The sequence below is a fragment of the Dama dama genome, chromosome 9, assembly GCF_033118175.1.
Source record: "Dama dama isolate Ldn47 chromosome 9, ASM3311817v1, whole genome shotgun sequence".
NCBI classification, from domain to species: Eukaryota; Metazoa; Chordata; class Mammalia; order Artiodactyla; family Cervidae; genus Dama; species Dama dama.
In genome coordinates, this window is record NC_083689.1 from 61,548,953 (window position 1) to 61,693,131 (window position 144,179).

Genomic DNA, 144,179 nt, shown 5'->3' on the forward strand with positions numbered 1-144,179 from the left:
TATTCTATCCAGTCAGTCCTTATGAGTTATCTATTTAATATGTAGTAGTGTGTTTATATCAATCTCAGTCTCCCAATTTATCCCTCCTTGCCCCTCACTCTCTAATAACCACAAGTTAATTTTTTTCAATGAATGATCCATTTTGATTTACTGAATTTTTCATATGGATGAAGTCTATACACCTTTTAAACTTCAGCTTATTTTTTAGAATTGAGATTATCATCAGGGAACCCCCTTCTAGAGGTCAGATATCTTATTTTATGCTAGTTTGACTCGATGGACATCTTTTTAAAAAGATTTTCACAGATTCAGGTGAACAATGATTTGTATGATTATTTTCTACTTCCTCAATTAGACTAAATTTTCTTAGCAATTAGAGACAACATCTTTTATTCACAAGTATAACACTGGGCTCTCACATGATATCAAATAAATGTAGGCATTTAGTGAATATGTGTTGTATTCATGTGGACAATATTATGGAATCTATTAGAATACCATAACACCTAATGTTGTTTTCTTTTTTTTTTTCCCCTCATTTTTTTTTTTTATTAGTTGGAGGCTAATTACTTTACAATATTGTAGTGGTTTTTGCCATACATTGACATGAATCAGCCATGGATTTACATGTGTTCCCCATCCTGAACCCCCCTCCCCCCATCCCATCCCTCTGGGTCATCCCAGTGCACCAGCCCCAAGCACTTGTCTCATGCATCCAACCTGGGCTGGTGATCTGTTTCACACTTGATAATATACATGTTTTGATGCTGTTCTCTCAGAACATCGAACCCTCGCCTTCTCCCATAGAGTTCAAAAGTCTGTTCTATACATCTGTGTCTCTTTTTCTGTCTTGCATATAGGGTTATCGTTACCATCTTTCTAAATTCCATACATATGCGTTAGTATAGTGTATTGGTGTTTATCTTTCTGGCTTACTTCACTCTGTATAATGGGCTCGAGTTTTATCCATCTCATTAGAACTGATTCAAATGTATTCTTTTAAATGGGTGAGTAATATTCCATTGTGTATATGTACCACAGCTTCCTTATCCATTTGTCTGCTGATGGGCATCTAGGTTGCTTCCATGTCCTGGCTATTATAAACAGTGCTGCGATGAACATTGGGATACACGTGTCTCTTTCAGATCTGTTTTCCTCGGTGTGTATGCCCAGGAGTGGGATTGCTGGGTCATATGGCAGTTCTATTTCCAGTTTTTTAAGAAATCTCCACACTGTTCTCCATAGTGGCTATACTAGTTTGCATTGCCACCAACAGTGTAAGAGGGTTCCCTTTTCTCCACACCCTCTCCAGCATTTATTGCTTGTAGGCTTTTGGATAGCAGCCATTCTGACTGGTGTGTAATGGTACCTCATTGCGGTTTTGATTTGCATTTCTCTGATAATGAGTGATGTTGAGCATCTTTTCACGTGTTTGTTGGCCATCTGTATATCTTCTTTGGAGAAATGTCTGTTTAGATCTTTGGCCCATTTTTTGATTGGGTCATTTATTTTTTTTTGGAATTGAGCTGCAGGAGTTGCTTGTATATTTTTGAGATTAATCCTTTGTCTGTTTCTTCATTTGCTATTATTTTCTCCCAGTCTGAGGGCTGTCTTTTCACCTTGCTTATAGTTTCCTTTGTTGTGCAAAAGCTTTTAAGTTTCATTAGGTCCCATTTGTTTATTTTTGCTTTTATTTCCAATATTCTGGGAGGTGGGTCATAGGGGATCTTGCTGTGATTTATGTTGGAGAGTGTTTTGCCTATGTTCTCCTCTAGGAGTTTTATAGTTTCTGGTCTTACATTTAGATCTTTAATCCATGTTGAGTTTATTTCTGTGTATGGTGTTAGAAAGTGTTCTAGTTTCATTCTTTTACAAGTGGTTGACCAGTTTTCCCAGCACCACTTGTTAAAGAGGTTGTCTTTTTTCCATTGTATATTCTTGCCTCCTTTGTCAAAGATAAGGTGCCCACAGGTACGTGGATTTATCTCTGGGCTTTCTATTCTGTTCCATTGATCTATATTTCTGTCTTTGTGCCAGTACCATACTGTCTTGATGACTGTGGCTTTGTAGTAGAGTCTGAAGTCAGGCAGGTTGATTCCTCCAGTTCCATTCTTCTTTCTCAAGACTGCTTTGGCTATTCAAGGTTTTTTGTATTTCCATACAAATTGTGAAATTATTTGTTCTAGTTCTGTGAAGAATACGATTGGTAGCTTGATAGAGATTGCTTTGAATCTATAGATTGCTTTGGGTAGTATACTCATTTTCATAATATTGATTCTTCCAATCCACGAACACAGTATATTTCTCCATCTATTTGTGTCCTCTTTGATTTCTTTCATCACTGTTTTATAGTTTTCTATGTATAGGTCTTTTGTTTCTTTAGGTAGATATACTCCTAAGTATTTTATTCTTTTTGTTGCAATGGTGAATGGTATTGTTTCCTTAATTTCTCTTTCTGTTTTCTCATTGTTAGTGTATAGGAATGCAAGGGATTTCTGTGACCATAACACCTAAATTTGGCCTTACATTTAAAACGTTTTAAAACCACATTTTGGTAATTTAGTCCCATACTTGACAATTCTCTAATTTATTAATCCTTTTTTCTGTCTAATGAATCAGAATTGTGATATGACACAGTGGTTGGTGCTATTTAACTTGCTGCTTTTAGAACAAAATTTTAAGTCTTAAAACCTAGACATGAGCTACATCTTGATCACATACAAACCATGTGGCCTGGTGTAAGTCACTGTGCAAAGGCATCCCTCAAGTCTCTGTGTCCAAATTTCTTCTTATAAGGGCACCAATCAGTTGGGTTAGGGCTCAGCCCTAATGGCCTCATTTTAACTTGCTCACCTTTTGAAAGTTCTTTTTCTTTTCTTTTATTTTTTTATTTTTTTTTTATTAGTTGGAGGCTAATTACTTCACAACATTTCAGTGGGTTTTGTCATACATTGATATGAATCAGCCATAGATTTACACGTATTCCCCATCCCAATCCCCCCTCCCACCTCCCTCTCCACCCGATTCCTCTGGGTCTTCCCAGTGCACCAGGCCCGAGCACTTGTCTCATGCATCCCACCTGGGCTGGTGATCTGTTTCACCATAGATAGTATACATGCTGTTCTTTTGAAACATCCCACCCTCACCTTCTCCCACAGAGTTCAAAAGTCTGTTCTGTATTTCTGTGTCTCTTTTTCTGTTTTGCATATAGGGTTATCGTTACCATCTTTCTAAATTCCATATATATGTGTTAGTATGCTGTAATGTTCTTTATCTTTCTGGCTTACTTCACTCTGTATAATGGGCTCCAGTTTCATCCATCTCATTAGGACTGGTTCAAATGAATTCGTTTTAATGGCTGAGTAATATTCCATGGTGTATATGTACCACAGCTTCCTTATCCATTCATCTGCTGATGGGCATCTAGGTTGCTTCCATGTCCTGGCTATTATAAACAGTGCTGCGATGAACATTGGGGTGCACGTGTCTCTTTCAGATCTGGTTTCCTCAGTGTGTATGCCCAGAAGTGGGATTGCTGGGTCATACGGCAGTTCTAGTTCCAGTTTTTTAAGAAATCTCCACACTGTTTTCCATAGCGGCTGTAGTAGTTTGCATTCCCACCAACAGTGTAAGAGGGTTCCCTTTTCTCCACACCCTCTCCAGCATTTATTGCTTGTAGACTTGTGGATAGCAGCCATCCTGACTGGCGTGTAATGGTACCTCATTGTGGTTTTGATTTGCATTTCTCTGATAATGAGTGATGTTGAGCATCTTTTCATGTGTTTGTTAGCCATCTGTATGTCTTCTTTGGAGAAATGTCTGTTTAGTTCTTTGGCCCATTTTTTGATTGGGTCATTTATTTTTCTGGAATTGAGCTGCAGGAGTTGCTTGTATATTTTTGAGATTAATCCTTTGTCTGTTGCTTCATTTGCTATTATTTTCTCCCAATCTGAGGGCTGTCTTTTCACCTTACTTATAGTTTCCTTTGTTGTGCAAAAGCTTTTAAGTTTCAGTAGGTCCCATTTGTTTATTTTTGCTTTTATTTCCAATATTCTGGGAGGTGGGTCATAGAGGATCTTGCTGTGATTTATGTCAGAGAGTGTTTTGCCTATGTTCTCCTCTAGGAGTTTTATAGTTTCTGGTCTTACATTTAGATTTTTAATCCATTTTGAGTTTATTTTTGTGTATGGTGTTAGAAAGTGTTCTAGTTTCATTCTTTTACAAGTGGTTGACCAGTTTTCCCAGCACCACTTGTTAAAGAGGTTGTCTTTTTTCCATTGTATATCCTTGCTTCCTTTGTCGAAGATAAGGTGTCCATAGGTTCGTGGATTTATCTCTGGGTGAAAGTTCTTTTTCTTAAATACAGTCATTTTCTGAGATACTAGGGGTTGATTAAGACTTAAAAATATGAATTTTGAAGGGACATGGTTCAGTCTATTGCAGGGAGTGTCTAGAATATATTAGTTATAGGTATAGATAGTATTGTCACTACAATGTGTGGTAGTTTGGAGTTTGGGCTCTGGATTTAACTGCCTCTATTTGTACTGACTGTTGTCATTTGCAAGAACCACTGCTTACATGCTATATGACTTTGGAAAAGTAATAGAGTCTCACCAAACCTCACATCACCAGATGGTCGACACCGAAATCAGATTGATTGTATTTTCTGCAGCCAAAGATGGAGACGCTCTAAATAGTCAGTAAAAACAAGACAGGGGGCTGACTGTGGCTCAGATAATGAACTCATTATTGCCAATTCAGAGTGAAATTGAAGAAAGTGGGGAAAACCACTAGACCATTCAGATATGACCTAAATCAAATCCCTTATGACTATACAGTGTAAGTGAGAAATAGATTTAAGGGACTAGATCTGATAGACAGAGTGCCTGATGAACTATGGATTGAAGTTCATGACATTGTACAGGAGACAGGAATCAAAACCATCCCCAAGAAAAAGAAATGCAAAAAAGCAAAATGGCTGTCTGAGGAGGCCTTACAAATAGCTGTGAAAAGAAGAGAAGCAAAAAGCAAAGGAGAAAAGGGAAGATATTCCCATTTGAATGCAGAGTTCCAAAGAATACCAAGGAAAGATAAGAAAGCTTTCCTCAGCAATCAGTGCAAAGCAGTAGAGGAGAACAATAGAATGGGAAAGACTAAAGATCTCTTCAAGAAAATTAGAGATACCAAGGGAATATTTCAGGCAAAGAAGCGCTCAATAAAGGACAGAAATGGTATGGATCTAACAGAAGCAGAAGATATTAAGAAGAGGTGGCAAGAATACACAGAAGAACTCTACAAAAAAGATCTTCACGACCCAGATAATCATGATGGTGTGATCACTCACCTAGAGCCAGACATCCTGGAATGTGAAGTCAAATGGGCCTTAGGAAGCATCACTATGAACAAAGCTAGTGGAGGTGATGGAATTCCAGTTGAGTTATTTCAAATCCTGAAAGATGATGCTGTGAAAGTGCTGCACTCAATATGTCAACAAATTTGGAAAACTCAGCAGTGGCCACAGGACTGGAAAAGGTCCATTTTCATTTCAATCCCAAAGAAAGGCAATGCCAAAGAATGCTCAAACTACTGCACAATTGCACTCATCTCACATGCTAGTATACTTTAGTATGCTTAAAATTCTCCAAGTCAGACTTCAGCAATACGTGAACTGTAAACTTCCAGATGTTCAAGCTGGCTTTAGAAAAGGCAGAGGAACCAGAGATCAAATTGCCAACATCCATTGAATCATCGAAAAAGCAAGAGAGTTCCAGAAAAACATCTACTTCTGCTTTATTGACTATGCCAAAATCTTTGATTCTGTGGATCACAATAAACTATGGAAAATTCTGAAAGGGATGGGAATACCAGACCACCTGACCTGCCTCTTGAGAAATCTGTATGCAGGTTAGGAAGCAATAGTTAGAACTGGACATGGAACAACAGACTGGTTCCAAATAGGAAAAGGAATACATCAAGGCTGTATATTATCACTCTGCTTATTTAACTTATATGCAGACTACATCATGAGAAATGCTGGGCTGCAGGAAGCACAAGCTGGAATCAAGATTGCCAGCATAAGTATCAATAACCTCAGATATGCAGATGACACCACCCTTATGGCAGAAAGTGAAGAAGAACTAAAGAGCCTCTTGATGAAAGTGAAAGAGGAGACTGAAAATGTTGGCTTAAAGCTCAACATTCAGAAAACTAAGATGATGGCATCCGGTCCCATCACTTCATGGCAAATAGTTGGGGAAACAATGGAAACAGTGGCTGACTTTATTTTTCTGTGCTCCAAAATCACTGCAGATAGTGATTGCAGCCATGAAATTAAAAGACACTTGCTCCTTGGAAGGAAAGTTGTGATCAACCTAGGCAGCATATTGAAAAGCAGAGACATTACTTTGTCAACAAAGGTTGGTTTAGTCAAGGCTATGGTTTTTCCAGTGGTCATGTATGGGTGTGAGAGTTGGACCATAAAGAAAGCTGAGCAGTGAAGAATTGATGCTTTTGAGCTGTGGTGTTGGAGAAGACTCTTGAGAGTCCTTTGGACTGCAAGGACATCCAACCAGTCCATCCTAAAAAAAATCAGTCCTGAATATTCATTGGAGGGACTGGTGATAAAGCTGAAACTCCAATACTTTGGCCACCTGATGGGAAGAGCTGACTCATTTGAAAAGATTCTGATGCTGGGAAAGATTGAGGGCAGGGGACGACAGAGGATGAGATGATTGGTTGGCATCACTGACTCCATGGACATGGGTTTGGCTGGACTCCAGGAGTTGTTGATGGACAGGGAGGCCTGGCATGCTGCAGTTCATGGGGTTGCAAAGAGTTGGACAAGACTGAGTGACTGAACTGAACTGAAACCTCTATTTTTTAACCTGTAAAAACAGAACAAAATGATACTTACTCTTTATTGTTGTCCCTGTCACTTAGTAAGTACACCATAATGAAGTACTTTATGTATGTACTTTATGTAATGATGTACATTATGGTACACATCATGATGTACCATAAATGATAGTAAATTTTGTTTCTTTCTAAACAATTAAATAAAGATATTTTCCTAATTTTACTTACAAATCTGACAATTTTCTTATTGTAAATATGCACATAAAATATTTCAGTATAAAATGTGCATTACTCTTTTACCAAAATTCAGTATACTAGCTACTTCATAATTAAGTCATTGTAATTTTCCCCCAAGGGACTATAGTTCCAGAAACCTGCTTTCTACAGTCAGAATAAATCCTAGGAGACTTCAGAACATACAGAACACCCAGGTAACGGATAGTACAGTGTCATGGAACAGGGGTTTCAGTAGTATCAACTGTAGGAGAAGCTGGATATTGTATTTAAGAACCAAATATTACCCCAATACATGAAATTTAATATGGTCAAACATTAGGTATTGAATCATTCTGTTTTCTTAATCCTAATCTAACAAAACAACAATTATATCTATAAATAGTAAGGTCTGTATGCTTAGTGATCAAACAGTGCCCATCTCATCTTGTTCTTAGAAAAAATGATATGCTTATCTCTATAGTCTTTTAGCCTTCTAGACAAACAGAAAGAAATTCTCGTAGAGGGAGTGAAGGTACAAAGAGGTGATTAAATAGATAACCCCACTAAGGGATTGTAGACTTCCCTAGTGGCTCAGATAGTAAAGCATCTGCCTGCAATGTGGGAGACCCAGGTTCATTCCCTGGGTTAGTAAGATCCCCTGGAGAAGGAAATGGCAACCCACTCTAGTACCCTTGCCTGGAAAATCCCATGGACAAAGGAGCCTGGTAGAATACAGTCCATGGGGTCTCAAAGAGTTGGACATGACTGGGTGACTTCATTATTCATTATAAGGGATTGTAAGTAGAAAAAAATATGGGAGACCCCTATAAGTTAATGGATTACTCAAGAAAGCAGGTTTACTTAGCAATAAAACCATGCAAAAAGCACGAGACAGACCACAAAACAACAAAACAGTGGTGACATCAGATCCCCATCGTGCCCAGGTGAGCTCAGTAAGTTAATGATCTCTAGGACATTGCTCTCTGCACACATAAAAAGCAATAATTTGTGGACCTAGCTTGACCATGTAGGGACAAGAAAACTCCCGTGCTCAACCGGGAGGAGGAGCTGATGATGGAAGCGTGACATCTACTTAAGAAAGACAAAGAAGGTCTTCTCCCTCTCCCCACTTTTCCTTTGATTATAAAACTGTAGCTGCATAAGTTCTCAGAGCATGGCATTTCTCACTTGCCCACTTGTAAACTTCACAAGAGTCCTATTCTTTAAAAAATCACTTCTTATCTATCACTTTGCTCACACTGAATTCTTCTTTGCACTGAAACATAAAGGACTGTGGTGACAGAGCTCTTCAGAGCCCCAGGGAGAAAAAAACACAATTGGTTTCAATACCTATTAATAGGACTTTGAAAAAGAGAAGGCGGGGCGGGGGGCGGTAAAGGCTGTTTTCCAGTTAGTGTCTTCAGAAAAGGAGAACACAGACTTGTTAGTCAGGAAAAACATGAGAATCTTAGGAAAGGAAACAAAAATTAAGAAAATAAAAAATTAATTCATTTTCTAAGAACTATTAGGTTATATACTTTGTCAATCATGGTCACAGCATGCTTCTTTTTTTCATTATGGGTTTACAGTTGTGTGTATGTATGAATATGTGAGAGCAGGCAATAAATAGAAAGGACTACATTAGCAATAGAACGTTGTACCTAGTTTAAAGCACTATAACATCCAGATTCTCTTGAACTGCCTGAAAGTCTATGCGCTGGCAACGTAGGGTGTAAAAAATAAGAAAGTGGCAAGGCTGGGACTACCACTGAGGTGAGCTCCTACTCTGAGGTTTATGAAGGGCACCATTTTCGGCAGGTAAGGAAAGGACAATGACATCTGCTCTGCTGCCTCACAGCATTGAATGAACAAATCAAGAGAGCTTATGGAAAACAGACTGTTTGGGAAGATGTAGAAGGTGGTTAACTGTAAGGGACTATAGTTATTTATTAAACTGTTATGATCATCAAGGAAATCTCAGCATATAGAAAGAGAACATTTGAAGAGTGATCTGCTAACTTTGGATTTCAGAAGTAACCTTTGTCTTTAGTAACACTGCTGATCTACAAAGTCTTATTCCCTTCAGTTTTCTCATCTCTTCCCCCTGTGTCAATATCCTTGATGAGAATTCAGATTCTGGGTCACTTGATACCTGTGTTGAATTGTGAAGTCTATACTTTTTGCAAACTAACTCCATTCCTTTTTAATGAGAAGGAAAAGGATTGTGCATATTTGATGAAAAACTAAAAGAGCTGGGAAAAAAATTTAGAATTTAAGGAAAGTATTCTGACAACCTAATACAAAAGTACTCTATTAACCCAGCTCTCTAAAACCTCAGTTCCTTTCATTTGAATTTCAAGTCTATGGTTTTTGAAGTAAGAAGTGATTAACAGAGTGTGTGATCAATCACCTCTGGATTTACATTTCTAAAATGAAATGGAGAAGTAGCTCTGATGACAAGAGCCAGTTGACATGTGCTTTTGGTATTGCAGTGTTCACTGAATCTTCTCTTGGCTATTTTATCCTCCTGGAAGAGGTTATCAGTTTCAATCCTCTTATGCATCATTTCATTAGGTTCTGGGTGTCAGTGAGGAACTCTTTTCCAGTAAGAAGGAAACTAACTCCTTCAATCCTTCCTCATAGCTGGGATACTTCAGAGACACAATCATCTTTTGGTTCTTTTGTTACACCCTCTCACCACTTCCACTCCTGAGAAGACTGTCCATTTGGGCTAGATTTGATTTTCATCATTGCATATTACACAGTCACCAATTCAATTGTAAGGCATTAAACTTTCCTACCATCAATAATGGGCTTCCCTGCTGGCTCAGTGGTAAAGAATCTGCCTGCTAGTGTAGTAGACATGGGTTCAATCCCTGGGTCAGGAAGATGCTGTGGAGAAAGAAATGGCAACCCACTCCAGTATTCTGGAAATCCCATGGACAGAGGAGCCTGAAAGGCTACAGTGCGAGGGGTTGCAAAGAGTTGGACATGACTGACCACACACCCACGCACACACCATCAGTAAGAGTATATGGTTAGGACACATTTCATATGTTCTACCAGAGCAAATGGAAGATTAAAAAATTAGTATTGGCATGTTATGGAAGATTTTACAGGAATCAATGATGACCAAAATCTAGCAACAGCTTCAGCAAATTTAAATGGCTAATACTTTGATTTGTTTTAGGTATCATGGTTTAGAACACAATGATAGGATGAAAAAGAGAGCTTGTATCTTGACTTTTTGGTTTTACTTCAGAATGTTTTGGGATTGTTATTTCTATACTGAGCAAACTTAAATCTGTCATTGTGGACCACGTCTAAGAGATGTTGACTTTTCTTGGAGTCTTAGAAATTACCTAGGAAGCCACATCATTATAATGGGGTGAAAATGCAAGACCAGCTATCAAGTATAAAGCTTATCACATGTATTTGGAATTTTCCTGAACATTATACACACATACACGCACACACAATTTACCTCTCTTAAAACAATTGTACAATATAGTTTTACTATCCCTGCTTTACATATTAGGAAACAGGCTGAAAGAAAATAAGTGATTTGCCCAAGACAACATTGCTGGTAACTATGATCAAGATTTGAACCCAGGTTTACTATAAGCCAAAGCCATGTTCATTTCCATTACAATGTATAGTTGCAAAGACAGAAATAGAAAAATTTTCTGATTCCCTGTCCCATCTCTTTCCATTAAGCTATGACAGATGTCAATTTTCTAACCTGTAATAGTAATGCAATCTGAACTTGCTTCCTATGGTCACTAATTTTACTAAACTTTTGGAAAGAAATACAGAAATACAGCACAGACTTTGAGACCAATGATTATATTTTATAAGAAAGAAATTATTTCATTTAAGAAAGAAAAGGAAATAGTCTGGATTTGATGGTATATTCAGAATAAAGACACAACCTCAGCATTGACTAGCCTTAGATCAGTTTTCTGGAAAAGTCTTTAAAAGGGCTTTTATCCCATTGAATCCAAAATTTCCTTTCTATAGATTTGGAAATGTATAGAATACCAGAATCCAACCATTTGGCTTTGATTTCAGTCACCTTTGCATAATTCTCCAGGTGCTTTATTGAATGGAATAAAATAAACCAGTAGACAAAAGGCATTACTTATAGAATGGAAGAAGGAACTAAAGAGAAGATACTTTCTCTGGAAAAGTTATCTATACTTTTAAATATTTTGTTTCTTCTTTACTTCTTGGGAAACTAAATAATGAAGTATTACAGGAGTAAACTTAATCTAAAACTGATTTAAGTGAAAATTTCCTAACAGTAATTTGGAAAGTGAAAGACTGTGGAAAGTTAAACCCTGCATCTCTAATGTTTATGATTATAATGTTTGGCTAGACTACAGATAAGGCTTGCAAATTTAAAATGTCTTTCAGATTGAAAAACTTTAAAAGTAGCTGTGTGCAAGCTTTTTTTTTTTTTTTTTTGGTGGAGAATGTGAGTAGCTATGCACAAGCTTCGATTTCACATCTTTCTGCCTTTACTAATGTATAGTGGTAAAGCAGCAGATGGAGTTGAAAAAATGTTGAAATTGTGGTCTTCTCTTCCATCTCAGTGGTGTGCTTTTGGGAAACTCATAGCTTCTTCTGTTTCTGTTTCCCCATGTCTTCAGTGTTTGAATTTTGATAATTATCCCTTAGGGTTATTTTATAACTTATATATGAGTCTGTGACACTGAATTGAAACACTCTAGGACAGATGCAGATGGAAGCAAAAGGAACCCTAGGTGCTCTTGCTCTGAGCAGCTTTCTCCAGATGTCTTTAAATCTTTACCTGACTTGTAGGACAACTCATCTGCCTTATTTTCCCCTCCCTTCTCACTTACGAAGGGAGCTGAATTAGAAACATGTTTGTGTATGAGGAAATGTGTCTAGTGTTGGTGAGAAATTCAGTTCTCATATTGGACTCTGGAGCGTTAAACTTTGAGTTTTGGACATAATCTCTTGCCTTCTAGGGCAGGTATCTTGAAAACACATTAGAACTACTTTAGAAATAGCTTCTGTGCAAATCTGCCACCTTGACAGGATCCTAAAAGATGGAAACTAAATTGATGTGGTATATTAAGTTCAGCATGACCTTGAACAACTGGTTTTGCAGTGTTGGCTGTTGTGGGTGTCACCCACAGTGATATAAAAGTGAGCTGCATCTCCACGGCTTCAGTCTTAGAGCACCAGCTGGTGAGCAATGCAAGGAGCAGACTGGTAACCAACTTACATCATCATCAACATGAAGATAACCACAGTGCCAATGCTTCTGACCCTGGCTGTTTGTCTCATACAAGGTGAGCAATTTGCCTGTAATCCAAGCCCCTTGCCACATATTCCAAAGCTCTAGGCAGGGACTTCTCTCCCTCCCTCCCTCCTCGGTGTGTGTGTGTGTGTGTGTGTGTGTGTGTGTGTGTGTGTGTGTGTGTGTGTGTGTGTGTGTGTGTGTGTGTGTGTACATGCATGTGTATACAAAACCCTGTGTGTGTGTGTGTGTACATGCATGTGTATACAAAACCCTGTGTGTGTGTGTGTGTGTGTGTGTGTACATGCATGTGTATACAAAACCCTGTGTGTGTGTGTGTGTACATGCATGTGTATACAAAACCCTGTGTGTGTGTGTGTGTGTGTGTGTGTGTGTGTACATGCATGTGTATACAAAACCCTGAACTATCTTGCCAGACTTAGAGTTTTGAAGAATTACATATGCAACTTTATAACTAGGGTATCTTTAAAAAGGACATGTAGTTTGAGATAATCTGAATTTTTATTCATCAGAAATTCTTCCATTAATTCAACATTAATTCTGAAAAGCTAATAGAGTCTTCTCCATATTCCCCTCACCAAACATATAAGTTCATAGTGATATGAATTATATATATATTATACATATTTAGAATATTAAATGTATGTAACAAAATTATATGAATTATGTATACAACAGATATTTAAAACTTAGATGTACTTAATATGTATACTTTATTACTCTACTTATAAATAAAGCATTAAAAAATAAAATTCAATCATCTGGTTTTAAACCAGTATGCTTTCTAGCAAATTTTATTTTTGTGTTTTCAAATCCTAAATGAATTGAAAATATTTCTTCTACATGGTAAGGGACTTCTATGGGTGGCAGGAGATAGGTTTTTGCTTTTGCTATCTGGATTTGAAGGGAACATAGATTACCTAGACTTAACTTGCTATGAAGTGTTTACATATTTTAAGAGGAAACTTCAGAGATGGAGAGTGAGGAGACTGTTACACACAAACGATACCCACTTTCCTAAAATGAGTGTCTTGGTACCAAAAAAAAGTCTGTTAATGAGAGAGCGTATTAGTCTGTGATTTTAATTAATCATAATATTCACCAGATCTCTAAATTTTGTGGCTGTGGAGACAGTATTATCAGAATCCAGAAAATTTACTTTTATGTATATAGGATATAAACTTTATGCTACATTATTCCTTAAAACTGTGATTGCTATATTGGATATGTGTGTTATAATTTTAAAAGAAGCCTACAATACTTTGTTCTGAAAGGATTTTTTAAGAAGTTAAATATTTTAAGGGGGTCAGAAAGTATATGAATATTATTTTTTGAAGAAATTGGCACTTTGTGAGTGAGAGATCTTTGTTATTGTATATACTGCTGGTGCAATGCCCTCACTTTATTTGCCACGGTGCATTTTAATGTGTTCAAATCAATTTGTGGTTTTAAAATATATTGTTGTTAAAATAAGCAAGATACTACACTCAGTGGATTGTTCGTTTTACTTATCAAATGTTGTACATTCCCTTAACTTTGGTTTCTGTATTTTTGTCCCAGATGCTGCCAGTGAAGATGTAAATCAGGTTAGTCCTGCTTTTTCTGTTCATTGAATTCATTCCAAGATCCCTGAAGAAAAATGTTCTGTGACCAACACCTTCATATTAATAATACAGACATATTATACTGATGGGCACTAATAGCTTTGTTAAAAACACAGAAACAGGTCTTTATGAATCAAGGCATAAATCACACACACACACACACGTTGATGCATTAATGATAACAGAGGTTGGCAAGAGGTGGTCTATCACACTAAAGGAATGCTTTACAATTCCACAAACACACATTAGTGAATTACTCTTGTTCAGCTTAACAGCTGAAAAAGTCAAGACACACACAGGAAGCTGAAATAGGTTTTCTTGTGATCACTATGCAAAAAGAAGTTGTCTATATCTTGTATATATTCAGTGTATATAGTTCATTCAGTACATATATACTGAGCCTCTTTTGTATGTCAGATCCTGTTTGAGGTGCCAGGAATATAAAAACAAAGAAGAATCCTCCCATCATGGAGCTTACATTGTAAGGGAAGAAAAAGACAAGTTAATAAGTAACTTAGCAAAATATACAGTACATTAAGTAATGATTAGTGCTAGAAGGATAGAAGATAGGAATTTCTCTGGATGGAAATGGTATCAGTTCTTCTCAATAGAGATAGTCAGTCAGGTAAGTTTCCTCTGAGAAGATAGCCTTAGAACAAGGATAGCATAAGATGCAGAAGAAGTGAATAATGAAGATACTTGCAACTCACGGCAGACTGAGCAGAAGCACCTGTGTTTAATTTCTATAGAAATTAAGTGTTTTTTTTTTAATATATTTGAAAGCCATATTGAGAGAGCCAATTATACACACACATACACACTCAAGTGCACAACTGTGCCATTATTTCAGATTTGAAATATTTCTGGTTATGTAGGATATTTACTATGTCTCTTAAAGATCATGAACATTAAAAGAATAAAACAGTACAAAGATTGTTTTCTATACCAAAACTCATAAAATGATTAAAATACTCTTGCTGTATTTTATTGTTAACTTTTTTTAAAAAGAGAAACTTCTTACAGGAATATTCTAGAGAATTCCATTATAGTCTCTTTTATTGAAGTTTGCTGATTAAAGAGGTTCAGAAACTCCCATTGCATAAGTAGAGTGGGATGATAGGGTAGGAAAAAAGACTGGATTTTTGAGAATCAAAGAGCATGCTTGTTCAGATATTTTATACTTAAAAAGAAGGGTATTGTGTAAATCTCACTGTTCATGAAGAAATACGTTTCTTTTTTCAGAGTCTCTTATAATGGGTGGTAGTTTCCAGTGCATACTTCAAATTTTGCACTGATATTTCTCATAGTGTTAAATTCTTATTTCACTGAAAAGCATTTTTAAAACAGAAATTTAGCCACCTCTTATGCTGACAAACGCAAAAAGAATATGACAAGTGATTATTTATCTGGAAATAATTCAGATCATAGTCTGAATATTTTGTCAGAAATGAAAACTATTGATTTTCTCTTCCTTACAATGCTGAATTTTTTTTTTTCCCTTTTTTATTAGTTTCTGAGTTCGGTAGCTCGAGGTCTTTCTAGTACCATAAAAACATGTTGAATGTTACAAACATGAGCCAGAGCAGCACAGAAAAGCACCAGAGTGATCTACAAGGATCTTTATCAAATACTTACATTTGTCATCCCAGAAGCCACGTCAGCCTTGTTGGTGCTTTAACATAGAGCAGGGATGATGCCAACTCCTGGGGGTTTATTTTGATGCCTGGGGAGGAACAATGGAAGACAATGAAACAGATATCACAGCCAGTGAAAGAAAACAGAAAGAGCTTGGCCCTACAGGGCTCCAGTTCTTCTGAGATAAGTGGAGAAAACAGAGCAACAAACAAAATAAAAATGAGCCAAAGACTGGAAATTACATCATGAGTAAACAGTTGCAGAGAAGTCATCTCACCACCTCAGGACCCTTTATGGTCCAGACCTGTTCCTGTTTCAACCCTATCTATCATGGTCATTGGGAAGTTATTTCACTTTTCCCAGAGAAAAATGCAACTGTTTCTTTCAATTTTTATGGACTTTTCCTCTTGCCCAACAGAATACACTGGATAACCTCATAACTCAGAAAAATAGCACTGAGTTCCATCTTTACTGATTACAAACTGTGAACAAATTTCTAAACCTATTCTCTGGGACTTTGCTGTCCATTTGTGTAAAAAAAAAAAAAAAAACAGGAAGTGGGTTTTTCTCAGATTTAAGAATTTGTCTAATTGTGATATTGGAGAAATCCAATTCATGAATTATTTTGGTTGATAGTGTTCTTTTTCAGTTGACTAATAGAACCTATTTAAAGCTTCATTCTTCATGAATTTTTGTTTTTAGTATGTTCTTTAAGACCTGCCTCACAGAAATATATCTCTATTACAAAGACACCAGGCTCTTCTCTCATCCCATGACAGGATTTTTACCTGGACTTTATAGGTTCAGTTATATCCGGCCAGTTAAGCAGTAACTGGCAATATCAGCATAAAATACTACAGAATCAGAGACCAGACCTGGATCTCAAGAGACCTAGTTGTCAGTCTACTGCCATAAATTGCTGTTGTGCTACTCAGATAAAATCACTGGTTGGTGATGACAATCTTACAGATTTGTTAGTATGTTACCCTTAGCAAAATTTCCCAGGGCTGGCCTCTGAAATTATGTATTCTTCTTCACCGTTAAGCATTCTTCATTCTGCAAGTGCTATTACCTGCCTCCCGAGTGTAGGGTGCTGGGTTAGGTATATCGTTATCCATTAGATGGTAAACACCATTTAGGTCAAGGATCCTTCTGCCTTATTTACTGCTATATCCATGACACTTAGAAGAGTACAGTATCCTCATAGTAAGTGTTTGTTGACTGACTGACTGATTACTATAAAGATATGGGAGGTTGAATAGAATTCTATAATCAATCCTTTGGAAGAGGTGCATTTGTCAGCATTGGGTCAAAGGCTTGATTTAATTACTTATTTTTTCTGTTACAAGAATATTGAAGCCTTTCTTCAAAGTCAAAACAAAATATAGACCAGTGAATTTCCTAAACTAGTAGGTAGGTAATGTAATATTTTAAATCAGGGCTTTACTAGGTAGTGCAAACGTACCATTGATACTAAGCTCCTAGAAAAAACCTGAGTGTCATACAGCAGGCCTTCATTAAATATACTGAATTAACCTTCTCAGCAACCTTTACATATGCCTTTCAATGATAGTTATTTTTGAACTATGATATTAGAAATTTTTATATGTATGAGCTTAGCATATTCCAATAATAAGCATGGCAATAACAACAAGTATACTAAGCAGGAAGAAGAGGTGAGGTAGAGAACCTAATTATTGAATATCTACAAAGTATCAGGCCCTCTTTGAGGGATTTACATGCTTACGATATTTAATCCACACAAAATTTATGAAGCATGTATACTTCTAAGTGGGCCTTTGAGAATATCATTTGCCATGACTATGGGACTTATAAATGAGAAACCTGTCATATAGGCTCAGGTTTTTTGACTCCAAGTCCTTTGTTCTTTCCATTTTGCTAATGGTTTTAGATGAATGCTTTTAGGTGAATTTTCAATTTCCAACAGACAATCCAGATTCATTACTTTTATTTGTATTATCTGTATCAAGTTGAGTGAATGTCTTCCATACAAAGAGGGTAGTGGTTATGAAATAACACTGTTCTTAGAAGGTAAAACTTGCTGTGATGAGATTTCTGTAAACACTTTTTTCATATTTTCCTAAGGAAACATGCAGTGAATTTCGAGCATTGATGAAAAATGGAAAACTGTTCTGTTCCCAAGATAAAAAACTTTCTCAAAGTCCTGATGGAATAATGTTTGTCAACAAATGTGCTATGTGCAAAATGATATTGTGAGTAAAGTTTATCTTTCTTTCAAGTGTTTTGAATTACCACTATTCTGTGAATTCAATATATTATCTATATTTTCTGTCACGTATAGTTTTCTGAATCTAAGTGGGTAAATAATAATGCTCAGCAGATGATACTTCTTGTCAAGTAAAGTTGGATAAATGTCACCCACCCAGAAAGATTGTAATAATCACTCATGGTGTTCCAAAATATCTCAGAGGGCTCCGTATCAATACTTTAGGTAGTACTCAATAGTCTTTTGAGGATGTACTTCCAAGTTGAGTTTTCTGACCCTGGGAGAAAAGGATTCTTGGGCCTGTTAAGACCTGACACTGCTGTACCCCTGAGAGTGATGTGGGAGCCAAGCAGGAGAAGCAGGATATACCCTGACTCTGGGAGCTGCCGTAGGGCTTCAGACATCTACGGTTATGCTGGCATGAAAGGACTCTAGAATCAACTGCGGCTTCCAACTGCCTGCAACTCAGAATTAATATCCTGGAAGTTTACTGACATCTTTGCAATGCTTCCTAACTTGATTTCCTTCTCTCCAGTGACACCCAAAAAAAGTTTGGGTTGGAAAAGGAAAATCCTCAAATCAAAGAAACTTAATTTACTTTTGAACAGGGAATTCATTCTCAGTTTCTAACCATCAAAACTTCAACGCTGGTACCAAGACAACACTAAGCTAACCCATTGAAGATAATTATGTTATAAATGGTAATGTGTCAAGGGATTTTATCTGACATAGTTATTAATATTGGGATAACAAAGCTCTTATCACATATGCTTCTAATGAAGACACTTTGGAAGATGAAGGAAGGCAGGGCAAAATTTAGGGAGGGGAGACTCCCAGGGCAAGCTGAAGAATCCTTAGTCTTTTGAAAGCCGAATGTAAACCAGTAGATATATTACTTACTAAAGAGTTTTCTACTTGTTAACATAGGATGTTTTGATAGGAGACTGAAACTATGAGTAGAATAAATTTATTGAAAAATAAAAATACAATGCCTTTAGATATGCAAGGCAGGTTATTTATCACTTTGAAGTCACTCAGTCAATTATTATATTACCTATGTAAATTATATTGAGATAAATTTGGTTTCTTAACCTGGAAAGAAGGAGACTGTATGAGGCATTAAGGTTTTCTTTAAATTGCTCAGTTTGTTCTGTGGGTCCTTAAGAGGCTGGAACCTAAGACCAAGACAGGTGGGTAGATTTGGGGTTGATGTGAATATAGTCTTTCAAAGAGAGCATTCTAAAAATAGTACAAATGGCTTTTAGAGCTGGTGACCACCTGGATGTTGGCAGTATTTAAGGTGGGTAGTGTGTTGTGCAGTTAACAATAGAGATTGTTGCCTTCAATAGGAATACATTTAAGATGGATGTATTTCAGTACTGAGGAGAAGTCTGTGGTACCTGTGGTCATTTCTGGACATACTTCCATTTCTGACAAGCTAGAATGGGCTGAGAATAGCCAAAATTCAGTTTACCACATATGATATTAGTCCTAAAAATTGGGCAGGCATGTCTGAGCTATTCTATTCTTTCTTATCTTCCAGGGAAAAAGAAGCAAAATCCCAGAAAAGGTCCAGGCTTTTAACAAGAGCCTCCAGGGCTACTGCCCCAGGAAAGGTGAGACTATTTTGAGTCAACTTGTCATATTTGCTTTGGAGATCACATTCAACTCTATTCAGATCTGTTTATTTCCTAATTACTAGGTCATCACCTGTTGTGAAGCCAGCTACTTAGAAGGGAGGGAACAGGGCTTAGTCCAGGGGTGGACTAAATATCTGGTACAGCTTGTCCATAGGCCCAACCCATGACCAACTGTCTGAAAACATTCCGGGCACTAACAGATGCTAAGAGGTGGAGTAAACCAGTGTGATGACTGCCTTGCAGAGTCATTTCTTATTCCTACTATCCTGTCTTGGTTCCAGCAACGCCTTCATGGGACTATAGAACTAAATTCAAGTCTCAGAATTTGGACAATTTATGTATCTCTGGGTCTCCGTTTATTCACTTTTGATATGGAACATGGATCAAATGAGAATCTAAATTTAAAAGGTCAGCTACAGTGTTTAACATGTGTTAGCAGCATGTGCCTCATTTCCTTTCTCTTTTTCTCTGATCGTATTTTCTAATACTTGGAGATTTCCTGTAATTCAAGTAGACTGGCTTGTTTATATCTATTTTGCAAATTGGGATTCAGGCTAATATTTGTTGGAGAAAACTGTTCTGTGGTAAAAAAATTTTTTTTAAATTAAATAAAATGAAAAAAACTATACAGATGCAATCCAGCACACAACCACTTCCCTTTATACATAATTTTTTCTTTATATAAAAATTTTTATTTGTATAAAAAAATAAAAATTCTAAGCCCTGATTGGGCAAAGTCTCTGACTGGCCTACAACATCTCACAATAAGGTATTGATGAAGCTGGGGCTATCACAAGGTGTTCTGACAACTAGTCATATTATTCCAGGTCTCCCATGTAGCTTCTTCTCCAATATCTTCTTTCTCTTCCTCCTCTTGTGCCTCTGACACATAACTAAAATGATCAGTCAAGGAAGGCACACCCAAATTACCTTAATATCCCTGGTCTAACCAAGCTAACATCTTCCTTGTCAGTGTTACTCAGGACTGTCTGAGCACCTCAGCTTCCACAGTAGACCTAGTCAACCAAAGTCTTTGCCTGGGCTCAAACGGTCTCACTTTTAAAACAATAACACAGTCACCATGTAACTGATGAATAATTATAAATGCTGAGGAAAAGGGGGCTGCTTTTTTGCTCCCCAAATCTGTGAGGGTCAGAAAAGTTTACTTGTATTTTTCAAATCTGCCTTTCTTTGTCACATTTAGAGAGAGGCTTACAATGTAAAATCCATTCTACTTCTCCTCCCCCTCCTCTTTTTTCTTCATGAAAAGCCTATATATCAATGGTGTTTAAAAAAATACAAAATACAAGTAAGTGACAAAAATCCCCCAAATACACCACACACACACACACACATCATTTTTAATCCTGTTTTATAACATTACTAGTGATATGTTTTCATATATAGACATACATTTGCTGAATTTTAAAATAAAATTTTTAAGAAAATTCTAGAATATTGAGACATTATATTTCTCTGTTATCATTTTATGCCTGAATTATAATTTTGACCTCTCAATAAAGTTCTTATGGTTACATATTTTGCTACCTAGGAAATGATTTACCTATAAATTAAGGCAGTTAATATTTGGCTGTGTACCTTAAAGTAATTTCTGTCTAGATTTTTACATGTCTGTGAATAGACTAATGCAACTATACAATTTTATTGTTGTTATTTTCCTCCTTATTATAAAAGAAAACAATCTACTCTCTCTGCTTAGATTTCTACCATCAAAAATTAACCCTGACTCTTACTTTCAGAGTAAGATGCTCTACCTGTTCAAGAAAGTTTCTCCTAGAGACATCCTCTCTCTTGCATCATCAATCTATTCTTCATTAGTGTATCTGTCATTCTTTAACCTTATAATTCTGATATCCATTCCATCAACAAGACTTGTTGGTTTTGCCTACAACCAGTATTTCAATTTGACTCCTTTTCATGATTTCCATTCCTTCCACCCAAGTTTTCTGAACTTCCATAATTTCTAATCACTAATATCTTTGGTCTATGTAGAAACTTTTGTTTTTTAATTGATCAGTTCATTCATTCAGTATTTCTCATTGATTTAGGTTTCCAGCTTTCTAGTATATTAAGTAGGGTTACATGTATGTGTTTCTAAGTTCCTTTTTTGTTCATACTAGTTCATTTCTTTAATAACTAATAAGGCAATTCCCCTTTCTCACTTTTTCAAAGTTGACTTACCTATGCACAGGTAGTATATTTTCCACATAAATATTTGAAATAAAAAAATTTACCAAGTTTATAAAAAAATCAAACTTGAGTTTGGGAACTCAAATGGTTCAGGTTACAGAGAATTTATAAATTAATTTGCATAAAATTGACTTTTTACAATAGTAACTTGGCCACGCCAAAGGCATAGTATATCATATCATTAATTCATGTAATTTTTGTATATCTTATGAGATCCATAAAATATTCTCCATAGGTATTTTTATGTTTTTGCCAAGACCTAGAAAATTGGCAATTTTACTGCTCATTTGAGTGGTATTTTTGTTGTTTATGGTATTTATACCTGATTATTGTTGGCATAGACAAATTCTATTGATTTCTATAAGTTGATTTTATATTAAAAACCTTTATGATACCTTGTTAATTATTATTTTTTACATGTTAATTCTCTTGTCTTTTTCTTGGAAGTTGATCACATCATCTGCAAATAATAGAAGTTCTACAACTTCCTTTTCAATTCCTTATATCATTGGCAACAATCTAGAGTTCATACAGTAGTAGTTCAACAGTAGCAATAATAATGAACTTCAAACTGCCATTTCTTGGCCTATCTTAAATGCCGTATATCTCTAAAGTTTCTCCATTATATATAATGTTTACTATAGGTATTTTTTTCTGTAAACTTTAGTTAAAGTTTAGAAGTTCCTTTCTGTTTTTATTCTTCTGAATATGTTTTAATCATTATCACATGCCTTCTTGGCAACTATGGAAATAATTTTACAATTTTTCTCTTTCAATCAATTAATATAATATATTTCTGGATAACCACACTAATATCAAATCATTATTTTCTCAGAGTAAATCGTACTAATCACATTGCATTTTTAGTACACTATTGAATTTACATTGTTAATATTTAGAAAATTTTAAGCTATTTTTATAAGTGAAATGAGTCTCTACTTTTCCATTCTAATTATTCTCATGTGGTTGAGAATCAGTGTAAAATTACCCTGAGGGGTGGCACTTCAAACTATTGAATCAGGAGTTCAGCAAATTCCCTCCCCAAGGAACAACAATAATGCTACACAAAATTGAATAAAATAACCACGTTAGCACTCTAGAAATTGACCAGCAGCCTATGTTAATCTGATAATCAGTTATGCTTGAAAAACTGTTGAACTTTGGGTAAGAATGATGGGAGTCTATGGTCCTCTTGCTTAATGATAATCACATCTCATTCCCATGGCTTGGTTGATATGAAGGGTCTACCAAAGAAGAGAAGACTATGTGGATCAGTAACTGCATCGCCAATGTTGAAAGGGGTTTATTTAATTTGGAGTTATGGGCAACTGTCATATCCAGAGATATTTTTGGTTACTCCAGTAAGGAGAATGATCTTAGGGTTGTAGCAGTAAACATATTTCTGGCTAAGTCTTCATAAAGGGGCAGCAGAGGCAAAAAGGGACTAAGCAATCCACAAAGTCCTGGGCAATTATGAAGCTATGTGCAAGCACTTAAAAGACACAAGAATATCCCCAAGAAAAGCAAGTGCTGAGGAAGATATAAAAATAGCCTGAGTTTTTAATATTCTCCCATACATACATAGGTCCTTCTGTGGAGGATGAAAACTTTACTGGCTTTGAGAAGTTTGTGCATAAACTGTGTCCAATCACTGGCCTGCTGCTAAATTACACAGATCTAGGGAGAAGCAGCTCTGAGACTGCATTAAAAAAGAATTCGTAGGAGACTTCTCTGGTGGTCCAGTGGCTGGGAATCTGTGCTCCCAGTGCCGGGGGCCCTGGTTCAATCCCTGGTCTGGGAGCTACATCCCACCTGCTGTGGCTGAGAGTCTGTATGCTGCGACCAAGAATCCTCATGCTGAAAGTAGGAGTCCGCGTACCACAACTAAAGATCCCTCATGCTGCAATGAAGATCGAAGATCCTGTGTGCTCCAGCTGGGACTGGGCACAGCCAAATAAATAAATAAAAGCAAATGTTAAAAAATTAGGACTTGTAGATAGATTAATAAAGTTTAACAGAAGTAGTACAGAAGGAAAAAAATATTGACCAAAAATGTACAGAGTCACAGAATCCTTGAGACAAGTATATCAATACATGTGAAACAGGGATGTCAGAAATAAAAGAGGGAAACTGGATAGAAAAGCTATTTGAAGAAAAAATGGCTTAAATTGTATCAAATTACTGGGCTTCCCTGACAGCTCAGTTGATAAAGAATCTGCCTGCAATGCAGGAGACCCCATTTTAATTCCTGGGTAGGGAAGATCCCCTGGAAAAGGGATAGGCTACCCACTCCAGTATTCTTGGGTTTCCCTTGTGGCTCAGCTGGTGAAGAATCCACCTACAATGTGGGAGACCTGGGTTGGATCCCTGGGTTGGGAAGATCCCCTGGAGAAGGGAAAGGCTACCCACTCCAGTATTCTGGCCTGGAGAATTCCATGGACTGTGTAGTCCATGGGGTTGCAAAGAGTTGGATACGACTGAGTGACTTTCACTTTCATGTATCAAACTGGATGAAAAAATTAATCTTTATAGTCAAGGGTTTCAACAAATTCTAAATAGGATAAAGGAGATTTACAGCTAAGCTCAGGCTTCCCTGGTGGCTGAGTGGTAAATAATCTGCCTGCCTGTACAGGAGATTTGAGTTCCATCCCTGGATTGGGAAGATCCCCTGGAGAAGGAAATGCAACTCAATACAGTATTCTTGGCTGGAAAATTCCATGGACAGAGGAGCCTGGCAGGCTACAGTCCATGGGGTCACAAAAGACTCAGACATGACTTATGTTAAACAATACCTCCACCACCACCTAGGCTCCTCATGATGAAAATGCTGAGATCAAGAGAGAATTTTAAAAGCAGCAGAAGAAAAAATGATGCATTATGTATACAAGTTATAATTGATGACTGGCTTGTCATTTAAAATAATGAGGTTCAGAAGGCAATGGAATGAGATGCTCCAAGTGCTGAAAGAAAAAAAAAAATGTTAACCTATATTCTATATCCACAAAAATTATCCTGTAAAATTAAGGCAAAATAAAGATATTCCCATATCAATGAAATCTGAGAGAATTTGTTCCCTACAGATCTTACAAGTAATAATATAGTTCTTTAGTTTAAAGAAATGACCACCAGATGATAACCTGGAATTATACAAAGAAATAAAAAGTGCTAGAAATGGTAAATATGGCATACTCTATAAATATATGTTGCTTATTTTCACCTAGCTTCTTTTGAAGATATTATATACAGCAATGATTATAATGCTGTTCTATTGGGTGTACAAATATTATATAACATATATGATAGTTATAGTACAGAAAGCGATAGAGAAAATAGAGCTACAATTAGGGCAAAGTTTCTATATTTTACTAAAATTAAGTATTAATTGGTAGTAAATTGTGATCAGTTAGGATGCTTATTATAATCACCAGAGCAACCAATCAGAAGTGACATGTATATCTGCAATTAAAAATAAATTAAACAAAAGAAATGACATGTATAATAAATACATAAAATCAACACAAGAATAAAAGAGACACGCTAGTAATATTTAACCCGAAATAAGGCAGTAGTAGAAGAATAAAGAAGTAAAAAGAACAAGGGTGCATTGAAAACAAATAGAAACATAGCATATATAGATACTATCCTATGAATGATTCAGTGAAATGGTTTTGACATCCCAATCAAAAGGCTGAAATTGTTATATGCTAAGAAAAAAAGGCAACTGTGCCTCTAGTACATACTCCTTGAATTCAAAGTTTTAGAAAAATGGATTTTAAAGCTATTTGAACTGGGGCATTTTGGGAGAGAATATCTCAGACTAATATATCAGTTAATATTTATTCATCTGTTCAACTTTCCTCCTGCTTATTACCCCAGTGTAGATATTTTATATGATTTTTATAGCCATGTCTCCATTTTGATATCCATACAGACACTCACAGTACGCTTCAATGGTATTTCTCAAGGTTGATACAATTATTTCTAAGGTTATTGTGCATGGGTGCTAAGTTGCTATCCTTAAACTGTTATCTTCTCTTTCATCAGTTGTACTAGAAACTATAACCTTAGATTTTTAAAAAAGTATTCATTCACTTTTGGCTTACGCTGGGTCTTCATTGCTGTGTGGACTTTTCTCTAGTCGCACTGAGCAGGGGCTTACCTTTAGTTGCAGCGTGTGGCTTCTCTTGTTGTGGAACACAGGCCCTAGGTGCTTTAGTAGTTTACTACTGCGCCACCAGAGAAGCCCAACATTAGCTTTTATATTAGTTTCCTCTATAGTTTCTGTTCTTTATGCCATTCATTCCTATTTATGTGTGCTCCGCTGCTCATTTTACAATGAATTGAGCAGTACTTTCGTCTTTAAATTTTCATTTTTTAAGTTTCATGACAAGGGTATTTGAAGGTATCAGTGATCATCTACCTCAGATTTGCTCCTGAAGTGTTTTCATGTGTCATTCTTTGCCAATCATTTCTTAATTTTCCTCCCTCCAAAAGTTATTTATTAATACATTATTTGATTTTCAAATATGTGATAATTTTTCCATTTAAAATTAACCTTTAATGTTATTGAATTATGTTCAAAGCACATAGGCCATTTGACAGTGATCCTCTGGAATTTCATAAAACTTTGTGGCCTGATAAATATTCTGCTTTTATAAATGTTTTATATGTTCTGAAAAAATTGTTTGTTTTGTTTCTTGGATGTAGTTTTCTATTAAAATCTAATAACTTAAGCATCTTAATTTTTTCCTTTGATATGTCAGTTTCTGAGAAGTGTGTGTTAAAGCCTCTAATATCAGTTATTTATTTATGTAATGATTACATTCTATTGCTTATTGTTTGACATATTTAGAGCCTATATTATTGAATATATGCTCATGATTATTATGCTTTCTTGTTATTTTCTTCCCTTATGTAGTGTCCTTCTTTGTTACCTATAATGCATTTTGGACTGAATTCTATATATTAAGTATTATTATTGTTGCTTCTGCCTGCTCTCAGTTACTTTTCTTATCCTATTTGTGTATTTTTCAACTTTAATTTTTTTTAGTAATTTTTTTTTTCTGCTAAAGTGAGCTAGAAAATATTCAAGGCCAAGCTTCAGCCTCTGCCTCTCCTGGTGAGTGTCAGGAGATGACAAGGGCTAAATGCCAGAGCTGAAGGTTCTAGAACCAGTGTTACTGACTAATTTGCTGCCTCTTGACCAGGTCAGGAATCCATCTGTAGGCTCTCAGAAATTGTCAGCATCAGGAAGAGGTGTTCTCTGTGGGCTGTGACCCACCAGCCCTTGGAGTTTGGAGGAGGAGGTGGAGGTGGAGGAGTAAATGCTTGCACCTGTTCTCACCACCTCCCAGCTGGGCTTTTCATCTGCCCATCACCCTGCCAACACCTGTGACTTAGTAGCTGCTGTTGGTTCACTGGTGAAGGGGCAGAGGAGGGACAGCCCCAAGTAAATTGCTTGGATCCTGATCCCCTTGCTTCTGCAGATTCTCCAGAAATAATCTGTGAGAGAAAATCAACAGCTTTTCTTCATGCTCCTGCTTTTTTGCCTTATGCCCCAGCAACACTTCTCTTCTCTCTGGTCCTTAAGCGGGAGAATCTCGTTCCTATCCCCAGTCCTTTGCAATTCTCCATGCCAGGAATGTTCTTCCCACGGATCTTTAGTGCCTGGCTCCTCCTCATTAATCTCATCTCACAGTAAATGTTACCTTTCCAGAAAGATCTGTCTCGACACTATATTTAAAATAGCCACCATCTGGATGCTATATTTCATAGCACTTTTAATTTCAAGTTGTTGTGTTTACTGTCTATCTTGTCCCATTAGAATGTAAATCCCCTGGAGTATGTATTCTATTTTTTGCTATGCTAGGGTCATAGTCTAGTGGAATACCTAGAGCCTAGTAAATATATAATGGGTTTTGAGGAATAAATGAACAACCAAATGAATAACATAGCACATATGGCCATGGCTCATCCTGTTTTCTATTTTTAACTTTTTCCTAAACATAGGACATGAAGAGTGGGCTATGTTTTAAAGATTTTCTTTCCTAGTTTAAGTTCATTTTCCTTTTTAATTGTCTTCTAGGAGAGTTCCTCAATATAATCTTCTGGTTCACAAATGTATTTTACATTTGTGTCTGTGCTACTTTTATCCTTGGTATTGTGTGGCATACTAGGCCATAGGACCATATTCTAAGTTTTCAAATCTATAATTAAAACATTTTGTTATGACAATAATGACAATTTTTTTTATAAATGTGATATCATATTCTTTGGTTTTAGATAGAGATTAAATACAAGTTAACTCTGTGTCTTCTTTAGATAGCTTATGTCACAATAATGAGTTGCCAAATAATGTTTCACAACTGTTTCTTTCTTTCCCACCACAAGACTGTAATGTGGATCGGGTGTGAATTCCCAGTTTTCAGATTAGGGAAGTGTAAGGTTCAAAGAGGTGAAGTGAGTGGGTGGCAAATCTGAGACCTGAATACTAGTCTTCAGTTGTTACCTAGTGTGGTTGTTTTCCTCACCAAACAGGTTTGTCACTTTGTATATGTCATATTATTAGAGCAGAGATTTTGGAATTTCTCTCATCATCCCTAAAAGGTGTTTAGCTTTGTTGGCTTATCAGTACAGAAATCATTTAAAATAACGACAGCAACAACAATAATAAATGGCCAGGATATGTTTGGTACTGTTCTAAGAGCTGTATGTGTGTCAATACATTTAAACATCTTTATAAGCCCGAGAATCTGGTAATATATGCATTTTACAAATGAGGACACTACAGCATAGAGTGGTTAAGTAACTGTCCCAAATCACACAACTAGTAAGTGGCAGATTTACAATTATGAACCCAGCAATCTGGCTCTTGATCATTACTCTAATCTATACTACTATAAAAACTTTATTGGAGCTTATAGTTTACAGAGAGCTTTCATATCCACTGTCTACTGGACCCCATGACTACTCTGTAGAGAAGGCAGGCAGGCTTTGACAAACAGTTTGCTAAATATCAGAGAGGTGACTTGGCCCACCTCACCCAGATAGCAGGTGTCTGAAATCTTACTGAAATAATTTCTTTTGAAATTAGACTATATCTCTGTTCTTGGACCATGTTTAATTATTCATGATTTTGTTAGCTCACTGAAACCTCCTTATTATATTTTCCTTCTCCACTGTATTATACTGTTGTGGGCTTAAAATATTAATCTATTTATGTATGTGAGGAATATCTTCTCTCTTACATTTTGATGTTCCTTGATTATGTCTCTTGCAGTTGAATTGTGATGATTTCAAGCAAGGAGAAAGGGCTGGGGATTTTATCTGTACCCTTGGTGGTACAGCTGTCTGCGGCACAGATGGGAAAACATACAGTAACAGATGTGCGCTGTGTGCTATGAATGCGTGAGTATTCTTCGAAGGTTTTCTCCCTGAAGCATGTTCCCTGTATAATTATGACACATTTTTTGTACATCTTTAAGGTAACAATTCATTTTATGGGAGTTAGTCATATATAAATTATTAGGATCACTTCTTTTACTATTCTTAAGAGAAAAAATATGTATGTAATACAACACTCTATATTTTACAAAAGCACACTTGTGTGCAGTTAATCAGATGGTTAACACTTTCTGTGAAGTAGACATATATCTGATATATCTATATCTGTACACACATACACACACAAATATATATTTATATATATATATATATACACGGGCTTCCCTCATAGCTCAGTTGGTAAAGAATCTGCAGGCAATGCAGGAGACCCTGGTTTGATTCCCGGTTGGGAAGATCTGCTGGAGAAGGGATAGGCTAACCACTCTAGTATTCTTGGACTTCCCTGGTGGCTCAGCTGATAAAGAATCTGCCTGCAATGCAGGAGACCTGGGTTCAATCTCTGCATTGGGAATATCCCCTGGAGAAGGGAAAGGCTACCCACTCCAGTATTCTGGCCTGGAGAATCCCATGGACTGTAGTCCATGGGGTCACAAAGAGTCGGACACGACTAAGCAACTTGCACTTCACTTCACTTCATACATATACACATCTCTCTATCTGTTTTCTTTCTACCTATCTATTTAGGTATATCTTTTCTTCATAGAGAATTATTTAATCATCAAAAGATACTTATTTACTAAATCTCAGTAATTTATAACATTGGGGTAATGGGGCTTAATGCTTAACTCTGTCCCATCTACTCATTGTTCACCATGTATAGCTAAAGCATCTCTCTGCCCTACATTTTGTCCTTGTTCAATTCTTTCTCCACCCTTGGTGCTAGGTTTGGTTATCAGTCGTCTTCAGCCAACAGGACGGCATACCTGCTTTGCAGGTTCTGGCTTATGATCTCCGTCTTGAATTGGCTGCTCTTCAGTTTTAGCAAATACAACCACCAATGTTTGAAAGGCTAATTAGAAATGCTGATAAATATCCAGTCTTGAGGTCTACAAGCTTTGTCCCTCCTTATAATAAATATCTTTACCAAGCACAACTGAATTAAGTCACTCTGATCTCTCACATGACGGCATTTTCAGAAATACACACTAAAAGTGTATCTTCAACTTTCACCAAGGGTCAACAAAAAGAAACAGAAAGCAAAAATAGGCACAGAAAGAACATACAAGTTGTTATTAGGAGTGCATTTGTAACACCATTATGACCACACTATGTATTAGTTCTGACCTTGTTTTATGTGGGGAATCTTACCATGTTTTGTGTGGAGAGCTTATTTAAGCCTCTCATTTCTGGTATATAACTTTTTAATTATACAGTGAGAATCATCTTGCTCACTACATTTCCTTCTTAGTTCTGTCTGCTAGGAAACTCTGTAATGTCACTGGAATTCAATTTTTATATTTTCCTTCAGCTGATATCTTTTGGTGTAATTTTTTTCCTCAGTTTTAACTACTTAGTTTTTTTTAAATTTTATTTTTATTATATTTTTATTGGTATGTAGATGCTACAGATCTTTTTAGAGTAGAAAATGTATCTTATATTTGTGCTACTATGTTCTCAGGCATGCTTTTAATGCTTTGTTAGACAGAATAATATTAATTAGGGCCTTATATATTTTCCGTGAAAAACAAAACATTATCATAACTCCAGTAAAGAATGGTAGAATAGTATGCTGGATACTATACACTTGAACTTGATTATTTAAAATAACATCATCATCAACAACAAAATTCCTTAGGTGGGATCTAATATCTAGTTACAAGATTTACTTCTTACCTATTCTTCTGATATGGATCCTCTCTGGAAACAGGAAAAAAAAAAAAAAATCTGGAAATAGCATTTACAAGTCGGAATCTTATCTCCAAAATGCTCTCCAAATTTCTTTGACTGTAACTTATAGAAGTGGGATTTCATTAGAAAGAGTACGTAAAGAATGCAATGTGACACCTATTTTCAAAAGCAAAGGAGAATCAAAATACAATGAAAAGAAACTGCATATGCTGAGAAGTTCCATGATATTAAACTGCTGTGTCTACTAACTTTGAATTTCAGTGAAACCAGAGCTCAAGTTGGTATAAAAAGTGAAGGAGAATGTGAGAACAGTAAGCCAGAACAGGTGAGGACAAATGTCAGATTGGGGGTAAACACTGGGGGACTGACTTTGAAAAGAAAGAAGATGCTCTCTCCTTCCTTCTTTGATGGAGGTGTTGGAAAGAAAGAATTCTTGCTGCACCTGAAATGGAATACTGCTCATTTAGATGAAAAGCAACTGATAGTTCCTGAAACTGGAGTGGATTACTTTGGTAGTTAGACCTCTCATCTCTATTTCTGCTTTTCTAAAAGAAAAAAGAAAAGGAGCTAGGGAGGGAAAAAAAGAAAGCTACATGTGTTGTACAAAGGGATCTACTTCAGTTACTCAACCTGAGTAGAAACCCCTGTCACTGACAGTCAAGATCTCAAGCAGATTACTCAACTACACTTTACCAGTGTTTCCATATCTACAATGAGAATTGGACCACATACCTTCTTTTTGATGCTAAAATTCTGTGAGCCTGTGATAACAGGGGAAGTGAGTGAGTGTCTCACACACATCACACTTGATTTTTGATAGTTGGATGATTTTCCCAAGTCAAAGTCTGGTGACTTTCCAATATGCAAGCACAGCACCTGAGGTTACCTCCACCGATACATTTAACACATTGTATTTTTTTTTTCTTCAGATTCATTTAAACTATATTTTTGTTGTTTTTAAAATTGAAGTACAGTTGATTTACAATGTTGTATTAGTTTCTTCTGTAAACCAAAGTGATTCAGACACACACACACACACACACACACATTCTTTTTAATATTCTTTTCCATTATGGTTTATCATAGGATACTCAATACAGTTCTCTGCAGCACACTGTATTTTAAAAGTCTCTTTGTGTCACCCAGTGGATTGTGAACGAGTTCAGGGCAAGGACTGTGTTCTACCTTGGTTCTAGCACATCACAGGTTATCCACATTTCCTAACAAATGAATAAACAAGTAAATAAGCTCTATGGTTAACCATGTGAATTACACAGCACTTAATGACCTGCTTTTACACACTGGCACAGCTCCAGGTAGCTAGTCTGTCCTGGGCAGAGGGCCACTAGGCTCTATAAAATTTCTGAAGATAGTGTAGTAAGCATTACCATCAGGATGGTAAATGTCAAGTTCCTTTCTCTGTTCTTCAGGATATATGTAGTGATTTTCGGCCTTATGTGAGGGATGGAAGACTTGGATGCACAAGGGAAAATGACCCAGTTCTTGGTCCTGATGGAAGGACACACGGCAATAAGTGTGCGATGTGTGCTGAGCTTTTGTAAGTATCCTCACCCCCTCGCAGGCTAGCAGGTGAGTCGGCTGAGGATGCACTTGGTTGCTGTTCTGAGAACCACCCCACGGAGCAAGAAAGTCCTTTTCCTGAAGCATGTTATCCTTGGTCTTTATAGGGTGAAATGGTCCCTGCTCCCACAGTGTCTTCTTCTCTTTTTAATTCATATTATCTGATAATGTTTCTTAAAAGGAGTGGATAAAGTGATTGTACTAGTTATCTAATTCAAGACTGTTAATTTGTTTAATTATAATGACAAGTGCATAGTGTTGTTTACAGCAGAATATTTCAAAATTTAAAAGGTGCTCTCTTCTGGAATAATTTAAATAAGTCATTTGACATGCACTGCTTTATTCAGGCATGTGTAGATACTCTTACTGAAAATGGCAGTCGAAAATAATTATGTCGTGTGCATAAATGTATTAGTTGTGTAAAAGGTGGGGTGGGCTTTATGAAAGGGAAGAACTCTTGGGTTAATCTTTCTCTCAGTGCCTGATGCTACCCTGAGCACTGAGCCCCAGATATGAATAAGATCCAGTTAGTCTTTAATATTCTGGCTATTAAACAAAGCGCAGGCTCCCTAATCTGTGTGTTAGAAAGCCTTAAGGTGCTCTGTTTACATCGTTGGATCTTTAAAATCAGGACAGAGAAAGACTCAACAGATTAAAGAACTTTGCCCCTGTCTTTGAAGATTACAGTATGCTATTGTGGAATTCAGGCCTTCCCTGGTAGCTCAGCTGGTAAAGAATCCGCCTGCAATGCAGGAGACCCAGGTTCAATTCCTGGGCCAAGAAGATCCCCTGGGGAAGGGATGGGCTATCCACTCCAGTATTCTTGTGTATCCCTGTTGGCTCAGACTGTAAAGAATCTGCCTGCAATGCAGGAAACCTGGGTTCAATCCCTGGGTTGGGAAGAGCCCCTGGAGGAGGGCATGGCAAGCCACTCCAGTATTCTTGCCTGGAGAATCCCCATGGACAGAGGAGCCTGATGGGCTACAGTCCATGGGGTCGCAAAGAGTCGGACACGACTGAGCGACTAAGCACCGCACATTATGGATTTCAAGGGCATGTCCTCTCAGGTTTATAAAGCAGAGACTAACTGGTTTCCAGACAGGAAATCAACCTCATTTCCACTTTCTTATCTACAAGGCATGCACTTTTAGTGCTCAAACCTGCCCTAATTCTGTGATTTTGTGTTTCTTTTCATTTCCTACCTAAAAAAGAATTTGACTTCCTTGACTCCTGGTTGGTTTCTTGCTCCATAGAACTAAGATAGTCATGCCTATTTCTAAGATGAGACTGCAACTATACAAGAGATCCGAAAGGATTTCCAAGCTTTGTTCAATGTAACTTTTTAGTGACAAGGGTGCTTCTACATGAAGACAAACAAATACTTTACAAGGTATAAAAAGCTATACATAAGGGTGTGTTTGACAACATGCACTTCAGATGCTTAGTTTGGTTTCACCCTTGTCATGGTGTTTTAAAGCTCTTGGTTCTGCCTGTTAAAGCAAGTTTTCCTGACAGTCTTATGTTTGTCAATCAATTAGTCACACCCATCCAGTGTTACAGAACAAAGCTTCTAACTGACTGTCAGTGAGTCAGTTTCACACCCACCCTTATCTCTGGCAATTCTCTGGCTCAAACACTCAAAACAGGGGAAAGCTTGTCTCATGTAAGTGGATGGGTTTAGCAAGCTAGAGCACAGAATATAGAACTGCTGAGCACAGAACTGGACACTGAAAATCTGATACAGTCATAAATCAATCAACTATTTTCTTGACAGCTTAAAAGAAGCTGAAGAAAATGCCAAGCGAGAAAATGAAACTAGAATTCGACGTAGTGCTGAAAAGGTAAATTTCTCATCAACATACTTTAGTTCCTGTGGACATAAATATTAACAACTTATACTTGAACCTTTAAGGTAATTCAGTAATGTCACTGTCCATCATTATATTGAGCTTTTTTCCTTAAAGTTCCCCAAGTTGAATTCCTATAATGCTACTCCTAGAATAATCTTCCTAGTATATTAATCATTAGATTCAACATTAAAATAGCTTTTCCCACCTAAAGCTCAAAATGTGCAATTTCTCTCCTTGCTTAAAAAAAAAAAAATACAAAATTTATGCAAATTAAATACTATTTCGTTTCCACCAGTCTTCTCTTTGGCTTAAATTACTTTTGCTTTGACTAGGTTAGTTTAAAAAACAACATAATATAAATTTGACAGAAATAACTTTAAAACAATTCCAGAGTCTTTTAAACAGTATATTCACTAGTATATTTTATGTATAATCCTACTAACGCAAGTTAGTTATTCATTTTTCCATTATGGTTATTATGTTCAGAGAGGCCTGCATTTATAAAGGTCATGCTTCTAATTAAACAAAAACTTCAAATACTGATATTGTGGTTTTTAAAATACCTTTAAAATTAAGGTTTTTTCAAATTATTTGATGATTTAGCTTTTCAATCTAGTATGAAAAAATTATTCCTTTTGTTAATTGAATACTCATCGTAGGTAACGTAGCCTGGATTTCTTAAATCACCAAGGTTATTAAACCTTACTGTCAATGAAAATGATGGTAGTTATTTTGGTAATAAGGTTTCCCTGGTGGCTCAGTGGTAACGAAGCCACCTGCCAATGCAGAAGACATGAGTTCAATCCCTGGGTTGGGAAGGTCCCCTGGAGAAGGAAGTGCCAACCCACTCCAGTATTCTTGCCTGGAGAATTCCCATGGACAGAAGGGCCTGGTGGGCTACAGTCCGTGGGGTCACAAAGAGTCAGACACTACTGAGTGACTAAACAACAACAACGAAGTCTTTTGCTGAAAAGTGAGAACACTTGAGTTTTAGTCCTGCTCTGAGTGTGTGAAATTGGGCTACTCATCTCTTCTGTCCATGTCTCAATTTTCTTATTAGTAAAATATGAAGGCTGGGTAAATGATTTCAATCGTACCCTCCTGTTGGATTCTGATTCTGTGTCCTGCGCTCTTTTGTACTAATATAAGGATACTATTTTTGTGGATTGTAGGGCCTATGTTTTCCTAAAGGGACACGCAGGTCCAATTCTTGGTAGCTAAGAGCTGAACTTCCACTTCATAATGCAATTCAATGAATCAAATGCCCCACCCTAAATAGGGCACTCAGAGATTAAGAAACACAGAACATTCATAATTATCAATACTTTCTTCAACACTCACTGAGATTTCAAAAACACTTCTTTTGTGGTGGTTGTTAAATCTCAGTTTAACACTTTGGGTCATTTTCTGAGATCAACATTTTATTACTTCATCAACAGACAGTTTCTTTTCCTTTGTTTTTCATCCTGTCTCAGCTACTTTTCCTTCTTTTACTCTCAATGGCTGGGGTCATTGTTTTGATGGGGTCATTAGGTGTGATTTTGTTGAATGGGACTGCATTAGAGTGATGGCTCAGTACTTACCCCGTGATTAACCTGTCAGTGGGTTGATCACACAGTGCTTCTTTAGAATCTCCTTGGATGAATCATAACTTATAAACTGAAATTATCATTGTTTCTTTTATGGGAACCATTGAGCATTAATTTTATTGCCATGCTGTGATTATCAGGTGACAGTCTTCTGTGTCTGTGTTCCTAGATTGTTACAATCAGGAAGTTGGAAGCATACCCATTACTCCTCCAAAAACAAGTATCTTCTCATTAGATTCTCTTTTAAAGTATCCTAGTGAAATATGAGTTATTTTTTTAAATTAGAGAATACTAGATCTAGGGAAGGTCCTAAAGAGCAGCTGTTCTGAAAACCTCCTTTGTGCTGGTAGTGAGACTGAAGTCTCAAAGGTGATGGGACTTTGCTACGGTTTCCTAGTGAGTCAGAGCCACAATTTAATTTCACTTCTGACTCCAAATCACACTCTTTTATTAAATAAGGTTTTTAATTGAAGTATAATTAACATACAGTATCACATTAGTTTCAGGTATGCATCACAGTGATTTGATATATATATATATATATATATACTTGTCAAATATATACTATATATTATATATTACATATAATACATATTATATAATATATATACTTCAAAATGGTCACCATAAGTCTAATTACCATGTGTCACCATACAAAGTTCTTAGAATGTTATTGACTATATTTCCTATGCTGCATTCTAAATCTCCATGGCTTATTTATTTTATAACTGTAAATCTGTACCTCTTAATCCCCTTTGCCTATTTCACCTCCATCCCACCCCTAGCAGCCACCTGTTTGTTCTCTGTGTCTATGAGTCTGTTTTGCTTTGTTTGTTCTTTTGTTGTTATTTTGTTTTGTTTCAGAGTCCACATGTAAGGGAAGTCATGTAGTAACTGACTTTCTCTGACTTATTTCACTTAGCATAATACCCTCTACAACCCATCCATAGTGTCATAAATGGCAAGATTTCATTCTTTTCCATCACTGAATAATATTCCATACATATACATACAGACAAACATATACATATATATGCATATACACACATACATTGTATATATGTACATATCCATTTTTAAAATCCATTCATCTACTAATGAACACTTGGGTTATTCTATGTCTTGGCTATTGTAAATGATGCTGCAATGAATAAACCATACTCTTTAGGCTCATCTTGTTATTAGCTGAAATGGTAAGATGAGGGTCATACAGTTGAAAAAGGCCAGGAGAAGCATTTTTTATGGATTGTATTATAGTAACATATGCTATCATAAAATATGCTTATTTGAAATAGATGGCCAAACATAGAATAATCATATATTGTGTGTGCGTGTGTGTGTAAATATATATATATATGCTGTGCTGTGCTTAATCACTCAGTCATGTCCAACTCTTTGTGACCCCATGGACTGTAGCCTGCCAGGCTCCTCTGTCCATGGGGGTTTCCCAGGAAAAAATACAGGAGTGGGTTGCTATGCCCTACTCCAGAGGATCTTCCCAACCAGGGATCGAACCCAAGTCTCCCGAATTGCAGGTGAATTCTTTGTCATCTGAGCCACCAGGGAAGCCCATAGATATATGTGTGTACATACATATATATATAAAAATTCTATTTGATGGGGGCATATATGAATAATGATGTATATAAGTAATGTTTTGGAATAAATATATATCTTAAAGTTTTTATATATTTATAATATATATAATTAAATAAAACTATTTTGGTATATATATGCATATATATTTATGTGTATACATATATGGCCCTCATCTAATAGAATTTTGAAAACACAGAGAGAAACCTTTAAAATACTGAAAGTATCAATCAGGAAATTTGTGGATATAGACTTCCTCAGAATTTTAGGATTAAGTCACAACCTTCTTAGGTTTTCTAAATAGATATATCTACTACTGTGGGCAAGAATCCCTTAGAAGATATGGAATAGTCCTCTTAGTCAACTATAGTCCGAAATGCAGTACTTGGGTGCAATCTCAGAAACCACAGAATGATCTCAGTTCATTTCCAAGGCAAATCATTCAATATCCCAGTAATCCAAGTATATACCCCAACCACTAATGCTGAAGAAACTTAAGTTGAACAGTTCTGTGAAGACCTACAAGACCTTCTAGAACTAATACCAAAAAAAGATGTCCTTTTCATCATAGGGGATTGGAAAGCAAAAGTAGGAAGTCAAGAGATACCTGGAATAACAGGAAAGTTTGGCCTTGGAGTACAAAATAATGTAGGACAAAGTCTAATAGAGTTTTGTCAAGACAACACTCTGGTAATACCAAACACCCTCTTCCAGCAACACAAGAGACGAATCTGCATTGTGACATCACCAGATGGTCAATACCTAAGTCAGATTGATTATACTTTTTGTAACCAAAGATAGAGTAGCTCTAAACAATCAGCAAAAACAAGACCAGGAGTTGACTGTGGCTCAGATCATCAACCCCTTATTGCCAAATTCAGACTTAAATTGAAGAAACTAAGGAAAGCAATTAGGCCATTCAGATATGACCTAAATCAAATCCCTTACAAGTATACAGTGGAAGTGACAAATAGATTCAAGGGATTAGATCTGATAGACAGTGTGCCTGAAGAACTATGGACAGAGTTTCATAGCATTGTATAGGTGGTGATCAAAACCACCCCTAAGAAAAAGAAATGCAAAAGGCAAAATGGCTGTCTGAGGAGGCCTTAAAAATAGCTGAGAAAAGGAGAGAAGCAAAGCACAAAGGAGAAAAGGAAAGATATACCCATCTGAATGCAGAGTTCCAGAGAATAGCAAGGAAAGATAAGAAAGCCTTTTTAAGTGAACAATGCAAAGAAATAGAATAGGAAAGACAATAGAAAAACAGAAGAATAGAAAAAATAGAATAGAAAAACAATAGAATAGGAAAGACTAGAGAGCTCAAGAAAATTAGAGATACCAAGGGAATATTTCATGCAAAGAAAGGCACAATAAAGGACAGATTTGGTATGGACCTAATGGAAGCAGAAGAAATTAAGAATAAGTAGATGAATATACAGAAGAACTATACAAAAAAGATCTTAATAACCCAGATAACCATGATAGTGTGATCACTCCTCTAGAGCCAGACATCCTGAAGTGTGAAGTCATGTGGGACTTAGGAAACATCACTACAAAGATAGTAGAGGCGATGGAATTCCAGTTGAGCTATTTCAAACCATAAAAAATGTTGCTGTAAAGTGCTGCACTCAGTATCCCAGCAAATTTGGAAAACTCACCAGTTGCCACAGAACTGGAAAAGGTCAGTTTTCATTCCCAAAGAAAGACAATGCCAAAGAATATTCAAACTACCCCACAACTGCACTCATATCACATGCTAGCAAAGTAATGCTCAAAATCCTTCAAGCTAGGCTTCAACAGTACGTGAAGTGGGAACTTCCAGATATTCAAGCTGGATTTAGAAAAGGCAGAGAAACCAGAGATCAAACCAGAGATCAAAACTGTCAACATTTGCTGGATCACAGAAAAAGCAAAAGAATTCCAGAAGAAAACCTACTTCTGCTTCATTAACTACACTAAATCCTTTGACTGTGTGGATCACAACAAACTGGGGAAAATTCTTAAAGAGATGAGAGTACCAGACCACCTTACCTGCCTCCTGAGAAATCTGTATGCAGATCAAGAAGCAGCAGTTAGGACTGAACATGGAATAACAGACTGGTTCCAAAATGGGACCAGTAATCCTTTAGTATGTGAAGGCTGTATGTCGTCACCCTGCTTATTTAACTTATACATTATATGAAATGCCAGGCTGGAAGGAGCACAAGCTGGAATCAAGATTGCCAGGAGAAATATCAGTAACCTCAGATATGCAGATAACACCACCCTTCTGGCAGAAAGCAAAGAAGAACTGAAGAATCTCTTGATGAGAGTGAAAGAGGAAAGTGAAAAAGATGGCTTAAAACTCAACATTCAAAAAACAAAGATCATAGCATCTCGTCCCATTACTTCATGGCAAATAGATGGGGAAACAATGGAAACAGTGACAGACTTTATTTCCTTGGTCTCCAAAATCACTGCAGACTGTGACTGCAGCCATGAAATTAAAAGATGCCTGCTCCTTGGAAGAAAAGCTATGACAAACCTAGATAGAATATTAAAAAGCAGATATATTACTTTGCCAACAAAGGTCCATCTAGTCAAAGCTATGGTTTCTCCAGTAGTCATATATGGATGTGAGAGGTGGATGATAAAAAAAACTGAGTGTCAAAGAATTGATGCCTTCGAACTGTGGTGCTGAAGACTCTTGAGAGTCCCTTGGACTGCAAGGAGATCAAACCAGTCAATCCTAAAGAAAATCAACTGTAGATATTCATTGGGAGGACTGATGCTGAAGCTGAAGCTCCAATACTTTGGCCACCTGATGGGAAGAGCCGACTCATTGGAAAAGACCCTGATGCTGGCAAAGATTGAAGGCAGGAGGAGAAGGGATGACAGAGGATGAGATGGTTTGTTTTCATCACTGACTCAATGGACATGATCTTGAGCAAACTCCAGGAGATGGTGAAGGACAGGGAATCCTGGAGTGCTATAGTCCATGGGGTCACAGAGTCAGACACGACTGAGCAACTGAACAACAACAAAAGATAAAGATTAGTCTTGATGGCCCACAATTCTAAGTGAAAAGTGAAGAAAATTAGGTTCACTCTCTGAGGTTTCCATCTGCAGTGTTAGAAATGAACACTGATAAAGGAGGAAGAGTAAATTAAAATGATCCACAGAGTGAAAAACAGAGTAAGCATAATGCTGTTGGGTACCATCTTATTCCTTTTCCCTTGCAGATTACACAGATTGTTCTTGACTTGTTCTTATTAAGTAGCTCTTAAATATCTTATCTCACAGATTCTGTATTCTGCTTATTGGCAACATTTCTTTTGTCTTGGCTGCTGTGTTTTGTTATGTTCTTATTTTTTTGGAACCCCATGACAGATCTTTTATTTATTTTTTTCACAGATTTGAAAGTTAACAGTAACTATCTGATCTTAGAAAATATTTCCTCAGCCTTATTCTTTCCTAGGCTCTTTTACCTTTTAGTATATGTACCACATAGTAGATACAAGTACCAAGTAATTTGACAATATAATTTCTATTTTCTCATTAACTCTCCTTAATATATTCTTTGTGTTTATGAACACCTTCTGGATATAACATTTTTTGACTATAAATACATGATATACATTTTTCTAGGTTAAAGGGTAGAAAAGTGCTAAATGTAATTACTTGTCTTTTTTAAAGGATCTTTGCAAGGAATTTGAAAACCAAGTGAAGAATGGAAGACTTTTCTGTACACGGGAAAGTGACCCTGTCCGTGGCCCTGATGGCAGGATACATGGCAACAAATGTGCCCTGTGTGCTGAAATTTTGTAAGTATAGATGTGGTTTCTTTGGAGTGAATCAAGAGGTGAAGTGAAGATTGACTAAAATGATGGATAAGAACAGTGTTTATGGGAAGATTTGCTGTTGAGAATTTCTGACCAATGTTATGTCATCTACAAATCATAATGCCACCTAACAAGCAAGCTCTAATATTTCTTTTTTAATACAAGTGGATTCTAGTTTCCAGTAAGAAGACTGGATCACAAAATACTTTTAACATTTCTTCCCATAACCTTTGTAAGCCTTCTTGTGAGCTAGTCAGAGTGTGTGTGTGCTCAGTCTGTCCCACTCTTTGCAACCCCATGTACAGATGGAGAGTTAAAAGTAGGCACCAGGACTGATTATTTTCCTTCAATAATTACCACATTAGGGCTTCTCAGGTGGTGCAGTGGTAAAGAATCTGCCTTCCAATGCAGGAGACACAAGAGATGTGGATTTGTTCCCTGGGTCAGGAAGATCCCGTGCAGTAGGAAATGGCAATCTGCTCCAGTAATCCTGCCTGGGAAATTCCATGGACAGAGGAGCCTGGAGGACTATACAGTCCTTAGGGTCACAAGAGAGTTGGACACAACTAAGCAACTGAGCACACACATACATACATTACCCCACTGTGGCAGAATAGATGGGATGCCACAAAAAATTCATGTTCATATGTGAACTAGATTAACTCTATCTTTTCATCTTGGACATCCGACCCTGGGAAAAGAGCAAATCCCACAACACATAAATTAGGACATATATAAAGATGGCTCAGGAAAGTCCTCATCACACTTTTCTTTCAGATCCTTGAACTCTATACGCTCTTTCCTCTGGACTGCTAGTTCTTCTGTTGGTCAGCTAATGTCTCTTCTGTGTATTGCATATCAAAATTATACTTCCTCGGATAAGATCTCTTAAAATCACTGATTAAATTCAATCTTTATAACATTTAATAATTTCATAACAATCATAATAGTTTATACTTGTATAATTATTTTGAGTACTATCTATTGATTCTGCTCTACTGGTCTGTAAGTTCTAAGAAGATAGAGTATGTGCTCATATCACAAACTACTATACTATATGCCTAGGATGCTATCTAATGCTTGCCAAAAAATAATTACCAACCAAAGGTTGAATAAATAATGGATGAATGTATGGACAAAGATCCCTGCTCTCAAGAAGCTTAAGGCTAACATCAATACATGGATGTGTACGCACATGCGCACGTTTGTGTGCGCGCACACACACTCTCTCTGCAAGAGAGAATGAAGACTATCCTATAAGAGAAGAATATCCAATATGAAAACACAGTAAAAGATGTATAACTCATTTCCACTCTGAGGTATGGGATGTCTTCTTAAAGAAGGTAGAATTTAAGCTGGGGGAGATTTAAGAGAGAAGATGACAAAAAAAAAAAAAAAAAAAAAAAAGATAGCTACAATGGAAAGAAATGGCAAACAGCAAACTTGAAGGCAAAATGAAAGGGGTTCTTTGGGAAAATAGTAAAGATTTCAATTTAATCAAGGGCTTTAGGGTGATTTGAATATGTTTGTTCTAAAACTCAGGAACGCTTAGTTGTTTATTTCTACCTGCATCTAAATGACTGTTTTGCTTCTTGAAGATTCCAAGTATCTATATTCATTCCCTTATTTTCATTTCTGTCTCCAGCATACGGCAATTTTCAGAAGAAAAAAATAAAGCAGATGAAAACTTGAGAAAGCCTGATGAAAAAGTTAAAAGAGATACTGAGGTAAGGATTAGTTTGATCAACTTAGTTATGACTTTTATAGGGTGTGTGTGTGTGTCTTTTACTCTAGAATGGAATGGCTACCTGCTCCGGAATTCTGGCCTAGAGAATTCCATGGACTGTATATAGCCCATGGGGTTGCAAAGAGTTGGACACGACCAAGCGATTTTCATTCACTCACTCACCATCTTAGCTCAGAAACCTACCAGCTTTCCTCTGCATTGATGCATAGGCATCCTGCCTGGTCTCTATACTTCTAGCCAGCATCCTCCTCAATCCTCAAGATTCATCTTCCATGTTGTTTTCAGAGTAGGAAACATGAACCAATGGCATTATGGAAATCTAATGTTTAAACTATACTGGACCATTTCACTCCATGAAGAAACTCTATTTAAAATAGCTCACTCCCTTAGTCCACCTTCTGTCTTCATGTAACTCTTATTGTTAAGGTCTCAGTTTCAATGACTTTCTCCCTTCAATTCTATGTTACAAAGTCCTTTTAATTTTAGCTATCAAATGCCCCCCAGCTATTCTTTTATGTTTCATTTTCAATTTCTTCCTCCTTCTCCCTTCCTTCCTTCCTCCTTCCCTTCCTTCCCTCCCTTGTCTTCTATAGTTTCCCTAACTTCAGTCTTTAGTCACTTAAACCCTCCACACATCTGACTGGATAATCTTTTTAAAACAAAAATCTGATTAGATTTTTCTCTGCTATAAATATTGTTTTCCTGTTTCCTATGAATAAAGTGCAGAAGTCTTTTCAAAGTTTAGTGGTCTGATTCTGACTTATCTTCAAATTCTCCTTTTGACCAGTTCCCAAACTTTCCTCTTTGTGTCCTGATAATTCTTGGGCCACTGTACTCATGGCTGTGATAGATTATCTCAAAACAACCTGTTCTTTTACACCTCTGTCTTTGCATATCATAATTCCTCCTGTAGTACATTTTTTCCCACATTGTTTTCCTAGGCACATTCTAAAGATACAACTCATGTATAAATTCTTCTGGGAACTTCCTTGAATCATTCTTTCACTTATGCTGGTGCACACTTAATTTAGACATGTGTCGTATCCCTTAGCTTTTTATATTGTAATCCCTTATCCTCTTCATTCAACATGAAAGGGCCAAATCACATTTATATTTAATCCCTCTAACTTAATACATTTGTTGAATAATTAAGTGAATGAATCTTTTAGGGAGAAATATCACAAAATTTTTGGAAAATTCTAAATCCTAAAAGTTTTATTTTTTATCCCTAACTCCTCTTTGCCAACATCTTTGATAAAGAATATCATACATTTATAAATGAAGAACCATCTCTAAACTGTCTGATCTTCATTATTCAGAAACTGTGCAGTGAGTATCGGGATCGTGCCCAGAATGGAGTACTCTTCTGTACCAGAGAAAATGACCCTATTCGTGGGCCAGATGGGAAAATGCACGGCAACCTGTGTTCCATGTGCCAAGCCTTCTAGTGAGTACAGACTTTTAGAATGTTGAGGAGTGAAAGGATGCTATAGTAATTTAATAGAACTAGCCTGTTCTGGGGAGGGAGCTGAAGAAGTTTCACAGAGAATGTTAATAATAGAGGTGGGAGTAAGTATCTAGAGCTATTTATGCCAAGATGTCTGTTTCCCCCAATGTCTATTCCTTGGCAGTGGAACATCCTGATTTACACAAATATCAAATTCTCCTACTGCTGAAGCTTCATATTGTGAACCTGTTGTACAAGTTTATAGGCATTTAGTCTTCCCCAAATTAACACTTAAACTGCAGAAATTGATTATTGAAGTTGTCCATGAAACATCCATGAACTCATAAAATAACAGTACATGTTGCTTTTTATAATGTGACATTTCTCAGTAGGTTATAATTGAGTTTGGTTTCAAAGTCTGGGATTGGGCTCAGTTTATTTGATTGAGTTCAGATTAAGTAGTTCACTACATTTAGTTTGGCCTTTTGTTTTGACTGACAACCATGTATGGGTGAAATACCATCAGTTAACTGTACATATCATACAATTCCACTATACAAAACAAACTGAGGCTCATTTGGCTTATCAAGGTATGGCAATTATTAATCTTTTTCTATCCATCCTACATTTCCTTATAGAGAACACAGTCATGAGTAGGCAGTACATATAAAGTGAATTAATAAAAGCTAGGGTATACATGAAGAGGTAGATTGAACATAGACTTGAAATGAAAGCTCTTGGTTAGTTGTGGTCATATCCTGAGATTATAAGCAAAGCCCTCACTACTTCACCTTGTATCTGTGAAACAAGGGGACCAGTGTGCTTTGTTAAGGCCACTTTTAGCCCCCAGGTATAATGTCACCAAGCTACTAGTTTTGGTATCTCCTTGATGAATGCTGATGATGTTCCTTTTCTGAGCATGGTCAAGAAAGGTAACTTTCAGAAAGCAAGTCTCCCAGATCCACAAGTATTGGTATCTTTATTTCAATGTTAAGCAGAAACTATGAAGAAGATATGGTACTTTACCATAATGGAGGCTCTTGTGCTTTTTCTCATTAATATGTGGTGATAAAGGGGGCAAGTTGCTCATTCCTAAGGAGAGAGGACAGATTAGCAGTGCAGGAACATGGAGAAACCATTGCCTGGGTTTGGTTCTATGGATCTGTCCTTTTTTTGCCCTCTCATTCAGCCAAGCAGAAGCAGAAGAAAGGAAAAAGGCTGAAGCAAGAGCAAGAAGTAAAAGAGAATCTGGAAAAGCACCCTCATATGCAGTGAGTAGACTGTAATTTGAACACACTTCAGAGAGCCTAAATGCTGGCATACTACCCTGCAAAAATCCCCAGAAAATCTTAACCCTTCAATCTGGAGATGACAGTGAGATGCATGCTATGGGACACTGATCAATTCTTGCTGCTTCAGAGACTAACTCTGTACAAAGAAAAGCACTTATTTGCAGTCTGGAATAAAACAAAAGAGTGCTAGTTCTACTTTCATCATGTACAGACTGGGCTAGCTTTTGCTACTCAGTTTTCAAAGACACTTGGTGTGTATTTTCTACAGGTGAATTTTTGAAATTTCACATCTGAGTTGGGATAAAAATACCTTACACAACTGGGAAAACATGGTTTTTACCTTTGAAATGCAACAATATTCATTTTCATGGCCCTATGTAAGTTATTGTAGCTTGTTTAAATGATAAAAGTCTAATCCTCCCTTTCTAATTTTTTTTCTTATCCAGCCATTCTCCCTAACACAGTTGGACTAAAGTTTCAGAATATGAACCAGATCATACTACTTCTCTTCTTAAAATGCACAAATAACTCATTATCAACTAAAGGATGCATTTTAATCTCCTTAGCTCTCTTATCTGGCTCCTTACTGTCGTTCAGAAATTCGCGTGCTGCTATATATGCCATGTAGTTTCCAACATGTGCTCTTCAACTTATTTTAGCAATCTAAAATGTGTGTTTCTCAATTTATTTCTTAACCAGGAAAATCCTACTTACTCTTCAAAGTCTCACTCAAATTATTCTAATTCCCAGAAAACATCTTCCCTGATTTCCACAATCAGATTTCATGGTTCCAACATTTGAGTACTCAGATTTTCTTGGACCTGTATGTTTGCACTTATTTTATCCTATGTGTAGTAGAGTTTACTTGCCTCCCTCTTTTATTATGCATCCTCGGATGTCTTGTTTGTTTCCATCTCTTAGCAAATCATGAGTTTTGCTCCTTGAATTGAATTTTATATTTGAGAGAAACACAACTAACGTCCTGGACTCAAAAGATTAGTTTCTACCAATGGAGATGCTTTGAACTTCTGCTTTGAATGGGGATGAAATGTATTTCTAGATTACCTTCTCTATTTTGGCAGGAGGTGTGCAGTGAATACCGCCAGTTTGTGAGAAATGGGAAACTCCCGTGCACCAGAGAGAACGATCCTGTCCAGGGCCCAGATGGAAAGATGCATGGCAACACCTGCTCCATGTGTGAGGCCTTCTTGTGAGTAGAGCTGCTGCTGGGAAGACGAGGGAGGGTTCGGTCCTTCCTGTTTCATCTCTCTCTCTCTCTCAGAGCTTTATTCTGTTTCTTAAATTGTGTCTGTTTCTTGTCAGTGGCATTTGTGTGTGTGTGTGTGACTCATTTTAGCACAATGTTATAATAATCCAGGAATGATTCCTGCATATCACTCGCTGGTTGAGTTCCCATGGGAGTGTAAATGATCTGAAACAAGGATCACATCCTTGTGGAGTGGGATCTGAAATCATCTGAAATCATGTGACAGATCACTAGCAAACACACCAATATGCCCAACTGTTCATACATAGTTCATAATATATATCAACTGTAATAATCAAATATTTTGAGTACTTTAGATCACTTCAATCTGGATATTCTAGAATTCTTACTCATTTCTCTTTAAATGACTCTTTTAGCCAAGCAGAAGAAAAAGAAAAGAAAAAGAAGGAAGCTGAATCAAGAAATAAACGACAAACTGAGACTACACCTTCCTTTGAGGTAAGAGGACTTTCTGCATCAAGTCAGAGGCATATGGACCTGGAATCCATAGGTGGCAATCAGGGTACCCATAAATTCTCTAAAACCGTATGAAACACAAATACAGTTTGTGTTTGTGTATTTGTTTATATGTGTGCATGCACACATGTGCATAGATAACTGTTTCTAGGTTGAGGGTCTATAACTTCCATCATTTAAAATTGCTTGTGTCCTCAAAGTTATCCTAAAATTTACTAACGGCTGAACCCAATTTGAGAAAAAAAGTCTAAACTTCAGGATTTTTTGCAATCTGATCCAACTTGTGTTCAACAGCTCAAACTCCTCTCTTTGATTTCACAGGAGCTGTGCAGCGAATACCGCAAATCCAGGAAGAATGGACAGCTTCTCTGTACTCGAGAGAACGACCCCATCCAGGGCCCAGATGGGAAGATGCATGGCAACACCTGTTCCATGTGCGAGGCCTTCTTGTGAGTAGAGCCCAGGGCTTCTGGGCAGTGGGGACAGGGGACTGCTAAGCAAAGTTTTCAAATAATTATGAATAACACATTTTTCTCTTAGGCATAGCTAGCCTTCTTTGCTGTGTCACATTTAAATGAACTGAAAAACTGAAACAAAAAAAATCCAAAACTAAAAACCAAATGGAGAATTTTCAGATGATAACTTCTGTAACACAAAGAATGCAGAATCATTTCAGGACATTTCAGATAGATCTTTTTTTCAGAGAAGAGACAACTCTGTGAAAACCACACTAAATGCTTTTAGTTTTCTGAAGGATTATTAACTGAAAGAGGAAATACATGAGATTACATATATTGATATCATTATGGTATATAGCAGATTTTAGGAATTTTTTGTTTTGGTTCACTATTTTTCTTTCTACTTATTCTGTGTGACCTCAAACAACAGGATTAAAACTGATGAGAGATACAGGGAGACAGATTTGGATACAACATGAAGATGAACTCTGCAATAGTTAGAGAAGGGCTGCTTCAGGAATGATGATTTTATTGTGCAGGAGTTCAATACCCCATTTATAGGGGACTAAAGTATGACTCTATTCTAAATAGACAACGTGGTATGTCCTCTTAAACCGGAGTCAATGATATTCCTTAAGTCTTTTGCTCTTTGTCCCAAGGGATACTCTGTTTTCTATATGCCTAGAATCTCTGAAAGGACTGAGTCATTCCATCTTCCCTAGCTGAGAGCAATATAACCCAGGAGATTTGTCCATAGTGTGAGCAAGCCATGGAAGCATTAAAAAAATCTGTTACATGGAAATCATGACAATGACCATATAATTATAACCAACATTTACTGTTGGTTTCCAAAAGCATATAATCGGCATATACTTGTTAAGGGCTTTGCTGCCCAATCTCATTTAATCTTCACAACAACCGTATGTAATAGGTTTGGTTTTATCACAAGTTATAGATGAAAAAAATTAAGGCCCAGAAAAGATAAGGATGATATAAATTTTGGCACAGGGAAAATGAAGACAATGATAAGATTTCTCATTGTAGGGTGTATACAGGGTATAATTATTTAGCAAAGCCATTATCAACTTTTGGTAGTAACATTTACATGTATTTAGGCTTATTTCAGTCTATTTTTCTTGATATTAATCTTTCAGAGATAAGTAAGACTGCCACCTAGTAGTCATCTCTGCTGTTTCCTCTAACTTTTCATTACGAAAGGAAAATATGTTAAATCTTACAGACAAGTTAGACTCATAGTAAAGTTTGGATCAGTTTTCAAATAACGAAGTATAAGAAACCCCACAATTTTGGAGCTATTTCAGTTAGCTCCATCAATGTAAAATTCTTTATTCAATTAAAGTTTTATTATCTCATATTTTAAGGATATGTTAGCAAAGGCTATTGCCTTTCTTAAGAATCATACTTTCCTCCATAGTCCTTTCTTGCACACTTTAATAGCATATACAAATAGAGTTCTCAACTTTTTAAGTTTTAATTTGATTAATGAGAATTTATGCTTATTGGAACAAATAAAAATTATTTTTGTCTCTATAACATGATTAAATTATCTGCATTATAGATCAAATTTTGCTCTAGACTGAGCATATTAAACCCAATTTGCAACACTGTTACTTTTCCAAAATGGTTAAGAGCTGTTACTCTCATTTAAACATATGCCTGTTCTTGGAGAGTTAATTTTCAATAATGCTGACAATGTTGATTATACTGATCACTTTTATCAATCCCTTTAGTATGTACCAGATACTTATTCTGATTGCTTTGCATGTATCAACTCATGTAATGCTCACAAAAGTCCTATGAGAGAAATAGTCTTATTACTTCTCCTATCCTTCCACTCTATCTCCTGCACTTAAAGATGACAGAGACACAGTCAGGTTGACACTTTCTGTGTTTCTTGTTCAATTTTGCTGCAGAGTCTTTCTTCTTAATCACCATGCTATACTCCTCCCAGAAGCTAAATATTACCACTTTATAAAGAGTTATTTTGGAGGGGGACTTCCCTGGTGGCTCAGACAAATAAAGAATCTGCCTGCAATGCAGAAGACCCAGGTTCAACCCCTGGGTCTGGAAAACCACCTGGAGAAGAGAATGGCAACCCACTCTAGCATTACTGCCTGGAGAATTCCATGGACAGAGATGCCCAGTGGGCTACAGTTCATTGAGTAGCAAAGAGCTGGACGTGACTAAGCCACTAACACCTTGACTTGCATGAAGAGTTTTGCACCTTTTGCAAATGCAAAAGAATCAGCAAGTAAGAAAGTCCTATTGCAAGTTATTTGCTGAGAAGCTAAATAGGTTTCCTTGTTAATTAAGTGATTATTTCTTGAATACCATTCTCTTGAGATGAAATAAATCATTCTAATTATTACCCAATAAAATGGCACCTACTATAACTGGATCATTGGAGTTGCTTGAGAATAATGAAAGCAATGAATGATCAACCTGTGAGTTTGTTAAAAATCTACCATATTAAGATTCATTTCTTTTCTCTTTTTTCCTGTTTCTTACAGTCGGCAAGAAGACAGAGCAAGAGCAAAGGCTAAAAGAGAAGATACTAAGGTAATTTTCTCACAAATTCTTATCTTATACCCTGACACAATTTCTCTACAATAACACTCTAGGTATCTCATTAGAATATATGCTCCCCTGTTTAATTTTTATGGGACACAGAAAGACAAATACCATATGATATTGCCTATATGTGGAATCTAAAAAACTGGTACAAATAAACCTATTTAAAAACCAGAAATAGAGTCACAGATGTAGAAAACAAATTTAAAGTTACCAAGAGGCAAAGTTGGGGGGGGGGGTGATAAACTGAGAGATTGGGAGTGACATATACACATTACTATATATAAAAACTGGGATTCCCTGGTGGCTCAGACGGTAAAGCATCTACCTGCAATGTGGGAGACCTGGGTTCAATCCTTGGGTTGGGAAGATCCCCTGGAGAAGGAAATGGTAACCCATTCCAGTACTCTTGCCTAGAAAATTCCATGGATGGAGGAGCCTGGAGGGCTATAATCCATGGGATCGCAAAGAGTCGGACATGACTGAGCAACTTCACTTTCTTTTCTTTTATAAATAAAATAGATAACTAACAGGAACCTTTTCTCCTTTGCTGAGGAAGTCTTACTTATCTCTTCTTGCTATTCTTTGGAACTCTGCATTCAAATGGGTATATCTTTCCTTTTCTCCTTTGCTTTTCACTTCCCTCCATTTCACAGCTATTTGTAAGGCCTCCTCAGCCAGCCATTTTGCTTTTTTGCATTCTTTTTTCTTGGGGATAGTCTTGATCCCTGTCTCCTGTACAATGTCATGAACTTCCATCCATAGTTCATCAGGCACTCTGTCTATTGGATCTAGTCCCTTAAATCTATTTCTCACTTCCACTGTATAGTCATAAGGGATTTGATTTAGGTCATATCTGAATGGTCCATTGGTTTTCCTGACTTTCTTCAATTTAAGTCTGAATTTAGCAATAAGGAGTTTATGATCTGAGCCACAGTCAGCTCCTGGTCTTGTTTTTGCTGACTGTATAGAGCTTCTCCATCTTTGGCTGCAAAGAATATAACCAATCTGATTTCAGTGTTGACCATCTGGTGATGTCCATGTGTAGAGTCTTCTGATGTTGTTGGAAGAGGTTGTTTGCTACGACCAGTGCATTCCCTTGGCAGAACTCTATTAGCCTTTGCCCTGCTTCATTCTGTACTCCAAGGTCAAATTTGCCTGTTACTCCAGGTGTTTATTGACTTCCTACTTTTGCATTCCAGTCCCCTGTAATGAAAAGGACATCTTTTTTGGGTGTTAGTTCTAGAAGGTCTTGTAGGTCTTCATAGAACTGTTCAGCTTCTTCAGTGTTACTGGTCGGGGCATAGACTTGCATTACTGTGATATTGAATGGTTTGCCTTGGAAACGAACATAGATCATTCTGTTGTTTTTGAGATTGTATCCATTTCAGACTCTTTTGTTGATTGTGATGGCTACTCCATTTCTTCTAAGGGATTCCTGCCCACAGTGGTAGATATAATGGTCATCTGAGTTAAATTCACCCATTCCAGTCCATCTTAGTTCACTGATTCCTAGAATGTCAATGTTCACTCCTGTCATCTCCTGGTTGACCACTTCCAATTTGCCTTGATTCATAGACCTAACATTCCAGATTCCTATGCAGTATTGCTCTTTATAGCATTGAACCCTACTTCCATCACCAGTCCCATTCGCAACTGGGTGTTGTTTTTGCTTTGGCTCCATCCCTTCATTCTTTCTGGAGTTATTTCTCCACTGATTTCCAGTAGCATATTGGGCACCTACCAACCTGGGGAGTTCATCTTTCAGTGTCCTATCTTTTTGCCTTTTCATACTGTTCATGGGGTTCTCAAGGCAAGAATACTGAAGTGGTTTGCCATTCCCTTCTCAAGTGGACCACATTCCGTCAGACCTCTCCACCATGACCTGGCGTGCTGCGGTTCATGGGGTCGCAAAGAGTCGGACATGACTGAGTGACTGAACTGAACAGGAACCTACTGTGTAGCACAGGGAACTCTCTCTGTATATAATTTCAGTTCCGTTCAGTTGCTCAGTCATGAGTTTACTCAAGCTCATGTCCATTGAGTCAGTGATGTCATCCAACCATCTCATCCTCTGTCATCCCCTTCTCCTCCTACCTTCAATCTTTCCCAGCATCAGGGTCTTTTCCAATGAGTCAGTTCTTTGCATCAGGTGGCCAAAGTATTGGAGTTTCAGCCTCAGCTCAGTCCTTTCAATGGATATTCAGGGTTGATTTCCTATAGGATTGACTGGTTGTATCTATCTCCTTGTCCTAGGGACTATCAAGAGTCTTCTCCACCATCACAGTTCAAATAGTCTTATAGAAAGTTTATCTTTATTCTATTTCCTAACAAGAGTTGCAAAAGTATAAGCCTAATAATTTCAGGGGGGAGGGGAGTCAACAGAAATTAAAAGTTTTCCTTTATACTGACTAACTTTCTCAATAACTCTGTTACCTGCAATGATCTTTTTATTAGAATTTCAGAATTGAAAATTTGTTTTATCCAGAATGTCTGATCAGTTTCTAAAATCCTCTAAGTTTTTTGATTAATCTTAACACATTCCTCCTCCTCTCCACTCCCACTGTTATTCTTCTGTTTCAAATATGCATCCTCCAACCCTGGACTCTTATCTATCAAGTAACTCTCAGAAAGATGTCAGTCAGTTTCTCCAGGCATCATACTTTCCTATTTGTTCTCCCCAGCTCTTTATTTCAGATATGCCATTATTTCTTAGCTTGAAAATGTTTTTTCTCTTCTTTCTCAAGCCTTTTAAAGACAAATAGAGACTCATTATATTCTTTTTTGGGGGGGCGGCACATTCATTTAAAAATGTCCAGCTTTACTGAGATATAATTGAATTACAACACTGGGTAAGTTTAAGATGTATAGCTTGTTGATTTGGTACGTTATAAATTGGAAAATGCTTGCCACCAAAGCCTTGGTGAACAACTCCATCATGCCACATAATTACATTTGTTGTTTGTGTGGAGAACGTTTAGTCTCTTAGGAACTTTTACATATATAATACAGTATTGTTAACTATAATCACCATGAACTAGAACTTATAACTGCAAGACTGTATCCTTTGATTACTTTCTCTCTCTCTCTCTCTCTCACACACACACAGTAAACACCATCTAATTCAGTTTCTGTGAATTTGGTTTTTGGGGATTCCACAGATAAGTGATACTATACAGTATTTGTTTTTCTCTGACTTATTTTACTTAGCATAATACACTCAAGTTTTGTCCAAACTGTTGTAAATGGAAGGATTTCCTTCTTTTTCATGAAGACCTAGTAATATTCTCAGTTCTTCCAGGAAGGCTCCTCTCTTAGACCTGTTGAATTTCCTCCCCTTTGATCTTTACTAGCTTTTATAGACTGTGATGTGTGACACATCATAAACATATATATTTTATTTTGGTCTCCACCAATTTTATCAGTCTTCCTCTGCACCTCTATTGTAAGCACCCTCAAGAGAATGCTGACGTTAAACATTTTCAGATCCACTATACAGTCAGTGCAATTCTGAGTCCACGATAGAAGACTTTTAAATGCTTACTGATTTACTGCTACATGTAATCACTTTTTTTTTTCTTAACTCTGTATTATTTCTTCTTCACAGCAGACAGAAGTGTAGGGAGGGTAGAAAACCACTCTGAGAGTTTATTTTCTTCATTTTCCAGGAACTCTGCAGTGAATTTCGGAACCAGGTGAGGAACGGAATGCTCATATGCACCAGGGAGAATGACCCTGTCCGTGGCCCTGATGGCAAAATGCATGGAAACAAGTGTGCCATGTGTGCAAGCCTGTCGTGAGTGTCTAAGCTCTTCTCTCCCCTTCATTCTCTTTGTAATTTATCAGCCCTGAGTCTGTTTCTCCATAAATGTGTAGAATACAGACCGTGACTTGAATGCTAGACAATTTTAAAAGCACATGGAAAAGACATTAACACTGGATCACACAATGACAGTGTTATTCTCTATTCAGCTATCTTTCTATCTTCTAGCTAGGCATGGGAAGAGTCTTAATTTAGTGCAAATATGTTTTTAACACCTGACAATCATCATTTGTAACAAAAAGAAACCAGAAGTTTGATGATCTAGGTGAGATTAACTGTTTGGTCCCCCACCCCTGACATCTTATGATTCTGTGAGTATTCTCAGATACTGGTTAAGGAAAAAAATCAGCTGAACAGAAGCCTCTGGGGTCAGTTTGTAAACACTTCTAAAATAGCCTAAACAAGAAATCAAATAGAATGGATTGCATTTATCTTTTCAGGTGCATTACCATGTGCAGGTGAAATAAATACTTTGATAAGTGGCTTACTGTAAGAGAGTGAAATCTGTAAGAGGCAGGCCCCATGATGGATGTTTTCTAAAAGTCTCCTTCTTTAGCCATGTCCAGGTCCTCTGTCTGGGCCACTGTTTTTCTGAGTGGAGCCAGAGCTCCACTGTGTAGGACAATACAGAGGTGGATTATTACCACCTCTGCTTCACCTCCTCTTTAGATTCTCAATCCTCTAGTGAGCCTCACACTAAAATGCTGAAAAATATTTAAATAATATTTGTTTAAAGAAGTGCAGAGTTACTGCCCCTTAATTTTCACATGTCTTGGTCTAAGTATATTCGCATAGTTCCTTAGAGGAGAGATTAACAGGAGGAGTCAATAAAAAGTGCCTGAGAGTCAGAAAATCCAGGTTCTCCTCTTATCTGCTTGGTTTGCTAGTGCTGTATTAGATGATGATATTAGGTGCGATAAATGCTAAGGATTTTTCCAGCTCTGATATGCTATATGTCAGTAGAAAATAACAAGAATGTCAGAATTTTAGGCTCACAATTGACCTCAAAATGTTAGTTGTTGAATATTCTTGGACTTGAATCATTATTATACTCTAAAGCTTGAATTCCAATTTGAATATTAATTCCATGAAAATATTAAAAATTTAAATTCTATATTAAAATATGGTTCATTGCCATTATGAGCCCCTCATCTGCTATGGTATCACCCCTTGCTCTCATCATTAATATAGTAATTATTTAGATATAAAAAGCAGTTTTAAAATTTTTAAAAATTAAAAAGAAACTCAAGGCAACTGTGACTTTTTTTCCGGATCATTGATTGAAGTCACTGACTCACCGAAAAAAATACTACCCAAGGTTCACATACTGATAAAAAAGTGTACCAGGTTTATTTTTTTTTAAGGATGATTTTAAACTACTGAATTTATCTGCATTATCGGGCAAAGTATTAGTACATCTTGATTGGATAAATTTGTACTGAAGACTAAATCTGACATTTGGTCTGGAAGATTCTTACTCCTTTTTAAAATATATTACTGAAGAGAATGAGAAATTGCATTTAGCTTGTATCTTCTGTATTTTATTGCAGCAAACTTGAAGAAGAGAAGAAAAATAATGGCAAGGAAGAAAAGGATAAAGCTAGGTCTGTGAAAGTTAAGAGAGAAGCAGTACAGGTAATTGTTTCACGTCATCAGAGCCACATAAATATTCCATTCTCTCTGGGCAAGGCTCCTGCTTCCGCTGTCCTCAGTAACTCTGCAAACTGAGGAGCTATATTTGAATCCCCATACTTAAGAAGATCCCTTCTTCTTTACTCAGCTTATCTATCTCCTATCTGATCTAGTGCTTGTGCATTTAAGAAGATAAATGCACTTTCCTCCACTGACCATGTGAGTTATAGTAATCCCAGGAAAGATGAGTCTGAATGCAAACCAACAGAGGTAGAGTTTAGAGTTTTCTCCACATTGTTTTGTATTAGAATGTTTAGTTTAAAACAAAATCCCAGTTAATTCTCTGTAAGATCTTGAGAAAATTACTTAAAAGCATCTTTAAGCCTCAAGTTTACATTCTACAACATCTCACATGATGATGACAACAATGATGCTGGTCATCGCTATTAATTATGTAGTGGCTACTCTATGACATGTTGTATAACAATTTCATAACTCATCTTTGTAGTAACCATTCAAGGTATATATTATTATCTGTATTTTTTTAAAAAAAGGAACTGGAGGCTTAGATAACAAGTTAGGAAATATGTATTTAGTGACTATGTATGTGTGTGTGTATACATACATACAAGCACGCACACACATGTGCGCGCGCGCACACACACACACACACACACACTAACTTGGGAGCTAACAACTGAACCACATGTTCTGGCTCTGAAGCCTATGATGCTCTTTGGATGTTGCCCCCAACCTCCATGTGTGATATTTCTGAAGGCTGTGCTTCCAGTCTTCAGCACTCCTTTCCTTTCTCTCTCTTGGAAGATCTCATTTCTGACTGTTTTTTCTGCTCTCATCTTTGGTTCCTACTTTGAAGAAAGACTAATTATTTACAAATGTAAGGCAGGTTATTTATGCCACCCAGTGGCTTCTCATCTTACTCAGAGTAAGAACCAATGTCCTTCTAGTGACCGACAATGTTATATGGAATCTGACCTCTGTCAGCTCTCAGACCCAGTTTCCTGCTCTTCTATCCAGTGCCATGCTGGTCCTGTGGTCGCTTCGTGGACATGCCAAGCATTGATTCCTGGCTTTCCAGCCTGTGAACTCAAGAACAGTGTGGTTAGAGTCCTGGGCTCCGGACTCAGACTGTCAGGGTTCAATACTGGCTCCATCTCCCTACCAGTAAGGTCACACAGTTAACATCTATGCATTTTCATCTCATTTATAAAATAATAATATAGTTATCATTATGTATATTATGTTTATGGAGTCCCCAGAAACCTACCCAAGAATAACAGCATGGCCCTACACACATATTAGGTCCTTAGTATTGTACATACAATGAACTCTACCTTCTATGTGGCTTTCTTCCTACTCAGTCATGAGTGTTCATTTCCACCAGCTGTCAAAATTCTGACCATTTCTCATGACTCAGATTAAGTATTTTCTATTCCTTAAAGATTTTCCCCTTTTATTCCATAGATGTAATAGCTCTATTATTTCTCAACTATACCATTTTAAAATTGTAACATATAGATGCACTACGTATTTTATCCAAAGAAACTAAAACCAGCATTCTATTTTTTTTTTATGGTTTCTCTGACAAATTACCACAAACTTGGTAGCTTGAAACAGCACAAATGTATAATCTTATGATTATTTAGGTTATAATCTGGCATGGATCACAAGGGGCTAAGTAATAGGGCTGGCTTCCTTCCTGGAATCTCTATGAAAGGTCCTGTTCTTTGCTTTTTCTAGCTTCTGGAGGCTGTTGTTGTTCCTTGATTCCTGGACTTTTTCCATCATCTTCAAAGATGACAACACTACATCTCTAATTGTTCTCCCTCTTAGTTATTTCAAAGACAGGATACAAGAGCCCTATTATTCACATTAGTTTAATTTACAAAACAAAGTGCACATATATTATCATATTTTATGTTTGTCATCATCCAGCTATGGAGGAATACCAGTGTTCCCACCTTCAATTATGATTATTCAGTAATCCTTTGACTATTTTACATCAACTTCACATTTTTTTATAATTTTACAATTTACAAGTAGCAAGCTCTGTCTACTCTCACATAGTCTCACACAAGGTTTACCTTTATTTATTCTGTTTCCTAACAACAGCTGCCAAAGTATAATTCTAATAATTGTTTTTTTTGGGGGAGGGGGGATAGTTGACACAGCCTAAAAGTTTGCCTCTAAACTGCCTCATTTTCTTAATAATTATTTGTTACTTGGTACCACCTTTTTGTTAGTAATTCAGAACTGAAAGTGTTTTATCCATAATGTCTGAAGAGTTTCTAAATCCTCATAGGTTTTTTGAATTATCTTAACACAATCTTCCTTCTCTCCATTGCCACTGTTATTCTTCTGTTTCAAATATGCATCTCCCATCCCTGTACTTTATCAAGAAACTCCCAGAAAGTTGTCAGTTTCTCTAGGTATCGTACCTATATTTTTCTCTCCACATATATTTATTTCAGATATGTATTTCTTAGCTTAGGAAGGTCTTTTCTTTTTCAGCCTTTTAAAGACAAAAGAAGGGTCATAATGTTTGTTTTTTGGGCACATTATTTTAATTTAAAAATGTCCAACTTTATTGAGATACAATTGGATTATAACATTTGGTAAATTGAAGGTGTATACGCTGGACACTTATGAATTGAAAAATGTTTGTCACCATAGTATTAGCAAAAGTTCCATCATGTCACATAATTGCAACTGTTTTCTGTATGGAGAATATGGAATCTCTTAGGAACTTTTAAGTATATAATACAGTATTCTTAACTATAATCACCATGAACTAGAATGTATTCATCTTATATCTGCAAGTTTGTACTTCTGACTACCTTCTCTCTCGCTCACACATACACACACACAAACACACATGTAGCCACCATCTGCTTTCTATTTCTGTGAATTTTGGCTTTTGGGGATTCTACAGGTAAGTGATACCGTATAGTATTTGTCTTTCTCTGACTTATTTTACTTAGCATAATACACTCAAGTTTTTTTTGACTCTATGATATGACATTTATTGATCTAACATATGATGTTTATTGATATAGTAATAAATTGAGAGTTAAGGAGACTAAAGAAGAGAGAGGTCAAGGCCAACAGTTGGACAATACTCTATCACATAGTCTTACTGCTATACACTATAATGCCTACTAAATTTATATTATTTCAGCTTCATAACTCATTTTTTAAAAAATTTTGTTTTAAAATTTTGGGTGCTGTGCTGGGTCTTCATTGCTGCTCAGACTTTTCTCGTTGTGGTGCACAGGCTTCTCATTGTGGTGGCTTCTCTTGTTGCAGAGCATAGGCTTTAGGGCACAGGGGCTTCAGCAGTTGCAGCATATGGGCTCAGTAGTTATGGCTCCCAAGCTCTAGGGCACAGGCTCCATAGTTGTGACATATGGGTTTAGTTGCTCTGTGGCATGTGGGATCTTCCCAGAACAAGAGATCAAACCCATGTCTCCTGCATTGGTGGGAGTTTTTTTTAAATTTTTTAAAAAATTTATTTAATTGGAGTCTAATTACTTTACAATATTGTGGTGGTTTTTGCCATTCAGTGACATGAACCCGCCACGGGTATACATGTGTCCCCCATCCTGAACCCCCCCCCCCCAACCTCCCTCCCCATCCCATCCCCCTGGGTTGTCCCAGTGCACCGGCTTCGAGTGCCCTGTTTCATGCATCAAACTTGGACTGGTCATCTACTTCACATGTTTCAATGCTATTCTCTCAAATCATCCCGCCCTTGCCTTCTCCCACAGAGTCCAAAGTCTGTTCTTTATATCTATGTCACTTTTACTGTCTCACGTATAGGGTCATTGTTACCGTCTTTCTAAATTCCATATATATGTGTTAATATACTGTGTTGGTGTTTTTCTTTCTGACTTACTTCACTTTGTATAATAGGCTCCAGTTTCATCCACCTCATTAGACCTGATTCAAATGTGTTCATGTTAATAGCTGAGTAATATTCCACTGTGTATATGTACCACAAGTTTCTTATCCATTCATCTGCTGATGGCCATCTAGGTTGCTTCCATGTCCTGGCTATTATAAACAGTGCTGCAATGAACATTGGGGTACACGTGTCTCTTTAAATTCTAGTTTCCTCGGTGTGTATGCCCAGCAGTGGGATTGCTGGGTCATATGGCAGTTTTATTTCATTTTTTAAGGAATCTCCACACTGTTCTCCATAGTGGCTATACTAGTTTGCATTCCCACTAAGTGTAATCCCTCAGTGTAAGAGGGTTCCCTTTTCTCCATACCCTCTCCAGCATTTATTGTTTGTAGAGTTTTTGATAGCAGCCATTCTGACTGGCGTGAGATGGTACCACATTGTGGTTTTGATTTGCATTTCTCTGATAATGACTGATGTTGAGCATCTTTTCATATGCTGGCTAGCCATCTGCATGTCATCTTTGGAGAAATGTCTGTTTAGTTCTTTGGCCCATTTTTAGATTGGGTCGTTTATTTTTCTGGTGTTGAGCTACATGAGCTGCTGGTATATTTTTTGAGATTAATTCTTTGTCAGTTGCTTCATTTGTTATTATTTTCTCCCATTCTGAATGCTGTCTTTTCACCTCACTTATAGTTTCCTTCATTGTGCAAAAGCTTTTAAGTTTCACTAGGTCCCATTTGTTTATTTTTGCTTTTATTTCCATTACTCTGGGAGATGGGTCATAGAAGATCTTGCTGTGATTTATGTCAGAGAGAATACACTCGTTTTACCCAAATTGTAAATGGCATGATTTCCTTCTTTCTCATGAAGGCCCAATAATATTCTAAGTTTTTCTAGGAATCCTCCCCTTCTAGGCCTGTTGAGTCTTCTCCCCTTTGATGTTCCTAGCTTTTATAGTGGAGAAGGCAATGGCAACCCACTCCAGTGTTCTTGCCTGGAGAATCCCAGGGGCGGCGGAGCCTGGTGGGCTGCCGTCTATGGGGTCGCACAGAGTCGGACACGACTGAAGTGACTTAGCAGCAGCAGCAGCTTTTATAGATTGTGATGTGTGACACATCATAAACATATATATTTTATATTGGTCTCCACCAATTTTATCAGCCTTCCTCAGCACAGTTTTGAGTCCACGAAAGAAACTTTTTAAATGCTTTTGATTTACTGCTACATGTAATCACTTTTCTTTTTTCTTAACTCTGCATTAGTTATTCTTCAAAACAGACAGAAGTGTAGAGACAGTAGAAAACCATTCTCTGAGAGCATATTTTCTTCATTTTCCAGGAACTCTGCAGTGAGTTTCGGAACCAGGTGAGGAACGGAATGCTTATATGCACCAGGGAGAATGACCCTGTCCGTGGCCCGGATGGCAAAATGCATGGAAACAAGTGTGCCATGTGTGCAAGCCTGTTGTGAGTGTCTACACTCTTCTCTCCCTTTCAATCTCTTCATGATTTATCAGCCCTGTGTCTCAGTTTCTTCATAAATGTGTAGAATATAGACTATTACTTGGATGCTAGACAATTTTAAAAGCATGTGGAAAAGACATTAAGTAACACTGAATCACAGTGACAATGTTTTTCTCTATTCAGCTATCTCTCTATCTTCTATCTGAGGCATAGGAAGAGTCTTAATTTAGTGCAAATGTATTTTTACACCCGACAATCATCATTTCTAACAAAAAGAGACCAGAAGTTTGATGATTGATCCGGGGGAGATTAACTGTTTTTAACACTTGACAATCCTCATTCATAACAAAAAGCAGAAATTGGATGATCTGGGTGGGGTTATCTCTTTGGTTCTTCTCCCATCCCTGACATTTTATGACTCTTGAGTGTATTCAGATACTGGTTAAGGGAAAACCAGCTGGACAGAGGTCTCTGTGATCAGTGTGTAAACACTTCTAAAATAGCCTGAACAAGAAATGGAATAGAATGGATTGTATTTATCTTTTCAGGGGCATTACCATATGCATTATTACCATATGAAATTGTAAAGATTGAAAGCCTTAAGACTTAGGGCCACATAATAGATGTTTGCTGAACTGTCTTCTTTTTAAGCAACATCCATGTTCCTCTGGGTCACTGTTTTCCTGAGTGGGGCCAGAGCTCCACTGTGTGGGACAAGATAGAAGTGCAATCATTATCCCTCTGATTCTACTCCTTAGATTCTCAATCCTCTAGGGAGCCCCACACTAAAACAAATGCTGAGAAAAATACTTAAATAGTACATCTGTTTAAAGAGGTGCAGAGTTATTGCCCCTTAACTTTCACATGTTTTGGTCTAATATAAGTATATTCACATAGTTCCTTAGAGGAGAGATTAACAGAGGCAGCCGGTAGATTAAACAGTGCCTGAGATTCAAGAAACCAGGGCTCTCCTCTCACATGCTGGATATGCTAGTGCCGTATTAATGACTATACTAGATGTGATATATGCTAAGGATTTTTCCAGTTCTGATAATGGTACATGTCAGTAGAAAATAGCTAGAATGCCAAAATCTTAGGCTTATGATTTCCCCCAAAATATCAGCGGTCAAATCTTCTTGGACTTGAATCATTATTATACTCTAAAACTTGAATTCAAAATTGAATATTAATCCATTAAAATAATTAAATTATTAAATTTATTAAATAAATTAATAAATTTAAATAAATTTAATTTTATAGTGAGACATGGTTTATTTTGATTATGGGTCCATCATTGGATTGTATCACTCCTTAGTCTCATCACTATAATTGTAATTATTTAGATAGCAATTTTGAAAAATCAAGGCAACTGTTGCTCTTTTTCAGATCATTGAAGTCACTGACTGATAGAAAAAAGTCCACCCAAGGGTCACATGCTGATAAAAAAAAAAATACTAGTTTTGTATTTTTAAGGGCAATTGTTAACTGCTGAAGTTATCTGCATTATTGGGCAAAGTATTAGCATCTCTTGATTGGATAAATTTGTACTGAAGACTGAATCTGATTTTTGGTCTGGAAAACTCTCATTCCTTCTTAAAATATATTGCCAAAGAGAATGGAAAACTGAAATCTAGTTTGTATCTTCTTTTTTTTTTTTTTTTAATTGCAGCAGACTTGAAGAAGAGAAGAAAAACGTTGGCAAGGAAGAAAAGGAGAAAGCTGAGACTGAGAAAGTTAAGAGAGAAGCAGTAGAGGTAACTGTTTCAGGTTCTTAGAGCCGTGTGAACACCCCATTCTCTCTGGGCAACGGGGAGACAGACCCCATGTACTAGTTTTTTTATGGTTTCTCTGAAAAAATTACCAGAAACTTACTGGCTTAAAACATCATAAACTTATGATTTTATGATTGTTTAGGTTATAACTCTGACATGGACCCAAGCGACTAAATCACAGGGCTGGCAGGGCTGTGTTCCTTTCTGGAATCTACAGGAAGGCCTGTCTCTCTGCTTTTTCTAGCTTCTAGAGGCCTTTCATGTGCTTTGGGTCTGGACTTTTCCCATCATCCTTAAACACTGCATTTCTAGTTGTTCTCCTGTAGGTACAGCTCCCTCTCACTGTGCAGTCTTAACTCGTCCAGTTTTAAGGTTTGACCCTTGTGATTTCATTGGGCACACTAAGATAATCCATGATAATATCTCCATCTCTAGGTCCTTAACTTATTCACATCTGCAAAGTCCCCTTTGCTCTCTAACATATTCACAGGTCCTGGATATCAAGACTTGGACAGATTTCGGGTCAGGAGCTAATATTCTGCCAATCACAAACTGCTTTATGAAAGGGACAATAAATTACTGTTTTTAATCTTTCACAGTGCCTAGCCCAGAATAATATTTGAATTAAGTTAAAGGTTTTCAAATGAGATAAGTGACAGTAATCTTATATTCTCAGCATCTGAAAAGTGTCTTGTTTAGTATTGACCTCTGCGTCACCATCTTGATGCATCCATTATGTTTGGAGCATTATATCCTAGTTTTCAAAGGGGTAACATAGAGGAAGTGTTTAGTATTTCATTACCTGATGCTTAACTCCTCCCTCATTTGGCAGGAGCTGTGCAGTGAATATCGTAACTACATGAGGAATGGACAACTTCCGTGCACCAGAGAGAACGACCCCATTGAGGGCCCTGATGGGAAAATCCACGGCAACACTTGCTCCATGTGTGAGGCCTTCTTGTGAGTAGGCTGCGGTCACTGCTTCTCCTAAGTGCCGGAGAGGACAGGCCTGTGGTGGGCGAGAGAGAGCATGTTGAAGGCTTCCTTTCTGAGGCTGACAATGAAGGCGACCTTTTCACTGAGTTTGGGGATTTACTATTGCAAAGCTGTCTACTTAGTGCATTTCTTTGTAGTGTTCTCAGTGTTCTGAAAGGTACTTGAATTGCTTGTTATTAAAGGGGGACCGTGTACTAAGGGGAAATTCCCCCAGAGTTAATGGCATACAAGGATTGGCCATTTTTGTTCTGCGTACATACTATCATGAATAATCCAAAGATGTAATCATTGGGTGCTAACACATTGAAAGTACCCTATCATCTCATCAATTTTTTAAGTATCCTCATTGCTTCCTGGGAAGAAGGACCACATCTTTGTTTTCCAAAAGAAGTAGAGCAGTGAAAATTCATTTACTGCTTGGCCACAACACCTGTGTCTTTAGGTAACACTAAAAATAAGAGGTGTAGAAGTAATGGAATATATCTATCTAGAGAGATCCCCTTTAGGATAATATATATTGGGTATTAGGAATGGATTGATCCCCCTGCCTTTCTCTTACAGCCGGCAAGAAGCAAAAGAAAAAGCGGCAGCTAAATCCAGAAAAGCTAAGAGAGAAGCTGAAAAGGTAGTTATCCTGGAAGCTTCATACCACAATGAAGCTTTGTAGTTTCTCTTTAAAAATAACTCATGGGATCACTGAAGGCCTATGTACGAGAACTCGAGGTTCAGTTAGTCCAGGGGTTGATAAAATTTTCTTAAAGAGTAAGACACTAGATATTTTAGATTGCGACTATTTGGTCTCTGTCATGACTACTCAACTCTACTACTGTAGCTCTAAAGCAGCCATGGATAATATGCAAATACGTGGGCATTTATTTTGCATAAATAAAAATTTCCAGCAACTTTTTATTTATACAAAAAGGTGGTGGGCCAGGTTTTGCTCACAGGCCATAGTCTGCAAACTTCTAATTTACTCCTTCGCCCTATTTTTAAATGAAGATTTAAAATCCAGAGAGAGGAAGAACTTGCGTACAAAGGTAGTGACAGTATTGGTATCAGAATCTTGAAAAACGGGAACGACAGAATTCAAACTTGGACTTCACGTAGCATTACTTCTATACAACATGGAGCTTTGGATGAACACATTTGGTCAAACCAGGAGTGTCCCTTGCTTTCATTATTTCTGGGGACAGCATTTGGGCAAAAATTAGAGCAACATTCCCAAATAATATTTTCTTGGTTCCAAAAGGACTGATTCCAGGTAGATTTTTCCAGGTTTGTGGTCATTTCCTTGCCCCCATCAAAAACTATTGATGTTAAAAATAATCTCTAATGAAATATCACTTGCAATTCTGAATGATTTGGTTTGTTTTACAACTGTATTTCCCACAACTGAGAATCTGAATTTTTAAAATATTAGCTCATATGCTTTCCTTTTCAACATCAACAGGAGACTAGTCTTGAGCATCAGATGATTTCTCATTTTACATTAGCTACTACCAACAAACTATCCTCTCATATTCTTTTGCTAAATATGACCAGTTAGGGAATCTGGCAGTGAACCTTGCAGCAGAGCTAGGAAAAGCTCACTCTTGTCTTTACTGAGTTTTGACTTGAACTAAAAGATACAGAAAAAAATACAAAGTCAATCTTACTTGCCATCAGTAATCAATTATATGATCTTAAGTATTTGCTTATTCTATCTCAATTCCTCATAAATTTACTGAGTACTTCTGAGATGTCAGTCATTGTAGATATGTGTAGAAATATATTATCTCACATTATTGTCATAACAATTCAGCACATGTACTGAATACTTAATATTGGCAATTATTATTTTAACTGTGTGGAATTAATATTATTTTCATTTTATAGAAGAGGCAGTTGAGGCACAGATAGGGTAAGACCCCTCCTCACCCAAGGTCTCTGGGCAACAGATTAGAATTCTAACCAACATTATTAAATAGCCGTCAACACATTGGGTTTGTCTGGACACACCTGGAATATCATGCTAAATTCTTTAGGAAAGGGAAAGAAATCAGAATGAGAAATGGTGCAAATGACTGAAAAAGACTGGAACAGAATGACTGAAGTAGCTGGGGGTGCTTTGCTATGGGAGAAGGACAAGAGGACTTTCTCCAGATATTTGAAGGACTCTGTGTGGAAGAAGAAAAATATCCTCAGTTTTTCTGAGGGAAGTAAGATATGTTGACTTTGCTTACTGGTTTGAAGGAACATACTCATCCTATTTGCAATGACATCTTCAAAAAATAAAACCCTACGAATAAGGATCCTATAGGAATGATTAGAGTTCCTTTCCAAGATCCTCCTAAGTAGCACATGGCTAATTTGTGGGAATGATCTAATAGAAATTCTGGAATTTGTAGCTCAGTTGATAAAGAATCTGCCTACAGTGTAGAAGACCCGGGTTCGATCCCTGGGTTGGGATGATCCCCTGGAGAAGGAAATGGCAACCCACTCCAGTATCCTTGCCTGGAAAATCTCATGGACAGAGGAGCCTGGTGGGCTGCAGTCCATGGGGTCCCAAAGAGTTGGGCACGACTGAGTGACTAACACTAATGAACTCCTTATCACTACAGGTGTTCCAGTGCAAATTACACAACTTATTGGCAGGTGTGACATAAAGGGGATTATCAAGTGAACTTCCAAGTTCTACCTAAACCTTAATTCTTAAAAATTCTATGCTATATACAGTGTTCTTATTGCATTATAATATAATAGAGATAGACAATAAAGTCTTGATTAAGAACTGTATCCAATCCTCTGAGAACCCAGTTTTTTAAGAGATTCTTGCTTATGTGTGACTGCCAGGTTCAGTCTGGACTTGAAAGTTAAATCTCATGGAAAATAAAACAGGAACCTCTTTTTAAGTCCTGTGCTCTTTGTAGGAATTGAACAAAACAACTGCCAGAAAGAAACATTCATAGGTCATTTTCATTTTCCTTTTTTTTACCCCAGGAAGCACTTAGTAGGGACCCAGCAGAGTTATTTTCAAGAAAATACTCAAGGTCTTGCCTTTTCTCCTCCTTTAAGGATGCATGCAGTGAATTTCGGAGCCTTCTTCAAAATGGAAATCTTTTCTGCACTCGAGAAAATGACCCTGTGCGTGGCCCAGACGGCAAGACCCACGGCAACAAGTGTGCCATGTGCAAAGCAGTCTTGTGAGTGTGCAGATGAAGTCCATGCTGCGGGTGGCAGAGCCGGGAGGATAATATATAGTGTTGGTCCTTTCCTCACATGTATTGTAAAAGCAACAAATGATCACGTGTAAATCATTTTAGGGCGACTCTTTCTTTACAGAGGCTCAGATTCACAATTCTAGAAACAGATGACCAAGCTTTTACACTACATTCTCCATTAGCTCTGGGGCACTGCCTCACAGTGGATCACACCATCTTTCTTGGTAAAATTCTAAGTCCTTTGCTGTCAGGTGGATCCCTTCTTTGGATTATTTTGTAATCCCCATTGGAAAGAACGCACAGATCTTACTATCAATCTAACTCATCTACCTACATTTAAAAAAAAAATCACATTTTTAGGATAAAGATAGCTATTTACATAAGGTTTGGAAGTACATCTGAAATATTTGTCATTTAACAGTCATTTGCTGAACATCTAGAATGTTTAAGTGTATGATGGTTATAGAAAGATGAATGAAATAGTATTACCAGAAATGATATAGTTCAGTAAGGATTAGACATGGGAATAAATTAATATAATACAAAGGAGTAATTGCTAAATGAAAAATGATGTATGCAATGTGTTATGGTAGTTCAGGAAAGGGAGAGTTAATAGAAAGTTTTATGGAGGGATAAAACTGGATCTGGTAATTTGGATAATATGTGAACAGTACAGGAAGGAATGAGGATAAAACACGGAACAGCATAGGTAAAATCTAAAATTAAGGAAGGTGTAGTATGTACATAAAAGAGCAAGTCATGTTAGTTAGAACTTACCCACTTCACCAGCTTTGAATGCCAGATCATGGATTTTGAAGTCAATTCTATATATAGTGGCAAGCTGCTAAAATTTTTCAGCTAGGAAAGTGGCATAAATGTGGTTCCTTTTTGGAAGATTCATGTTAGCAAGTAAAAAGAAAAGCAAGGTACCAAAATTCAGAATGCTGTTGGTGGTAGTAGGGAATTACAGTAATCCAGCAGGAGGTAACTAGAGCACAGAGCTAGAATAGAAGGTGAGTACATCAACATGGGAGACACAGGAAAGTGAAACCAATGTAAACAGCTATGTGAGCTAAAGAAGAGGGAGCAGTTAGGGATGGCTCAGCATTTTGTTCTTTCTGAAGAAGAAAGAACACATTTGGTAGAGGAGATAATTATATTGGGACCTCTTTAATATGAGGTATTTGAGAGAAATCCCTCTGGAGATTTACATGAGCATTTACAAAATGCTAATTAATTACTCACCAAGTCTTGCTTGTGGTTCCGTAAACGCTGGTTTTCTTCAAGAGTCTTCCAGGCAAAAGAATGCAACATAATGCATTTTTCTATTTTCAAAGAAGAGGGCCTGCAATGTAACAGATGTTCAATAAATGCTGGTGAATTCTATAAAAATCTAATTGGGTCATAGGATGAGAAACTCATAGAAATGCATTCCACTCTCTGTAATCTATTATTCCCTACCTCCCACCTTCTAATTTTCAGCCAGAAAGAAGATGAAGAAAGAAAGAGAAAAGAAGAGGAAGATCAGCGGAATGCTGCGGGCCACGGCTCCAGTGGTGGTGGACGAGGGAAAGCTAAGGTGAGAGCCGCCTCTGAGTTCCACAACCAGAGTGGGCTCAACTCAGTGGCCCTGGGGCCATGGCAGAGCCTGTGGTCAAGGGCTATGAGCGTACACAGTGCTGAGCTGGAGAGCATCCTTGGAAGGACAGGGGACTTCCCCCTTATGATTGCAGAGTAATATCCAAGCAATTTTTAGTTTCTCTAGGGCTCACTCTGACTTCTCTGAACTTGAAAATAATTAACATGATGTCCTGATCCCAGTCTCCTGACTCCAATTTCTATCATCTAGCTTTGAAGCCAATACATGATCCTAGGAGAGTAAGTGGCATAAATGTAATGATGTTCCACATCCTGTGCTCTTCAGTTCCTTTCATTATGTTCTCTTTCTGACTGGAGCCACTTTTTGGAGGTATATTTGCTATTGTTCCAAGACAGGATAATGTGGTGAAAGGGCATAGGTTTTTGAGTCAGATAGTTTGGGGTATGATCCTACCTTTGCCACCTGGACTTGCAAAGCATCAAATAAATCACTTCATCTCACTCAACTCTATATTTTCTCTTACTTAGCAGTACTCTTATAGGGATACAGTAACTTAGGCAAGTGTTGGCACATTTCCTGAGACGTTTTAAAAGTCACTATGACAATGTTGCACACAAGCCCACTCCTCAGGCATGTGAACACAACTGCTAAGATCACAGACACCTTGTCTTTAGCCGTATGACCTTGTCACAGCCATTTTATCTCTAGTCATATGACCTGGGGATGTCAAGACTCTCTCTGCCTCCAGATCTGACATAGGCCCAGTGTTTGCCTTTGAAAAATTTTGGCTTTTCTGTTTGTGCATATTTTCTCCTGTAGGAGGTTGAGTTCTTACTCTCAAGTATAGACTTGTTAAGACCCTTTGTTTATCTTGTCTATAATTTACTCAAGCCTGACTTCTTTGACATTTTGCATGATTTTATGCTTTCTCCTAGCCCTTCTTTCTCTCTCCTATCTACATTAGAGGTCAGCAATTTTTTTTTTCTTTTCTGTAAAAGGGTAAATAGCAAATATTTTAAGCATTGCGGGTTACACAGGTTCTGTTATAACTATTCAACTCTGCCACATCTATGGGAAATCAGCCATAAATAATACTTAAATGAAGGAGTGAAGGTGTGTTTCAAGTTTTATATATTAAACTTCCTATATAAGAACAGATAGCACGACAGATTAGTGCTGTAGGCTATAGTCTGCTGACCCTGATCTATGCAATTAAATCCCAGCCAGCTTTATAATTTCCTTGTGTTAAACCTTAAAAGCAACATTACCCATGACAGCTGACCTCTTAGAATATGGATGATTCCAGCCCCTCTTCTGTTGACAGCAATCCTAGGTGTGACATGCTGTGTAAGAGGAGATAGATAAGAACTTCTGACTCAGATTATTTAATAAACTTAATAAACATACAACAGACCAAGTCATCCAGGAGGCCTGCTCTCTTCTCCTTTTTCAGGACCAATGTGCTGAGTATCGGGAAAAAATGAAAGATGGAAAACTCAGCTGCACTCGCGAGAGTGACCCTGTCCGTGATGCAGATGGCAAATCATACAACAACAAGTGTGCCATGTGTAAAGAGATATTGTAAGTACTTTTCTCAACCTGCTTGTCTAAAAGATAGCCACATATTCCTCCTGAATTAATGGCTGTTTCTCATTTGCCTGTAGTTTCTTTCATAAAAATTACCCTTTCTGTTAATTCTCAAATATTATCTCCTTCTCTTGCATCCCCTAAGGAACAATGAGCCCAAGCAAGGGCAGCTAACCAGTGGCTGATTCCTACTCTATTTTGTGTCATAATTCTGTGAACTGTAAGCCACTGGAGATTTTTGATCAGATCCGTGACTGTAAATTGAATTCCACCAGACTGAATCATTACAGGTAGTCTCTTTTTCCTAGTATTTTGTTAAGGTTTCATGACTTTGTATTTGTTTGAATCTTCAGGATACAGTGACTACCACTTCCCTATTTTTAATTGAAGGATAATTGCTTTACAGTATTTTATAGGTTTCTACAAAACATCAACAACAATCAGCCATAGGTTTACCCATGTCCCCTTTCATTTGAATATTCTTCCCACCTCCCTCCCCTCTAGGTTGTTTGAAAGAAATGAAACTCAAATTGAGCCCCAGTTTGAGTTTCCTGAGTCATATAACAACCTATTTCTTATATATGAAAACAGAGCTCCCTAAAATACACACACACATATATTCATGTTATATATATTCATACACATTCCTTTTAAGCATAAAGCCAAATGAAACTTTGAAAGAGATATACATGTACCAGAGTTCTGTATGATTTGGATCAGAATCACCTGGGTTATTAAAAGTCAGATAACTGAATCTCAGTGTAGACCCTGTCAGTAAAACTGTTGGGATTGACAGTGAATCTGATTTTTAAAATCTCACAGGTGATTCTTAATGTACATGAAAAATTAGGAACCACTAGCATAAATATTTTATCAGAAAGGTAAAAGATTAAAGAAAACCCCCCAAAACCATAATCCTAAGGTACTTCCTGTATCACTTGTCTTCTATCTTGGGATCCAACGGTAACCCAGATAAATTGAAATATTAGTGCTCGTCACTCAGTCATGTCCAACTCTTTGTGACCCCATGGACTGTAGCCCACCAGGCTCCTCTGCTCATGGAATTCTCCAGGCAAGAATACTGGAGTGGATTGCCATTTCCTTCTCCAGGAGATCTTGCCAACCCAGGGATCAAACCTGGGTCTCCTGCATTGCAGGCAGATTCTTTACCATCTGAGCCACCAGGGAAGCTTAGACTGACCTACAAATCAAGGAACAAGAATGGTGAATTGGTAAGGAATTAAAACTACAACTTATGACCAAAAGGTAAAAGAACCGAGGAAGCTGGACTTGGAGATCTGAAGCTTGCTTTTAAATATCTAAAGGATTAATATCAGGAAGAGATAATGGATTTAGCAGGCTTGTTCCATGCTTTCCTGAGGATGTGAAGTTAGGATGAAAGCTACAGGGAGATTAATTTGGACTACATAAAGGAGACTTTGAGATTAACTCAGTTGATCTTGCTAGAATAGCTATCTTGTAATGGGGAGCTTCTTAATACCCAAGGTAACTGTCCATCTCTGAGAGATGCAGAGAGATTCTCTATGAAGAAGGTGGATTAGGATACATAAACTCTCAGGCCTCTTCCAAACCTGGGTATGTGTTAACAACATGACGACTGAACTCTTTTCTTTTTTAGGCAAAGAGAAGCAGAGGGAAAAAACAAGCAATCTGACTACAGATCAAATGGGACTGATTCAGCATCAGGAAAGGTGAATTATTAACTAGGTTTTGGCAAGAATGGTCTTTCTGTAAGTCATTACTTGACTATCAAAAATGTGGAAAGAGCATGCCAGGGTTGCCAGTCAAGATCTTGTGCTTAGAAGCTCAGAAGTCATCATGAATGTGAATATCACTGATAACTTGTTCAATGTGGAAATTTAACACCAAATGGAAATCTTCCAGCCTAACACTTTATAAAACACTTTTATAAAGAGTAGTTTAATTATCTCAATAGCCTGGTCAACTAAGATTTTCCCAATCTCATTTTATAGATGGGGAAAATGAGGTTTGGCTGCTATAACAAATTATTACCAACAGTAGCTGAAAACAACCCTGATTCAGCATCATACATTTCTGGAGTTCAGAAGTCCTAAACGGGTCTTACTATGTTAAAGCCAAGGTGTCAGAGAAAGTCTGCTTTCCTTGGTGGAGGTTCTGGGGAAGTTCTTTTTCTTTGCCTTTTGTTTTTTTTAACTTCTAGAAGCGCCTGCATTCTTTGGTTTGTGGTCATCTTTAAAATCAGCAGGGGCCAGTAGATTTTTTTTTTTTTTTAATGTTGTATCATTCTGACTCTGGTTTTCCTGCCTTCCTGTTTCACTCATAACGATCTTTTTGATTACACTGGGCCCACCCAATAATCCAGGATAATCTTCCCATTCTTAAAGTAACCTGGTTATAAAGCCACCTAACCTTGCTGTGGGGAGGCTCTACACTGGACCACAGAGGTATCCAAGTGATCATTTCTGGAATATATAGCCTTACTTGGCAAGCAGGAATTAAGGTTGATGATGGAATTCATCTTCAGAAATTACCACTTGGACATGTCTGTGGTCCAGTAAAGAGCCTCCCACAGCAAGATTAGGTGGCTGCCCAATTCCTGAGTCAAAAGCTTCAAAATTTTCAAGATCAGTCAAATACTATGTGAAAATAGCCATTTCTAATATAATTTTTCCTTCTTTTCAGGATGTATGCGATGAGTTTAGAAGTCAAATGAAGAATGGAAAGCTTATTTGTACCCGAGAAAGTGACCCTGTACGTGGTTCAGATGGCAAGACACATGGTAACAAATGTGCTATGTGTAAGGAAAAGCTGTGAGTATTTTTCAAAAATTAGCTTTTAATTGTTGAGTCTTAAAGTAAATAATCACTCATCCGTTCAAGACAACAATTTTTTTTTTTAGAGCATACCTGAGGTGTTTGTTCATTTTCGTTGAAATGTTTCTTCTCATTTTTCTCTTCAAGGGAAAGGGAAGCAGCTGAAAAAAAAAAGGAAGAGGAGGAATACTTGAGAAACAAAACCGGAAAGGACAATGAAAAACAGGTAATATACGTTAGACATATCTTGTGCTCAATTGCTGTCACATCTGACTCTCTGCAACCTCATGGACTGCAGCCCTCCAGGCTCCTCTGTCTATGGGATTTCCCAGGCAAAAATAGTGGAGTGGGTTGCCATTTTCTTCTCCAGGGGATGGATCTTCCCAACTCAGGAATCAAACCCACATCTCTTGCATCTCCTGAACTGGCAGGTGGATTCTTTACCGTTAGTGCCACCTGAGCATGCTTATACTTTAATTTGCATGAGAGATTGCAAGCTTAGTTTATTCAACAAATAAACAGAATGCATATTATAGAATACATACTCTGTCCCAGATGTTGTGAACATGATGATAAACAAGAAAGACATGATCAGATATTCAAAGAAATAGCATGGAACTTGGCCTAAGAGCAACTCTGTTGCAGTTACCACACATTATAGGAACAATGGCAATTTTCAAATTATTGTTATTATCAACTTGATCCCCCCCCCGAAGTTTGAAAACAATTATGCAAATAGGTGCCAAATTTACAAACAAGAAAAGGATCAAAAGCTTGGAGCTCCAGATGGTAAATTCTTGACTTGGTACTCTAGTGCCATCTTGTGTTCAACTTGGGGTTTTAAAAATAAGGTTCAATGCTTTAAAACACCAGCACATAGACACACTGCAACCTCTTCTAATCCATCTAGGGACTGAGAAAACTAAAAAGTGAAATTTCCCCAGGAAAGTTTTCCCATTAAAGAGGAAACTTTTTAATAGTTTTATACTGACTAAACAAAATGAAACAGTAGTGGAAATGGTCATTTTTGAAAAATATATTGGGAATATCTGTTACCCATATGTTGGTAGATCAATGGCTTTGAGAAAATACTTTATTGTACAAGTTCCAATGATCTCTACTGGACATCTATTCTAGATTGGTCAATTTCTTTCAGGTTTAAAAATATCTATTTTAGGAATTTCAAACAAGGGAAAAAACTATGTGTACATACAGAAAATACCCAGATATTTTTTGTGCCTGTGGCAAAAAGAAAGCTGCAGTCTTATCTACAAATGCAAACTAAAATAAGCTTTACAAAGTACATGCAACATCATATTTAAATCTGCCCACAGATTTAAATCTGCGCCCATCATATCTGCCCACAATCAATGCAGTAGGTGGTGGTGTTCCAATTTTACAGTTGAGGAAAAAACTCAGAGAAGTTAACTACCCACAGTTAACAAATAGAAGAGCTAGAGATTTGCACCCAAAGAGGAAAGGCTGCAATATACTCACATGGGTGCTATCACAGACACAGATATATGTGGCATTTTAGGTACCTGGAAGAGGAAAAAAAATTCTAGCAAATTTAAAAATGATGGCTATGAGACATTTCATATGTTGATTAGGTATTCAATTCCAGAGAATAGTTAAAATGCTACTAAACAGAGAAAAGTAGGTCTGGAGTTGTTCATAGTACCACAATTTAAAGAAAGGTAACTCCAACTTAGGTTATTGGTAGTATTTTTAAAGATAATCTTCCCATATACTGTAGCTCTTTGGGCTTAAAAAAAAGTTTAAGACAAACTTCTATGGATGTTCAAAAATTTCAACAGGAGTCAAACCCTGTGGGCCCAGTTCCGTTGCCTGCTTTTTAAGGTTCTTAGTTTTCAATGAGTAAAGAAGGCAGCTAGCTCCATGTTCTTAGAGATGTACCAGGAGTCTTATCTTCTACCGTGTAAAGGCAAAGAAGGCAAGGAATCTATAGCCTAGTTATTAATAGGTTTCTGACCTCTGTTTCAACACTGATTTTAATTACTTAATATCTGTGAACTTTTTTCCTCTCATCTGTAAAATGGGGATAATGTGTGCTTATCTTATAGATTTTTTAATGACAACCAAAAGAAATCCATTACCCCACACAACAAAATGCTAAGAATATAATACAGATTTGATGAAACAATTTTAAAAAATGTTGTTCTTGAGGAACAAAGCTAAAACTGTAGGTGTTTATATGCCGCCTTGCCAAAGGATGTCTTTCATTCCAGGGCTTTTTAATGTGTGAAGTAATGTGTTGAGGTGCAGTGCAACAGGTTTGGGGTTCAACCCCATGAAACTATATAAAAATGGCACAGGCTGCCTTAGGTGGTAGTGAAATTCCACTGGGGCCGACAAGTATTTGAAAGGGATGCTGTGGAGAGGATTCAGACTTCTTAAGCAGATACTGAACATAGTGCCCGTAAAATGGATCCCCAACTCCCGGGATCTAATGCCTGATGATCTGAGGTGGAGCTAATGTAATAATAATAGAAATAAAGTGCACAATAGATGTAATGTGCTTGAATCATCCCAAAACCATCCCCTGAGCCCCAGTCCATGGAAAAATCGTCTTCCACAAACTCTTTCCTGGTGCCAAAGAGGTTGGGAACCGCTGCTTTAAAATACATTTCATCTCTAAAATTTAATTTTCTCTAGATTTTTATTTTCCTTAAGAGTTAGGAGTTTACATATAACCAACCAATCATATTTTCTGTTTTAAAGATCAGATAATTGTAGAAACATCTCTTTTTTTGTTGTTGTTCTTACTGGCAGGATCAGTGTCATGAATTCCGGAACATGGTGAGAGATGGAAAGCTTATTTGTACCAAAGAAAACAACCCTGTTCGAGGCCCATATGGCAAGATGCATGCCAACAAGTGTGCTATGTGTCAGAGCATCTTGTGAGTAGAGAGGTTTATGAATCAGTTTGATATGCTGTATCTGCTTCCCAGAAATCAGTTCCTTTTGATTTAAAGCTTATGGTGTTTGGCATCACACATTAAAAATATATACTAATAGCTCCTCAGTTTAGAAGAGGACAGTAAGTTTCCAAAGCACTTCCATAAGAAATTTCTATTTTGAATATTATGAGAAGCACAGTCCTACCACGAGCAGCTGGGGTAGGCGAGGACCCTGTTGTATCATGCCAACATCACTGACCTTCAAAGAGGAAGCATCTCAGATAAGGGACATGGGGCAGACCCGTTCACCCTGCAGAGCCTCGGTTCCTCCTGTATATAAAGAGAATAATAACTACACAATAGAGTTTTGGTAGGGATTCAAGGAGAAAATATTTTTAAAATGTTTATAAACTTTAAAGCATAATAGCAATATAAAGAACAATGAATACAGGAGAGTTTTATTGTAATTCAGTAAGAAAATAAAAAGGAGAAATGAAGCAACTCTTTACCTGACAGTCATAAATAACCCTATTAGGAAAAAATGTAATGACCCTTCAGATGTATATCACTCTAGATGATAGTATAGAAACTGGGTTTATGAAAGTTGATAGCAGTGTCACAAATATATTATGAAACCCCCAGTGATCAGAACTTATTTGTTTAAAAAGTATCTTATGTATTTTTTAAATACTAGAAAACCATGTTAGATATTCTAATGTTTAGAATTAAGGAAATATTTGGTTAAACAATTCAATAATAACTCTGGAAAAACTACTCTATCCCTTTCATAAAATTTTTCAGTGAGCGAGAAGCTAAAGAAAGAAAAAAGAATGAAGAAGAAAGATCAAGAGCCAAGCCCTCAAATGATGCAAAGGTTATTTTTTAAGATACGAAGATAACTATTTTACTTATCATCCTCAGATTCTTGTCTTCGCCTTCACTTTTTGGATAATAAAGTTGCTAATCTTCTGCTTCAAAGAAAATTGATTTTGCCAATATTGTCATGTTGGGTTATAATAAGATTTATCTCCTGGCTTTGAAGTTTAATGTTTTTTCTCAATTTTATAGAGAATTCTCCTGCAGTGTGTATTGATTATTGCTTTGGTCTCTCCTGTTTGGGAGAATTGTGGACTGAAAAATAGTGGGTAAAATTCTTTACCACCTCAACTGCATGCTTATGTCTGACACTTTAAATGTGAAATGAGGTTTCATGTTGCTTGTTGACACTGATTTTTAACAATTTATGTAAAATAAACTAGTCTCAAAGTCTCTCTTTTAGCGTCTCTCCTTGATGCCTTTCCCATTTTCTCCAGAGGGTCTTCTGAGCATCAGTGAATCAATAGTGCACGTGCATGATGCTGCCTTTTCTATTTGCTTTTCAAGATCACAAAGAAGACATCTTCAATCAGTCTTTTACCAGTGATAATGACATTCATAGAGTTAGACAACTGTGGGATTGTCCTCTGGTCAAGAGTGTATCTCCCGTGAAAAGTAGAGGAAACGAAAGCTTGATGGAAAGGGCGAGCAAGACGAGGAGCTCTTTCAAGTATTGTTTTATGTTTCCCTATATTTCCAGGACCAGTGCAGAGAGGTTCAGAATGAAGCGGAGGATGGGAAGTTGAGAGAGTCTGGGCATTCCTTGGCCTCCATTGCCAGGATAAGTGCAGTGAGTCTGAGACCAGAGCCAAGAGAGGAATTCCTAAAACCAAGTTTAAGAAAGTAACTAAGTCACAAAGGGAAAAAGCCATGCCCACTTCCCTTTTCTTATTTTCTAGGATGAGTGCAGTAACTTTCGGCAGCATGTGAGGAATGACAAGCTCATGTGCACGAGAGAGAATGACCCTGTTCTTGGTGCTGATGGAAAGTTATACAAAAACAAGTGCTACATGTGCAGACGTATCTTGTGAGTAACAGGACCCTGTACCCCCTCAGCTAGTGAGGGGACTGCATTTTTAGAGACTGTTGATTAAATACTCATGTGCTCATGAATCCATGCGGGCTTTAAACCAAGTCTTTAGATGCAAAAACGCTTTTAAGTTGACAACACCCGGGACAGGAGAAAGAACACTTGGACTTGAAGACAGGAAATCCAGATGGAAGTTCTAATCATGATATTTACTAGCTATGTCACTTAAAAAAATGTTTTCCAACCCTCAGTATCATAGTTACAAGAAATTATTCCAAATTTGTTCTACAACTAGATCACACTTAACAGAGGTCTTACACACACACATACACACACAGATTAGTACTTCAAAATAAGAGTCTCCAAGGCTAAGGAATTTGTTTTTTAGAAAGGGTTTCTAGTTTATTCTGATGAACAACTATATTTGGGGACCTATGGACATGATGGATGATGATGGTTCTGAAAAAAGCACTATGAACACAACAGTTATTATATATATAACATATATATATATATATATATATATTAGCTCCTCATAGTACATCCCTTGAGGAAGGAATTACCAAAACTATCATCTTTTTATGGGACTTCCCTGGTGGCTCAGATGGTAATGACTCCACCTGCAATGCAGGAGTTTGATCCCTGGGTCAGGAAGATCCCCTGGAGAAAGGAATACTCTAAACAACTTGTCCAAGGTCACACATCTGTTAAGTGAAGGGAGTGCCAAGCCAGCTCCCAGCTGTGTACTTTTCTTAACATGTCTTCCTGGACACTTTCTCATTCAAAGTTCTGTGGTTCCATCATATTTTATTAGAAATGTTTAACTTCCAACTAGAAATTACAGGAGCCAGTCTTTGTGGATGTAAATTTACTTTTGTCTTCTTTTCTAGTGAAAAAGAAGCTTTGGAAAGGATAAGACTTGAAGAAAAACCATCCCATTTTAGATCTTCTGAAGAGGAAGACAGCTCAGAGTCTTCCATTTCTTCTCTGGTAAGAACTGCTGTTTCTAAAAAGTTACTTATTAACTTAATTTACTCATTCTGGAGATGGGGGGGGGGGGGGCCCGTGCTGTTGCCACTTGCCCTCTATAAACCTCATTTCCTGTAAAGGCCTAGGAAAGACTGATTCAGTACAGCCTCAAGTCCTTTGGAGGAATCCATGGAGTTCATGCTTAGTAAGAGTCTCAAGATTACTCACTGGTGCATTATTCTGTGCTCTTTGAGATTATTAGTCTTGCTCTAAATGAATTTATTTTGAAATTTTAAAAAGTGGGTGTACAATGCATGTAACTTCTGGCACATGCAGTCAAATAAGTAGTTAGGAGTCTCAACCCTATAATTTCAGCAGACCAGAAAGGCTCCTCACCCAACCCCTTCCTACTCCCCCTCCAAACCTAGTCCTTTTCCCAATAACCTGGAAATTGACACTGAACATATTTATACATATTATACATTTAAAAGAAGTATAAAATGACATACTTATATTTACATTGACCCTATTTGGGATTGCTTTTTTAGAGCTTTGTCAAGGTCAGGAGTAGAAAGAAGAAGATATAAGAGCATGAAGTATATTCATTCACAATGGGCAATCTCAAATTGGTCCCTAGAAAGGAGACTTTAGCACCTAGTCTGATGACCCAAAAAGAAGAAAGAAAGGTATCTAACATGAATTTTATCTAATTATTTCCCCAAATCAAGTATAATAACGGATGCGTTACACTAACAAAATACTAATTACATATTTCTAGTAAATCAGACTAGGGATCCCTAAGTATGCAGAAGTACTAGCCACAAAATCTGCTCCTTTCCCCCCAGCTTTATTGTGGTGTGTGTGTGTGTCTGGGTGTGTGCTTAATTGCTCAGTTGTGTCCGACTCTTTGTGACCCTTTGGACTATAGTCTGCCAGGCTCCTCTGTCCATGGGATTTTTCAGGCAAGAACACTAGAGTGGGTTGTCATTTCCTTCTTCGGGAGATCTTCCCGACCCAGGGATCAAACCCACATCTCCTGCATTGCAGGGAGATTCTTTACCTGCTGAGCCATTGCAAAGCCCTTAGTGTATGTGTGTTGATATGTAACATTATGTAAACTTGTGTACAACATATTGATTTGATAGACTTATAGATTGTAAAATGATTACCACTATAGTGTTAGCTAACATCTCCATCATCTCACATAATTACCATTTCTTTTTTGTGGGGAGAATATTTAAAGTCTATTCACCAACTCTGAGTATATTACACATTACTATTCCCTATAGTTTTCCTGTTCATTTCCAAGGCAAACCCTTCAATATCATGGTAATCCAAGTCTATGCCCCAACCAGTAATGCTGAAGAAGCTGAAGTTTAATGGATCTATGAAGACCTACATGATCTTATAAAATTAACACTGAAAAAAGATGTCCTTTTCATTATAGGGGACTGGAATGCAAAAGTAGGAAGTCAAGAAACACCTGGAGTAACAGGCAAATTTCTCCATGTAGTACAGAATGAAGCAGGGAAAACGCTAATAAGAGTTCTACTAAGAGAAGGCACTGGTCATAGCGAACACCCTCTCCCAAAAACACAAGAGAAGACTCTACACATGGACATCACCAGATGGTCAACACTGAAATCAGATTAATTATATTCTTTGCAGCCAAAGATGTAGAAGCTCTATACAGTCAGCAAAAACAAGACCAGGAGCTGACTGTGGCTCAGATCATGAACTGCTTATTGCCAAATTCAAACCTAAATTGAAGAAAGTCGGGAAAACCGCTGGACCATTCAGGTATGACCTAAATCAAATCCCTAACGATTATAAAGTGGAAGTGACAAATAGATTTAAGGGACTAGATCTGATAGAGTGCCTGATGAACTATGGACAGAGGTTCGTGACATTGTATAGGAGACAGGGAGCAAGATCATCCCCCCAAAAAAAGAAATGCAAAAAAGCAAAATGGCTGTCTGAGGAGGCCTTACAAATAGCTGTGAAAAGAAGAGAAGCAAAAAGGAGAAAAGGAAAGATATTCCCATTTGAATGCAGAGTTCCAAAGAATACCAAAGAAAGATAAGAAAGCTTTCCTCAGCAATCAGTGCAAAGCAATAGAAGAGAACAATAGAATGGGAAAGACTAAAGATCTCTTCAAGAAAATTAGAGATACCAAGGGAATATTTCAGGCAAAGAAGGGCTCAATAAAGGACAGAAATGGCAGAAGATATTAAGAAGAGGTGACAAGAATACACAGAAGAACTGTACAAAAAAGATCTTCACAACCCAGATAATCACGATGGTGTGATCACTTACCTAGAGCCAGACATCCTGGAATGTGAAGTCAAGAGGGCCTTAGGAAGCATCACTATGAACAAAGCTAATGGAGGTAATGGAATTCCAGTTGAGCTATTTCAAATCCTAAAAGATGATGCTGTGAAAGTGCTGCACTCAATATGCCAGCAAATTTGGAAAACTCAGCAGTGGCCACAGGACTGGAAAAGGTCCATTTTCATTCCAATCCCTAAGAAAGGCAATGCCAAAGAATGCTCAAACTACTGCACAATTGCACTCATCTCACACGCTAGTAAAGTAATGCTCAAAATTCTCCAAGCCAGGCTTCAACAGTACGTGAACCATGAACTTCCAGATGTTCAAGCTGGTTTTAGAAAAGGCAGAGGGACCAGAGATCAAATTGCCAACATCCACTGGATCATCAAAAAAGCAAGAGAGTTCCAGAAAAACATCTACTTCTGCTTCACTGACTATGGCAAGCCTTTGTGTGGGTCACAATAAACTGTGGAAAATTCTGAAAGAGATGAGAATACTACACCACCTGACCTGCCTCTTGAGAAATCTGAAAGCAGGTCAGGAAGCAACAGTTAGAACTGGACATGGAAAAAAAGACTGGCTCCAAACAGAAAAACAAGTACGTCAAAGCTGTATGCAGAGTACATCATGAGAAATGCTGGACTGGATGAAGCACAAGCTGGAATCAAGATTGCTGGGAGAAATATCAATAACCTCATATATGCAGATGACACCACCCTTATGGCAGAAAGTGAAGAACTAAAGAGCCTCTTGATGAAAGTGAAAGAAGAGAGTGAAAAAGTTGGCTTAAAGCTCAACATCCAGAAAACTAAGATCATGGCATCCAGTCCCATCACTTCATGGCAAATAGAGGGAGAAACAGTGTCAGACTTTATTTTTTTGGGCTCCAAAATCACTGCAGATGGTGACTGCACCCATGAAATAAAAAGGCACTTACTCCTTGGAAGAAAAGTTATGACCAACCTAGACAGCATATTAAAAAGCAGAGACATTACTTTGCCAACAAAGGTCCATCTAGTCAAGGCTATCGTTTTTCCAGTTCATGTGTGGATATGAGAGTTGGACTATAAAGAAGGGTGAGTGCTGAAGAATTGATGCTTTTGAACTGTGGTGTTGGAGAAGACTCTTGAGAGTTCCTTGGACTACAAGGAGATCCAACCTGTCCATCCTAAAGGAAATCAGTCCTGGGTGTTCGTTGGAAGGACTAATGTTGAAGTTGAAACTGCAATACTTTGGCCACCTGATGTGAAGAGCTGACTCATTTGAAAAGACCCTGATGCTGGGAAAGATTGAAGGCAGGAGGAGAAGGGGACAACAGAGGATGGATGAGATGGTTGGATGGCTCACTGACTCAATGGCCATGAGTTTTGGTGGATTCTGGAGTTGGTGATGGACAGCGAGGCCCTATGTGCTGCAGTCCATAGGGGTCACAAAGAGTCAGACATGTCTGAGCCACTGAACTGAACTGATTCCCTATAATCACCACACCATATATTAGAGCGCCATAAATTGTAGCTAAAAATTTATACCCTTTGACCAATGTCTCCTTATTTTCTCCAATCCCCTAGTAATCACCATCGTATTCTCCGTCTCTATGCGATTGGCTTTATTGTACAGTATTTGTCTTTGTCTGTCTTATTTAACTTAACATAGCATCCTTAGGGTTCTTCCAAATTGTCATTAGAGGAAGAATTTTCTTCTTTCTCATGTCTGAATAATATCCTATTGTTTCTATGTGTGTTTGTGTGTGTGTATCTTGACTATTATAATAAAATCTGTTATTTTACATTTCATTGCAGTATCATAGTCATAAAGGAAAAGTGTACCTATCATAAGTGTACAACTAAATATTACAAAGTGACCACATCTGTGATATTGACACCTAGGTCAAGAAATAATGTATCACCAGCAGACCAGAAATCCCATCATGCTTATTCTTGTGTAACCTGGTTTTGAGCTGAGCTTTCTCTTGGAGAAGAGAACAACATTCTTTATTCAGCTTGTCATTTAACCATCATTTATGCATGCTACAAATAATTATTGAGCACTTGTTATTTTTCAAGCATTACTATGTGTATGATTAAAATGGTGGTGCTGGTGGTTTAGTCGCTAAGTTGTGTCCAACTCTTTTGCAACCCATGGACTGTAGCCCGCCAGGCTCTTCTGTCTATGGGATTTCCCAGGCAAGAATACTAGAGGGGGTAGCCATTTCCTTCTCTAGGGGATATTCCTGACCCAGGGATTGAACCTGAGGCTCCTGTACTGGCAGGCGGATTTTTCACCACTGAGCCACCAGAGAAGCCTTATGAGAACTGCAGCCGTAAACAAAATAGACAAAACTCTCTACACTTGAAAAAACATAGATCACAGATGATGTGAGTCAATAGAAAAATGACATAGTAAATGCTGAGATACAATTTTAAGTATCTTGTCCAGAAAAGAGCTCCCTGAGAAGGTGCCAGTTGCATCTCCTAGGGAGATGAATTCCATACATGTGAGTGAGGGAAGAACATTCCAGGAAGAGGAATGGCAAAGCCTTGAGACGGGGCTTATAGGACAGCAAGAAGCCCAGTACAGCTGACACAGAGTGACCTCAGAGAGACTTATACAGGAAGACGTCACTAAAATAACAGGAGACCCTGTCATGTAAGGTTGTGTAGACCGTTTTAAGGATGTTGTCTATTAGTCCGAATGCAGGTTTTGAAAAGAGGAGTAACATGATCTGTTTTAAAAGGATATTGCACCTGCTGTATTGAAGATACATTGCAGGAAGGCAAGAGCAAAAGCTGGACAGCTAGTTAGCCATGGCAGTAACCAGAGAGGCTGGCTTATGGTGCTAGTAGTGGAGGTGATAAGAGGTAGCTGAATCCTAGGTCTATTTTGAAGGTGGATAATTTGTTCAGAGTTGATGTACTGTGTAAGAAAAGAGAGGCATAATTCTGCTTTTTGCTTCTTTATCACCCTTTATTTTGGTAGTTTTCAACCTTGGAGTGGCAGATTCCTGAAAAATATTAAGGATATACTCGGTTCAGTTCTACCTTTGCCAGTGACTTACAGAAGGTGCTTGTTTAAACTCTCCCTGAATATCTCTATTGATATGGAACTCACCTCAAGCTAAAGCAGTCCCTTTAGATGTTTGAATTATTTTAGAACACAAATCAGCAAGTACTTCTTTACACCTCTGAAATGATTATCAATAGATATACTACTATTAAATGATCTACTCAGTGTCTGTTTCAGAAATTAGTTTCCAAGGAATTTCTTAAGTTGTCAAATTTATTGACATACAGTTGTTATTCATAACATTTTCACATTATCCTTTTAATATCTATATATAAGGCACCACTTTTTAATATTGGCAATGTGTGTTTCTTGACTTTTGTCAATTTTGCAAATAGTTTATCAGTTTATCAATCTTTTCAAGCAACCATTTGGCCTTCTGTTTTCTATTTCATAAATTTATTCATTTTCTTCTATTTTCTTTGAGCTTATTTTGCCTATTATTTGCTAGCTTCTTGAGATGGAGGTTTAGATTGATTTTAAGATTTTTTCTATTTACATACCTACCTAAAACTTTCCTTCAAATCACTGAGTTAACTACTGAGTATTTTTTATTTTATCATTCAGTTCAAAACATTTCTATATTCCATTTTGATTACTTTAGAGTCATGATTTATTTAAAAGTGTGTTGCATAACTTCTAAATACCTAGGAGTTTCATAGCTATCATATATATTACTAATATTATTTCACTGTGATCCTAAAACTTGCATTTTATGACTTCAATTTTCAAATTTATCAATACTGGCTTAATGGCCCAGAATGTGGTCTGCAATTCATGTGGGCAACAATTTCATGTCTACTTAAGAAGAATGTGTAGTCTGCAATTGTTGGATATAGAGATCTACAAATATCATTGAGGTCAAGCTGATTATATTATTTTTCAAATACCACAGACACAAATATCAAAATATGTATTATTACAAAAAGTATGTTAAATATAAACATAAAGTTTGATAAATTTGCCTTTTTCTCCTTTCAGTTAATTTTTGCCTCATTATCTTAAGACTATACTGTAGGTACATAAATGTTTGAGATTGTTAATTATGGAATCTATTATTTTATAATTAGAAATCCTCTTCTTTTCTTTATCTCTGCCATTAGTTCTTGTCCTAAATTCTACTTTGTGTGATATTAATATAGATATATCACCTTTTGGGTGATCAGTGTTTGCACATATCTACTTTCTGCCCTTTATATGTTCACCCTATTAGTTGAAATATAAAGATATAAAGTATACTTCTTTTAAATATTATAAGTTGAGTCATTTTGTTTCTCCAGACTAAGAGTCTCTGTTCTTTATCTGGAGTAGTTAGTCCTAATACTTAATGTAATTATTGACACCACTGAATTTGTCTTCCATAATCCTATTTTTTAAATTTCTGTGTTTTTTCCTTTTTCCTGCTTCTTTTAAGGTGAATAAATTTATTATTACCATCATCATCGTGAAACACACTTCCAAAAAACTACTAAGAACAAATATGTTCCTTTTTCTACATGAAAAATTTATGTATTTTTTACCTTAGGAAACTAACAACTATCATATACTGAGCACTTAGTATGTGCCAAACACTGTATTATGTATACATATAAGTGCATTATCTGACTTGATTCCCTAAAACAACAATATGAGGCAAGAGCTATTACTATTCATGTTTTTCAGATGAGAAACTAAGGCTCAAAGAAGTCAGGTAAATCACTTCTTTAGTTAGTGGCAGAGCTGGAACTCAAAAATCCATGTGATTACCTAGCATTTATTTTGAGTGTTTCCTTTCTAGATTGTATATAACCAATGTCTTCATTTAAAAGGACAAAAAAAAAAAGTATTATTTTCTGCGTAGGCGTTTTCTCCCTATGGGCATACCTCAGTTTATCTGTGCCTAGGTGGCTCGGATGGTAAAGAATCCGCCTGCAATGCAGGAAACCTGGAGACCTGGGTTCTACCCCTGGGTTGGGAAGTTCCCCTGGAGGAGGACATGGCAACCCACTCCAATATTCTTGCCTGGAGAATCCCCATGGACAGAAGAGCCTGGCGGGCTGCAGTCCAGGAAGTCCCAAAGAGTCAGACATGACTGAGCGACTAAGCACAGCACTGCTGCTGCTAAGTCGCTTCAGTCCGACTCTGTGCGACCCCTTAGACGGCAGCCCACCAGGCTCCTCCGTCCATGGGGTTTTCCAGGCAAGAACACTGGAGCGGGGTGCCATCGCCTTCTCGAAAGCACAGCACTGTCTTGTAGGATTTCTGCTTTCTAATTGCTGTCTTCTTCCTTGTATCTTGGTTTGGCTACTTCCTTAGTAAAAAAAGAAGCTAAACCCAGGAGGTTACCTAACAGTGATATGAAATGAATATATGAGTTTGTATAACCTATGTTACAGTTCCTTTACTAACTATCTAGTCACACATGATTGAGGAAATCAAGAGGTTTTCACCAAGTCCATATCTCTTAAGTGCCATTGAGCAAATTTACTATGTTTTGTTTGTTCAGAATTCTGAGATGTGCAAACATTACCGAATATTACCCAGGATGGGTTACCTTTGCCCAAAGAATTTACAGCCTGTCTGTGGTGATGATGGCCAGACATACAACAATCCCTGCATGCTCTGCCATGAAAATCTGTAAGTATACAAGTCCACCAAGTCCCTCTTCTAGTGTAGAGGTTCTTGATCATAGTGTTGACCCACATTAGAGTATTGAGATGAATGCAAAGTTCTGTAACTAATTGTATAAGTTTAAAATTCAGATGTTGTGAATGATCTTATTCATGCCTAAAACAGAGAATATCTATGGGTATCCCTTTAATAAAAATTTTCATATACTTTACTGAGTAGAAGAGAAAGGAAAAAGTGGTGAGGTTACAACGTAATTAGAGAAAATCTCTCTAAGCCCATGTTCACTCATGGGAGTGTGAACATCATCTATACTGTGTGTAAAGAGAAAAGAGTTGAGAATCATTGCTATACAGAGTCAGCCCAGGCTCTAATCTCTAATGTCTAGCTTCTAGTCACAGATTTCCCTCCATTCTCCACCTGTTTCCAGCCTTCATTTCACCAGCTTTAAATAAGGGCATGGTGGCAAATCTTGCCTTTTCTACCACATCCCACCTCAGGAACATTCAGTCCCTCTTTGTTCATCCTGTCCTTCTTAGAACACTAAAAACAAGGGCCAGAATATGAAGATGGGCCTGATATCCTCCTTTTCAATTCTGGAAAGATATTTGAATTTACATTTATTTCTTTAAAATCAGCTAACTCATGAAAGAAAAAAACATTCTACAGTTCATATATGTGGACTAAAATTAGAATATGAGTGCTTTATGTGTTATATCTGTAAGTAAGACACTTTAAGTTTTCAGTTTTACTGAATCCTCACTACTTACTATAGAGTGGTATTATTTTCATTGTATAGAAGGTTAATCTGAGTCTCAGAGAGTCTAGGTAATCTGTTTAAAATGACAACACTCTGGAAGTAGAACGGACCGGATTGTAACCTTGTTGATTTGGGTTTAAATACAGTTTGCTTTTCTGTCTACTACACTACTGTTATATCAAAGGTAAACAAAAGGGGATCAAAGATTCCCTTGATAATATGGAGAAAGTTACCTCTTTCTATAAAAGAAAAAATGATGAAACATTAAAAATCTGTATGCATAATATCTGTGGGCACATAAATCTCTTTAAGTCCATCCATGGATATTACACAGTTTTAATAACTAAGGAATCTTAATTCTTAAATGTCTTAAACATTTAAGGAATGAGTAAAACCATTCATGAATGTTACTATATGTGTCTTATTCCCTCCCAGAAATCCTTCAATTTCTCTTTACTGTAAATGCCAGGCCCTAAATTCTCCAACCAATGCTCTGCAAGCATTCCATTAACTATTTAAACCTATAATAAGTTATACTTTAATCAAAGGAACTTTAGAAATTACAGAAACGCCCATGATAAAAATACTGATAAAGGATGCCTCAAGACGGATTGTTTAGCTAAAGAACTGAGAGTACATGTTACAAAGAGAAGATTTAGACTGTCACAGGCAAGATTGAGCATTACTGGTTTCTGAGGTCTTAGAAGAAGCTAGAGGGAAGAAATTTCAACTCTTGCAATGTTCAAAGACCAGATGAAGTGTCCTGATAGACAGTTAGTCTCCTATCACCAAAGCAAACAAGTAGATGTTTGCTATATAATATTTCTTATGAGAAAGACATTAAAATTCATATATCTTAAGATTCTTTCCAAGAATAAAATTCACAATGACCATATAGTTATGTTTTATAACATATATACATAATTTACATATATTTATGTAAAACTTATTTTGTAAAATGTATCCTATTTTATAACCCCCAAGTCACATTATAGATATCAAATAAAGTCAAACTCCTCTCTGGGAGCCAGTTTTATTATCTATAAAATAATGGCTTTTGTGTTAGATGATGTTTATTTCTAACATTCAACAATTCCATGAATATATAGCGTATAGGAGAATGAAATATAATGAAATAGATCCAGGCCTGGGGCATAAATCTGGAGCTAAATCAGAAAAGGGAGAATAAATCTGAATGACGCCTACTAGAAAACAGATACCAGTTCCTACCCCTGATTTCAGTTCTGATTTGATGCCCAAATGTCATTCATATTGATGCTTGGTTGTGTTTTGTTTTGTTTTCATTATAACTGTGAGTTTTCCCAGCTTTGAAACTTCCTATTCTGTTTTAGAATACGCCAAACAAATATATACATACGCAGTAAAGGAAGGTGTGAGGATAATAGCATCAAAGAAACAACACCTCTTGGCGTAAGTATCTGGCGTTCAGAATCTCAGTCTTAGAACCAGGTGGTTCGGCTGCTGTTCCCTTGTATTCAGTGACGGATGTTTCTCCGGCCAGGGAAATGATAGCAGGTCAGGTAACCCCAGAATTATCTTCATTGTGAAGATAATTAATTACTGAAATGTGTGGGAATAAAAATATAGTAGTTAACACATCTAAATGTTTATAGTTTACTGGGATTAATAACAGACTGTTTATGAGCAATGTACATAATGTCACCAACACTTCTTTAGAGTAGCTTTTAATTTCTGTGATCTATGATACAGAGGCCAAGGGAGGTCAGACAGGGATAGAAGCAGACAAAGTTTCTATCTTTCTACTTTGCATTAAACTGTCCTCCAACATGAAAAATTGACCTTTTTATTTAAGTCCCTATAAGGATGTTTCTGGAATCAAGATTGCCGGGAGAAATATCAATAACCTCAGATATGCAGATGACTCCACCCTTATGACAGAAAGCCAGGAGGAACTAAAGAGCCTCTTAATGAAATTGAAAGAGTAGAAAAAGCTGGTTTGAAACTCAACATTCAGAAAATTAAGATCATGGCAACTGGTCCCATCACTTCATGGCAAATAGATGGGGAAACGATGGAAACAGTGACAAACTTTATTTTCTTGGGCTCCAAAATCACTGCAGATGACGACTGCAGTCATGAAATTAAAAGACGCTTGCTCCTTGGAAGAAAAGCTATGATCAACCTAGATAGTATATTTAAAAGCAGAGACATTACTTTGTCAACAAAGGTCCATCTAGTCAAAGCTATGGTTTTTCCAGTGGTCATGTATAGATGTCAGAGTTGGACCATAAAGAAAACTGAGCGCAGAAGAATTGTTACTTTCGAACTGTGGTGTTGGAGAAGATGCTTGAGAGTCCCTTGGACTGCAAGGAGATCCAACCAGTCCATCGTAAAGGAAATCAGTCCTGAATATTCATTGGAAGGACTGATGCTGAAGCTGAAACTCCAATACTTTGGCCACCTGATTTAAAGAACTGACTCATTTGAAAAGACTCTGATGCTGGGAAAGATTGAAGGCAGAAGGAGAAGAGGATGACAGAGGATGAGATGGTTGGATGGCATCACCGACTTGATGGACATGAGTTTGAGCAAGCTCCAGGAGTTGGTGATGGACAGGGAAGCCTGGTGTGCTGCAGTCCATGGGGTCACAAAGAGTTGGACATGACTGAGCAACTGAAGTGAAGGATGTTTTGACATATGTTACAGTAATCTCACCTTATTCGAGGTTTTGTTTTCTGTGGTTTTAGTTACCCAAAGTTCACAAATACTAAATGGGAAACTCCAAAAATAAATAATTCATTAGTTTTAAATCATTTGCTGTTCTGAGTAGCATGATGAAATCCTGCACCGTCCTGCTCCATCTCACCCAGGAGGTAAATCATCCTTTGTCTAGCACATGCCTGTCACATCCTTGTCACTTAGTAGCTATCTAGGTTATCAGATCAACTCTTGTGATATCACCGTCTTTTGTTCCAGAGACCCTTATTTTGCTAAATAATGCCCCTTAGAGTGCAAGGGTAGTGACACTGGCAATTCGTATATGCCAAAGAGAAGCCAAAAAGTTCCTTTATGTGCAAAGCGGAAGTTCTCAACTTAATAAGGAAAGAAAAAAAATCATGTGCTGAGGTTGCTCAGGTCTTTTGTAAAAATGAATCTTCTATCCATGAAATTGTGAAGAAGGAGAAAGAAATTTATTTTAGTTTTGCGGCTCCATCCCAAATGGCCAAAAGTTAAAGACACATTATGTGATAAGTGCTTAGTTAAGATGGAAAAGGCATTATATTTGTTGGATGGAAGACATGAACAGCAAATGAGTTCTGACTGGTGACAAGGCTTTTGGCCAAAAAGCATTAAGACTATATAATGAGACTTCAGCAAGGAATCCCCTGAAATTAGCCAAGCCATTTACTATAAGTAAAGTATGGTTACACAGATTCAGGAATAGGTCTGGACTGAAAAATATAAAAATGAGTGGAGTGGATGCATCTGCCATGAAGAAGCTGCTGCCACATTTCTAGCAGAGTTGAAAGGTTGATTAAAGAGGCAGACTATCATTCAAAGCACGTCTTGAATTACAATGAGACCAGGCTCCTCTGAAAGAAGATGTGCAATAGAACCCGCATTTGCAGAAGCACAAAGGAGGCATCAAGTCAGAAAAGCAGGGGAGGACAGATTAACTCTGCTACTATGTAGTAATGCCACAGGGGATTAAGCCAGGCAAAGTGTGAAGAGCAAATAACCCACCTGCTCTGAAGAACAAATATTAACTGCCCATGTTCTGGTAACAAAACCAGAGAGCATGGGGGAAATTCATCTTATTTACAGAATAGTACCACCAACGCTCCATCCCAGAAGTGAAAAAATACTTGGAAGAGGAAAGGATGGAATTTAAAGTACTACTAATAAAAGACAATGCACCTGGACATCCTGAATCTATCTGCTATGAAAATAAAAACATTGAGGTTGTATTTTTGCCTCTAAATACAATCTCATTGCTTCAGCCCCTTGATCAGAGCATCGTTCAATTTGTCAAAGTCACATACACCTGCCTGGTGTTTAATTACATTTAATCAGCAATTGATGCAGACCCTCACTTGGACAAAAAACACTGGAAATCACTCACTACTGCTGACACAGTAGGAAGCTACAATGGATAAATTAGAACCAGAAAGTGTAAATGCTTGCTGAAAAAATTAATGGAGTGAAGTTGTGAATGATTTTAAAGACCTCCTGGGGATTGATGGAGAAGTTAGGAAATTCATTCACAGGACAAGACAAGTTGATGGAGAAGGATATTCTGACGTGCTTGATGAAATGGAAGAACATATTGAAGGCCATTGACAAGTATCCAAGAATGAGGAACTAGAAGAACTTACTAAGTCATCAACAGAGGGAGAGGAAAACAAAGAAGAAACTGAAGCAGAACCAGCAATGTAAACATTAGCAAAATTTGCCAGTGTTTCAAGCTGCACAAATATTAAGGCAAAATTATGGAGTATAATCCTTGAATGGAAGCCAGCATTAAAGTTACCCATATGATCACCAAAGGATTGCAACTTTTGCAGCAACACTTTGAGTTAGAAAGAGCAACAACTTCTAACTACAATATCCTTTCAAAAGTTTTCCTCAAAAAAGCCTTTTGCTATCAAAGATTCCTGACCATGGATATCAGCTCCTGACATCCAGCCATGCACACCATCACAGTTTGATGATACAGGATTGCTTGAAGCAGATGACCCTCTGGCTGATGTATTCAGAAAGTCAATGATAGCCTGATGCTATGTCACAAAACCTCCCTCTTTCACATCATCTCAATTACACAAGCATTATATTATATCATCACAAAAGGGGTGGGTACAGTGAAATAAGATATTTGGGGGGGTGGGACTACATTGACATAATGTCCTGTTTTAGATTTATTGTTGTTAATCTCTTACTATGCCTAACTTATAAATTAAACTTTATCATAGGTGTGTAGATATAGGAAAAAACAATATATATGAGATTCAGTTTACACTGAATATATCTATGGTCTCAGACATCCACTGGGGGTCTTGGAATGTATACCTCGGGGGTAAAGAGAACTACTGTATTGAGTTTAACGTTGTTCCTGGTGATGGCATATGAGTAATCTCCTCCTCAAGCAAGAGGATATTTGACTTGGGTAAAAATATCAGGAAGTTTCAAATAAGAGAAAAATTTTGTTACCAGATAAGTATAACTTCAGAGTTTTGGTGTTTTTCATGTATGAGACCTTTGGCAAATCACATAAGTAATGTAAACCAAAGTTCTCACCGAGTTACTGAAAATTTTTAGTAAATACTTTTAAGCATTTGGCAATAACGCTTTCACAATAATGGAATTAAAAATGATTCTACCACATTTGAGGATCTCAAGCAACACTAGATGAGACCATATTCAAAAGAACTACTCAGTAAGCACTGATATGGGAAAGTGGAAAAACAAAAGAGCTATAAGCTAGGTGTTTCTGCTTTTACACTGGCAGCTGGAAGGCAGGGGACTGGAATGAAATGAAGAGATCTTTGCTGTTTCTTCTTCTGGGTTAAAAAATCATTTATCTACTCTGGGTCTTTACACATGTATAATGAGAGGTTTTAAACTTTTGCCCTAGTCCCTGTATGGTGTTTGCTGTCTTACTACATATAAACTGTTAGTGGTTTGCTTCTCATTTTATTGCCAGAATATAGTCTCCCCATCTTACAAACACATCTGGTCACGTATATCTCAAAACAGGAAGGTAAAAGTAATCTTTATGCAAGTCCTACAGACCACACCTTAGACCATGCCTTGCTATAATCTCACGTAGACAACTTGATGAAAACTACTTTATAAGGAATTTGCCATAAAATAATACTAAGATGTTTTTATTCAAATAATGAAGTATCTTGCCAGAGATAAGAACAAAACGTTTTGTAAGTTCCTGCCTTTCATTTGAGGGTGTTTTCTTTCCACTAGAGTTATATAACGGATATTACTTATGGTTTTATCTGATGGAACAAATCTTTAGAGCAAGAGGTGTCCTGGGCATTTATTCAGTTCCGGCTAGATGATTGTTATATGATCTTGGATACACCAAAGTGGTATGGGTGGGTCCTGGCCCAGCATTGCTCTGATAACTATTATGGGTGTAAATCCTAGAGGCTGAAACTTATTGCCTGAACCTAGTTCATGAGTAGATGATTCTCTAAGAGAGTCTAGAATCCCAAGAATGAATAAAAGACCTGACAGTCACAACTTTCCTGGAAAAATAGACTGAAAATCCAACTTTTACTTCCTATTCTAAGAAATACTTTTCATTATATGGGAACTTCTAAGATTTATATAACTCTTTAGAGAGCTCCCTGTGCTCTTTCCTTTTGCATCCTTGTAGTAGATCTGTATTTAGAGCAGGGATCGTTATCTTTCCCATTTTAAAGAAAATCAGCCTGGGAGAAATCCTGCCTGTACCACAAGTTCATTAGAATTAAGTTCTGGGTCCGCTATAGACCTGATTTCATTTCTTGTGCTCTGCCACCAGCCTTTAGTTGTCAGGACATTCTGAAAACCGAGGGCTCTAGAAAAGGCATTATCTGAACTAAATAAAGATTAGCTACACTGGAAGGAAATTCCTATATTAAGAAAAATGTCAATACAATTTTGAGATTAAGAAATGACTATTCTTAATTCCATGACAAAGATTTTCAAGGATTCAACAAGACCATAAGTTGCCAAGTCAAATCAAAGGAACCCTTATGGGTTCAATGTGAGAACTAAAATGGAGGTTTGAGTTTGTAATAATAATGTGCTAGTGTTCCAGGTAGCACCAGCAGACAAGATGCAGTTACCATTTTAAAAACTTTAAATGTTGACTTAATGTTTTAAATGTTGATTTTAAGAATATACATGGATGAGTCAGGCACGAAGACAGCTAATTAAATGCTTATGGCCTAAAACTATAATGGTAAAGCATTAATTGTTAGAGGAATTAGACTTAAGTCCTGATCAAATATGAGACCTTGGCAAGTCAGTGAACTTCTCTGAAGCTCAATTTCTTCCTTTTTGAAAAGATATGAATGACACCTTCCTTCTTTCATTATCATGAGGGTCACAAGTAACCAAGAGCAGAGGTCAGTTTTGCATCCACCTCAATAGGTAAAATGTATTAGATACTCCATAAATACTCATTGAATCAATTAAATAAAATGTGAAAGTGATTTGAGATCCTGTACTCTTGGCAGAATGCAGGAATCGACGGATTTCTTTGACTATGTTACAATCATAAATGTATAGCCAGCATTTCTACAATGTCTTTGAGTTTCTAACATCTAACCTCTTCATCTTCTTGTCTAGGTCAAATGATGCAAAAGTTGATAAAAGCCATGAGGGAAAAGTGTACCCCAATTCTGAATCACCTACCTTCACCATCTGTATATACAAAGAATTCTTCAGAGCTCATCTTATTTACTATAGAAAGCAATACAGAACTGTTGGGAGAATGGACTCATTGACTTTCAGTCTATTCCATCTCTTTCCTCCTAGATTCTGTGATCTAAGGGCACAGAGACATCTTAACCAGTTTGTGCTGTGGAAGCCTCCTGATCACAATGCTGTCTGTTCAATTGCTTGTTCAATAAAAGTAAACCCAGCAGAATGCCATTTCTGGGATTTTTTTGTCACAGTCTGGATAATAGGAATTTTTTTTTTTAAGAAACTCAATTAACTATACCCTTTTCTTTAATCCTTTTCTCAAATTCTAGTTGCTCTCAGAGTTTGGAAGAAATGTCTAGAAGAGAGGTGGGGAGGTAAGGGCTCCTAGGCAGCCAACAGCTATCAAGTCAAACAACCAGCTATGACTCAACTTCACCTTCAGTTACCTTACCAGCTCCTCTATCTAGCTTCTGTATTTCCATGGACAGCATAACTATCTCAGGTACTTGGGTCTCATCCAATGACACAAATTAGTAATTTCTCATAGTAATCATGTTACCTCGATAATTTCCTGTATCAGGGCCTTGAACCCATATGTAGTCTGGAGGAAGACCAACGCAACAAGAGTAACCAATGTATGCAAGTCTGAGCAGCACTGACTAGTAGAAATATAGTAGTAGTTATGTAGTAGAAAATTTCAAATTTTCTAGTAGCTACAAAAGAAATGGGTAAAATAAATTTTAGGAATATGTAGCCCAATATATCAAAACTATTATCATTTAAAAATACATACATAATGTTATAATCATAACCAATATAAACTTTTTGTTACTAAGTCTTTGATATTGGTATGTGTTTTAGACTTCCAGCACATTGCAATTTGGACCAGACACATTTCAAGTGCTCAAGAGCTACATGTAGCCGGAAGCTACTAGTGACCTATTACACATAAGAAAACCACTAGAGAAAGTGAGCACTAGACAGGAGTGGGACAGAACAATGTGTAAGCTCCTGCCTCAGTGCTGAAACACTGTCAAGCTCAGACTCTTGCTACAGCTTGTACCTAGTTATTGTTCATGTGCAGATTCTGTGCTGATGCTGAACACACAGCATCAGAAGGAGGAACACAGCTGAACACAGATGGAGGAAAGTAAAAGTGTGTGTCACTCAGTCGTGTCCGACTCTATGCAACCCCATGAACTGTAGCCTGCCAGGCTCCTCCATCCATCGGATTCTCCAGGCAAGAATATTGGAGTGGGTTGCCATTCCCTTCCCAGGGGATCTTCCTGATACAAAGACTTGGGCTTCCCTGGTGGCTCAGATGGAGGAAGCTATGGGGAACCCATTGTGCTTCAAACTGTTCTCAGCTCTACAGCTGTGCCAGGAATAGTTGGCTTACCTGGATTTGGGAAGTTAATTTTGTATTTATTATGCTGTCCTTTTTCTTTTAGATAAGTTGCCACTAAGCCAATTATAGCAAAATTTTGTGATCTTTGTCCTTTTTAACTAAAGTGAAGATAAATCATTCCCTAGGTTTTTTGTTTTTTTCCTATGATATCATTTAAGAAAAAAGAAAGGCAGCTTACATATCATTTATCAAGCATGAAAACACAGAGCCATTTTAGGGGGGAAAAAGGGAGAAAACAACACTGCTATTTTCTTTGGTAATTCCAGGACATACAGAATGGGTTTCGAGATTCTAGAACATATGAGATTGTATCTCTTTCCTGGTTATTTCTGGGAAATCCAAAAACACTATTTTCCTGACCAAGATACACAATTGTTTGAGAAATAGTTACTTTATTATATCACTATGAATATTTTATTAAGATAAAAATAGCAAATTCCTTGTACTGCTTTGATCATTATTGTGATTATGGTCATAAGGTTACATGCACAAAAGACTATATTATTGCACACTCAAGACTTAAGCAACTTTTGACAACCATATTGAGCATCAGGGAAAAGAGTGTGGCTTAGAGATACTGTGAAGTGAAGGACAGGGGAGTCTAGAACTGGATGAGACACAGGAATGGAGAAACGCCTAAGGACCCAGTGAAAGTCAAGGGTGAAGCGGGGATACAGAGGTCAGGAATGGAATGGGGACCAAGGAGGCTCAGGAATTGGGGTTAAGGATGTGAATGTGTGAAAGCTGTTTATTTTGGAGACACAACCTGGAGGCAAACATAAAATGTCACCTGTGTCCAAACGGTCACAAGAAAATAGCTGCATTAAGTATTAAGTAAACTAATTTCTGGGTTGCTTCTTGAATTATATCTTGATATCCATATGGGAGGCAAATGAAAACCAGACCCATCTCACTGAGGTTTCCCAAACCAGCCCTAAAATTCTAAACCAGGAAGTGAGAAATGATCCTGAAATGGAACTAAAGAAAGCCAAACTATTTCTATTATCTCTTCCTGCCACTACCACAGACTGACGAACTTCTCTGTAACTGATATTTCAGATTTCATTTGCAGAATGTGGGTTTTCAGAAACTACCACTTTCAGACTCCTTATATTTCCTGTAAGGAACTCACCTGAAGTTCCCTCTCTCTCTCTCAAGGCTTCAGAAAGAAGTACAGAGAGCACTTGTGTAGAGTACAGGCCAACAAATTTTCCACTGAAGTGCCAGATAGATCTTGTGAGACATACAGTCTCTGTCACAGCCACTCAATGCTGCTGTTGTAGAAATATATGAATTTACATTATGTAAGTTCATATGCATAGCTGTGTTCCAATAAAACTGTATTTACAGAAACATGTGGTGGGCCAAGTTTGACCTGTGGGCTGTAGCTCAGTAATGGTTAAGAAATCTGTCTCTTTAGCTACATGTAAATCAATGACATTAGAAGGCTCCCTCACACATACACAAAAATAAACTCACAATGGTTTAAAGACATAAATATAACACCATAAAGTTCCTAGAGGAGAACATAGGCAAAACATTTTCTGACATAAACCATAGAAATATTTTCTTCTATTAGTCTCCCAAGGAAAAGAAAGAAAAAATAAACAAATGGGACCTAACCAAATTTAAAACATTTTTGCACAGTGAAGGTAATATCAACAAAATAAAAATACCACCTAGGGAACAAGAGAATATATTTGGATACATTGTCACTGACAAGGAATTTCCAAAATATACAAACATCTGATTAAAAAAACAAACCCAATCAAAAGATGGGTAGAAGATCTAAGCAGACATTTTATCAAAGAAGACACACAGATGGTCAACAGGCTCAAGGAAAGATGCTCAACATCACTAATCATTCAGTTCAGTTCAGTTTCGCAGTCGTGTCCGACTCTTTGCGACCCCATGAATCGCAGCACGCCAGGCCTCCCTGTCCATCACCAACTCCTGGAGCTTACTCATTAGGGAAATGCAAATCAAAATCAGGATGAATTATCACTTCACACTGACCAGAATGGCTATATCAAAAAGGATACAAATAAAAAATGTTGGCAAGGATATGGAGAAAAGGGAACACCTGTACACTGTTGGTGGGAATGTAAACTGGCTCAACCACTATGGAGAAGAGTATGCAGGTTCCTTAAAAACTAAAAATAGAACTACCATATGATTCAGCAATTTCACTCCTTGGTATATGGCCAGAAAAGACAAAAATGCTAATTCAAAAAGATACATGCACCCCTAATGTTCACAGCTGCACTATTTACAATTGCCAAAACATAGAAGCAACTTAAGTATACATCAATAGATGATTGGTTTAAGATGTGGCTTATACACACACAGACACACACACACACACACACACACACAATGGAGTATTACTCAGCCACAAAAAGAATGAAATACTGCCATTTTCAGCAACATGAATGGACCTAGAGAATATCATACTAAGTAAAGTCAGACAAAGAAAGAAGTATTATATGGTATCACTTATACGTGAGGTCTAAAAAAGAATGTAAATAAATCTACATACAAGACAGAAACAGACTCACAGAAAAGAAAATCATAATTACCAAAGGTGAAAGGAAGGGGTGGAGGGATAAATGAGGAATACAAGATTAACAGATACAGACTACTGTACATAAAGGCTTTCCCAGGTGGCACAGTGGTAAAGAATCTGCCTGCCAATGCAGGAGATGCAAGAAACAGGGTTTCCTCTTTAATAAGTGGTGCTGGGAAAACTGGTCAACCACTTGTAAAAGAATGAAACTAGAACACTTTCTAACACCATACACAGAAATAAACTCAACATGGATTAAAGATCTAAATGTAAGACCAGAAACTATAAAACTCCTAGAGGAGAACATAGGCAAAACACTCTCTGACATAAATCACAGCAGGATCCTCTATGACCCACCTCCCAGAATATTGGAAATAAAAGCAAAAATAAACAAATGGGACCTACTGAAACTTAAAAGCTTTTGCACAACAAAGGAAACTATAAGCAAGGTGAAAAGACAGCCCTCAGATTGGGAGAAAATAATAGCAAATGAAGCAACAGACAAAGGATTAATCTCAAAAATATACAAGCAACTCCTGAAGCTCAATTCCAGAAAAATAAATGACCCAATCAAAAAATGGGCCAAAGAACTAAACAGACATTTCTCCAAAGAAGACTTACAGATGGCTAACAAACACATGAAAAGATGCTCAACATCACTCATTATCAGAGAAATGCAAATCAAAACCGCAATGAGGTACCATTACACGCCAGTCAGGATGGCTGCTATCCAAAAGTCTACAAGCAATAAATGCTGGAGAGGGTGTGGAGAAAAGGGAACCCTCTTTCACTGTTGGTGGGAATGCAAACTAGTACATCCGCTATGGAGAACAGTGTGGAGATTTCTTAAAAAACTGGAATTAAAACTGCCATATGACCCAGCAATACCACTTCTGGGCATACACACTGAGGAAACCAGATCTGAAAGAGACATGTGCACCCCAATGTTCATCGCAGCACTGTTTATAATAGCCAGGACATGGAAGCAACCTAGATGCCCATCAGCAGATGAATGGATAAGGAAGCTGTGGTACATATACACCATGGAATATTACTCAGCCATTAAAAAGAATTCATTTGAATCAGTTCTAATGAGATGGATGAAACTGGAGCCCATTATACAGAGTGAAGTAAGCCAGAAAGATAAAGACCAATACAGCATACTAACGCATATATATGTAATTTGAAAGACGGTAACGATAACCCTATATGCAAAACAGAAAAAGAGACAGAGATATACAGAACAGAATTTTGGACTCTATGGGAGAAGGTGAGGGTGGGATGTTTTGAAAGAACAGCATCGAAACATGTATATTACCTAGGGTGAAACAAATCACCAGCCCAGGCTGGATGCATGAGACAAGTGCTCGGGCCTGGTGCACTGGGAAGACCCCAGAGGAATCAGGTGGAGAGGGAGGTGGGAGGGGGGATCAGGATGGGGAATACATGTAAATTCATGGCTGATTCATGTCAATGTATGACAAAAACCACTACAATATTGTTAAGTAATTAGCCTCCAACTAATAAAAATAAATGAAAAAAAAAAGAAACTAAAAAAAAAAAAAAGAAACAGGGTTTCAATCCCTGGGTTGGGAAGATCCCCTAGAGGAGGAATATGGCAACCCACTCCAGTATTCTTGCCTAAAAAATTCCATGGACAAGAGGAGTCTGGGGGTTACAGTCTACCACAAATAGTCAGACACAACTGAGCAACTGAACACACAGACACACACACACACACACTTTACATAAAATAAACAAGCAACAAGGATTTACTATAGCTCAGGGCACTATATTCAATGCCTTACAGTAACTTATAATGAAAAATAACCTGAAAAATATATATCTATATAGATAGATAACTAAACCACTTTGCTATATACCCAAAACTAACGCAATATTATAAATTAACTACATTTCTGTTTTTTTTTTTTAAAAAGAATCTCTTGTCCTTCTTTGTAAGTTATTAGTAGTTGTCTTCTCTTTGCTCCTTTCTATTCATTTAAATGTATACATTTAAACCACACTTCTTATTCTATGAAAATAATAATAAAAAGTAACAAATGTTGACATTTAAACATTTAATATGTGCCTAAAACTGAGACAAGCACATAGTCAGACTCACATTTGTACCCCAATCCAACACTCTTTGTGGCCTTGCTGGCTGGCTTTGACCAAGGCCAGGCTCATATATAGCACAGATTATGGTAAATGAAGAGAATGTCCCCTCAAAAACACTCCCTGTGACCTTTACCAGTAATGGATAATACTTGTTTTCCTCATAGTAAAGAGCATAACAAGACATCTTATTCTTTCCCTGATACCATCCTGGCACAGAAATACCTTTTTCTTTCCAATATTGTAATTAAAGTTCAATATAAATAATATGTGACCATAAGTCACTCTTCAAGCATGAAGGCAGAACAGAGAGAAAGACTTGGTCATCTGAAAATCAGTCATAGGGAAAAGAAATCTAATTAAAACACTAGTCATCCTTGAGGGACTTTTCACAAGATGGTAGTTCCTTGTGGATTATTTTGAGGGATGATGTGCTATCTTTCTCCAGGCTATTCTACACACTCTGTCCTATTACAGTCCTTGTAAATATCTTTCAAGCCTAAAGACAGTTTACTTTTTAACTTCTTTTCTTTAATGGATTTTAGACCTTCTATCTTTTCAGTGGACTTTTTCAATGGCCTAACAGACATGATTGTCGCCATCTTTTTCAGCCCTCTCTTTTTTAAAAAAAATCTTCCAATGACCTCTTTGAAACACAGATCTCCTTAATTCCTCAGTTTAAAAATTTTTTGTTTTTTTGGAAAATTCCTACTAAAAGCAACCAGGGTGCACTAAAACACAGTAAAACAAGACAAACCTGGAACCAAGGTATTGTCTTCCCCACTCCCTTTTTTCCTCTGTTCAGTTGTCACTAAATTTATTAACTCTTTGGTTTAAGCCATCATCCTTTTATGACTGACTGTAACAACTTTATACATGATCTCCCTGCAGAGTACTGATCTGAAATCCAAATTTGGTAGTATTATGCATAAAAACTTTAAGTGGTTTCTCTAGCCCCCAAGATGAATACCAAACTCCTCCTGACATGCAAGGCCTCTGTCTACCTCTTTAGTCTCAGCTCTTATATTATCCTCTTTTCCTTCTACCCTTGAATAATTTCCTGGAATTTATTTATATATGTCCTCTCCTCCTAACACATCCTTTTTATTCACCTCTTGTCCTTGTCCCATTTTTTTCCTTCCATCTCATAAGGTTCTTTTCTTTAAACTCTAGGATAAATTTATTCTCACCTCATAAAAGGTGCGGCTTTTTTCCTAGAAACCTTCCACAACTTCTTTCCCCTCTGAATGTGTATTAATTATTCCTGTCTTATGATCCCATAACCTCTTCTCCCTACACCCAGATTACCAGCTGTCTTTGTTTCCTAGTTGCTTATTTACAAGTCTGTCTCTCTCACTAGACTGTGACTGCTTTAAGAGAAGAAGAGATGGTTTAATATTCTTGCTTTTCTTTCTAGTTCATACATACTGTAATACTTAACTTGGAGCTATTACTTATTAAAGTTGTTGGGTAAAGCTATACTCGTTTAGAGCTTTAAAAGGAAATTTAGAACTAAGGCCTCTTAGTTACTGTCAATGATATAAAGCCTACAAGGACTTTTCTTTGCAAAAACTGCTGACAATGATGGTTGGAAACAAGCTAGTTAAATGAAAATATGAACTTATAAAATGTATCTCCTCCCCAGACAAAGGCTAGATTCAGGAGGTATTTCTCAGAACTATTAGAAAAGGCTGTAGCTAAAGAGGAATGCAAAAGTAGTAGCAGCCCAGAAAAAAAAATAAGCTATGAAGTATATTGTTATAATTAACCTTACTTTCAACTAATTAACTGCTCTTAATCAGCTAAATATATGATACATAGTAATAAAGAAAATCTCAATTATTTTATTTCAGGCTGATAAACTCCTAGATGGACAGAGCTAGAATAAAACTACCCATGATTTATCCAGCATGTTTAATATATAGGAATCCTAAAGCCAAAAGAGAGGAAGTGATTTTCTGAGCTTACCCAGATGGCAGTAAATGAGATATAAATTCAAGTAAATGGTTTTTAATTTCATGTCCCTTACATCACTCCCTCTGGCCTCATGAACCACAGTTCTACACTTTTCATGCAAATAACTATCCATCTGATTATGTTTTCAGAAAAAAGGGTGGCGTTTATATCCACTGATCCTAGAAAACTATTCATTACTTACAGAAATGTCACTTCTGTTCATTTGTGGAACACTTCAATTCCAAATCTATGGGGTATGTGGCAGGAGAAAGTACACAGGCAGATTTGTTAGCAAAGAGTAACAGAATTCACAATGAAAAGTAAATTCTAATGACAACACAAAAGAAGGCCTGGGAATAGTAATGAAACAGAAAACTGCCAGCTAGTATATTCTCATCTTGATTTTTTTTTTTGCTCCTAAAATTTTGAGTGAGAAAAGTTGCCAAAACTCCATTGCAGAAGTCTGTAAAATGAGCCGTTGACAATTGTGCTTACAAAGGATATTTGCTTAGGACCCAGCCTCTGTTCACAAGACAGCCATTGATGAATCAAGCAGGAAATGCCACATCCGGCTCTGCCCAGACGCTTAGAAGATGTGTAGGCATTTAGATAACCTCCAGTTATAATTGCCCATTGAAGAATTTCTAGTAGAGCTCTTCTCCCCCCATATTAGCACTTACTCAGAAGCACAAGATAAGACTCGAAAGAAGAATGGAATCTTGATACAGTCATTTTAATGTCAGTAAGTCAAACAAGAAATAGTAACACAGCACCAACAACTCAAGCAGTAGTTAAAAGCTATTAACTAGTTTTCTTTATATCTTTCCTTCACCATCTAGCACAAAGCTTGCAAAAAATGATATGAATTTTTGCCTTAGAGGGTGTTTGAAAATAAACTGGACAAAAACATAAAATAGGTAAAATATTACTCCCAGTGTTGCAGCAAAAATAGAAATAGAGTTTTTCCTCTCCTGAGAACAAGGAAAGTAAGGGGAACAAAGAACAGACTAAAGAAGAAACATAAATGGGCATGAAAGAGTTAATAACACCTAGTTTTATTTTTTTTCTTTTAGTTATTTTATTTAAAAGAAAAAAATTATTTAGTAAAATGCTGCTTTGTTTTCACCGTGTATTCTCACTAAATATTCATGATCAACCTTGAAGAAAAATCATAGGATGAGGTAAAAATATCATTGAAAAATTGATATAACAAAGACAAGATATTATAAGCACAGTAGGAAATGCGAACACAAAGTATGAAAATTTCACTAAGAATGCCTTTTTCTTGACTGCCCTATCGAAAAAAAGTTTTTTTTAAAGTTTTACTTTAACTGTTACTAACCTGAAGCAACAGTTAGAACTGGACATGGAACAACAGACTGGTTCCAAATAGGAAAAGGAGTACGTCAAGGCTGTATATTGTCACCCTGCTTATTTAACTTATAAGCAGAGTACATCATGAGAAATGCTGGGCTGGAAGAAGCACAAGCTGGAATCAAGACTGCCGGGAGAAATATCAATAAGCTCAGATATGCAGATGACACCACCCTTATGGCAGAAAGTGAAGAGGAACTAAAAAGCCTCTTGATGAAAGTGAAAGAGGAGAGTGAAAATGTTGCCTTAAAGCTTAACATTCAGAAAACTAAGATCATGGCATCTGGTTCCATTACCTCATGGGAAATAGGTGGGGAGACAATGGAAACAGTGTCAGACTTTATTTTGGGGGGCTCCAAAATCACTGCAGATGGTGGCTGTAGCCATGAAATTAAAAGATGCTTACTCCTTGGAAGGAAAGTTATGACCAACCTAGACAGCATATTAAAAAGCAGAGACATTACTTTGCCAACAAAGGTCCATCTAGTCGAGGCTATGGTTTTGCCAGTGGTCATGTATGGATGTGAGAGTTGGACTGTGAAGAAAGCTGAGTGCCAAAAAATTGATGCTTTTGAACTGTGGTGTTGGAGAAGACTCTTGAGAGTCCCTTGGACTGCAAGGAGATTCAACCAGTCCATCCTGAAGGAGATAAGTCCTGGGTGTTCATTGGGAGGACTGATGCTGAAGCTGAAACTCCAATACTTTGGCCACCTCACGCATGGAGCTGACTCATTGGAAAAGACCCTGATGCTGGGAGGGATTGGGGGCAGGAGGAGAAGGGGACGACAGAGGGTGAGATGGCTGGATGGCATCACCGACTCGATGGGCATGAGTTTGAGTAAACTCCGGGAGTCTGTGATGGACAGGGAGGCCTGGTATGCTGTGATTCATGGGATCGCAAAGAGTCGGACACGACTGAGCGACTGAACTGACTGACTGAACCTGACACTGTGTAAATTACATCCCACACCTACCACCCCTTAACTCTATGCAAATTACATCCTGTACCTGGGGCTTTCCTTCCTGGCACTCCTTTTGCAGACCTTGTCAGGCAGTTGTCGCTCAGTCATATCCGATTCTTTGCAACCCCATGGACTGCAGCACACCAGGCTTCCCTGTCCATCACCAACTCCCGGAGCCTACTCAAACTCATGTCCATTAAGTCAGTGATGCCATCCAACCATGTCATCCTCTGTTGTCCCCTTCTCCTCCTGCCTTCAATCATTCCCAGCATCAGGATCTTTACAAATAAGTCAGTTCTTCCCATCAGGTAGCCAAAGTACTGGAGTTTCAGCTTCAGCATCAGTCCTTCCAATGAATGTAATGAAATTAATGAATACAAACAGACCTTGTAGCTTTCTGCATTTCATAAAGTAGGCCCAGTAGGATGCGCATGCAAGACTCCCTACTTTGTTCTTTATCACTTACCTCAGACTTGGAGCCCCATCCATAGGGTCCCCTCAGATCCCCCCTGTGGGGAGGTGGGGGTAGGGTTGGGGGACAACCACTGTTCTTGAGGCACCAGCCTGCTGCGCTCTCTCGGCTTGGCCGGCTGAGGATCAAAATGGCCTTTCTACTTCCTCCAGGCTTTGTGTTATTTATTTGGCATCAGAGGGCAGAGAAAGCCAAGATTTGGGTGGTAACATTAGCAGCTTGAGTACTTTAGAAACGAATGCAAAAACAGAAGAAATTAAATTTTCAAGAGAAATCAAAAGGACTGAGTTCTAACACTGACCGAGACAGCTGCTGGCCGCTTCCTGAAGAGGCTGTTGAGTGCATGCCTGTACAAAGTATCTGCTGAACCCTAGACTCAGGCGTTTCTCAATCTCAGTCAAAAATCACCCTGTCTCCTGTGTGGCATGGGGTAGGGAGCTGGCTGAGTGAAGGGGGCCATTTAAGGCTGGCATGCACGGCTGAGATGCAGGCGGCAACAATGGCTGTCCAGAGTTAAAGGGCCTGCTCTCATTTCCCATGCACTGCTTACGCATTTCAGATCCTCACATACTCCAATAATGAGACTAAATCTCCTCAAATCCAAGCAGAATGAACAGCTCAGAATCCTGTAATTTTATTTAGAGGAAAAGATAGATAGTATTGCATATCTACATTTACTGATCAAAACTGACACCTACTCTGTGGAACCACGTTGGGGGTTGCTAGGAATCCACATTCAGTGCATGTCTGCACCAAGGCCTGGCTGCCCCAGAATCGCAGGCAACCCAGCAGTTTTGAAACAAAAACATTGTGCCTGTTAAGGAACTGGCAGTAGAAATAGGTGTGGATTTACTGATGGGTTTTTTGATATGGGCAATGTATTATGATGATGTTGAGTTTAATGTAATTCTACATACTATTTTTAAATCCTTAGTTACTGAGTAGATAACGGAAGAAAGAGAAATGGAGTCTTATTAGTTTGTTGAGCAGATTCATTTTTCCTATGAAGATTTCCAGAAAGAGAAGAACAGGGGAGGTAGATAGGCCATTCTTCTTCAACTCTGGATTTAAAGGAATGAATCAATGAAACAAAGTTTAAAAAAAAAAAAAAAAACTTCATGGAGAGGAAAGCACATACACAAATTAAAACCTAATTGTTAAGAGATTAGATGGTGTGAAAATTATACAGGATATGAAGACTCCTAAATTTTCCTGGATTGGGTTACTACTGACAGCTATTAGCACAGTGAAGCTGGAGAGAAGCTTAAAAATGAGATTAAGCAGCAAGATTTTGGGGGAGCAAGTTGACCTGGAAGATCCTACAGGATGCCCAGAAGGCACTCCCCAGTAAACAGTAGAGAGCTGAGTCTAGGACCCAGGTAGCAAATCTTCCCTCACCTTATTTGGGAAAGTAAGTCAGGCCAGACATGTTGACTTAGAGCTGTGTGCTCTCGAGAAGATACGGAGTAGCAGGAAGAATCCTGTACTCAAATCAGGAGATCTGGTCCACTGAACGGCCTCATCATGGTACTCTTCCTCTCAGGGCCTCACTTCCTTTTTTTCTTTTCCAAATTGACTTCCATGGAAACTTGAAGTGCATGGTAGAAATGTTAATACTCTTGAGCCCTATATATCTTCCATTTAAGTTACCTTTTTTAAAAAAAAAAAAATCTGCTTATTTATCATTTGCCTCATAAAAGTACATCTGAGTGTGGAAAAAGTTCCCTTTTTAAATTTGACAACAATAACAAAAATGACAAACCTAGACAGCATATTAAAAAGCAGAGACATCACTTTGCCAACAAAGGTCCATACAGTTGAAGCTATGGTTTTTCCAGTAGTCATGTATAGATGTGAGAGGTGGACCATAAAGAAGACTGAGTGCCAAAGAGTTGACGCTTTTGAACTGTGGTGATGGAAAAGACTCTTGACAGTCCTTAGGACAGCAAGGAGATCAAACCAGTCAATCCCAAAGGAAATCAGTCCTGAATATTCATTGGAAGGACTTATGCTGAAGCTGAAATGCCAATACTTTGGACACCTGATGCGAAAAGCCAACTCACTGGAAAAGACTCTGATGCTGAAAAAGATGGAGGGCAGGAGGAGAAGGGGGTGACCGAGGACGAGATGGCTGGAGGGTATCACTGCCTCAATGGACATGAGCTTGAGCAAACTCTGGGAGATATGAAGGACAGGGAAGACTGGTGTGCTGCAGTCCGTGGGTCACAAAGAGTCGGACACAACTTAGCAACTAAACAACAACAACAGAAAGCTTGAAGACGACAGATCCAGATGTTTGTTCTGGGACTCACCAGTTCTCACATCCTGTGAGTCATTGTTCTCATTTCTGTTACCTACTTAGAACATGGTACCCCTAAACAGATGTTTCACTATAACCTGGAAAGATGACCATTTACTCCATTCAGAAAGCCTTCTGGATTGCACTTCATTGTGGTATACATATTTCAAATGTTGATAAAGCCTTGAAATATACGCGAAATGTAAGTATTCAAATTTTTACAATAAACTAAAACTGTAGAATTCAGAGAGAAAAGAGGTGGTATTGGAAAACGAAAACTATGAATGAGAGAAACATATCTTAAAAAATTAGAAACAAATACAGTCATTACTGGAAGATAGTAAGATCTGAAACTGGAAGATCTGGTTTCAGTGAAGATCACAATAGCTATCTATTTTGGGGAATTTGCTTACCTCCTCCAATCTCTGAATCTGTCCTTTGTGAATTTATTTTTCCTTTATATTAACTCCATCTTCTGGAGAACTGATGTGAAGACCAGAAGAGATAATGGAGGTGAAAATGCTAAATAATTGGAAATCACTGGGCCTGTATTATTGAAAAAATACTGGTCATGTAGATAAACAGAATATTTATAGGTATGGGTGCAGAAGAACGGGTCACACACAATATCATGATATGATCTTAAAAGGCATGAGATAACATGTCAAAGTATGGGTTTTTATTATAAATATCCACTTTAGTGACCGAAGTAGTATATCCTAGTTTTTTGTTTTTGTTTTTTTGAAGTATAGGCCTAGAATTGGAAGGGACCAGCGCTCCTATTAAGAATGTGACTAAAAACAATATATTTAATCTTTCTGATTTTGTTGTTTTATCTGCTAAATAGCAATAATACTCGCCTCCACACTTCATAAGGTTAATCATTTAACAAGCCTTCACAGAATGCTGTAAAGTGTGTTCATACTCTAGAAGAGCAAGGTTTATGGTGCTGTTAATGTCGTCTACTACAGTACATTTTAAAGAAATGTCTTCATCGCTTCTCTGAACTATTTCAACATTCTTGCTTCACAATAACCTTAAAAACCTTTTACATGCCATTTAAAACTCTGTTTGCTATTCACTTCACCTATGACTTTATTTGTCCTCAAATATAGCCATGCCATTATACCTGCTGAGAGATCAAAGGATTATTATGGAAAATATCTGGTAGTTGGTACCAGGATGTAACTATTCCAACTGTCTGTTACTCAAGATAATAAGGAAGCTTTCTTTGAAAAATAAAAAGAAACAACCTTGCTTGGATTAACAGCCATTAGTCATTGGTCATTGCAATTTTAATGAGGGTTGGACCCTGCTCTGAGTATATATATACATGCATCTGTCAGATTGCTTTTTGTCTGTTTCTCTCTGAACTTCTTGACTCAGGGCAGCGGCTCTACAATATCCTCATTCATCACCACTATGAACAGCATCACTACTTTTGCCATCCTTGCTCTGGCAGCCATGACATGGGCTGCCACTCCATCTGGTGAGTTAGGATTCCTTTTCAATATTCATGCTCTTATGTTAACTGCAATATATCTGGCCTTCAGTAATTATAGAATGTTAAGTGAAAGTGAAATACTGGAGTGGGTAGCCTTTACCTTCTCCAGGGGATCTTCCCAACCCAGGGATCAAACCCAGGTCTCCCGCATTGCAGGCGGATTCTTTACCAGCTGAGCCACAAGGGAACCCCATACAATGTTAAAGTCAAAAGAAAATTTAGAAGGCATCTATTTAGATTGGTCTGATCAACAGAGTAGGGGTAAATCAGACCTTCAGGAAGAGGAGGAGAGGCTGAGAAGAAAAGAACTGAGAACTTCCTGCTCAGTTCCTCATCAGATCTCTCAGGTTTCTGATTGCCCTTTTAGAAACCACCTATGTAACTCAGACCATAAGTCCAACTCTTCCTGGGCATGCCCACAGGATCTCCTGGATTCCTCTACAGTTCCTTCTCCAGTGATCAGAGATTCCTGCCCCCAATCTCATCTTTTTTTTGGTGGAGGCAGGGGGTCAGGATCATATTTCTCTGACTTCACACTTAGCTGGCCCTGAGTAAAGAAGTGACCTCTTTTCGGTCTGGTCTGGGCAAGAAAAGTTGGAAAACGGGTTTTAGTTACTGTGAACAATGAATTCAGCTTTGCATTTCTAACTGTATAATTTACCATTTCTCTAATTCCTTCTCTCAAAATGCATCTCATCCTAGTCACTTCTGGTGATCGACAAATAGGGATAGAGGTGAGTACCTTTTTTGCATGCTCTTTGTAAAAATGAAATCAGGGTGAATGTGTAAATGAGTAGTGAAGGTACCTAAATTGACTCACAGTGGGCTGAAATAATTCCATGGGAGGTAAAAACTGTTTCTACTTTACTTTTCTGGTGGTGTTTCTTGAAAGGAATCTCTGTGCAAAAGGAGAACAGGAGATAAAGAAAGCTCTTACCTTTAGGTAGTATTTTATTTTACTTTTTAAAAATTTTTTTATTATTTTTTCTTTAAATTTATTTATTTTAGTTGGAGGCTAATTACTTTACAATACTGTAGTGGTTTTTGCCATACACTGACATGAATCAGCCATGGATTTACATGTGTTCCCCATCCTGAACCCCCCTCCCACCTCCCTCCCCATCCCATCCCTCTGGGTCATCCCAGTGCGCCAGCCCTGAGCACTTGTCTCATGCATCGAACCTGGACTGGCGATCTGTTTCATATATGGTAATATACATGTTTCAATGCTATTCTCTCAGATCATCCCACCCTCGCCTTCTCCCACAGAGTCCCAAGCCTGTTCTATACATCTGTGTCTCTTTTGCTGTCTTGCACATAGGGTTATCATTACCATCTTTCTAAATTCCATATATATGTGTTAGTATACTGTGTTGGTGTTTTTCTTTCTGGCTTACTTCACTCTGTATAATAGGCTCCAGTTTCATCCACCTCATTAGAACTGATTCAAATGTATTCTTTTTAATGGCTGAGTAATATTCCACTGTGTATATGTACCACAGCTTTCTTATCCGTTCATCTGCTGATGGACATCTAGGTTGAAAGTATTTTTCACATTCATTATTCTACTGGACTCTCATTATAACCTTAAAAAAAAGAGAGAGACTAATATTTCCTGCTTAAACTGCTAATTCTCATTTAAAGACTGTTCTAGGTCTGATTTATTTTTGCAGCATAGCACCTGGTCCACAAAAGGTCTTCTAGACATGTTTGCTGAAAAGCTGAAGAGGCTAGGAATCTTCCTACTCTCTTCTCTCAGATATAAGATATATCTAGATACAAGAATGATGGCAGAATTGAAGGAACAGAATGCAGAGTATTATTTTTGTCCCAATTATAGGTGAACTGCACCAAATACAACATAAAAAGTGCCGGGATTGCGTGCACAAAGGAATGGGCACCAATATGTGGCATGGATCTGAAAACTTACGGTAATGAATGTATGTTCTGTTTCCTAAATAGGTAAGTATAATACTCAATTTGGAGCCCAGTTTTGTTTTGCTTTACAATCACAAAAGTAACATTGGCCAAAATCTGCTTGGCTTTTGAAAACATGGTTTGACATCTTACTTTTTGTCATGTTCCTCTACTACTCTGTAGACATTGCTTTGTTTAAAAAAAAACAAAACTAACTATATTAGGAATATATATTATGTATATTTCTTTGTTATCCAGCAAAATTCTCATGTATACTATATTACACAACATCCCTCCAGCATTAGCTATTACATATAGACATTTTTATTCCCATATTACATTTAAGGAAACTGGGTCTCAGGCAGGAAACATATTCTTGGTCAAACTTTCATGAATCTCCTGTGTTATATCTTTCTTATCAGTTAATGGAAACTCAGAAGAGAGCTGTTGCTATTCGGGCTGTAAGCCATGGACACTATTATAACACTTTGATCCACCCTTCACACCCCAGAGGAAAATCATGTTGCTTCTCTGATTGTCTGGAAAAGTCTAGGGAAGAGAATGGAAGTATAGACAGATAGTTGGAATTAGTTGGAATCCTCACCACCACCATCCCCACACATTAAATATTAAGTCCTCACTATAAACAACATCTTCTAGGAGACTTTATAATAATGATTATTACCAGCCACTCCAGTGACTTGAACTCACTGCTTTCCTACTAGCAGTTAAAATCATGGACTTTTGTGTCAGACATCTGGATTAGAATCCAGGCTATGCTTGGTAGATCTGTGACATTAGGCAAATACCCATCCTGCTGTGTACTTCTGTGTTCAGTAAAGCAGAAATTATAATAGTGTTTAGGATTCATTGTGAGAAAACACGTCAAATCTTAACTAAGCAGCTGACACAGAGTGAATACTCAAAGAAATGAGCTCTTCTTCCTTTTAATCGTTTTCCTCCTTCTTTTCTAGCCTTTCTGAAAATTCATAGTCAAATATAATAGCAAGTGTTATTCAAATAAAACCCCTCAGAATATATAATACCAGAGACTAAACACTGAGATGGGATTGATTATATTATCTCATATCTTTTTAGAAGGAAGAAATCTAATACTCAGGAAGGAGAAGTGACTATAACAAAATTACATAGACTATAAGTGCCAGATATGGATATGTGAATATTTTCTTTTAAAACTGCAAAAATATCCACACACTTTATTATACCTTTGATTTCCATCTGAGTATTCATGGACTATTTTAAAAATGCCCAATCTACTCTCCTTTTAGTGTTGATCTAATTTTTTTATATTTTAACTTGTTTGATTAAACAAATGATCATTTATTTGTGATCATTCAAAATGATCATTTATCAAAGATGTTAATGGCAAATATTAACTAACTAGGGAAGAATATTAACCAGAACTAGTTAGTTCAGGTCAGACAACAGAGAATGACATATGACCATGTTTTACTCTGTAGATTAAGAAATATCAAATTACTGAATTACCCATTCAGTAAAATCTTCTTTTTCAGAGACAAAGGATCTCAACTCAGGAAACTTCATAATAATGAATGTGTAAGTATACACAAAAATTTTACATATCCTTAATATAAAATGTTTCAACAATTCCTCCCTTTCATCGAGAACAACTATTTTAAGATATTTATTCTAGAAATTATCTATGACTATGAGTAGTCACAGGTAACACACCTGGTCAGCCTAAACAGAAAATCTGAAATATAATTTATTTACCCAGAGGAAGACTCCAGAAATTTTATTCATACTCCTTAACTGAAGCAGACTCACATACATGTGGTTATTTTCTAATGCTGCAACTAATTAGCAGGTTAAGAAGAGACCATCAGGGACTTAAGAACACTCTCGTAACAGTTTTAAAAAAAAGTTATTTAAACAAGCAAAGGCCAACACAATACTGTAAAGCAATCATACTCCAATTAAGAAAAAAGAGGAGGGGAAGCATGAAAAAATTCAAGAACACAAATGTAGAGATAATTTAGGGGCAAAGAGCTATGTGAGTGGAAAGTCAATCATTTTAATAGAGCTTGAAATGTGATATAAGAGGAATGCAAACATGAGGTTGTGGTAGTAAAGACAGTTCAGAGAAGCTCTCATTTTAAGAAGGGGCACCTAACCCATTGTGACTAGTGAGAAATGTCGCCATAGAACCTTTACAAAAGTAACCAGACACTTAAATGAGGAGGAGTCGGTCTGATGGATCGAGTGGGTAAGGAAATGCAAAGTAAGATAAATACAAGAAGCAGAGGCATAGGGCTGTACAGAGGCGGGAAACACTGGGAATGCAATCCTTAATTCAGCCGGGAAAAAAGGCAGGGTAGACGAGACCAGAAAGATAGGCATGGGTCATGAGGGGGCTTTCTGTTGACAGAGTCCGTTGAATATTTAAACAAGATCAGATTTGGTTTCTCAAAAAAAAAAAAAAAATTCACATCAATGTGGAACATCAGGTAAGCCTAGGGTTTGCGTGATAAACTGGCAGGTAGTAACTGTGATGGCAAGGCAGTGAGGGCCTGAATTAAGTGGATGCCAGCAAAGTTCAGCAATTAAGCACCAGACGGGATCCACAGGATGGATTCTGTTCATCAGCTACACTGGAGAATGAGAGGGCAGCCTTGAACTTGGGCTGAGCAATCTCCTGCTGTGATGGTATTCTCACCATTGTTGGGTCAGGTTATGTAAACTGCAGAAAATACATCTTTCTCCAAGTGGGATTCTGAACTAATGATCCCCTCAAGGCTTTAAACAAGTTTCTTTTCTATGATTTAATGTTTTGATTTTATTTATTTTTTTTGAACAGAGGGAGGTTGAGTGCACCACATATTCAGAAGTATGCACCATGGAGTACATGCCTCACTGTGGATCTGATGGGACAGTATATGGCAACAGATGTTCATTTTGCAATGCTGTCGTGTAAGCGCTTAATTCAGTATTTTATTTGTAGGAAGAGCCCCTTACACAGAACCAGAAACCATCTTAGCTACATAAGCCAGATGCTGCTATGAAACCTAAGAGATGGCTGCCTGAAAATCATAGTATTTTACAAAAAGAAGGAAACAGAGAGAAAATGAGAGAAAAAGAAAATGCTTAACAATAAGAATTGAAGTTAGGGAAAGAGACACTTGATCATCATCATAATATTATTCAGTGGCAGATAAAAGAGAAACTTATGGTTTTTGGCTCCTAACACTGGCTTTTACTGGTACATTGAATTCCCTTTTTTCCACCATGCTGAAGCTTGCAATTAACTGCTCAGTTTCATGTTTCATATTCATCTAGCTGGCTTGATCTAAGATGATGCAACTTTCAATTTAAGATTTCCAAAGCCCCCTTTTAAAATTATGATTTCTCTTGTAGGATGAGCCATGGCACACTTTATTTTGTAAAATATGGACCATGCTCTGAGTCTCCCTGATGTTCGAGGACACCAAGTTTCCTTTGGCAGTGAACCAGTTTCTCTAGGATGGCTATGGGGACAAGTATATGGAACTTGATTCTTCAATAAAAGATTCTCAGCAGAAAAATTGTCAGGCTTTTCTCTGTGGATGCAGTTCTCGTATCTATGGTCCTTTCCCTAAACTATAAGTCATACAGAGATATTTCCTCTATTTCTACTCAAGTTGGAAGCTAGAAAGATTATACACACAATGGTGAAAAAAGAATCTGCTCTCAGCATCCCATTTAAAAAAATTTTTTTTAAGTAAACACAGATCAAAGTGTGCATCTGACCATTACTATTACATTACCTTCAGCTACACTAATGAAAAGTGGAAAATCCAGATTTGGAGAAAGATAGAGTGAGAATCCTTAACACTATAAATGAATCAGAACATGCTAGGAATAATATAACAGGAAATGGCAACCCACTCCAGTACTCTTGCCTGGAAAACACCATGGACAGAGGAGCCTGGTAGGCTACAGTCCGTGGGGTTGCAGAGTCGGACACGACTGAGCACCAAAGTTTTTAAGTTTGTTAGGTATCACCATTTAAACAGAATTCAGTCACATGTGGGCATCTGCAAAGGAAGGTATCTTACCGTTCATGTTGGGGAAGTCTAAACGGTGAAGTCCCTAACAAAGCCTGAGAAATATGAGGCTATGTGCTGGACTCTCAGGAAGTAGAGATGTGAGAACTTTCTCATGGCTGTGTCTCCACAGAGAGTACTCAGCTAAATACAGTGTGCAGAGATAAATAGTTAACTTGGTAAAGAATTGTCTAATAGCAAGTCTGCAAATAGTCACACAGTGATGCCCTATAAATTCATGTTTCCAAAGCACAATGTATTTTTAGCAGAGTGGTTAAACGCTTTCCAGCTATGCTGTAAATATTTGTGTGACTTTTCTAACAACACATATAGAAAGGTCACTAGAGGTCAAGCAATGCGTTTTGTGGGGACAGGGAATACAATGAGACAAAGGGAAGCATGCGCGGCATTAAGGAATTCGTAGGCTAGTCAAAGAGACAGACTTTGTAAGGAGCTGATTACTATATATAAAAACAGTATACTTCAGAATTAATAAAATTCCAGTAAGAACTGAAGGGGTGGGGGACAGTCTTAGTCACACAATGAGCTTGTATATTAGTATGCCCAGGCTGCCATAACAAAATACAGATCTCCCTCCACTTAGGATGGGGTTACATCCTGATAAACCCATCATAAATTGGAAATGTCATCCATCGAAAATACACCTTATCTACCAGCCTCACCTACCTTAAATGTGCTCAGAATACTTATATTAGCTGACAGTTGGGGAAAGTCATATAACACAAAGCCTATTTTATAATAAGGTATTGAAGGTATATATAAAAGGTATTCCTTTTCCCGGTGGCTCAGAAATTAAGAATCCACATGCCAATGCAAGAGACGCAGGTTCGATCCCTGGGTCAGGAAGATCCCTTTGAGAAGGAAATGATAACCTACTCTAGTATTCTTGCCTGGGAAATCCCATGGACATAGAGGCCTGGTGGGCTACAATCCATGGGATTGCAGAGTCAGACATGACTTAGTTACTAAACAACAGCACTGACTATCTCATGTATTTTACTGAATACTGGAAAAGTGAAAAACAGAATGGCTGTGTAGGTACAAAATGGTTGTCAGCATATGGGCTGTTTACCCCGGTGATTGGCTGGCTGGATGAATAGGCACTGTAGCTCATGCCCAGCATCACAAGAGAATACTATACTACTTATCACTAGCTCAGGAAAATATGAAAGTTCAAAGTAAAGCTTCTACTAAATGTGTATTGCTTTCATATCACCATAAAGTCAAAAAATTGTTAAGAAACTGTCTATAGCAGAGATTGGATGACTTACACAATAGGAATTTATATTCTCACAGTTCTAGAAACAGGGAAGTCCAAGATTAAGGCACAGAAGATTTGGTGTCAGGTAAGAGCCCACTTCTAGGTCCACAGGCTACTGTCTTCTTGCTGTGTCCTCTCGTGGTGGAAGGGGTAAGGGTGTGTTCTCCAGACTCTGTTTCATCAGGCCTCTAATTCCATTCATGAGGGCTGTGCCTTCATGACCTAATCATCCCCCAACAGTTCTACTTCCTAACATCATCACACTGAGGATTAGGCTTCAACATATGAATTTGGAGCTGGTGAGGGGGGCAGGGGCAGACACAAACATTCAGGAAGTAACACATGGGAGACCTAAAGGTTGATGGCCATTCTAGGTCATGACTGGAATGGTGGGCACATGGGGGTTGACTCTATAATAATAAGTAATTGACCTATCTGAAAACAACAATAAGACAAAGTCTACATATTGTAGGCTCCTGGGTGGCAGATCAGCCCCAGGGAAGCCAGCGGCAATGGTCAGGCCAGGGAGCCCTCTGTTCCTGGACATCCTCCAACATCAATCGGCTTCAGCCAACAACACCAGCAGGGCCCTTGCCCTGGACCCTGGGCTGCACATTAACCAATACCTGGTGGCCAGTGAAGCTTTACAGACTCAAGAGGACCTGCAGTGGGAGAAACAGGGCACTGGGTCATGTCTTCCACCTCAGTGAAACAGCTGAAAGGCATGTGCCTAGTAGTCAGGTCCTGACAAAACATGGTCCACTGGAGAAGGGAATGGCAAACCACTTCAGTGCTCTTGCCTTAAGAACCCCATGAACAGTATGAAAAGGTAAAAAGATAGGACACTGAAAGATGAGTCTCCCAGGTCAGTAGGTGTCCAGTACACCACTGGAGAAGAGAGGAAAGATAGCTCCAGAGGCAATGAAGAGGCTGAGCCAAAGCAGAAAGGACACCCAGGTGTGGATGTATCAGGTGGTGAAAGTAAAGTCCGATGCTGTAAAGAACAATATTGCATAGGAACCTGGAATATTAGGTCCATGAATCAAGGTAAATTGGATGTGATCCAACAGGAGATGGCAAGAGTGAACACCAACATTTTAGGAAACAGTGAACTAAAATGGATGAGAATGGGCGAATATAATTCAGATGACCATTATATCTACTACTGTGGGCAAGAATCCCTTAGAAGAAATGGGTGCAGTCTCAAAAACCACAGAATGATATCCATTTGTTTCAAAGGCAAACCATTCAACATCACAGTAATCCAAGTCTATGCCCCAACCACTAATGCCAAAGAAGCTGAAGCTGAACAGTTCTATGAAGACCTACAAGAACTTCTAATACTAACACCAAAAAATGATGTCCTTTTCATCACAGAAACTGGAATGCAAAAGTCCCCACAGGGGACTGGAATGCAAACACAAGACATACCTGGAGTAACAGGTAAATTTGGCCTTGGAGTACACAATGGAGGAGGAAAAGGTTAACAGAGTTTTGCCAAAAGAACGCACTGGTCATAGCAAACATCTTCCAACAACAGAAGAGATGACTTTACACATAGACATTACCAGATGGTCAATACTGAAATCAGATCAATTATACTCTTTGCTGCCCAAGCTGCAGAAGCTCTATTCAGTCAGCAAAAACAAGACCTTGAGCTGACTGTGGCTCAGACCATCAGCTTCTTATTGCAAAATTCAGGCTCAAATTGATGAAAGTAGGGAAAACCACTAGGCCATTCAGGTGTCAGTTCAGTTCAGTCACTCAGTCATGTCCGACTCTTTATGACCCCATGGACTGCAGCACATCAGGCTTCCCTGTCCATCACCAACTCCCAGAGCTTACTCAAATTCATGTCCATCGAGTCAGTGATGCCATCCAACCATCTCATCCTCTGTTGTCCCTTTCTCCTCCCACCTTCAATCTTTCCCAGCATCAAACCCCTTATGATTATACAGTGGAGGTGATGAATAGATTCAAGGGATTAGATCTGATAGAGTCCCTGAAGAACTATGTACAGAGGTTTGAAACACTGTACAAGAGATGATGAACAAAACCATCCCCAAGAAAAAGAATGCAAGAAGGTGAAGTGGTTGTCTGAGGAGGCCTTACAAATAGCTGAGAAGAGAGGAGAAGCAAAAGACAAAGGAGAAAGGGAAAGACATACCCAACTGAATGCAATGTTCCAAAGAAGAGCAAAGGGAGATAAGAAAGTCTTCTTAAGTGAACAATACAAAGAAATAGAGAAAAACAATAGAATGGGAAAGACTAGAGATCTCTTCAAGGAAATTAGAGACACGAAGGGAACATTTCATGCAAAGATGGGGACAATAAGGGGTTCCTTTGTGGCTCAGTTGGTAAAGAATCTGCTGCAATGTGGGAGACCTGGGTTCAATCCCTGGGTTGGGAAGATTCCCTGGAGAAGGGAAAAGCTACCCATTCTAGTATTCTGTCCTGGAGCATTTCGGGATTGTATAATCCATACAGTCCATGGGGTGTCAAAGAGTCAGACATGACTGAGTGATTTCCACTTGGCAGTTGGGCACAATAAAGACAGAAATGGGAAGGAGCTAATAGAAGCAGAAGAGATTAAGAAGAGATGGCAAGAATACACAGGACTGTACAAAAAGTTCTTAAAAAATGAAAAAACAACAACAACAAACAAACACAAAACTTTCCTTTCTACTTAATGACCCAGATAACCACGATGGTGTGGTCACCCATCTAGAGCCAGACATTCTGGAGTGTGAATTCAAGTGGGCCTTAGGAAGCATCACTATGAACAAAGCTAGAAGAGATGATGGAATTCCAGTTGAACTATTTCAAATTCTAAAAGATGATTCTGTGAAAGTGCTGTACTCAATATGCCAGCAAATCTGGAAAACTCAGCAGTGGCCACAGGACTGGAAAAGGTCAGTTCCCATTCCAATCCCAAAGAAAGGCAATACCAAAGAATGTTCAAACTATTGCACAATTGCACTCATTTCATATGCTCAAAACTCTCTAAGCTAGGCTTCACCAGTACATGAACTGAGAACTTCCGGATTGGATTTAGAAAAGGCAGAGGATGGAAAGATCAAATTACCAACATAAGTTGAATCATAGAACAAACATGGGAATTCCAAAAAAAAAATCTGCTTCATTGACTGTGCTAAAGCCTTTGACTGTGTGGATCATGACAAGCTCTGGAATATTCTAAAAAAGAGATGGGAATACCAGACCACATTACCTGCCTTCTGAGAAACCTGCATGCAGGACAGGAAGCAATAGTCAGAATTGGACATGAAACAACAGACTGGTTCAAAATTGGGAAAGGAGTATGTCAAGGCTGTATATTGTCACCCTGTTTATTTAATTTATATGCAGAGTACATCATGTGAAATACTAAGCTGAATGAATCACAAGCTGGATCAAGACTGCCAGGAAATATATCAACAACCTCAGATATGTAGATGATACCACTTTAATGGCAGAAAGTGAAGAACTAAAGAACTTCTTGATGAAGGTGAAAAAGAAGAGTGACAAAGCTTGCTTAAACCTCAACATTCAAAAACTAAGATCATGGCATCTGGTCCCATCACTTCATGGCAAACAGATGGGAAGAAAGTAGAAACAGTGACAGGTTATTTTTGGCGGTGGGGGGGGGGGTGGCGCTCCAAAATCACTGCAGACAGTGATTACAGCCATGAAATAAAATTAAAAGATACTTGCTCCTTGAAAGAAAAGCTATGACAAGCCTAGACAGCATATTAAAAATCAGAGACATCCCTTTGCCAACAAAGGTCCGTAAAGTCAAAGTTATGGTTTTTCCAGTAGTCATGTATGGATGTGAGAGCTGGATAATAAAAAAGGCTGAGAGCCAAAGAATTGATGCTTTTGAACTGTGGTGCTGGAGAAGACTCTTGAGAGTCCCTTGGACAACAAGGAGATCAAATCAGTCAATCCTAAACGAAGTCAACCCTAAATGCTCATTGCGAGGACTGATGCTAAAGCTGAAACTCCAATACTTTGGCCACCTGATGCAAAGAGCCAACTCACTGAAAAGACCCTGATGCTGGGAAAGAGTAAAGGCAAGAGGAGAGGGGGCGACAGAGCATAAAACAGTTGGATGGCATTACTGAGTCAATTTACATGAATTTGAGCAAACTCAGGGAGATGGTGAAGGACAGGGAAGCCTGGCGTGCTGCAGCTCATGGGGTCACAGAGAGTCAGACATGACTTGGTAACTGAACGACAACAACATATTGTAGAATGTAGTATATGGTAGATAGACTATAGAGTACATTACTTATGTTTTAAAACAGTAATTATAAAACAGTTACATAATTTTCTTTTTTTAACCTATAAGTTGAAAAAGTGAGTTTACTTACATAAACTCTGTTTTTGTCTAAACAAAATTTTCCTAGGCAGATATGCAAGTCTGGACAATGCTGTCCTGTGGCTTCCATAAAACACTTGAGAAGGGAAAGAATTTACAGCCCAGAATGAGACTGATTACTTGTGTGGTGCCTTTTCTCTGATGGGAGGAAAACCTCTGGGGATCTAAAGAAAGGCATCTTGGTATTGCAGTGGTGTTATATTTGATTAGAGAATGGGCTAGATTGTGACAGTTCTATGGTTTAGACAGAGGAAACTGAGTCTTTCCTTTCTACTGGAGAACATGGAATCTTAGGTTGAATCCTATGAAGGATTTTTACGTCCCTAAAGGTAGTAAGAATCTGCTTTGGCCACACACATATGGTCAATTAATCTTTAACAAAGGAGGCAAGAATGTACAATGGAAAAAGACAATCGCTTCATTAAGTGGGAAAAGTGGACAGCTATATGTAAAATTATGAAATTAGAACATTCTCTAACATCATGTACAAAAATAAACCCAAAATGGATTAAAAACCTAAATGTAAGACTGGTTACTATAAAACTCATAGAGGACATAGGCAAAACACTCTTTGACATAAACCTTAGCAATATTTTTTTGGACCCTTCTTCTAGAGTTACAGAATTAAAAGCAAAAATAAATAAGTGGGACCTAATTAAACTTAAAAGTTTTTGCACAGCAAAGAAAAGCATAAACAAAATGAAAAGACAACCTGCAGAATGGAGGAAAATATTTGCAAATGATGCAACTGACAATGGATTAATTTCCAAAATACACACTGTTCATACAGCTTAATAATAATTAAAAAACCCAAACAACTAAATCAAAATATGGGCAGAAGACATAAACAGACATTTCTCCAAAGAAGACATATAGATGGCCAACAGGCACATAAAAAGATGCTCAACACGGCTCATCATTAGAAAAATACAAATTGATCAGAACTACAATGAACCTCACACCAGTCATAATGGCCATTGTTAAAAACTCTACACGACACACCAGACAGAATGGCCATCATTAAAAACTCTGGAGATGGAGTGGAAAAAAAACAACAACACACTTACACTGGTGGTGGGGATACAAACTGATGCAGTCACTATAGAGAACAATATGGAGACTCTTTAAAAAACTAAAAATAGATCGATCATATGATCTAGCAATCCCACTTTTGAACATCCATCTGGAAAAAACTATAATTCAAAAAGCCATATGCGCCTTATGCTCACAGCAGCACTGTTCACAGTAGCCCAAACGTGGACGCAAGCTAAACGTCCACTGACAGACGAATGTAAGGTGTGGTGCGTGCATACAAAGGAACACTATGCAGTCATTACGTTAAAATAAAGAGCCATGAAATAATACCACTTACAGCCACATGGATGTACTTAGAGTTATCATACTAAAAGAAGCAAGTCAGATAGTGAAAGATAAATATCAGATCAATATAATAAGATATCACTTATATCAATGTATGACAAAACCCACTGAAATGTTGTGAAGTAATTAGCCTCCAACTAATAAAAAATTTAAAAAAAAAATAAAAAAAAATAAAAATTAAAAAAAAAAAAAGAAAACTTTAAAAAATATACAAATGAACTTATTTAAAAAAACCAAAACAGACAGACGTAGAGAACAAAGTTACTGTGACCAAAGCAGCAGGAGGAGGGAGGGATAAAATCTGAGATTCAGACTAACAGATACACACCACTATATATGAGGTAAACAATAGGCCCTGTTGTACAGCATGGGGAACTACATTCAATATCGTGTAATAACCTATAATGGAAAAGACTCTGAAAAAGAATACATATATTCCATGTATTATATTATATAGATACACACACACACACACATACATATATGACTGAATCACTTTGCTGTATACCTGAAACTAACACAACACTGTAAATCAACCGTACATCAATGAAAAACATAAAATTAAAAGGAAAAAGAATCTGCCTTGGACTGCAGAGTGAGGAGTTAGTTTTTTAAAGTATTCATTTGAGGTGATATTGGAACAAATTGAATCATTTCCTAGCTAGGAATAGGGGCCTGACATCCAGGGACAAAGCCCCAAATTGTGGCTTCTGGAAAGTAAACCATGGGTATGACAGATGGTGAAGAAGTCACAGACTAAGGATTCCTTGATCCCTCAGTTCAATTCAGTTCAGTCCAGTCATTCAGTCGTGTCTGACTCTTTGCGACCCCATGAATCGCAGCACGCCAGGCCTCCCTGTCCATCACCAACTCCTGGAGTTTACTCAAACTCATGTCCATTGAGTCGGTGATGCCATCCAGCCATCTCATCCTCTATTGTCCCCTTCTCCTCCTGCCCCCAATCTCTCCCAGCATCAGGGTCTTTTCCAATGAGTCAGCTCTTCGCATGAGGTGGCCAAAGTATTGGAGTTTCAGCTTCAGCATCAGTCCTTCCAATGAACACCTAGGACTGATCTCCTTTAGGATGGACTGGTTGAATCTCCTTGCAGTCAAGGGACTCTGAAGATTCTTCTCCAACACCACAGGTCAAAAGCATCAATACTTCGGCACTCAGCTTTCTTCACAGTCCAACTCTCACATCCATACACGACCACTGATCCCTCAGTCTTACCTACTATCCACTCATAATATTAGTTCAACTGGAATTTGGCAGTCATTGGAAAAGCTAAAAATATTTCAGTCTGATTTCTTCCCTATGTTTTACTTTTTCTTCTATGAGCTTTAGGTTTAAATACTGTTTGTAGATCTTTCTATGTTATCTTATTTCTGCATCTATTAAACAGAGTCACATGGTGATAGCATGCAATTCCTTTTATTTAACATGGGGTTGCAAAGAGTCAGATATGACTGAGCAACTGAACTGTATTGGCATTGAAAGTCAGCAGTGAAAAAAAATGGCATCTTCTTTACCCTAATGGAGCTTATACCTTGGCAGGAGAATATCATTGTGATTCCAGTTCCTTTTATTTAACTGTATAGTCCATGGGGTCTTAAAGAGTTGGATGCGACAGAGTAACTTTCACTTTCAGTAGGAAAGTTTGCTTCACTTTTACCTAATCAATGTATTAGACTTGTGGGATTTATTTATTTTTTAACTGGAGTATAATTGGCTTCCAATATTGTGTTAGTGTGGAATTTAAAGTTTGATTTCTCAGTCTGATATAGCTCAGCTGATAAAGAATCCACCTGCAATGCAGGAGACTGGGGTCTATCCCTGGGGTGGGAGGATACCCTGCAGAAGACAACAGCTACCCATTCCAGTATTCTGGCCTGGAGAATTCCATGGACTGTATAGTCCATGGGGTCTTAAAGAGCTGGACACGACTGAGCAACTTTCACTTTCACTAGGAAAGTTTGCTTCACTTTTACGTGGTCAATGTATTAGACTTGTGGGATTTATTTTTTTAACTGGAGTATAATGGCTTACAATGTTGTGTTACTGTGGAATTCAATGTTGATTTATCAGTGCTGATATGGATGAGAATCTGAGAAGGTGAAGTCGCTCAGTCACGTCCGACTCTTTGGGACCCCATAGATTGCAGCCTAAGAGGCTCCTCTGTCCATGGGATTTTCCAGGTAAGAATACTGGAGTGGGTTGCCATTTCCTTTGCCAGGAGATCTTCCCAACCCATGGATTGAACCCAGATCTCCCATATTGGAGGCAGACGCTTTACCGTCTGAGCCTCCATGATTATTACTGGAATGTTACAAAATTCAGGAACCTCAAATATTAAATTTTCTTCTTCAAGTCTGCCTTCCAGGAGTGATTATTTGTTTAATGATATTCTCCTGCTAAGGTATAAGCTCCATTAGGGTAAAGAAGATGCCATTCTTTTTCACCGCTGTACTTTCAAAGCTGATACAGTACAGTTCAGTCTCTCAGTCATGTCTGACTCTTTGGACCTCATGGACTGCAGCATACCAGGCTTCCCTATCCATCATCAACACCCAGAGCTTGCTCAAAGTCATGTGCATTGAGTCAATGATGCCATCCAATATTCTCATCCTCTGTCATTCCCTTCTCTTCCTGCCTTTAACCTTTCCCATCATCAGGGTCTTTTCAAATGACTCGGCTATTCACACCAGGTGGCCAAAGTATTAGAGCTTCAGCTTCAGTATCAGTCCTTCCAAAGAATATTCAGGACTGATTTCCTTTAGGATTGACTGGTTCAATCTCCTTGATGTCCAAGGGACTCTCAAGAGTCTTCAACACCACAGGTCAAAAGAATCAATTCGTCAGCACTCAGCTTTCTTTACAGTCCAACTCTCACATCTATACATGACTACTGGAAAATGTATAGCTTTGATTAGACAGACCTTTGCTGGCAAAGTAATGTCTCTGCTTTTCAATATGCTGTCTAGGTGTGTCATAGCTTTCTTCCAAGGAGCAAGTATCTTTTAATTTCATGGCTGCAGGCACCATCTGGAGTGATTTTGGAGCCCAAGAAAATAAAGTCTGTAACTGTTTCCACTGTTTCCCCATCTATTTGCCATGAAGTGACAGGACCAGATGCCACGATTTTAGTTTTTGAATGTTACATTTTAAGCCACCTTTTCACTGTCTTTTACTTTACCAAGACACTCTAGTTCCTCTTTGCTTTCCGCCATAAGGGTGGGGTCATGTGCATATCTGAGATTATTGATACTTCTCCTGGCAATCTTGATTACAGCCTACACTTCATCCAGTTTGGCATTTCGCATGAAGTACTCTGCATATAAGTTAAATAAGCAAGGTGACAACATACAGCCTTGACATACTCCTTTCCCAACTGGGAGCCAGTAGGGTGTTCCACGGAGGAGGCAATGACACCCCACTCCAGTACTCTTGCCTGGAAAATCCCATGGACAGAGGAGCCTAGTAGGCTGCAGTCCATGAGGTCGCTAAGAGTTGGACATGACTGAGCGACTTCACTTTCACTTTTCACTTTCATGCATTGGAGAAGGAAATGGCAACCCACTCCAGTGTTCTTGCCTGGAGAATCTCAGGGACAGGGGAGCCTGGTGGGCTGCCGTCTATGGGGTCACACAGAGTCGGACACAACTGAAGCGAATTAGCAGCAGCAGCAGCAGCAGGGTGTTCCACATGTGGTTCATGATCACACCATCGTGGTTATCTGGGTAATGAAGATCTTTTTTGTATAGTTCCACAGTGTATTCTTGCCACCTCTTCTTAATAACGTCTGCTTCTGATAGGTCCATACCATTTCTGTCCTTTATTGTGCCCATCTTTGCATGATGTTCCCTTTAATTCAGTCAGTTCAGTCGCTCAGTCATGTCCGACTCTTTGCGACCCCATGGACAGCAGCACGTCAGGCCTCCCTGTCCATCACCAACTCCCAGAGTTTACCCAAACTCGTGTCCATTGAGATGGTGATGCCATCCAACCATCTCATCCTTTGTCATCCCCTTCTCTTCCTGCCCTCAATCTTTCCCAGAAACAGGGTCTTTTCAAAATGAGTCAGTTCTTCGCATCAGGTGGCCAAAGTATTGGAGTTTCAGCTTTATCATCAGTCCTTCCAATGAATATTCAGGATTGATCTCCTTTAGGATGGACAGAATGGATCTCCTTGCAGTCCAAGGGACTCTCAAGAGTCTCCTCCAACACCACAGTTCAAAAGCATCAATTCTTTGGCACTCAGCTTTCTTTATGGTCCAACTCTCACATCCATGCATGACTACTGGAAAAACCATAGCCTTGACTAGATGAACCTTTGTTGGCAAAGTAATGTCTCTGCTTTTTAATATGCTGTCTAGGTTGTTCATAACTTTCCTTCCAAGGAGTAAGCATCTTTTAATTTCATGGCTGCAGCCACCATCTTCAGTGATTTTGGAGCCCAGAAAATTAAAGTCAGCCACTGTTTCCCCTGTTTCCCCATCTGTTGGCCATGAAGTGATGGGACCAGATGCCCTGATCTTCGTTTTCTGAATGTTGAGTTTTAAGGCAACATTTTCACTCTCCTCTTTCACTTTCATCAAGAGGCTCTTTAGTTCTTCTTCACTTTCTGCCATAAGGTTGGTGTCATCTGCATAATTAGGTTATTGATATTACTCCCAACAATCTTGATTCCAGCTTGTGCTTCATCCAGCCCAGCATTTCTCATGATGTACTCGGCATATAAATTAAATAAGCAGGGTGACAATATACAGCCTTGATGTACTCCTTTCCCAATTTGGAACCAGTCTGTTGTTCCATGTCCAGTTCTAACTGTTGCTTCCTGACCTACATTCAGCATTCTCAAGAGGCACATCAGGTGGTCTGGAATTCCCATCTCTTTAAGAATTTTACAGTTTGTTGTGATCCACACAGTCAAAGGCTTTGGCATAGTCAATAAAGTAGAAGTAGATGTTTTTCTGGAACTCTCTTGCTTTTTCGACAATCCAACAGATGTTGGCAATTTGATCTTTGGTTCCTCTGCCTTTTCCAAATCCAGTTTGAATATCCGGAACTTCACAGTTCATGTACTGTTGAAGTCTGGCTTGGAGAATTTTGAGCATTACTTTACTACTATGTTTGATGAGTGCAATTGTGTGGTAGTTTGAGCATTCTTTGGCATTGCCTTTCTTTGGGATTGGAATAAAAATGGACCTTTTCCTATCCTGTGGCCACTACTGAGTTTTCCAAAATTTGCTGGCATATTGACTGCAGGACTTTCACAGCATCCTCTGTTAGGATTTGAAATAGTTCAACTGGAATTCCATCACCTCCACTAGCTTTGTTTGTAGTAATGTTTCCTAAGGCCCACTTGACTTAGCATTCCAGGATGTCTGGCTCAAGGTGAGCGATCATACCATTGTGGTTATCTGGGTCATGAAGATCTCTTTTGTATAGTTTTTCTGTGTATTCTTGTCACCTCTTCTTAGTATCTTCTGCTTCTGTTAGGCCCATGCCATTTCTGTCCTTTATTGTGACCATCTTTGCATAAAATGTTCCCTTGGTATCTCTAATTCTCTTGAAGACATCTCTAGTCTTTCCCATTCTATTGTTTTCCTCTATTTCTTTGCATTGATTACTGAGGAATGCTTTCTTAACTCTCCTTACTATTCTCTGGAACTCTGCATTCAAATATGTATATTTTTCCTTTTCTTCTTTGCCTTTCACTTCTCTTCTTTTCACAGCTGTTTGTAAGGCCTCCTCAGACAATCATTTTGCCTTTTTGCATTTCTTTTCCATGGGGATGGTCTTGCTCCCTGCCTCCTGTACAATGTCATGAACCTCCGTCCATAGTTCTTTAGGCACTCTAGCTCTCAGATCTAACCCCTTGAATCTATTTCTTACTTCTACTGTATAATTGTAAGGGATTTGATTTAGGTCGTACCTGAATGGTCTAGTGGTTTTCCCTACTTTCTGCAATTTAAGTTTGAATTTGGCAATAAGGAGTTCATGATCTGAGCTACAGTCAGCCCCCAGTCTTGCTTTTACTGACTGTATAGAGCTTCTCCATCTTTGGCTGCAAAGAATATAATCAATCTGATCTCAGTGTTGGCCATCTGGTGGTGTCCATGTGTAGAGTCTCCTCTTATGTTGTTGGAAGAGGGTGTTTGCTATGACCAGTGGGTTCTCTTGGCAAAACTCTGTTTAGCCTTTACCCTGCTTCATTCTGTACTCCAAGGTCAAATTTGCCTGTTACTCCAGGTATTTCTTGACTTCCTACTTTTGCATTCCTGTCCCCTATAATGAAAAGGACATCTTTTTTGGGTGTTAGTTCTAGAAGGTCTTGTAGGTCTTCAGAGAACTGTTCAACTTCAGCTTCTTTAGCATTACTGGTCAGGGCACAGACTTGGATTACCATGATATTAAATGGTTTGCCTTGGAAATGAACTGAGATCATTCTGTGGTTTTTGATACTGTACCCAAGTACTGCATTTCAGACTCTTTTGTTGACTATGAGGGCTACTCCATTTCTTCTAAGGAATTCTTGCCTACAGTAGTAGATATAATGGTCATCTGAATCAAATTGGCCCATTCCAGTCCATTTTAGTTCACTGTTTCCTAAAACGCTGATGTTCACTCTTGCCATGTCCTGTTTGACCACTTCCAATTTACCTTGATTCTTTGACTTTCCAGGTTCCTATGCAGTACTGTTCTTTACAGCATCGGATTTTACTTCCATCACCAGTTGTATCCACAACTGGGGTTGTTTTCGCTTTGGCTGAGCCTCGTCATTGCTTCTGGAGCTATTTCTCCACTCTTATCCAGTAGCATATTGGGCATCTACTGATTTGGGGAGTTCATCTTTCAGTGTCCTATCTTTTTGCCTTTTCATACTGTTCATGGGGTTCTCAAGTCAAGAATAATGAAGTGGTTAGACATTCCCTTCTCCAGTAGACCACGTTTTGTCAGACCTCTCCACCTATCCATCTTGGGTAGCCCTATATGGCATGGCTCATAGTTTCACTGAGTTAAGACAAGGCTATGATCCAAGTGATCAGTTTGGTTAATTTTCTGTAATTGTGGCTTCCATTCTGTCTGTCAGAATGAGACTGATACTGGAGTGTATATCTAGATATATTGGAGTGGGTTGCCATTTCTTTCTCCAGGGGATCTTCCCGACCCTGGGCCTGAACCTGTGTCTCCTGCATTGCAGGCACAGTCTTTATCACTGAGCCACCAGGGAAGTACTATGCCCATACAGCTCCTGAGAAACCAGAATCCTGGACAGCAAAAGGCCTGCGGGAACTCATTTAACAAGTAATGTTCTACTAATAACAAATAACAAAATGTGTGACATGGGACTTCTGTGTTAAGTGGTTAAGTGGTTAAGAATCTGCCTTTCAATGCAGGGGACTTGAGTTTGACTCCTGGTCCCAGGAAGATTTCACATGCCGCAGAGCAACTAAGCCTGTGCGCCACAGCTACTGAGCCTGTGTGCCTCAACTATAGAGAATCCTGCACATTGCAATGAAGAGCCCTTGCACTGCAACTAAGGCCCAATGCAGCTAAAAATAAACAATTAAACAATTAAAAAATAATAAACAACATTAAAATAATACATTTTATAAAACCTAAAAAGAATCTGTGACAAAGCAAAGTTGAAAATGGAAATTATTTATTATTATCAGGTGGGAAGCAATTTCACACTGATTATTACCTTTGAATATTCATACAATGTAATGAATCTGTGCCCATATCAGTAGCCTGAGGCAGGCAGTTTTCAAGTTATTTAAATGTTAGCTCACTTAAACCTTCAAAGAGTTTCTTGGGGGGGAGGAGCCAAGATGGCGGAGGAGTAGGACGGGGAGACCACTTTCTCTCCTACAAATTCATCAAAAGAATATCTGAACGCAGAGCAAACTTCACAAAACAACTTCTGATCGCTAGCTGAGGTCCTCAGGCACCCAGAAAAGCAGCCCATTGTCTTCGAAAGGAGGTAGGACAAAATATAAAAGATAAAAAGTGAGACAAAAGAGCTAAGGACGGAGATCCGTCCCGGGAAGGGAGTCTTTAGAGGACGTTTCCAGACACTGGGAAACCCTCGCACTGGCGGGCCTGGGGGAAGTGTTTGAATCTAGGAGGGCAACCTCACTGGGAGGGAAACAATAAATAAAACCCACAGATTACGTGCCTAAAAGCAACTCTCAGCAGAAAAGTACCCCAGACACCCGCATCCGCCACCAGCAAGTGAGGGTGGCAGGGAGAGGAGCGGGCGGCATTGCTTGGGGTAGGGTCCGGGCCTGAGTGCCCTGAGGACAATCGGAGGGAGCTTTTGTGAGTTGCCAACTTGAACTGTGGGAGAGCAAAAGAGAGAGAGAAAATTAACCGGCCCGAACACGCTGCTGGCTGTTCGCAGAATAAAGGGACCGAGAAAGTCCAGAGAAGAGCTCGCAGACTGTGGACCGGCCCAGACCCGCCGGAGGCGGGAGCAGGTCACGGCGAGACACAGCGCGCAGGCACCCGACCGGCGTGGGCGGGGACTGGGGCTGGGGACGCAGAGGGCAGAAGGCGCACGCACCCGACTGACTGACGCCGACGGAAACCGAGATTGGGACCGAGGAAGGGAGTGGGTGCGCCGCACCCGGGGAGAGTGTGCCTGTCAAGCCCCTGGCTGCCTGGACCACTGTGACGGGGAAGGCACAGGAGCGGACGCAGCCTTTTGTTCTGCGCTTTTGTGGAACACCCGAGGGCTGGAGCTGCGCGCAGGGCGGGGCGCGCTCCAATATAGAGCAGCCGGGAGCCTGAGCAGCGCAGACCGAGAAAGCAGGGCCAGCCCCTCCCCGCAGCGTCAGCCCCTCACCACAGCGCGACAGAACTAGCTACCTGAATAAGAGTCCACCTCCGCCCGCCTGTGTCAGGGCGGAAACGAGGCTCTGAAGAAACCAGCAAACAGAAGCTAAATAAACAAAGGGAACCGCTTCAGAAGAGAGCGGTGCAACAGATTAAAATCTCTGTAGAAAACACCGATTACACCGGAAAAGGCCTGTAGATATCAAGAAGTGTAAGCTGGAACGAGGAGATATCTGAAACTGAGCCAAACCCACACTGACCGCAACAGCTCCAGAGAAATTCCTAGATATATTTTTACTTTTTCTTTTTTCTTTTTTCTCTTTTATTTTCCTTTAAAATTCCCTATTACTTCCCCATTACTCCTTAACTTTCATTTTCATAGATTTTTACAATTTTTTTAATTAGGGAAAATTTTTTTTTCCTCCTTTTTCTCTTCTATTTCCTATTTTTCTTTTTCTCTTATTTCTTTTAAAGTCCTCTAATACCCCTCTACTACTCCTTAATTTTCATTCTCAATACACTATAACCTGACCAAAAAAAAAAAAAAAAAGAAGACAAGCCCTATTTATAAACTGAACTTCATATATATTTAAAAAAAATTTTTTTTTCTGTGTGTGTGTGTTTTGGTTTTTGTTTTTAATATAGTATTTTTAAGAGTCTAACCTCTACTCTAGATGTTTAATTTTTGTTTTTCAGTATATGATATAAATTGTGAACATTTAGGAATCCAATATTCAGTTCCCATTTTTATTCAGGAGTGTGTTGATTATTCTCTCCCAATCTTGGCTTTCTGTTTTCTACCTCAGAACACCTCTATTTCCTCCTTTCCCCTTCTCTTCCCAATCCAATTCTGTGAATCTTGGTGGGTGTCTGGGCTACAGAGTACACTCTGGAAACAGACAACTGCATAGATCTGTCTCCCTCCTCTTGAGTCCCCCCTTTTCTCCTCCTGCTCAACACTATCTCCCTCCTCCCTCTCCTCTTTTTCATGTAACTCTGTGAACCTCTCTGGGTGTCCCTAACGGGGGAGAATCTTTTCACCACTAACCTAGAAGTTTTATTATCAGTGCTGTATAGTTGGAGAAGTCCTGAGACTACAGGAAGAATAAAACTAAAATCCAGAGGCAGGAGACTTAAGCCCAAAACCTGAGAACACCAGAAAACTCCTGACTACATGGAACTTTAAGTAATAAGTGACCGTCCAAAAGCCTCCATACCTACACTGAAACCAACCACCACCCAAGAGCCAATAAGTTTTATAGCAAGACATACCACGCAAATTCTCCAGCAACGCAGGAACATAGCCCTAAACGTCAACATACAGGCTGCCCAAGGTGACACCTAACACATAGACCCATCTCAAAACTCATTACTGAGCACTTAATTGCTCTCCAGAGAGAAGAAATCAAGTTCCATGCACCAGGACACCGACGCAAACTTCCCTAACCAGGAAACCTTGACAAGCCAATTGTCTAACCCTGGGTAAAACCTCCACAATAAAAAGGAACCACAGACCTCCAGAATACAGAAAGCCCAGTCCAGACACAGCAATCTAAACAAGATGAAAAGGCAGAGAAATACCCAACAGGTAAAGGAACATGAAAAATGCCCACCAAGTCAAACAAAAGAGAAGGAGATAGGGAATCTACCTGAAAAAGAATTTAGAATAATGATAATAAAGATGATCCAAAATCTTGAAAACAAAATGGAGTTATAGATAAATAGCCTGGAGACAAAGATTGAAAAGATGCAAGAAATGTTTAATAAAGACCTAGAAGAAATAAAAAAGAGTCAATTAAAAATGAATAATGCAATAAATGAGATAAAAAACACTCTGGAGGGAACCAAGAGTAGAATAACGGAGACAGAAGATAGGATAAGTGAGGTAGAAGATAAAATGGTGGAAATAAATGAAGCAGAGAGGAAAAAAGAAAAAAGGATCAAAAGAAATGAGGATAACCTCAGGGACCTCTGGGACAATGTGAAACGCCCCAACATTCGAATCATAGGAGTCCCAGAAGAAGATGACAAAAAGAAAGGCCATGAGAAAATACTCGAGGAGATAATAGCTGAAAACTTCCCTAAAATGGGGAAGGAAATAGCCACCCAAGTCCAGGAAACCCAGAGAGTCCCAAACAGGATAAACCCAAGGCGAAACACCCCAAGACACATACTAATCAAATTAACAAAGATCAAACACAAAGAACAAATATTAAAAGCAGCAAGGGAGAAACAACAAATAACACACAAAGGGATTCCCATAAGGATAACAGCTGATCTATCAATAGAAACCCTCCAGGCCAGAAGGGAATGGCAGGACATACTGAAAGTAATGAAAGAAAATAACCTACAACCTAGATTACTGTACCCAGCAAGGATCTCATTCAGATATGAAGGAGAATTCAAAAGCTTTACAAACAAGCAAAAGTGGAGAGAATTCAGCACCACCAAACCAGCTCTTCAACAAATGCCAGAGGATCTTCTCTAGACAGGAACCACAGGAAGGTTGTATAAATGTGAACCCAAAACAACAAAGTAAATGGCAACGGGACCACACCTATCAATAATTACCTTAAATGTAAATGGGTTGAATGCCCCAACCAAAAGACAAAGATTGGCTGAATGGATACAAAAACAAGACCCCTATATATGCTGTCTACAAGAGACCCAGCTCAAAGCAAGAGAAACATACAGACTAAAAGTGAAGGGCTGGAAAAAAATATTTCATGCAAACGGAGACCAAAAGAAAGCAGGAGTCACAATACTCATATCAGATAAAATAGACTTTCAAATAAAGGATGTGAAAAGAGACAAAGAAGGACACTACATAATGATTAAAGGATTAATCCAAGAAGAAGATATAACAATTATAAATATATATGCACCCAACATAGGAGCACCACAATATGTACGGCAAATGCTAACGAGTATGAAAGAGGAAATTAATAGTAACACAATAATAGTGGGAGACTTTATTATCCCACTCACAACTATGGATAGATCAACTAAACAGAAAATTAACAAGGAAACACAAACCTTAAATGACACAATGGACCAGCTAGACCTAATTGATATCTATAGGACATTTCACCCCAAAACAATCAACTTCACCTTTTTCTCAAGTGCACACGGAACCTTCTCCAGAATAGATCACATCCTGGGCCATAAATCTGGTCTTGGAAAATTCAAAAAAATTAAAATCATTCCAGTCATCTTTTCTGACCACACTGCAGTAAGATTAGATCTCAATTACAGGAGAAAAATTATTAAAAATTCAAACATATGGAGGCTAAATAACACGCTTCTGAATAACCAACAAATCATAGAAGAAATCAAAATATGTATAGAAATGAAAGAAAATGAAAACACAACAACCCAAAACCTATGGGACACTGTAAAAGCAGTGCTAAGGGGAAGGTTCATAGCATTACAGGCTTACCTCAAGAAACAAGAAAAAAGCCAAATAAATAACCTAACTCTACACCTAAAGCAATTAGAGAAGGAAGAAATGAAGAACCCCAGGGTTAGCAGAAGGAAAGAAATCTTAAAAATTAGGGCAGAAATAAGTGCAAAAGAAACTAACGAGACCACAGCAAAAATCAACAAAGCTAAAAGCTGGTTTTTTGAAAAAATAAACAAAATTGACAAATCATTAGCAAGACTCATTAAGAAACAAAGAGAGAAGAACCAAATTAACAAAATTAGAAATGAAAATGGAGAGATCACAACAGACATCACTGAAATACAAAGCATCATAAGAGACTACTACAAGCAGCTCTATGCCAATAAAATGGACAACGTGGAAGAAATGGACAAATTCTTAGAAAAGTATAACCTTCCAAAACTGAACCAGGAAGAAATAGAAGATCTTAACAGACCCATCACAGGCAAGGAAATCCAAACTGTAATCAGAAATCTTCCAGCAAACAAAAGCCCAGGACCAGATGGCTTCACAGCTGAATTCTACCAAAAATTTAGAGAAGAGCTAACACCTATCTTACTCAAACTCTTCCAGAAAATTGCAGAGGAAGGTAAACTTCCAAACTCATTCTATGAGGCCACCATCACCCTAATTCCAAAACCAGACAAAGATGCCACAAAAAAAGAAAACTACAGGCCAATATCACTGATAAACATAGATGCAAAAATCCTTAACAAAATTCTAGCAAACAGAATCCAACAACATATTAAAAAAATCATAACCATGACCAAGTGGGCTTTATCCCAGGAATGCAAGGATTCTTTAATATCTGCAAATCAATCAATGTAATACACCACATTAACAAATTGAAAGATAAAAACCATATGATTATCTCAATAGATGCAGAGAAAGCCTTTGACAAAATTCAACACCCATTTATGATTAAAACTCTCCAGAAAGCAGGCATAGAAGGAACATACCTCAACATAATAAAAGCTATATATGACAAACCCACAGCAAGCATCACCCTCAATGGTGAAAAATTGAAAGCATTTCCCCTGAAATCAGGAACAAGACAAGGGTGGCCACTCTCACCACTACTATTCAACATAGTGTTGGGAGTTTTGGCCACAGCAATCAGAGCAGAAAAAGAAGTAAAAGGAATCCAGATAGGAAAAGAAGAAGTGAAACTCTCACTGTTTGCAGATGACATGATCCTCTACATAGAAAACCCTAAAGACTCTTCCAGAAAATTACTAGAGCTAATCAATGAATATAGTAAAGTTGCAGGATATAAAATTAACACACAAAAATCCCTTGCATTCCTATATACTAACAATGAAAAAACAGAAAGAGAAATGAAGGAAACAATACCATTCACCATTGCAACAAAAAGAATAAGATACTTAGGAGTATATCTACCTAAAGAAACAAAAGACCTATACATAGAAAACTATAAAACACTGATGAAAGAAATCAAAGAGGACACAAACAGATGGAGAAACATACCATGCTCATGGAGTGGAAGAATCAATATTGTCAAAATGGCTATTCTACCCAAAGCAATCTATAGATTCAATGCAATCCCTATCAAGCTAGCAATGGTATTTTCCACAGAACTAGAACAAATAATTTCACAATTTGTATGGAAATACAAAAAACCTGGAATAGCCAAAGTAATCTTGAGAAAGAAGAATGGAACTGGAGGAATCAACCTGCCTGACTTCAGACTATACTACAAAGCCACAGTCATCAAGACAGTATGGTACTGGCACAAAGACAGAAATATAGATCAGTGGAACAGAATAGAAAGCCCAGAGATGAATCCATGAACTTATGGACACCTTATCTTTGACAAAGGAGGCAAGGATATACAATGGAAAAAAGACAACCTCTTTAACAAGTGGTGCTGGGAAAACTGGTCAACCACTTGTAAAAGAATGAAACTAGAACACTTTCTAACACCATACACAAAAATAAACTCAACATGGATTAAAGATCTAAATGTAAGACCAGAAACTATAAAACTCCTAGAGGAGAACATAGGCAAAACACTCTCTGACATAAACCACAGCAAGATCCTCTATGACCCGCCTCTCAGAATATTGGAAATAAAAGCAAAAATAAACAAATGGGACCTAATGAAACTTAAAAGCTTTTGCACTACAAAGGAAACTATAAGCAAGGTGAAAAGACAGCCCTCAGATTGGGAGAAAATAATAGCAAATGAAGAAACAGACAAAGGATTAATCTCAAAAATATACAAGCAACTCCTGCAGCTCAATTCCAAAAAAAATAAATGACCCAATCAAATAATGGGCCAAAGAACTAAACAGACATTTCTCCAAAGAAGACATACAGATGGCTAACAAACACATGAAAAGATGCTCAACATCACTCATTATCAGAGAAATGCAAATCAAAACCACAATGAGGTATCATTACACGCCAGTCAGGCTGGCTGCTATCCAAAAGTCTACAAGCAATAAATGCTGGAGAGGGTGTGGAGAAAAGGGAACCCTCTTACACTGTTGGTGGGAATGCAAACTAGTACAGCCGCTATGGAAAACAGTGTGCAGATTTCTTAAAAAACTGGAAATAGAACTGCCATATGACCCAGCAATCCCACTTCTGGGCATACACACTGAGGAAACCAGATCTGAAAGAGACACGTGCACTCCAATGTTCATTGCAGCACTGTTTATAATAGCCAGGACATGGAAGCAACCTAGATGCCCATCAGCAGATGAATGGATAAGGAAGCTGTGGTACATATACACCATGGAATATTACTCAGCCATTAAAAAGAATTCATTTGAACCAGTTCTAATGAGATGGATGAAAGTGGAGCCCATTATACAGAGTGAAGTAAGCCAGAAAGATAAAGAACATTACAGCATACTGACACATATATATGGAATTTAGAAAGATGGTAACGATAACCCTATATGCAAAACAGAAAAAGAGACACAGAAGTACAGAACAGACTTTTGAACTCTGTGGGAGAAGGTGATGGTGGGATGTTTCGAAAGAACAACATGTATATTATCTATGGTGAAACATATCACCAGCCCAGGTGGGATGCATGAGACAGGTGCTCGGGCCTGGTGCACTGGGAAGACCCAGAGGAATCGGGTGGAGAGGGAGGTGGGAGGGGGGATCTGGATGGGGAATACGTGTAAATCTATGGCTGATTCATATCAATGTATGACAAAACCCACTGAATAAATAAATAAATAAATAAATAAAGGGGGAAAAAAAATACCTTCAAAGAGTTTCTTAAGGAAGGTTTGATGAACCCATTGTGCAAATGAGAAAATTCTGTCCAGAGAGGAGAAATTAAGTTTTCAAGGTGACAAAATATTGTAACTTGACTTTCAACTTTTAAGTCCAGAATTCTTTCTAAATAATGGAGTGCCTCTACCTCTGTGTACTGCAAGATGAATGACTCACTTAGGAAAGTGACAGCGTATGTCCAAAATGTTCCATATTAGACTTGCAAGAACAGAACCTACAGGTTGGATGAAAACCACTTCTTTCATATTCTAGGTAACCCAACTCCTTTCTGGAAGTTGCCAGTAGGTTTATTGTTAGGTTTTATTAAAATGAGACAAATAAACTTGAGTAAATAAAAATTTGTTCATTCCCGCATTGCTAATAATAATGAAATTGGAATCAACCTAGTTGAGCAACTATAGAAGAATTTTAATATAATAAAAATCCATATATGTGACAGAACACAACACTAGGCATCTAAACTCATGTTCTATATGACTGTATTTGAACATCAAGACATATTTAAGTCAAAAAAAGCAGAAAATAATGTATACTATAAAATCTGATTAAATATGACAATAACATGTATACATGTGCATCTCTGTGTATGCATATATACATATTTTTGTTTTTACAAAACTGGAATGATACAATTCAATGCAGTGTATATTTTACAGTTATTTATGGATTTTGAGGTTTCTTGTCTTTTACTTCTTTTCCAGTATTTTTGCTTTCTGAATTTTCTAGAGTAAACTTGTATTTCCTTGATATAAGAATTGTTTTTTTTTTTTTTAAACAAAACATAACATAAAGGTAAGAAGTTCAGAAAGCAGGAGGAAACCCACCATGACAAGGTATCTTCCCAGTTTCAAAGTTTCAAAGGTCTGGAATGTTGCAGGATGTGGCTGAACCCACTGCAAATGGCATCCACAGACCTAATCTGTCACTGCAACCTCCTCTCTTTCTCAGCTGTTCCTATATTTTTTCATTCAGGCCAAATGTGCTAATTATTGCTGTGGAACATTCTATATTTTTTCTGCTATGCTCCTTCTTTCTGTGGTTTGTTCCTTCTGCTCCTGCCTCCTTGGATTGCCTGCTCAGGGTTACCCTGGTCAGTGATCTGTTCTCACCTCCCTCCACCACCCCCCCCCCCCCCCCAACTTGGCCAAGTCTTGTAGACATCTCCCTGCTCCCTTCCCAGTATCTCCTGCTGAGTTTGCCTCTAACTCACACTAAGTGTTTGGCCTCCCAGGGCCTGCTCAGATCAGCACACAATGCATCAATGCCTTCTCTCTCCTATGCAGCAATACTATCCCCTCTCGAGGCTCTAACACATGTTCCTTAAAGGAGCGGCATCAGCCACCAAGGAGCACATTACATCTCTCTTCCTTTCTGAGGTAAGTCAACCTGGGTACACGCTGTAAGGATAGTGGGCATTGTGTTCTAGTGTTCCTGGATCTTCCATTGTTGAAGCTCCACAACTGAAGGAAGCCAGGGAAGACATCAGGATGAGGTGGGGGTCCACTTTATCAAAACATGGAGTCACAGACTGTCTCAGAAGCGGGCCGAGTAGACAGCTCTGGACACAGTGTCGACAACCTGCAGCCTTCCTTGAGAGTGGAGTACTTCAGAGGCATTTCAGTGATATTTGATAACAAATATCACACCATAACACAAAGGCAAAGAGCTTATGTAGATTACATAATTAGCATATGCTACAAAGCAGCGATTAAGGCCTCTGGGACATAGGGAGGACTAGCTCACTTTTGCAGAATTAGGAAGATGGGGAGAGTTCGGTGTGGTCCTTAGTCAACCCTGGAATCTCCATACACCATTCTCTAGGGTTGGAAAGGCTGTTTCAAAGACAGGCAACCCCAAGGGAGGATTTGCTCATTGCATTCTCCCTTTCTGTGTATGGAGGAAAAGAGCTTTGGAACTCCCGTGGGAATCATTCTTCTTTTCTCCCTATGTACCCTCTCAGAATGCTCCAAGAGAGTTTAGCTCTCCAAGCCAGAAGATTCTCAGCACAGCCAAGTAGGCCTGGATTTGCTGTATTACAAATCTCTGTCTTAATCCCAATAGCCAATCTCTGCTTTATGACTGAGTGCAGATCTGCTTCCTCTATTGAGAAGCTCTTGTTCTCTAGAAGCCTCTAGCAGCCTCAACATTTTCTTTGTATCCTCTCGAACAATAACAACAACAACAAAAAAAGAAGATCGTCAGGTAAGATGCCTTTTCAAGACACTTAAAATACCTCCACACTAAAATAACACAATTATTCCCAAACAGTATCCTCTCATTTACTTCTAAGTAGTCACAGATCTGTCACTGAGAGCTCTATGTTTATTTATGACTAATCAAAGTTTAACTTTTCCTGAGCATTTGTTCTTGGGGAAGTAGCATGCAATGCGTAGACTGGAGATGAACATTCACTTCAAAAGTGGTCTCAATCTCCTGATAACCCCTTATTTGGTGACTGCATCAAAAGGTAACCACATCCTGAACAATATCTCAGAGCATCACTTTGAGGACATGCCAGGAGGAAAAATGGCCGTACCCTTTGGAGTACTCTGCTCACAACTATTCTTTATCCCGATATATTTGGTGTTACCTTCTGGTGAGTAAGGCAGCTGTTTTGGGCAGGGATGTAATAAGGATGTAATAAGGTTGACTGACATTATAATCTGAAAGAGAATGCTTTGAAATTCTTACTTATATTTTTATTTAAGTGTTTCATTTTACTATGTTCATATATCTGTATCTGTAGAGAAAGATACAGTGAAGTGTGATTAAAAAAAAAAAAAAAAAAGGCCCTGGGCCACAGGGCAGGGGCCTTAGCTTTCCCATCTGTTAACGCAAATTATGAGACCTAACTCATGGGGATGAGGTATGTGGGTGACTGGGTGAAGTAACGTGTGAAAGTGACTGGCAATAAGCCTCCACCATAGTGCACCACAAAAATTCAGAACTTTTAAAAATTTTCTGCCATATATTTGAGTGGGTAATTATCTTTTGTGTCCTTTTTAGAGAAGTCATGTGGGGAAACCTGGTTTCAAGGATAGAAGAGCTTAGTTTTTTTTCCATATCTGTCATGAATTCTTGGGCAACTCATAAGATAAGGGGAAGGGGTTAAAAGATCTCTTTAAAATTTCAGCATTTCTTGAAATTTCCTAATACCATACACAAAGATAAACTTGAAATGGATTAAAGGCCTAAACATAAGACCAGAAACTATAAAACTCTTAGAGGAAAATATAGGCAGAACACTGTGTGATATAAATCATAGCAAGGTTCTTCATGACCCACCTCCTAGAATCATAGAAATAAAAACAAAGATAAACAAGTGGGACCTAATTAAACTTAAAAGCTTTTGCACAGCAAAGGAAACTATAAACAAAGTGAAAAGACAACTCTCAGAATGGGAGAAAAGAATAGCAAATGAAACAACTACAAAGGATTAACTTCCAAAACATACAAACAGTTCATACAATGTCAGAAAAACAAACAACCCAATCAAAAAGTGGCAAAAGACCTAAACAAACATTTCTCTAAAGAAGACACAGAGATGGCTAATAAACACACAAGATGCTCAACATCACTCGTTATTAGAGAAATAGAGATCAAAACTACAGTGAGATATCACCTCACATCGGTTGGAATGGCCATCATGAAAAAATCCACAGAGAACAACTGCCGGAGAGGGTGTGAAGAAAAGGGAACATTCTTGCACTGCTGGTGGGAATGTCAACTGATAGTCACTATAGAAAACAGTATGGAGATTCTTAAAAAAAAAAAAAAAAAACCTAGGGATAAAATCACCATACAACCCAGCAACACCACTTCTAGGCATATACCCTGAGGAAACCAAAACTGAAAAAAGACACTTGTACCTCAGCGTTCACTCTAGCACTGTCATTTACAAGAGCAGAACATGGAAGGAATCTAGATGTCCACTGACAGACGAATGGATAAAGAAGCTGTGGTACAGATACATATACAACAGGATACTACTCAGTCATTAAAAGAAATGCATCTGGATCAGTTCTAATGACGTGGATGAACCCAGAGCCTATTAGAGAGAGTGAAATAAGTCAGAAAGAGAAAAGCAAATATCGTACATTAACACATGTATATGGAATCTATAAAGATGGTACTGATTAACCTATTTGCAGGGCAGTAATGGAGACGCATGGAGAAGGCAATGGCAACCCACTCCAGTACTCTTGCCTGGAAATTCGCATGGACGGAGGAGCCTGATAGGCTGCAGTCCATGGGGTCACTAAGAGTCAGACACGACTGGGCAACTTCACTTTCATTTTTCACTTTCATGCATTGGAGAAGGAAATGGCAACCCACTCCAGTGTTCTTGCCTGGAGAATCCCAGGGATGGGGGAGCCTGGTGGGCTGCCATCTATGGGGTTACACAGAGTTGGACACAACTGAAGTGACTTAGCCATGGAGACACAGACACAGAGAATAGACTTATGGACAAGGGCAGGGGAGCATAAGGAGAGGGTGCAATGAATGGAGAGAGTAGCGTGGGAATATACACATTACCATATGTAAATAGACTGCCAATGGAGATTGACTGTACAGTGCAGGGAACTCAAACTGGGACTTTGTAATAATCTAGAGGGGTGGGGAAGGGTGGGAGGTAGAAGAGAGATTCGAGAGGGAGGGGACATACGTACACCTATGATTTATTCCTGTTGATGTGTGACAGAAATCAAACCACTATTGTAAAGCAATCAATCAATTAAACATAAATAATTATAAAAAATTTTCTAGCATTTCTTAATTTCTTTCATATACTGGCTGTCAGCTCTGAATCTTCTCAAGCCCAGGCTAATTAGTTAATCAAAGCAATTATCTGGTACACTGGACTGGTAATGATGCATCTGTAGAGTCCTCTGCTGATTATCTACCAGGAGTAAAAGAGTTACCCCACATTTTAAGAAAATGAATGAATATATGTATAAATGAAACAATGTTCTCATTGTTGCAAGCTTTCTTGGTACTACATTAGAACTACATTCTGTCAACAGATTAAGGCTATATGACTTATCAGACACTAGATTCTGTAACTATTTTCATTTGTTATGGTTTCAGGCCCTCCACACTGGTGGCCACCACATGGAAATATTAAGGTAATCTTCCTCCAAATTTCCTAGGAATGAAACTCGAACCTGAGTTTTCTTTGGAATTACTGTCTTAGAACTTTACTGAGGCAACTGATGTTCTTCAAGTTTCAGACACATGAAAGTGGCAGGCATGCTGTAGGTACAGAAGCCCATAGAAGAGTAATCCCAACTGGGATCCAAGCTGAGACTTGGTCATGGGTACACCACAGAACCCTCCGTAGTGCCTGGAAAATGCTTGTGGACACTGGCAGTTGCCAGGGGGCATGGCAGGTTCTTACACGCCCACAGACTTGAGCATTGCATGGCTTCTTCTCTGGAGGGGATTGCAGTTTGATGAAGAGTATGCTCCTAACTGCCCTATAAGATGCAG

The 144,179-nt window shown here is 38.0% G+C and overlaps 3 protein-coding genes across 4 annotated transcripts in view; all 3 read left to right on the forward strand.

Moving 5' to 3' along the window:
- The first annotated feature begins 12,337 nt into the window (after positions 1 to 12,337).
- SPINK5 (serine peptidase inhibitor Kazal type 5) lies at positions 12,338 to 95,516 on the forward strand. Its single transcript, XM_061149451.1, has 34 exons — positions 12,338 to 12,392; positions 13,922 to 13,947; positions 17,707 to 17,834; positions 19,392 to 19,464; positions 28,979 to 29,106; positions 31,213 to 31,276; positions 32,382 to 32,509; positions 34,307 to 34,373; positions 41,246 to 41,373; positions 43,037 to 43,118; positions 44,458 to 44,585; positions 45,775 to 45,856; positions 46,960 to 47,087; positions 47,522 to 47,603; positions 47,943 to 48,070; positions 50,611 to 50,659; positions 61,390 to 61,517; positions 63,184 to 63,268; positions 64,119 to 64,246; positions 64,844 to 64,907; positions 67,337 to 67,464; positions 68,965 to 69,061; positions 70,536 to 70,663; positions 72,309 to 72,381; positions 73,355 to 73,482; positions 73,633 to 73,711; positions 76,279 to 76,406; positions 77,208 to 77,280; positions 77,983 to 78,072; positions 78,182 to 78,309; positions 79,203 to 79,302; positions 87,158 to 87,288; positions 89,392 to 89,470; positions 95,372 to 95,516. Exons 1-34 carry the CDS (start codon positions 12,338 to 12,340, stop codon positions 95,378 to 95,380), a joined length of 3,252 nt encoding a protein of 1,083 aa, XP_061005434.1. The 3' UTR covers positions 95,381 to 95,516.
- Positions 95,517 to 109,936: 14,420 nt separating this feature from the next.
- On the forward strand, positions 109,937 to 115,588 carry LOC133062526 (double-headed protease inhibitor, submandibular gland-like). 2 transcript variants are annotated; one of them, XM_061151669.1, is made up of 6 exons: positions 109,937 to 110,093; positions 110,811 to 110,842; positions 111,949 to 112,039; positions 113,561 to 113,603; positions 114,865 to 114,977; positions 115,422 to 115,588. In XM_061151669.1, coding segments are annotated over exons 1-6 (348 nt in total). In that variant the 5' UTR covers positions 109,937 to 110,026; the 3' UTR covers positions 115,424 to 115,588. The 2 variants fall into 2 exon arrangements, with proteins under 2 accessions (XP_061007652.1, XP_061007651.1); XM_061151668.1 differs by having other exon boundaries at positions 109,938 to 110,093; positions 111,949 to 112,070.
- Positions 115,589 to 141,215: 25,627 nt separating this feature from the next.
- Positions 141,216 to 144,179, forward strand: part of SPINK14 (serine peptidase inhibitor Kazal type 14 (putative)) — a 7,316-nt gene continuing 4,352 nt past the window's right edge. Inside the window, exons 1-2 of the mRNA XM_061152247.1 lie at positions 141,216 to 141,283; positions 143,770 to 143,815. Of these exons, the coding sequence (XP_061008230.1) occupies positions 141,216 to 141,283; positions 143,770 to 143,815 (114 nt within the window). The remainder of the gene's footprint in view (positions 141,284 to 143,769; positions 143,816 to 144,179) is intronic.

What these genes read in the sequence shown, in the direction of transcription:
- SPINK5 (XM_061149451.1), top strand. Translation starts at nt 12,338, where the DNA reads ATGAAGATAACCACAGTGCCAATGCTTCTGACCCTGGCTGTTTGTCTC. An exon ending in GCGATGTGTGCTGAGCTTTT is followed by an intron (nt 32,510 to 34,306) that starts GTAAGTATCCTC and finishes TTTTCTTGACAG; the next exon opens with CTTAAAAGAAGCTGAAGAAA. An exon ending in GTGGACGAGGGAAAGCTAAG is followed by an intron (nt 69,062 to 70,535) that starts GTGAGAGCCGCC and finishes CTCCTTTTTCAG; the next exon opens with GACCAATGTGCTGAGTATCG.
- LOC133062526 (XM_061151668.1), top strand. Translation starts at nt 110,027, where the DNA reads ATGAACAGCATCACTACTTTTGCCATCCTTGCTCTGGCAGCCATGACA. An exon ending in ATCGACAAATAGGGATAGAG is followed by an intron (nt 110,843 to 111,948) that starts GTGAGTACCTTT and finishes TCCCAATTATAG; the next exon opens with GTGAACTGCACCAAATACAA. An exon ending in TCATTTTGCAATGCTGTCGT is followed by an intron (nt 114,978 to 115,421) that starts GTAAGCGCTTAA and finishes TTTCTCTTGTAG; the next exon opens with GATGAGCCATGGCACACTTT.